General features: G+C 37.9%; 9 protein-coding genes, 3 long non-coding RNA genes and 4 pseudogenes across 21 annotated transcripts; 7 read left to right on the plus strand and 9 right to left on the minus strand.

Moving 5' to 3' along the window:
- Positions 1-2,569: 2,569 nt before the first annotated feature.
- LOC147503088 (Zn-dependent exopeptidases superfamily protein) lies at positions 2,570-16,739 on the minus strand. Its single transcript, XM_086607916.1, has 11 exons — positions 16,529-16,739; positions 16,352-16,409; positions 16,164-16,274; positions 15,903-16,040; positions 14,172-14,241; positions 14,031-14,086; positions 13,720-13,845; positions 5,108-5,247; positions 3,536-3,608; positions 3,381-3,455; positions 2,570-3,294 (listed from the first exon to the last, which is right to left on the minus strand). Exons 1-11 carry the CDS (start codon positions 16,651-16,653, stop codon positions 2,971-2,973), a joined length of 1,296 nt encoding a protein of 431 aa, XP_086464042.1. The 5' UTR covers positions 16,654-16,739; the 3' UTR covers positions 2,570-2,970.
- LOC147503089 (uncharacterized) lies at positions 9,476-13,686 on the minus strand. Its single transcript, XR_015221905.1, has 2 exons — positions 13,583-13,686; positions 9,476-13,499 (listed from the first exon to the last, which is right to left on the minus strand). It is a non-coding gene; the product is annotated as an uncharacterized LOC147503089 (long non-coding RNA).
- A 39-nt stretch (positions 16,740-16,778) lies between the features above and the next one.
- Positions 16,779-21,406, plus strand: LOC147503090 (calcium and calcium/calmodulin-dependent serine/threonine-protein kinase-like). 2 transcript variants are annotated; one of them, XM_086607913.1, is made up of 8 exons: positions 16,779-16,974; positions 17,710-18,574; positions 18,710-18,764; positions 18,965-19,075; positions 19,271-19,503; positions 20,214-20,421; positions 20,869-20,928; positions 21,054-21,406. In XM_086607913.1, exons 2-8 carry the CDS (start codon positions 17,877-17,879, stop codon positions 21,228-21,230), a joined length of 1,542 nt encoding a protein of 513 aa, XP_086464039.1. In that variant the 5' UTR covers positions 16,779-16,974; positions 17,710-17,876; the 3' UTR covers positions 21,231-21,406. The 2 variants fall into 2 exon arrangements, with proteins under 2 accessions (XP_086464039.1, XP_086464041.1); XM_086607915.1 differs by having other exon boundaries at positions 16,938-16,974; positions 17,733-18,574.
- On the minus strand, positions 21,081-78,981 carry LOC147503091 (putative flavin-containing monooxygenase 1; annotated as a pseudogene). Its single transcript, XR_015221902.1, has 6 exons — positions 78,884-78,981; positions 29,436-29,732; positions 27,955-28,182; positions 27,530-27,663; positions 26,727-27,087; positions 21,081-22,273 (listed from the first exon to the last, which is right to left on the minus strand). The product of XR_015221902.1 is annotated as a putative flavin-containing monooxygenase 1 (transcript).
- Positions 23,481-26,217, minus strand: LOC147503092 (uncharacterized; annotated as a pseudogene). The gene is made up of 2 exons (XR_015221903.1): positions 25,275-26,217; positions 23,481-24,994 (listed from the first exon to the last, which is right to left on the minus strand). The product of XR_015221903.1 is annotated as an uncharacterized LOC147503092 (transcript).
- Positions 26,291-27,339, plus strand: LOC147503093 (uncharacterized). The gene is made up of 3 exons (XR_015221904.1): positions 26,291-26,403; positions 26,782-26,900; positions 26,977-27,339. It is a non-coding gene; the product is annotated as an uncharacterized LOC147503093 (long non-coding RNA).
- LOC147503094 (RNA demethylase ALKBH9B-like) lies at positions 37,635-40,128 on the plus strand. The gene is given in 5 exon segments (XM_086603689.1): positions 37,635-37,653; positions 37,707-37,752; positions 38,630-38,889; positions 38,892-38,993; positions 39,528-40,128. Coding segments are annotated over 5 exon segments (924 nt in total). The 3' UTR covers positions 40,025-40,128.
- Positions 63,799-72,829, minus strand: LOC147503095 (uncharacterized; annotated as a pseudogene).
- On the plus strand, positions 66,321-67,360 carry LOC147503096 (uncharacterized). Its single transcript, XR_015220113.1, has 2 exons — positions 66,321-67,001; positions 67,086-67,360. It is a non-coding gene; the product is annotated as an uncharacterized LOC147503096 (long non-coding RNA).
- Positions 76,857-78,554, plus strand: LOC147503097 (chalcone synthase-like). The gene is made up of 2 exons (XM_086607917.1): positions 76,857-77,149; positions 77,323-78,554. The coding sequence occupies exons 1-2, from the start codon at positions 76,972-76,974 to the stop codon at positions 78,312-78,314; spliced, it is 1,170 nt and encodes a 389-aa protein (XP_086464043.1). The 5' UTR covers positions 76,857-76,971; the 3' UTR covers positions 78,315-78,554.
- A 507-nt stretch (positions 78,982-79,488) lies between the features above and the next one.
- LOC147503098 (putative flavin-containing monooxygenase 1) lies at positions 79,489-82,281 on the minus strand. Its single transcript, XM_086607921.1, has 5 exons — positions 81,516-82,281; positions 81,134-81,371; positions 80,740-80,915; positions 80,057-80,415; positions 79,489-79,954 (listed from the first exon to the last, which is right to left on the minus strand). Exons 1-5 carry the CDS (start codon positions 81,954-81,956, stop codon positions 79,600-79,602), a joined length of 1,569 nt encoding a protein of 522 aa, XP_086464047.1. The 5' UTR covers positions 81,957-82,281; the 3' UTR covers positions 79,489-79,599.
- Positions 82,282-82,637: 356 nt separating this feature from the next.
- Positions 82,638-95,157, minus strand: CBL10 (calcineurin B-like protein 10). Of its 5 annotated transcripts, none has more exons than XR_015221907.1 (9): positions 94,603-95,123; positions 94,437-94,519; positions 93,912-93,971; positions 92,648-92,756; positions 92,503-92,555; positions 84,721-84,801; positions 84,467-84,579; positions 83,143-83,585; positions 82,638-83,022 (listed from the first exon to the last, which is right to left on the minus strand). XR_015221907.1 is itself a non-coding variant. In XM_086607922.1 (8 exons), the coding sequence occupies exons 1-8, from the start codon at positions 94,841-94,843 to the stop codon at positions 83,531-83,533; spliced, it is 795 nt and encodes a 264-aa protein (XP_086464048.1). In that variant the 5' UTR covers positions 94,844-95,123; the 3' UTR covers positions 82,796-83,530. The 5 variants fall into 5 exon arrangements, 2 of the variants coding, with proteins under 2 accessions (XP_086464048.1, XP_086464049.1); XR_015221908.1 differs by having other exon boundaries at positions 83,138-83,585; XR_015221906.1 differs by having other exon boundaries at positions 82,796-83,431; positions 83,473-83,585; positions 94,603-95,134.
- Positions 95,158-100,468: 5,311 nt separating this feature from the next.
- Positions 100,469-109,713, minus strand: LOC147503100 (butanoate--CoA ligase AAE1-like). Of its 2 annotated transcripts, none has more exons than XM_086607918.1 (3): positions 109,269-109,704; positions 106,523-108,018; positions 100,469-100,983 (listed from the first exon to the last, which is right to left on the minus strand). In XM_086607918.1, the coding sequence occupies exons 1-2, from the start codon at positions 109,464-109,466 to the stop codon at positions 106,540-106,542; spliced, it is 1,677 nt and encodes a 558-aa protein (XP_086464044.1). In that variant the 5' UTR covers positions 109,467-109,704; the 3' UTR covers positions 100,469-100,983; positions 106,523-106,539. The 2 variants fall into 2 exon arrangements, with proteins under 2 accessions (XP_086464044.1, XP_086464046.1); XM_086607920.1 differs by lacking the exon at positions 100,469-100,983 and adding an exon at positions 105,269-105,776 and having other exon boundaries at positions 109,269-109,713.
- On the plus strand, positions 103,539-104,982 carry LOC147503101 (uncharacterized). The gene is made up of 4 exons (XM_086604711.1): positions 103,539-103,581; positions 103,670-103,814; positions 103,926-104,076; positions 104,617-104,982. The coding sequence occupies exons 1-4, from the start codon at positions 103,539-103,541 to the stop codon at positions 104,980-104,982; spliced, it is 705 nt and encodes a 234-aa protein (XP_086460837.1).
- A 1,387-nt stretch (positions 109,714-111,100) lies between the features above and the next one.
- LOC147503102 (butanoate--CoA ligase AAE1 pseudogene) lies at positions 111,101-114,546 on the minus strand (annotated as a pseudogene). The gene is made up of 2 exons (XR_015221909.1): positions 114,357-114,546; positions 111,101-113,139 (listed from the first exon to the last, which is right to left on the minus strand). The product of XR_015221909.1 is annotated as a butanoate--CoA ligase AAE1 pseudogene (transcript).
- Positions 114,547-141,427: 26,881 nt separating this feature from the next.
- On the plus strand, positions 141,428-142,398 carry LOC147503103 (putative pectinesterase/pectinesterase inhibitor 58). The gene is made up of 2 exons (XM_086604713.1): positions 141,428-141,767; positions 142,124-142,398. The coding sequence occupies exons 1-2, from the start codon at positions 141,428-141,430 to the stop codon at positions 142,396-142,398; spliced, it is 615 nt and encodes a 204-aa protein (XP_086460839.1).
- Positions 142,399-144,179: the final 1,781 nt, after the last annotated feature.

Consider the following 144,179-nt stretch of genomic DNA (forward strand, 5'->3'; position numbering starts at 1 on the left):
TTCAAATCATACTAACCTCGGCTAATCGCTCAAAATCAGATCGACAAATCTGCTACCATCATGGCATCTATCGGTGGAATAGGTATTCTCATATCTTGCCCCGAAAGTAATCATGCTCCAGGTGCCAAAGGTCATCATCATCAAATATCTCGTGGAGTTCTTTGCGGCATCTGAATATCATGAAACACCCCTGGCCGTGGATCGTGGCAACTTCACTCCTCCGGGAAATGAATGTCGGCCTCAATGCTCGAAGTAACCCTTCAAAATTGGTGCCCCGGTATATAACGCACCTAGCAAGAGACCTCGACCAACCCTCTTCCAATATAAGTCATAGTAGCCTCGCTGTAAAATGAAAGGCGATCGTCGGCCACTCATTTGGGTTTGCTCTATAGTGTGAAAGAACAAAGGGAAGAATATCGAGGGCTATCATATCTTTGAGTGGTGGGTAAGGTATAACAATCTCTCCGGATACTTGCCGCCAACATCCGTCCCCAAGGTACCATGCATTGATCGACCTATAAGTATCATTCACCGCCGAAAAGAAAACCTTTGCTCTATGACACATATATGATAGTCTACGATACTTCGGTGTTCTCTCGAACATCCGAATATCCGCATAAAGGGTCCGAAGATGAAGGACTCGCCCCGTGGTTGCCACTCAATTCGGGTAGCTCCTAAAAGCTCAATCTGTTGACGAGTGTTATGAATATTATGCGATAGGTCCCCATACCCCCTCTGCCTACGATGAAGCCCCCATGCTTGAATACGTGGAATCAGGTCATGAGTCTCATCCTCTTCCAACCTCTTCAACACAGGATGCATCACACGAAAATGTTCGTACCACCAATACTGCCATCAATAGATAAAATGCAATATCAATATATATATAAACATGTCAACATTAATAATTAGATAAATAAATGAAATGAAACAATAACTTAATAAATAAGACTTACCGGTATAATCCAAACAAAGCCGCACAAATTGCCTTTAGCGGCTTTCGCTCAACTGCGAGGTCTAGCCAACGGTAAAGGTATACCAAGATGGATTGACCCCACTCATAATCCCATATCCTCTCTACGTCTGAGACTGCGGCCATCCACTCGATACGTAAATAACTATCAGCATATCCAAATAATACCGCACCAACAAAGTAGAAGAGGAAGGCACATACATACTCGTGGATCGACTCTTCACCAATATGATAGTCTTTCGGCTTCTCCTTGAGTCTATTCAAATATCTCAAAATAAACCAACTCATATTTATAGCTCCTCCCTTAAACTGCTCAGCCGATAATCTCAAAAACCCGTCTTGTTCATCATCTTCAACCAAATCAAAACCTTCAAAGAAACTCATCGCCGTAGTAAAAAACTCTAAAGTTTCATCAAAAGGAACGACATCTTCATAACCAATTGGGATACCCGTGAGCATTGTGAAATCAAGAGGGATAATCCCAAGCTCACCCCATGGGAAATGGAATGTGTGGGTAGTTTGCCACCACCGCTCAACTATCCCAAACAACAATGCCTGATCATTTTGTCCCAAATTAGAATTCAAAAAGTTCCCAAATGGTGTGGCGGATATAATGTCGGTAACCGTGACAAAATTAGGATCCGTTTTTGATTTCATACAACGCCACCACGACACAACATTTGAAAGTGCACAACGCACTTTCCATAGGTGTACTTCCTACATTCAACCAACATGCAATACGATATAATTACAACTAATTTTTTTTTTTTTAAAACAATGCGACAAATTCAAACTAATTACACAACAACAAACTTGATATAAACTAACATAAATAATAATAATTAACAAAAAAAAATCAAAACTTACTTGAGACTCCGCCACTTTCGATTGCTACGTATCGGACCGATGTTGACGCTAATGGTGGGTGTTCCTCGATTTCATTAACACGGTGGAAAATTGAACCCAAGTTCAATTTAGGTCCTCCTCGCCCCACATTCTGCGTTCTCGACGACGATCCTTTTTTTTGCCCATTTTTTGGAAATTTTAACATTTCCAAACCATCGGGAATGCTCTTCATGTGGTGAGGTTGGTGGGGATGCATTGGGGGGTGGAGAAGTCATTATGAATGGAAGTTTGTGTCAAAATGTTGTTAATGGAGGCTAGAAAATTGCAATTTTGGCTGGAAAGGAAGTGAAAATGGAGCATGTTTGCGTCTGTTCATATTGAGTCATCAAACGGGATATTACATCCCGTCTCGTTATAAAATACCAGACGGGATGTTACATTCCGTCTCGTATCAAACACCTCCAAACGGAATCTAACATCCCGTCCGAGATATTTTTTATCACCTTTGCATTGCACAGCTTCACCTTGTTTTTCACCGGATTGGTAAAAAAAGGGTGAATAAGTGATGAGGTGGCAGTGAATAAGGAGGGAAAAACTATCACCTGCATTGCAAATGCTCTAATAAGGCCATTTTTTTACCATACCAGTTTCCAACGAAAAATCTTCGCCTGAAGGATTGCAGAACCATTACAGCATACTTTGATTAGAAACCTATAAAGGAGTAAAAAACCCTATGATCATTAAATTGAATTGGTCATAAAACACACTCGTTGATAAATTGAATGACACAAATATTCTGGTAAAAGAATTGTTATACACAGTTTGGCGTATAGTTTACATTTTCATGAATGGGAAAGAAAGGAAAATCCCAGTGTTAAGTTCTTCCACTTGCACAATCACGACCACCTCCCCCGCTTTACATAACTTTGCTCTTCCACAAAACTGCGCAGCTAGCTGCACCATAATTCAAAGTCGATACCTTTGTTCTAATTGTATCTTTGAACTTCGAGACAAAACATAAGCATCAACAACACCAATACAAGTAGAAAGGGTCTCTTCATATCTCCTCCATACCAAAGTCAAAGCCCTCCCTCTCTTTACGTATCTTTGCTCTTCACTTTTACAAGGTACACAACTAGCCACTGAAAAGTTTAGAGCGATACTGCTGATACAATTGGTCTAATTGCCGCATACTTACTCTTCGAAATTCTAGAACAGAACATAAACATCAACAGCACCGATGATAATAGAAAGAGTCTGAAGTATGTTCTTATCTCCTGCATCCCTAAGTCAAGCACCTCCATTCTCTTACCATATCTGCTGCTTCTCTCAATCAAGTACCCATCTAAATACTCATCTATAGACACCAATTTGTCCAAATCGGCAAGAGAAGAATTTGATCGAACCACATCCATCCATCGGGGGCTTGCCTTGAAAATTGAGAAGAATGCAGAGCACCAGTCATTGATAACTCTCTGAAACTCAAAAAGGAAGAGACATTATAGTGAATACAGTTATTACACATAGTTCATAAACTTGTTTCAGTTATGAATTTGCATACGTTGAAGGTGGTTAGATCAACAGGATTAAACATTCTAAAACAATCCTTCGATGATGCTGCTTTGTCTCCATAGATCTGTCAAACAAGAAGAAAGGATAAGAACCCCCTATCTGTAAATATTTTGTGAGAGCGGTCAGAGAACCTGTCTTACTGACCTCAAAGGTAAATGCCATGGGCACCTTCATGACATCGTACATGTAATCTGTTGCTGTCCCATGTGCCAGATACCTGGAATATGTAGAGTCGAACAAGAATAACGGTAAACATATTATAACAAAATGATATAACTAATCATAAACAATTGGAACTTCTTTCATTAACCTATTTATTTATTCATGGGATACGACTCCAAGTCCGAATGCCAATTATTCAAGTAAATGATATAATCAACAGCTTGGAGCTCTTGACACTATATAGTGTAAAAAGCTCGAAATTGCACACTTTCTATATTGTTTTTTCCTTTTTAAAAAAAGATTTTAAGTAGCATATTTGAGAAAAGAAATCTATAGTGATGGCCTCTGAAGGTTCTTAGAACATTATAAAAAATTCTGGTTGGACGGGAGAAAAACATGCAACATTAGAAAACTGAACTCGAATAATTGATAGGCATACTTCTTGGACTCCGACTTATATTTCTCTCATAATTTCATAAATGTTATGAAACGGTTTATCTATGTGGATGCCCCCTGAAGGTCCAAGTAGTATCAGGGTTCTACATGAGGTATTACTTATCTCTATATAAGGTATGCCTCCTCCCACTTTACAGATGATCAACTCTCTCTTTCTCTCCAATATTCTTCTACTCATTATTTACTTAATTTTTTCAGACGTTATCAGCACTTTGCTCACTCGATGAAAAACAAAGTAATGTGAAGGCAAACATCATTCTGTAAACTCCAATCTCACAAGGTCTCTCTCATATTAGTTACTTGGATTGTGAAGTAAATGTTACATAAACTAAAAGACTTTCGGGTGATCCAGTAAAGCTCCACTTAGAAGTCTTTAGTATTGTAAAGGCTAGTTTTCCATATATGTATTTCTGTATATAAAAAAGAACATGATAAGTGCTACCTAGAAAGAAAGGTCAGAATCAAGATAAACTAGCATGCAGAGACAACTTGAACAGAGAGATTGCCTGGACTTAAGTTGGAGGATAGCAAAGGAAAAGCACCTTGCTGGTGCAAAGACATCACAATTTTACAGGCGCACAAAACCGACAAAAGATATCAGGCATTACACAAAGATAACCATGTACTCCAACATGATCGCGCAAACTCCTAAAAACAGAAGGCAATTCAGGCTTTTCTTCAGGACAGCCACACCTATAGAAAGCACGGGTACCACATGAAGTTTGGTTCTTTCCCATTCATTTTTTTCCCTGTGATCAATTCTCCTTTCTCCCCTCCAAGCCCAAGCCTATAGAAAGCACAGGTACCACATGAAGTTTGGTTCTTTCCCATTCATTTTTTTCCCTGTGATCAATTCTCCTTTCTCCCCTCTAAGCCCCTTTGTCTTTTTCTATTTTCTATTTTTTCTCTGGCCTTTCAACTTATTGAAACACCTATTCCTAGATCATTCAGGTTAAAATGTGGGTCTTTCTCGATCCTCGTCATGAGAAATCAAACAGATTTACCATACAATCATGATGGTCTTTCTTTCTAGATGCAATACTTTCTAGACATCAATAAAGTTTACACAGTGATAATAAACGAAAAAGAAAAACCAACCCAACAGAGCCACCACCAGATCCAACCAAGCACCGGTCCTTGCAGTGAAGATGGTTGACATCATTGAGCATCGACTTCATTACTTGTGTCGCCAGTCCACCTGGGGTAGTGTTCTTATGGTCGTATGGCATAAACAGAGCCTGAGAATGAACAACACTTTTATAAAATTTCATACATGAAAGAGGACTTACATAAGAGAAAATGGTAATACGACAATACAAAACAAGAACTTGCAATTTCCATCTGTTTCTAACAAAACAAGAACTTTAAAGTCGCGCCTTAGACAGAAAAACACCTTGAGGCTATAGCCTCAATAGAAAATATAACCCAAGACACTTAAAACTTAGTTTTCATTATTTTTGTTTATTTAATTATTTTCACTTTTTCTCCTCACAACCACTATCATTCTTTGTTGAAAGGAAAAAACAACCTCATTCATATTAGAAATTTTTTCAATTTAAAAAATAAGTAAGTTGTTTTTGTCACTAAGGTGTGCTTTAAGTCCTCTAATAGGCCTAGCGCCTTGAGGCTCTTTGATAAGCACTCAAATATGTATATAAACTCCTTAATAAATAATGTGTTTAGGTCAATTATGTGTTTAATAATATAAAATAATAATGGTTTTTATGTTTTTGCAGGTTTCGGCACGTAAATGGTAAAAAATAAGCAAAACCTATATTTCATCATGGAAATAAAGCATGGAGATAAAGCCTGTCTATTGAAGTCCAAGAGAAGCCTTCTAGAAGCTCAAAAAGGTCTAACTCAAGCCTAGGAGATCTGGTCAAAACAAGTCAAACCCTAGTCAAATTCAGTGAAACTTGCCGTCAAACCGTCAACTGAAACTTCATACGGACATAACTTTTGTCTTGGAACTCGGATGGAGGCCTATTACATATCAAAATCACCATCTTGAGCTTTCGAATGATATAAGGCTCATTCTCATTGGAGTAGTACAAATAGGTGAAAAGGGTAGTACAATAAAAAGTGTTATAAACAGGCTTCGTAATGGGTTTACTATTGGTTTGACCATAAAGTAAAAGCCCATAAAATCAAATTCTATCCCCATTCCGACCTGAACCTCCACCTAGTCTAAAATTCACCAATATAAACAACCATAAGCCAAGAAAACAAAACCGGACTTCATTAGTTAGTTGTTAGTTTTAGAAATTAGTTGTAATCTCCAAATTTCCACCATTAATACACCCTCAAGTTTCCACCATTACTATCACACCCTTATTTTGATACTGAAATCACTTGTAGAGGTTGGTTACCTCTTTTACATCATTCAGATGCTACATATTCACCAGAGTTGGTTTTGATGTTTTACAACAATGACGGATTTTTGAAAACAAATAGTTTTTTCTTTCGTGCCAATGGGTGCAAGTGCGAATTGACTTGGGAACTCATTTCCGAGATCACCCACATTGCAAAGAAGGACAGTGAGCTAATTCTTCAACAGTCACCATACGATAACGTCAAGAAATTGATGATTGACACAGTCCTTAACGGCGAATACAACTGAAAGTCCCACTGTGTTTACCAGCGCTCCATGAGGCAAAACCAACTAGTTGTAACTCAGTGGTTGGCTCACAATGTTTTTGGTACATCAAAGACGTGCGACATTACCAAGACTCTTCTCCACCTACTCTGGGTGTTGCAGAACTGTTGAGATATATCTAAGTTTTAGTATGTGGTTTAGTCCCATATTGAATAGGTATTAGTCAAAGTGTGTGTTCTCTCCATATATAAGATATAAGGAGAGTGCATCCCTTTGTAATCTTGATCTAAGCATGATAATATTTCCACTTTATAGAATTTTACATGGTATCAGAGCTTTAGGATTTAGACCTAAGGCTTCACGTTTTTTGGTCACCGGTATTCAGCAATCGGTGACCTGCTATTGGCTGGATTCCGGCGAAGAAAAAATCTTTCAAGTTAGTTTGTTAGATTTTTTTATTCATTTTGGTGGTATTGTTTATGTAAGTTAAAGTTTTTTTTTTTTTTTTTATATTCTAATTCTCCCCCTTAATCTCATGGTGCTTGAAAAACAATATGAGATTAACACTATAATAGAATGTCACCAAACTTCAAGCTAAAAAATCTGTCCAAAAGTGTGACAAATGTTGTTTGTAGCAAAGCACCATCCATGAACGATAACACCCGATAAACAAGCTCCGGACACGTCTTGGTAGCATCAACAAAGGGCTTCTCTTTTTGAGATAGCACCAACAACGATGGACTCCTCTTCATAAGGTAATACCAACAACAGAAGGCTCCTCTTCCTGAGGTAGCATAAACAACGGAGTATATCAAATTATGGTGAGGCTTGCATAACAAAAACCAACACTAAATCCACCAAAGAGATAATGACGACAAAGAAAACTCATACAAAAACATACTTTTGGTTCAAACATGGTGATGGGGTTGAAATTGCATAGAAATCCATATTATTGCTACTAAACGATTAAGCCAAAGAAAAGTATCTTATGAAAGTGTGGAAAATAGTTCAGCGGGTAGCATTGTAGTGGCCACCCGCCAGAAAAAAGAACTTACCCTAGGATCGAACCTAAGCTCTTGATATTGTTTATGTGAGTTAAGAGATTTTTTTCGGCGAGCAAACCTAGTGGTGTTCTCGTTGATTATATTCTTTTTATGCTCTTGGCTTTACTATTCATAACACTTCATAACACTGTTCGAGATACTGTACATTAGAGTTATTCACTAGCACCGACACTATTCACCGAGTGCTATTCACGGTAGTGTTCATCCGGGTATTGTTCATCGGGTTACTATTCACTGCAATCTTGTGGTATTATCGTTTGTTCTATTTTGGTTTTGTTGATGAGCTCTCAATCTTTTGGCTGACTTGATCTGTTTTTGGTTGAAAGATATGGGTCAAAGCTTCTTCTACTCTCCACTTGTATGATTTGGTAGGACTCCTTGATGATTATAGGTTGGCTAATAAGCACTTTCGTTTGTAAGGGTTTGACTCTCTTTTATGGTTCAGCTTGTAAGGGCTTGACTCTCTTTCATGTTATGGTGCCGAGTTCTATGGTGTTTCACCGGTTTTGTTTTTAGCTCTTTTGTTGAGTAGATTCTCGTATGCTGTTGTCTTTGATGGTTCAGCTTTTCAAGGTTTGATTCCCTCTTATGACGCAGTGGTGCCGAGTACTCAGGTGTTTCATTGACCACTACCTCTTGTTGAGGTAATTCGTTGTATTTTTTTATGCTGCCATTCTTTGTTGCGACAAGATGCTTATAGGGAGTTACTTGCGTTATGTCTTTGGATTTGAGGGGGAGTATTGAAAGTATTTGCTTCTACATTATGTATTAAGTGATGTTGGAAGTTTTGGTGTAAGGTACCAATGGATGAGAGTTGTTATGTGCTGAAAAGTTTGCTTTTGGATGAAATTCTTTCTTGTTGGTTTGGTTGCATCTCCCCAAGTTGTTTATGATTTGATTGGATACATCACCCCTAATGCTATAACGCTATGATTGGTGTTTATTATTGATTTTTGGATCCAACTTAGCTTTCGTTCTTTTTGTTGGTCAAGCTCTTCCGTTGTTTGTTGTGTGCCTGAAGCCTTTGTTTTTGTTTATTGATGTTGTTTTGTTTGTTAGAGGATGATGCTTGCCCAAGCCTTTATTTTTGTATTTGGCGGGGATACTTTATGTGATATGTTGTTATTAAATCGGTGCTTGTTCGAGGAATGATGCTTGCAGCCGGAGCCAATTTCCCCATAAGGTTTATATCTTTTATGACGAATCGAATCGGGCGAAGTTACTCACCATAAATCGATATATATAAAAGAAAACCGAGATTTTTCTTTTTTTCTATTTTAGGGCTTTTCTCCGGGCCGGATACTCTTTACAAATGCAAAGCGTGATTTTTTTCCCAGATAATATAAATATGTTCGATGAACATGTGGGTATTTTGGTCACTATGAATGATTTTTGAGAACCCACTTGAATACTTTGACAACTTAATATAAAAAAATAAAATAAATGTCAGGTTTTGCATTTGTAACTATGACAAGTTAAAGAAAAGAAAAGATTGAAAAACAATGATATTGATTTGAAACTTTAGTGGTCAAATAACTATGGACAATGTCAACATTTCTATAGCATATTGATAGCAAAAATTTGTACCATGTTGTATGCCACATTGCCCGGCGTCAATGTACATGCTAATATAAACATAAAAATTAAGACATCTCGAGTAATCCCGATTAATCCCCCCGAGTAGACCTACTTTACTAAATGTAGCGACCGAAGTAGCGGTTTAAAATCGCCGAGTAATCCCGATTAATCCCCGACCGAAAGTAGACCTACTATCAGTATATTTAGTAGCGACCGATTTAAGGGGAGGGGGTTGGCATTGTAATTGCAAGCTGAAATATGCAGAGTCTGTATATTTCGTCTTGAGGGGGAGTGTTGAGATATATCTAAGTTCTAGTATGTGGTTTAGTCCCATATTGAATAGGTATTAGTCAGAATATGTGTTCTCTCTTTATATAAGATATAAGGAGAGTGAGTCCCTTTGTAATCTTAATCTAAGTATAATAATATTTCCGTTTTATAGAATTTTACAAAAACAGAAGGGATGGATTTTGTATAGTCATGCAACTCATGTTGCGTTGGGGTTTCAGACTGTGTTTCCTGGGGTGCATATATTAAAACAGCAGGCAGCATCGGCATCTACTTGACTTGCCCCGTTGGATTTTGGACACCTACTGAGGCGAGTAATGATGAACATGTACACAAGGATCCACCTCCTTCCCAAGTGGATTACTAAAACTGAGGATGCCCTGAGAAACATAGTCGATCCTATGGAGGGTATCCGTTTTCTTAACTAGGGTCTCAGAGCATTGCACGTACGCCAAGGCATCATCCACACAGTTAACAGAATTACAAGAGCGTCAGATGGTGTATGACAAGGAACAGGCAGAGTTCTTGCAGAACCACTAACAGTTCTTGGAGAACCACGCATTGTTATTGGAGAACCAAACAAAGATTTTCGAGAACTAGGGAGAACTTCAGCAATAGGTCCTCCAACATATAGATCAGCTACACACTCTTGTGACAACTTTGATTCCACGTACTCCCCGTCGCCGTCGTCAACCTGGACCATCACCATCTCATTTTGCTTTGAATTAGAGTCTCCGCCCCTCTTCCTCTCGTACAAACTGCAACTAGGAGTATTTTATGTTTCTTTTTATGTTATTAGTTATTTCTGCTTTTGTGTGTTTTTATTTCATTATTATTAATGTATGAAAAATTATTTCAGTTATTATTTGTGTTTAAATATAATTATATATCTAATATATGCACACGTAATCCCCACTCCAAACTTGTTTGGGGGTGGTATTTACCTAATGCAATTACTACATCTTGTATCTATGCATTATATTTTTAATTTTTTTCAACAAAATTTCAAAATTTCACTTATTTCAAAATTTTAAAATATCACACTGGGGCTTGGATTTTGGGTTTGGTCTTTCAAACATAAAGCCTCACATCAACTTCTAAGATAGACCAATGATTTATCACAAGTGGAGAACATAATTCCTTAATTTAGGGGGTTGAATTTTGGGTGCGTATATATTAAACCAACGTAACAACCATTTTGACTTTTAATCACAATGATTAAAGGATTTCAAGTTTGACAGTCTTAATAATTGGTATAAGTTATGCCATACAACACCTTACATTCTATGCCTTCTTCAACCATTCTTTCCTAAAGCAGAAACAAATTTCCATCCCCAGTCATAGAATATGCAACCGCATCATCATTTCAAACTAAGTTTCTATTCCACCAGTGTTCTTCAAATTCTTTGATTATCCAAAATCCTTACCGGTACATCTATGGCAAACCTACATATTATCCCGGAACAGTCACTCCAAGTTATGTTCAATTCTCCTACATACAGAATTCATTTCCGTAACTGTATCAAAGTTCATGACTGGTCTTTCCTTGTAATCCGACTGGAGGATTTGGATGCCTTCTATTCCTTTTAAGGTGGCATTCTTCACTTGGATGGCGTTTCTAAGGAAGGTTCAAATTGTAGACAAGCTAATCTCTAAAGGAATGACTATTGATAATAAATGCACTTTTTGTGGAGGGATTGGAGAGCATGTGGATCATATCTTCATCCGGTGCTCGTTTGCTATGAGGATGTGGGAGGTATTTTTTGTGTCATTCAATAAGCCTTGGACACCGCCGATTAGAATTGAGGATGCACTTGTTGGGGATATTATAAAACATGCTCTATCGCCGAAGTCGAGATGGATTGCGGAACACCTTCCTAGAGTAATTATTTGGGTTCTATGGAATGAAAGAAATCGAAAAATATTTGAGCAAAAGACCAAGAAAGCATTTAAAGTCTTGTTAGAGATCAAAGAAGTACTCTACAATTGCTCTAGAGGAGTGGCCGATTTCAAGACTTTGTGTGTGATTGGGATAACATTGTATTTTGTACTTGAAAGGTATCCTATGTTTAGGGTGTGGATAATCTTGTAACTTAGCATCTTGCTAAATGGGGATTAACCTTTTGTAACTTTGATTATGATTTGGAATGTATGAATACTTTTTACCGCTCAAAAAAAAAAAAAAAAAAAAAAAAAAAACGACCGGATCAGACTTAGTCTCCAAGTCTGGCAGCATACATACTTCTATGCACATATGGAAGATACAACTGATTTTAAAGACATTCTATCAATCAGAATAGACAATACAACTCACCATCTTCTAGAGCCAATGATTTCACTAGCATTGGGCCTTCCATACCATAAGCCTATCAACAACATGAACACGGGCAATGCTATGCTATTTGTCCTTCTTAACATTATGGGTGATTGACACTTTTCTACTACTATTGATGCCTGCAACATTTTCAATGCACTTGCCCAACAACACATATTTTAACATCACTAGCATCATACTCAATAGTTTACTCCGTAATTTAGGGATATATATTTACTTTTACCCGTAATAGAATGTGGAATTATGGACTTATTCTTCTATGATTTTTCGGCCAAATTTAATGACTGGGTAAAAGTCAATATGATATGCCCTACAAACTGCAAAGTGCTATTTGAGGGTGATGTGATAAGCATGAAGATAAAACCCGTTTATTTAAGTCCAAGAGAAGACTTCTAGAAGCTCAAAAAGGTCTTACTCAAGCCTAAGAGGTCCGGTCAAAGCAAGTCAAACTCGGTGAAACTTGTAGTCAAACTATCAACCGAACTTCAGAAGGACATAATGTTGAACTCGGAATTCGGATGGAGGCCTATTACATATGAAAATGGCCATCTGGAAGAGAGCTTTCGAATGATATAAGACTCATTCTCATTGGAGTTGTACACATATGTGAAAAGGTAGTACAGTAAAAAGCGTTGTAAACGGGCTTCGTAATAGGCTTACTATTGGTTTGACCATAAAGTAAAAGCCCATAAAACCAAATTCTATTCCCATGTCGACCTCAACCTCCACTTAGCCTAAAATTCACCTTTATAAACAACCATAAGCCAAGAAAACAAAACTGGACTTCATTAGTTATTTGTTAGTTTTAGAAATTAGTTGTAATCTCCAAATTTCCACCATTAATAAACCTTCAAGTTGTGTTCTTCATTTCTTGTCAATTTGAGTTTTGTTCTTCCTTTAATTCTTGTTTTTGTCTCTTAATTCTTCTCTTCTAATCCTTCTCTTAAATTAATTAGGCTCTTTTAATTCTTGTATTGTAATTTTAGTTCTTTGATTACTTGTTCTTTATATTTCTTGTCATTTGTTTCACGTTTTAAGTTCAAGTAGTTTAAAAACACAACTTTTAAAACCCTTTCTCTCATAAATCCAAATAATTCCCCTAAGAATTTGATCTAGTTGTTTTAATAACTCTCCACAAGTTTAGAGGTGGGAAAGACTCCTTGATCCAACTATATAACACAATCCAATCAAGAGAGAGAGTAAGGAACAGAAAATAAGTTTTATATTTGTATGATTTTCACACATAAAAATATAATTCTTATCACTCTTATGCGTTATTTTAAAACTTGGATACTTCAAATGGACCCTTCCTCTACTTAATAAATATGTATTTATAAAAGGCTGTCTACTAGGTTCTCTACGACCATTACACAATATATGCAGCCATTCTAGATGTTTCAGACGGATTCTTTGAGAAAAATGATACAATCCATGATATATCTTTAGATATAGCAATATGAACTGCTGTGAAACCATCTTGAGAACAAAGAGCTGTAAGAGCTCAAACTTGTAGAGAGAGGCACTAACTATGTATATCAACTGGATCATGGGTCACAACTGGTTGGACCAAAAGCCGATACATATCCTGATATTTTAAGATCCGAACAAAGCTAGATCATAAGAATGGTCCTACACAGACAGGGTCATAATGTAAGCATAAAACCCAGATGTATTTAACCATTCAAGGCTCTTTAGGGGACAATTAGAAATACCTAGCAAAGGAAACAAGAACAGATAACGTCCTTGCATCAAGCTCATGCATGGCTAAGCCTTGATAAGTGTCAGAACAAGAAAAAGTCCTCATAACTATTTTTATAGTGTTGCAAAAAAGATTATGTAAACAAGTTACCTCCATTCCGGAGTGCACATTGATCCACACATGTGGATCAAATGATTTGGAGAGTTTCCGCATTATTTGGGTCTCTGGCTCACTGAAAGGAGCAGTTCCTGGGTTTTCCTCGTGTGGATCATAATCCTGCAATTTGAAAATTGCGTAATTTAGAATTCGCAACTTAAATGCTACAAGTGTTGGGGATGATGAAGTCAGACGGAAGGACAGTAACATGAATGGGTTGAACAAAATGAGGTCAGGTGGAAGGAACATTTTAGTAGTGATATGTATCCTAATAATCAACGAGATTATGTCATGGAAGAACAGACCTTTTCCTTTTTGCCCCAGTCCACACTCCAATTCCGATTGAGATCAACTCCCCTTCCTGCAGAGTAACCAAATTGAAGCATTCGAAAAACCGGACAAGTCATCATAATATATATATAGGTCAATAAGGAAATTGCAGTTACCATTTCTTCTTTCACATACGTCTCCTGCTTCTACACGTTTACGACCATTCCAATTTTCTATTGGCACCACCTGACACAACAGCAGAAATATTATGACTTCAGTGAACTTACTTTCTGTTTACCTATGTTACATTGACCCATAATCATAAATACATGACGAAGTGAGTCCACTACACCAGTGGCGGAGCCAGGAAATTGAGTGAGGGTGAGCCACCCAAACAACCAAACATACAAAAAAAAAATAATAATAACTAATTTCTTTTAACTAATAATTCAAACTTAACCTAACCACAAAACAAATATATTTCGAACATCAAATATCTTATAAAACGATACAATAGGAACATTGGATCAAGAGTCTCTAAAATGCAATGTCTAGAGAAAAGGACAAGAGCCGGTAGAAAGCAATAGACAACTAGACAACGTGGAATATTGAAGTGAACGGATAAATGCCAACACTAAGGTATGCAACCCTCTACAAAAACTTGAGGCGGAGACTAGCAAACAGAGCATTGTTGCGAGAGTAAAAGATCTCAATAGGAGCATTTTCACATTTTAAAACCCACCACTGAACAAATATATAATGAAAGCACTAGTAGAACAAGATCACGCGATGCAAATTCCTTCTTGAACACTTACAGAAATAGCTACCAAACGTCCTATTAACCAAGATCACATACGGAGTTTACCAGCTTCACTAACGAGTAACGAGTTCATTTCCACAACCTTTGATCAAAAGTCATCATATCCACATAAGAACCTATTTACTGTCATTATTTTCCAACACCCTGGCATGGATTGGAACATCTTCAATCTTCATAAGGAATGCCAATATGGGATCTTGCATCTGCCATAAAAACTCATCCCTAAGTCCCTAACACAACCTCTATTGACTAAAAAAAGTAAAATCTACCATTTAATTAAACACACCTCAAGTCTCTTCAGTAATTAAAACTAGAACACATTGACTCTCCTAAAAAAAACTCCTAAATACAACCAAAAATTGACCTAATTAACTGAGAATAGACAACCCGACAAATTGCCCTTATCGTTTGCAAACCTAAGTATTTAGTGAATTCACAACAAGAAATTAAGTAAGAGTTGCCATTAAATAACATGGTCTAGAAATCCAAGAAATTAAATAATGTGAGTCTTACCTAACTCCACAAGAAGTCAAGAAAGTATAAATCTTTTAGTAGAAAAATAATGAGGAAGTTAGGGAGGAGAAGTGGAGTGAGTGAGGGGTTTCTTTTGTTTGGGTTTCTAGAGTTTTTTTTTTTTTTTTCTTTTTGTTTTTTTTTTTTTTTTTTTTTTTGGTTCGACTGATATCATATATATTTTTTTTCAGGGAAGTTGAGGGTGAGCCAGGGCGTACCCTGGGCCCCCCTAGCTCCGCCACTGCACTACACACACCTCTTCGATATCCAGATAAAATAGAATATCCAATCACCAAAAGCAGAAAGGGATGGAAGTTTCAAGAGAAAAAACTTTGGGAATAAATGATAATAAAGTTGGTCAAAGGAATAAGTCGACCTTCTTCTATGACGTATACACTCACTTGAATAACTTAAAATGGAACCATACATCATAGCGAAGATTTGTAGATTAAGCTTTAAAGTCAACTTTGTAGTAAAATAACTCCCATTCGTAGGCAAATAATAATTTTGAAATGAGCTCTTAATACGTATAGACTATAAACCAAAGATCATTCAGATTTGCGAACACTATTACCTTTAAAACAACTTTTTCAAGTGTACTATTCAAGGATGATTGATCTACATTCGGAATCAGTTTCTCTTCAGTTATAGCTAATAAGAGCTGCAACGCTAGTTCAGTGGTAATAAGCTCCCTTCCATGCTGCCCAAAACTCTGGAAGACAAGGAATCATCTGTCAAAAACACCAGCCATCACCAATCTGAGACATTCTATCTATCTATCTATCAACTTGAATAATAATGGAATACAATCTTGTGATTGAAAAAAAAAACTTACAAGCAGGATCCGAAACTTGGAACTGTCATCAATATCTTTCCTTGATTGACTATAAGTAACAACTACTATATCTGCATAGTATCCCTTGTTTTGGGCTTTCATTGTCTCTATCTGTTTAAATCAATAACCAAAAATAGTAAGCAAAACACAATGCCAGATTCCTCTCAATCAAAATATGAATCACTTACAGTTAATCTCTCCGGGTGACGACCTACCAATGCTTTAATCTCCTTAAGCAAATTCCCACTTCAACATAATAATATATATAAAATAATCAATCATATAGATCAAAAGATAATATCTTTATGCAAAAAAAAAAAAAAAAAAAAAAGAAGTTGATCTCATGACTTATTTGTAAAGTGTACCTTGAATGATATAGATCATGGCTAAAATGAGTGGTAGAAGAGTCAGAGATGTTTCTGGCGTGAATGAGCGAAAGAAGTTGCAGAAAAGCAAAGAAGGAGAAGAAGAGAGGAAAGAATGAGGCCATGCCCAGTTGGTGTAAAGAAGAAGAAGGAGAAGAAATGAGGATGGAGCTGTTTTTTAGTACTTTTCAATGGTCGTTGGTCGTTGGTCGTTGTTTTGCTGCAATGTTTGGACCAATGAGACTACGCCACGCGCATAATTAAAAACAGACCCGGTGATGAACTATTGAACTCCAACAAGTATAGATTGGAAAATGATGATTAGTTTAATATAGATTGGAAAATGATGATTGGTTTAATATAGATTAAAATGACCAAAGTCCTGGCCATCTTATTCCCTTAGTCCTGATCTTTTCTTCCACTGCCCATACGACGCTGCTCTCAAGGTACTTGCAATTAAACTATTCCTACCTCTAATTTATGTGAATGGAGTAGTTGATCATTTCAAGAAATGGGTTGTTGTTGTTGTTGTTGACTTTATTAATTGATGAAATGGTAATTGTGCCTAATTGGCTATAATTTGTTGCCGGCTTGTTATATTCTCTGTTGATGTTCACCAAATTTAGTTATTAAGTGTGGATTCATGTTACTGGAATTTTACCTAAGGTAGTTTTGTAAGGCAAAAGAAGTTCTATGCAATTGGATTGTGTATCAACTGTTAATTCTATGCCTTTAAGTCACACAAGTCCTTGGGTATCAACTGTTAATTGGATTGTTCCATTTGATTCCAATGTAGGCAATGGTGGAAAGTTATTTAATTTGATATTATGTGCAAAATGAAGATCATTTTTGTTGAACAATGATTGGAAGTAGAGCTATGTTATGGTTGGGTTATATTGTGAAATAAACCATCTATAAGATGTTGTGTGTTTGTTTTTTCCTTTTTTATAAGTGCTTATAAGAGGAACTTCAAAATGAAAAACAAACCAATTTATAAGACCACCCTCTTATAAGCCATAAAAACAAACAGCCCTTAGATTATATAAGTAGGGGAGACTCATGTAAATTTTTTATGCTTTTAGTATTGAGAAGAGAAATAAAAGATGTTTAAGACAGGTCTAGCTACAGTTACAAACAATCAAATGATATTGTGTCTGAATAAACTCTATATCTATCCACAGGTTCATTTAACAAAGAACTGCAGGTTTTCAGCTTTCAGGGGATGCACACATTTAGAGAGTTGGCATATTTTGAGTTCGGCTTACAGAGGCTTTAAAAACTAACGCAGACTGAGCACTAGTGGTGTGGGGGGGGTGATTATATTTGAATTTTGAATTGAATTGAATTGATGGGCCAAGAAACAAGAAAGTTGTGTGATGAATACTTAGTCAAAGACGTTCTGGGGAGAGGTGGATTCTCAGTTGTTAGAAAAGGCGAAAGCAAATCATCCTCCCCCTCTCCATCGTCCTCATCAAAGAAGCTGCAAGTAGCTATCAAGACTCTCAAGAGGTTTGGAGGTGGGGGAGGCCCAGCAGCAGGCACCACTTGGAAGCAGGTCTCAGTCTCTGATGCTTTGCTTACTAATGAGATTCTGGTCATGCGTAAGATTGTTGAAGATGTTTCTCCACACCCCAATGTCATTCACCTCTATGACGTTTATAATGACCCTGATGGTGTCCACCTCGTTTTAGAACTCTGTTCTGGAGGTGAGCTCTTTGACCGCATTGTCGCTCAGGAGAGGTACTTTGAGGCTGCAGCAGCTGCCGTTGTTTGCCAAATTGCCACTGGATTGGCTGCCCTCCATCGTGCTAACATTGTCCACCGTGATTTGAAGCCTGAGAATTGCCTTTTCTTGAACAATACTGAGACCTCCCCTTTGAAGATCATGGATTTTGGCCTCAGTTCCGTGGAGGAGTTCACTGACCCTGTGGTCGGCTTGTTTGGTTCCATCGATTATGTCTCACCAGAGGCTCTGTCTCAGGGCAGAATATCATCTGCAAGCGATATGTGGTCCTTGGGTGTCATCTTGTATATCCTCCTATCTGGGTAAGTACCTAGTATTTATGTTTTGTCATTTCTCGTGGGGTGGATGCAACCAGTGTATACGATATGGTTACCCCTCCAAGGCCTCCAGTTCCAGCCGAAAAGTGTCACCTTCTTCAATTCTCTCCAACCTTTCAGGTACCCACCTTTTCACGCAACCTCAAATCGACAGAAGCAACAACTGATATTGGCTGTAAGTTTATCCATCCGTTCACATAATGTGTTTAACATAAGAATAAGCATGAAAGTGAACAAATTCATGTTTCCGTTCCCCCTAGGATAAATAAATTATAAAAACAACTAATGATTTCTTTCTGCAATCTTCCTCTAGTATAACTTCCTTGTTGCATCTTTCCAATTCCAATTACTAAATACTCCATTTATGATGCACAGGGCGACTTTAGCTTTGATGAGCACACTTGGAAGAACATATCTTCTTCGGCGAAACAGTTGATTTCCAGTCTCCTCAGTGTGGATCCTCATAGGAGACCGAGCGCAGAAGAGGTAAATTCGATGTCATCCTGCTTCTTTGCTCATTTCTTTCCCTGTCAAAGAGGATGTTAAATTTCATGTATGTTAATTATATGCTTTTAATGGAGTTGGCTCACCCTCTTATATGGCTATCTGTGGCTTTTAAGATATACGGATTCAGAGAGTCAATGTAGGCATCGCTATTTGATAACTTCCATTTTCAAACAGCTTCTTTTGCATCCTTGGGTGATTGGGGATTCAGCAAAACATGATCTCATGGATGCTGAGATTGTTTCTCGTCTACATAGTTTCAATGCACGCCGCAAATTCCGTGCTGCTGCAATAGCCAGTGTATGGAGTAGCACAATTTTCTTGAGAACAAAGAAGCTCAGGATTCTGCTAGGGACCCATGACCTCACCCCTGAGGAACTTGAAAAACTGAAAATACATTTCAAGCAAATGTGAGTAAACTGACTCTTATGAATTTTGCCAACTTCGTGCAGCTTAAAACTCACAGTGATTAAATGACACTAAACATTCAAGCAATTAGCATCTTTCTGGACTTATACCAAGGAGATAGAAAAATGACCATGTCTTTTGCTTGTTTCGGTCTTGGCTTATTGCAGTAAACCTGTAACGTTGAAAAAGAAAAGATTGACAATGAAAGAAAATATATCCTCTGAGTTGTTACACATGATCGTATCTTTTCCTCGCTGTTACTGATCACACAGTTTTATTCCCTTTCCATCTTTCCATTTTCTTTCATTTGTATTTGTATTTGTATTTTTTTTGTTTTTATTTTTATTTTATTTTATAATCTCAAGAAGAGTCACTGACCTTTTTTCTTATCCAGATCCAGCATGCAAGTCCGTATTACGAGTCACGAGTTTGACCGCAAATGTTTATTGTCTCATCTTAACGTAATAGTTACTTCAGAACTAACACAAGTATTTTGCTAGGACTAACCATATCCGACTTGTCATAGTTCCATTTGTTTTCGTGGATGCTAAACCAATATTTGGGCATTGCAACTTAGCATGTGCATATGATAAAAGGATGTGAACTCTCTATACATATGTAGTTTGATGACCCCAACTGAGAGTTACACATTACATAGTGATGTATGCGCTGTCCAAATAGGTTTTAGAACTAATATTTTTCTCAAATGCAGATGTGCCAATGGTGACAACGCTACATTATCTGAATTTGAAAAGGTGTTGAAAGCAATGAACATGTGCTCTTTGCTTCCTCTTGCTCCCAGAATATTTGATCTATTTGATAACAATCGTGATGGGACTGTTGACATGCGAGAGATACTGTGTGGGTTCTCAAGCCTCAGGAATTCCCAAGGAGATGATGCTTTGAAGCTCTGTTTCCAGGTGATTTTTAAAAAAAAATCCCGCCCTTTCATTTTTTATGAACCTGGTGCTGAGATGCGTTAAAGATAATGGCTGATACCCATATAAGTTCACATTTGAAGAGTTGGCCATTGTCATTTGTGTCTCATACTGGGTTTCATTTAGGACGCAGCCCAGTATGCAAACCCTATATGTGAATTTGTTGAGAACAATATGATATAGGGTTAACTAGTATTACCCCCTAATAGATGACCCAATTAGGATTCCCCCCTCGCCCGCCCACTAGGAAATTAGGGTCTCCCCCCTAAACACACGGTCAACTTGGATTGACTGTTAACTTTCAAGTCAAGAAACTGAAAATGACACATCAGCCATTTTTGTGTTTTTTACACTTACGTGTAATGGATCGAACTATTTTTGTTGTGCCTATTTTCGCTTCATTATTAATTTATCTTCTGCGTTCATTAGATGTATGATACAGACCGGTCAGGAAGCATCACCAAGGAAGAAGTGGCATCCATGCTTCGGGTAAGTAAATAATTTAAGCCATAATAGTGGGAAAGAATAAAATATACTGGCATCTCCAAGTTTCTGTCCAAGTTTCAAGACAAGTGAACATTTTCATATCCTGTTCTTCTACATAAATTATCCAGGCCTTGCCAGAGGACTGCTTACCTGCAGATATTACAGAACCTGGGAAGCTTGATGAGATATTTGAACGGATGGATGCCAATTGTGATGGAATGGTCTCATTTGACGAGTTTAAAGCCGCCATGCAGAGAGATAGCTCCCTGCAGGACGTGGTTCTCTCATCTTTACGCCCACTCTAGTGTCTAGTGATCTGGCTTCCTACTTAATTTTGCTCAGGGCTTGTTCAGTTTACCACGCAAAGTTTGAACTGTTGAAGGACAAGTAAATTCAAACTCATTTATGTGAGAACAAAGATGGTCAACTAAACTAGAATGAGTTTGTATTGCTGTACATAAAGCTCTATTCCCATTCCAAACATCCTACCAAAACCTGATCTTATTCCCTTTGTTGACTTTATAGGAAATATTCTGCCTATAGCCCACCACTTCTTTCATAATTGCTTTTCACACTCCACACCTATAAGGATCGTCTTTTCCCGCTCAAACGGAATCAAATCATGCCTCGAGACAATAATTCAAAAGGACACGATTCATAAAACGGGTCTTCTTCATAAAACGATTCATAGAGATGGGTGGTCTACTTTTCTTCCCCTTCTTTTGTATTTACATTTTTTTTATTACTGTCCCATTAACCTGAATTTAACTACTATAACGAGGACAGAGCACAATGAAAGGGGAGCCTAGTAAAGTAGTAAGTAGTAACAATAATCCATGCACTTTAACAAGCTACTAAGGAGGTAGTGCTCCTTAGATGGCAGTAAGTATTTAACGTGATGTAGGATATCAAGTCAGCCATCGTTGCAGGAACAGTGATTAGCGATGACACATGGTATTGTTCTATGGCTTGAAGAACCGATCCTGACACAAACTTGGGCAATAACAGATGGCTGGCACCTACCATCACCATGGCCAAGCCTGAAGATATTCCACCAATATCCCACAAAGGAGTTGTATAGAGATAAAGTCAACAGATTTTACTCTCTATCATTAATTTCCTCTGTATATATATAAAGGATTTTACTCTCTATATATACAGAGTAAAATAAAGATAGAGAGTAAATTTCATTGTATATATACAGAGAAAAATAATGATAGAGAGTAAAATCTGTTGACTTTAGCTGTATTTTTAAGGGGATAGGGAGCCATTGGACTCAACCTAAACGTCTAAACTTTCTGAGTACCCAATAAGCGCTAACTGTGGACTTCGAGGATGTATACATTCTCTGCAGTCAGGAATATAATAAGACTTTAGCATAACCAATGCAAAAAGGAATTGGATGAGCGGAATGCTAGTTTTAACTACGACCTACTGTTACTTTACATGACTAAATTGCTGAATAGTTCCTGTGAGGGGTTCCTTGTATTATATAGTCAAGATTACTTACAATATGTACCGTATATATATATGCAGTTTGCATATCATTCTAAATATGGAAAATATAACCATATTCCTAAAGTACAATTATATACATAGATATGGCAATTGCTATTAAGGCCATAATATCTGTCAATCTCAATCTCAGTGACATATATGGTAATGCAAATATGGCAATTACTGAATCTCCGCAAATCTCTAGCCACAATATTTGGCAACCTCATTGACATCCTCCCTCAAATTGATGTTGGTCGATCAAAAAAGCATCAATTTGCTAACAAGAAACTAGTGTCGTTGTCGAGTCATCGCCTTGGTAAATATAGCAGCGGTCTGAAGATCCGTTGTGATATGCAGAAGTGTAATAATGCGATCATCATAAGCATCACGTATAGAAATCCACTTCTATGTGCTTAGTGCGCTCATGGAACCACGGGGGTTCGCGATAATTTGAATGGCACTAGTGTTGTCGGCATGAAGTGGAGTAGGCTCTAACCGTGGACAACCAAGCTCCGCTAGAAAGAACCCGAAGCCAAACAATTTCGAGCGGCGTAAGACATAGCACGATACTTTCGGTTCATTGGAAGATTTAGACACACGACCCACCCCTTCTTCTGCGCCCGAAAATGAGAGTCGGCCCAAGAAACATACACCAATCGATGTCGAGGCGGCGAGTATCGCACACCCGGTGAATCGGCATCACTATACCCCACCAAATCAAAGGGAGAATTGGCGGAAAAAGAGACCTCTATCAAGAGTACCCAATAAATAATGAATAATCGCGACGAACCGCGACCAAGTGTAGGTGCCGTGGAGCGTGCATAAATTGGCGACTTGTTGAGCGAAGCAAGAGATATCGAGTCGTGTAATAGTGAGATAATTCAAACTACCCACCAACCGGCGATACAAAGAAGGATCGAAAAGAAGATCACCCTCCTCTTTGCGATACTTCATATTCACCTCCAAAGGAGTATCAACCGATCTACCATCCACGAAGACCGACCCAAGAGAATCAACTCCTCCATATACTTATGCTGATGCAAGTAAGTCCCGCATGGACTTGAAAGCACCTCAAGACCTAAGAAATATTGTAAAGGACCCAAATCCTTCATATGAAAAGACTCCTTAACACGGTCTTGAAGATAAGATATCAATCCAGAGTCAGTCCCAGTAATAACAATATCATCCACATAGACTAGAAGAATCACAGTACCTGCCTTGGTTGCATAGATGAAGAGAGACGAATCATACTGACTCTGAGTAAACGAGAAACCTAGAAGAATGGAATGAAACTTGTCAAACCAGGCATGAGGAGCCTGTTTCAATCTATAAAGCAAGCGCTTTAGCTTACAGACATCAGAAGAGGGCAAAGAAAAGAGACCCACAGGGGGTGGGTGTCATATAAATCTCTTCCTTAAGACCGTCATGCAAAAAAAAGTTCTTGACATCCATCTGCCGTAAAGGCCATCCCTTAGAGGCAGCTATGGCAAGAACTGTGCGAACTGTCATTGTTTTGGCAACCGGGGCAAAGGTCTCCTCATAATTCACGCCATATTTTTGACAATTGCCAAGAGCCACCAACCGGGACTTATAGCGATCAAGTGATCCATCAGAGCGAAACTTAATGTGACACAAAACCGATGTGCAACACCATCATAGCATACAAAACCCTTGTGAGCAGTACTGTAAGCCATGAAGGCACACCAAACAAATTGAGCAGCAAACTTATGATGTTCATGAAGGGGCAAATGGACAAAGCAAATACACCCAAAAGTATGTAACATGTCATAGCCAGGATGTGTACCGTACAAGCGGAAATGAGGCGAGTCAAAATCCAAATGTTGAACAGGAAGTTGATTAATCAAGTGAATAGCTGTGGAGAGGGCTTCAACCCAAAATCTGGGCGGAACTGAAGATTCCAAGAGCAAAACTTGGACAACATCTAACAAGTGACGATTCTTTCTTTCAGCTACCTCATTCTGCTAAGGGGTATCTGGACAAGAGCGTTGAGAGAGAATACCCTTTTCTTGCAAGAAAGCCTAACAGTCATGAGGCGCCATTGTCGGACTTCAGAATCTTAATATTGGATGAGAATTGTGTCTCAATGAAAGCTACAAAAGTCTTAAGAACAGTACTGGCCTCACTCTTAGAACGAAGAAAATATATCTAGGTGTAACAACTGAAATCATCAATAAACATCACAAAATATTTATAATTAGCATGTGAGGCGACAGGTGCCTTTCCCCAAATATCATTATGAATAATCTGAAAACATTTATCAGCTCGACTCCCATGAACTGGAAATGGAAGTCTTGCTTTTCCCAAGTTTACAAGTATCACAATCAAAGGACAAACTAGAAAACTGAGACTGATCTTTATTACCCAATAAACCAATTTTCAACAAATGAGACAAAATTAGAGCATTGGGATGGCCCAATCTTTTATGCCAAATTTCATGCCTACATCCAACACTAATACAAGCCAAAGACATAGCAGTAGGAATAGTACACTGTAAAGGAAACAATCTTCCGACTTTAGGCCCCTTCGCGATCACCTTCCCCGACCCCTGATCCTGCACAAGACAACCGACACGGGAGAAAAACACATCACAGTTATTGTCAACTAATTGACCAACCGAAATTAGATTAGTTGATAAACCCGGAGAGACAAAAACAATATTAAAAGAAGACCCAGTATCACCAACTACAGTGATCGGGAGGGTACTGCCATTAGCAATTTGAATGTGTTGCGTCCTGGTATATCGCCGAATGTTGTGCAAAGAATTACAACCACATCATATGATTGGATGCTCGAAATCAACAAACCAGGGAAGAAAGCGGTGGTTCTCTTACCTTGTAATCCCAAGGCGAAAAGGCGAAAACAATCATTTGTTGAACCGGTTAAGGTAAAAAAGGTTGACTAGTGCTAGCCTCGCGAGAGTGTGGAAGGAGGGCCACGAACATTAGCTTGAAAAGCATGAGCTTTCGGTTTTGAGGTCATGTGGGACACTCCTTGATAATATGCCCCAGTTCCATACGGTAATTGCGAGGCGTTTTGAGGACAATTGTGAGCAATGTGACCATACCCTTTGCAACAAAAACACGTGTTTTTACCCTTCCCCGTCCTTAGGCAAAGATAGGCAACAGTTATCACATTAGATGAAGATATACCAGTGCCCATGACAGTTTGAGTAGCTAGCCGTTGTTCCTCACGCAAAAGTTCACCCAAGCACACATCCAGAGAAGGAACCAGATTACGATTCAACATACCTGCCCGAGCAACCTCAAATTCGGGCCGTAATTTCATAAGAAACTGGTCCCGCTTGCTAATCTCTTGAACATCTTGGACGGCTTTCAAGGCGTTTGTTGGGACCTTATCATGAATGATCCTAGAGTACTCACTCCACAAGTTTTGAAAACCATAATAGTATTGCTCAATAGTAAGAGTGCCATGATTGTAGTTAGCAATCTCTAACTCCAAATGAAACCGCCGTGCATTGTTGTCTTGATAATAGATGCGCTTTAAATACTCCCACATTTCCTTAGCAATAGTAAAAGAGCGTAAATTATTCACCATTTGGGCCTCCATGGACCCCAAAATCCAGGAAATAATTCGTGCATCCTTCATCTCCCATGCACCGAGATCAGTAACAACTACGGGAGCTTTTGAGGACCCATCAATGTGACCCCAAAGCTCCTTCCCTTTTAGAAACATCTTGAACTGGAATTCCCATGTGGGATAATTCTTTCCTGTAAACTTAACACAAAAGGCTTCAACATAATTCGTTTCCGTCATAGTTTTCACTACAAAGAAATCTTGCAGACAAAACAAATTGACGTTGCCGCAAAAAAAAAAAAAAAAAATACACCGCCTGTGTATCAAGAGGGCAAACGTTGTCAACCCACGACCAATTGCTAGAAAACCCACACCGTTGAAGGCTGAGCAAGACCAAAATCGAGGATTCAGTACAAACCCCACGAGGTAGGCTCCGATACCATGTTACTTTACAAGACTAAATTGTTGAATAATTCCTGTGAGGGATTCCTTGCATTATATAGTCAAGATTACTTACAATATGTACCGTATATGCAGCTTGCATATCATTCTAAATATGGAAAATATAACCACATTCCTAAAGTACAATTATATACATAGATATGGCAATTGCTGTCAAGGCCATAATATCTGCCAATCTCAATCTCAATGACATATATGGTAATGCAAATATGGCAATCACTGAATCTCCGCAAATCTCCAGCCACAATATTTGGCAGCCTCATTGACACCTAGAAACTTATTAATACCTATAGAGTGGAATGGTTGTTTTTGATGATCCCATTATGTATTTCTGAAGTGTAGGTGATGCGAAAATGCACTTGATCAGCTTTTCGTCTCCCTTGTAACCAGTGGCCAGGATCACAATATCCGTTTATAATGGGGCAGTTCTCCCCTCGATCATCAGTCCTTCTTCACAGAATGTAAGGGTAGCTGACTTCGTTAAAATAATGCTTCCTTTTTCCACTCTATCATAAAAGTTACCTGATGGAATTGCAGTTGTACAAGAAGAGAAGTCTTTACTAAAGCTATGCTTTGGGATCATGTTGTACTTCTTTAGAGGAACCTTCCATCTGAAATAGCTTCCACAAATTTAGATATTAACCATCTCTGGAAAAAATCCGAACATTTTAGTCATGGTCAGTAAATGTTGGAAAAAGATAAGCACTTAAAAGTACTGAGTTCCCAAACAAACAGTTTTAAGTGTTCAGCTCTAGACTCCCGCAGGCAGAAAGTCTTGCCTTGCTCCTGGGGGTAACCTAGTGCAACTATTCACAAGAGGAGCTCAGTCAGTTCACTAGCATTTTTCAAGGTTTAGTAACGGTAGTAAATTTCATATTTCTAAAAGCCGCCGAATAGCCCTTGTTGGCTGTTGCGACCGGTTAAGCTGGAAATAGAACAATTAAGCTAAAGCTTCCTGAAATGCTTTCCTCTATACCAATTTTGCGTGTATCGATGTATTCTTTCCCCCAAAAACTAATTTGTTTTGGAGTTTGTTTTGGGAGGGTAGTAAGGGCTCACGCTGTAAAGAATGAATGTATCTTGTGTTTACCAAAGGGGATAATAATGTGGCCAAGAGACTGAGCAAGAGTCCTTCACCGGGCTTGTGGATCAGCCACCATGCACGGTAATTAGGAATAGTCCAATGTGCAGCCCTATATATCATTGTACAAGGGTGCTCTACTCCTGCAATTTTTTTAAAAAATAATACCTTATACCAAGTAATCTAAATAAAGCAGGGTATAATCAAACTAAAATAGTCCTATTGGAGATCATAATCACCCTGTTTAATTATAAGTTCTTAGTTGTAATTTATCAAATGATTGTGTTGATAATTGTGCTGTTTCAGTTTAGCGTGAACTTTGTGTTTCACCATTCGCCATCGCATTTATGGTTTTTTTGTTTGGTGTTTATTTTTAAGTCACCCGACCACGACTTGATCCCATGACCAAACTAGCCAATAGTAAACCACACTACCACCAGAATTCGCAATGTCCAATGCAGATTTCAGTATTCCGACAACAGTATCTGTCTTTCCTTCGATGAGGTTGGCAGCACTAGCATCATCCATGGCAGAATAGTCCATTGAGTGTAATACCTTGCCTTCAATGACTTCTGAACCTTTGTTTGGTGGGAAATCAGGAATGTTCGGAACATCATTGAACCTTCCAGTGCAAAGGATTACAAATTCTACTTGGTAAACTTGTTTTGTGTAGTGAAAGTTTTTTTTTTTTTTTTCTAAAAGGTAATTTTGATTATAACTGGAAAAATGTACAGAGAGATGTAGAAGGAAAATAAAAGAGAGAGAGATGTAGAAGGAAAATAAAAAGGAGAAGAGTTACAGTTTGTATGGATTATCGAAAAAAAAAAAGTTACAGTTTGTATTTTAGGTCCTTAAATTTTCCAGGAGCTACTACATTAAGCCATTAAACTTGTCTGAAGTAGGTTGTCGTTGCGACTTCTGTTCGCATTAGGATTAGTGGTTTGCCATGCCACCAAGCTTTAGTCCATGTTGCCAGCATGCATCCTTGTCGAGTATTTGTCTCTGCTGAGAAATTAATCTCCTTCCAATTATGAGTGATATATGTTCAACCATTCCACTTTACTCTTTGCTTTGTGCCATACACTTTTCATTCTCCAATAGACTTCATCCAAGTGGAAAACATTAACTGCTACTTTTGATCGAGATTCAACCCATTATATTCCTCCATCCCGTACCGGTGGCTTGTGTAACTCCCTCAAGAATAGCTTGGCAGTTAACATTATGGGCTATATCTACACCCATTCCTCCAGCCCCAACACCTTAAACCCTCCCAGTATGATCTCTGTAGACAAATCCCCATCCTGCGATGCCAAGACTACCTCTTGTACTTCCAATTGCACTAACTTTTAACACTCCAATGGGTGGTAAAAGCCAATAACACTCTAGAGTCAAAGGAATAGATGGGTGCTGACTTTGAATTAGGCTATTCTTTTTCTCTTTTCTTGCAAAATTGATGCCTCTTCGAACTGCTTGACAAAGTGATGGGAAGTTAGGTTTCCCCTCTTCATAAATCATTTTGTTCCTATTTCTCCAGATAGCCACTAGACACGAGATAGCAGCTGCTCCCCAAAGAGCCTTAGCTTGCAGATCAAGGTTAGCCCCAACCTCTACAAGCTCAGTGTGACCACCTGGAATCTGTTGCATCACAAATGTGTTTGTAGCATAATTCCAACATTGTGTTTGTAGCATAATTCCAACATTGCCTAACAAAACCACACTCATCATAGAAAGTGTGTGACTGAGTATCCATGTTATCCTTACATGCTATACATCTTGAGGCCAATCTGAATTTCATGCTTTCCGCCCTATCATCCTATACATTGTGTAGTGAAAGCGCTTTCACAACTTGAGAACATTTATGTCAACTATAAGAAGCTAGTATATTTTGACACACTAAAGGTTACTTGCGTTGAATGATTGTGGGTGTCCTCCACTGTAATGTTCCATTTCCCTTAAGGACTAAAAGGTTTAGCAGTGCAGCCCCAAAGATCTCTCCTCCTCAGATACACCCTTATAATCGATATGGATGACTCTGGAATTGAATTTGATGTATGGCTGTAAGTCGGAAAAAAGAGCATAAGCCTCGATGTACTCCAAAACTTGGTTGTGATCAGGATACTCTTCTTTCACTGAACTAGGCCATGGAAAATTCGAAAATTGATAAACTTGTCTACGACTCTGAAGCTTAGTAGTTCGTATAGTCCGAGTCCATTCACACCAATGCCGGTTTTCGTTTTAAAGATAATGGGATTTAAACCTATTTCCAATGCCATATTTGCAGGCCAGAAGGTTAAGACCACTAATTCCAGCTCCTATATATGATTCCCACACACTCCATTGAAACATTAAGAGGTCACCCACCACACAAATACGTTTCAACAAACACTAACCCTCTGCTAATAATTTATCATAACATGGCATTTCCACCTAAATTGTTCAACACTTGAATGGAGAAATAATTTGGATAAGCTGACTTTAGAGCATCTTTAGGAGAGAAACCAAGAAAGCACCAAAAATCTTAATCCAACCAAACACCAAACCAAAAAATCACCAACCAACTTTAAGAGAAATATCAATATTCAACATCAAATGACGGCGGTTTTGGATAAACCGCCACCATATAGCCCACGCGGCTTTTTCAAAACCGCGTCATGGAAGCCCATCTTAAAAGCCCAAGCCCACGTCGCACATCAACTTTCTTCTTTTTTCTCTTTCCCAATCTCTCGTGCAGTTTTTGCAAAACCGTGTGATTGAAACTCACACTCTAGCCCAAGCCCATGCGGTGTTCAAAAAACTTTGGAAAAACCACGAGAGATTTTTGATACAGCCACCAAAGCTAGAACTGGTGTTTGGATTGGTGTTTTCATCAACATGTGCCTCTCCTACAGATGAAAAAACACCAAATTATTAGAAATTTGGTGTTTAATGCTAGGATAATATCTCACCTAAAGATGCTCTTAGATAACTTGGTCTGTGTTATGTGTCATATTACATATGATAGATAACATTGAAGGTTTGCCATAACTAATTGTACGCTCTTGTGGTCCATCAGCCGCTTTTAGGGAGTTAGAGACGAGCATGTAATGTTTAGTTTCGCTGACCATTTGATCAGCCCATAAACCAAAGACTAGACATCTTCCTCCTGATCGAGTTCAAATTTTCGTAATTATTTGATTCAATCTACAAACATCTCGAATTTTTTTGACGACTTGCTTTCCCGTTTTTCCCTGTTCTCCAACAAGTCTTATCACTGCATCGGGTTCCAAGTGGTTTAAAATGTCACAATCCAAACTTTTAGATCCATGGGATGCCAATGGTAGAGCAATTAGGCAATGTATTGAATCAAGATGCAATCCCACATTCCCATGTTTCTTTTAAACACAGTACAAGGATAAGATAAACAAAAACTATAACCGTTTAGTCGTCGCCATCTGTGGAATTCGAGAACGTATAAACATTCTCTGTGTTAAAATTGTAGCTAGTAATAATTTTGCACTAATCACTGTAACTTAGGGCTGAACGGCACATTTTGATGACTACGACTTGACTTCAATACCTGCAAAGCGGGATTCTTGTTTTTGATGATCCTATTGTTTGGGTGAGAACTCATGCAAACACACCAATGATCATGTTGGATAGGTTAATATGAAGTGAGAGAAACTGAACTACCAATGGCTGCCTACGTATCCAAATCCTTATCTGGAATCAAGTCTCAAAAATGCACGTAGTTCTTTGTTTGAAATGATTGTTGGGTATTTATAGGAAAATGAATATGTTAAGCTTCTTATTACTTAAAATACCCTTTCCTTATTTGATGAGATATTTCACTCTTTGTATGAAATCTTTCCAAAAGCTTCATATGGAAAAAAATCCCTTGACATATCTCCGGACCTGCTATATATAACTTGGGTGCCATATTAGTGGGCAGTGTCATTGCTCCAATAGAGGGCATGCTCGAATGTCATACTAGTAGGCAAGCGGGACTGCCACAGGAGCGGGCAAGCAAACCCGCTTCACTAGTAGGCAAGCATGCCTCATGCCACACTAGTAGGCAAGCGAGACTGTCATAGTAGTGAGCAAGCAAGCACACCTCATTAGTGGGCGGCTCTTATAGTAGTACCCAATGATGGTTGTTCGTAGGGGTACGAGTACACTGGTACATACACCGCCCCATCCATCTTCGGATGATGAAATTAGTTTCCTTCGCGCGAAGAATAAACATTATATTACTGCAAAAGAATGAAACAGTGTGATTGAAATATCTACAATGCAAGTGCATGACAAAGCTGATAGTAGCAACCACCCGTTTGACATGGCATCTGTTAATGCTAGTGTTGGTATTGATGCCAAAGGAGTTGGTTAAGGGAAATTTACCAAGGGTGTTGAGCATCAGCCACATCATGTTGCTTTAAACCATGATGCTATGATTACTGATATTCTTGTTTTCGAAAAGGACAATGAAACTATGGAGAAGCAGCCACCGTTTACGAAAATCGAACAGGTCCAAGCTGCCCCCAATCGTGCTATTGAAGATAGGACTTAAAATGGTGTTCCTGGTGTCTCCTTGTATGTCACTGCTTATTTGACGATCTTTTTTTGGGTGCATGGAGAGAAGTATTGAAAATGCAAACTCCACAACTTTTTGGTGCATGGAGAGAGGTGTTGAAAACGCAAACTCCATAACTTTTTGGTGCATGGAGAGAGGTGTTGAAAACGCCATGACTTTTTGGTGCGTGGAGAGGTGTTGAAAACGTAAACTCTACTACTTTTGGTGCATGGAAAGAGGTGTTGAAAACGCAAACCCCATGATTTTTTGGTGTGTGGAGAGAGATGTTGAAAACGCAAACTCCACTGCTTTTGGTGCATTGAGAGAGGTGTTGAAAACGCAAACTTCATGGCTTTTTGGTGCATGGAGAGAGGTGTTGAAAACGCAAACTCCACGAATTTTTAGTGCATGGAGAGAGGTGTTGCAAACGCAAACTCCATGACTTTTGAATTTGTATATGTTTTTTTATAGTTTATCTTTTCTATCAACTACTTGTCTTTAAGAATGGTAATTGAGTAATTGATATATATTATTATTGACTAACTAACTGAATAAAAATAAAGAAATGTGGAATAATGCATTTTATTGATGAGTGATAATCTAAAAAACAAAAGAAAATTACTTCAAGGACCTGTTATAAGGAACTGTCGGCCCAAACTAGTAATTGTCTGGCTTGATAAAAGCCCATCCTAATCCAGAGCCGGCTTTGTTGTGTTAGACGTCCGTATAAACTATCTATGAATCGGGTGATGGGGCCGTAAGATTTGTTGGGCCTTCCTCGCCCCCAACTGCTGGCACTTCACTAGAGATGCCCTCGTCTTGGTTGATTTCAGGGACAAAATCGTCAATTGGAAAATTTGTCATTAGGGATGCAAGGGTGTGACCCTTTTCTGAAATGGGAGGTTCAAAGACAATGTTGTAAGTGTTTAAATAGATGTCCCATTTAGCAAGTCTGCTTGATTCCTGAGCACTGTGGAAAACTTTGCGAAATGGGTTTTCAGTGTATACCTTGACCAATCTTCCTTGAAAGTATGGCTTGAGGCGTCTGGCAACATGAACCAATGCTAGAGCAATTTTTTCAACTCTCGCATATCTAGTTTCCACCCCCGTTAGGGTCTTACTAATGAAGAAGATTGGATGACCGTCTTCTCCATCGATGAACATTACTACACTGACTGCAGTGTCTGTAGTGGCCAAGTAAACTCTGACAGGTTGCCCTGTGGCTGGGCTGGCCAACATTAGTGGTGAGACTAAATATTTCTTGATGGATTGGAAGGCATTTCCACAGTCATCATTCCACCCTGTTGAGTCCTTTAAAGTCTGAAAGAAAGGACGACATATGTCCGAGTACTTAGAGATGAAACAGTTGAGAGCTGCTAAGCGTCCTGTGAGCTGTTGAATCGCCTTTTTTGTTTTTAGCGCTGGCATGGCTTGAATGGATCGGATCTGCTCTGGGTTAGCTTCGATGCCTCGACGAGTCATCAAATACCCCAGAAAATTTCCATAGATTAGCCCAAAAGCGTATTTCGAAAGATTGAGCCGCATGTTGAATTCTTCAATTCTGTCAAAAACTAATTGTAAGTCAGAGATGTGATCTCCCTTATGCTTGGATTTTACAATCATGTCATCAATGTACGCCTCCATTATCTTGCCTAACATATCTCCAAATATGGTGTTGATCATCCTCTGATAAGTGCCACCCGTGTTTTTTAAACCAAAAGACACGACCTGGTAACAAAAAATTCCCTTATCAACTATGAATGCAGTTGCTTCTTGGTATTTAATAGATAGCGGAATCTGGTGGTATCCTAAAGAAACATTCATAAATGATAATCGTAGGTAGCCAGATGTGGCATCTACCTGTTCTGATATCTGCGAAAGAGGGTAGGGATGAATCGGACAAGCTTTGTTAAGGATCGTGAAATCGATGCACACTCTCATGTTACCATCTTTCTTAGGCTTGACTGAGAGTAGACGATCGATCTCCTCTTTGACCTTGAGTTTTCTATCCTGTGTCATACGCCTAGGTTTCTGTCGCATTGGCTTGGTTGTAGGATCAATGTCAAGCGTGTGGCATGCAATATCTGGGCTAAGTCCAGGCATTTGTTCTACTGACCAAGAAAATATCGTCTTGTTTTTTTCTAAGGGGGACAATCATCTCCGCTTGTTCACTTTCTGATAGTTCCGTCGATATAAAAGTTGTTTTGCTGCTTGAATTCCCAATCTGCACTTCTAAGAGGCGGTCTATAGTTAGTGGCCTTTTATTTTGTGAAATAGCAGTACAAATATTGTGTGGTGCTGATTCTGACTTAGACACCTCCTGCGAATTGCTGAGAACTGTATTTCCTCGCATATCGGACTGACGATACTCCTCCAAGACTTTTTCATGGCAGCTATGGGAAGCCATTTGGTCGCCTCATATCTTACAAATTTTGCCGAGGGATGGGAATTTGACTGTCTGATGAAAAGTAGAGACTACTGCCCCCATACTGTGGAGCCAATCCCTTCCTAAGATTGCATTGTAAGGGGATTTGCAATTCATTAGAAGGAATTCAATGTCTGTCATCTTGTCCATGAGTGTGACTGGTAAAGAGCCCACTGGGGTTGTTGCTGTTCCATCGAAACTGACTATTGGATTATTTTCTACAACCACCACCAAATTCTCTGAAAGTTGCATGTTCTTGTAGCAACCTGCAAAAATGACACTGACAGAACTCCCCGTGTCTATCATTATGCGTTGAACTCACTCCCTGTGTCTATCATTATGCGCTGAACTCGCCATAATCCAATGAAAGCAGAGATGACGACCGCATCATAATGATGATGATGGACGCCCATTAGGTCTTTATCACTAAAACATAAGGGACCGGGTTCGGTAGTTTCTGAACGAATTCCTTCTGCAAAATCAATGTTATTTACGTTATAAAATTCACGCAAGAAACCAAACTTGGCTTGTTGCTCATACTTTTGCCTTGTTTGTGAAATGTCATTAATTTTGGCATGACCAACTAGGATGACATTGTAGTCCGTCATTGCTAAATTTTGCTTCATAGTCTTTTGAAGTAAAAACTCGTCTAACTGTCCTTTTTCAACTAACCTCTGTATCTTTCCCTTGAGGGATATGCAATCTTCAGTTTCATGGCTGAAATCATTATGGAAGTGACACCAAAGATTTTTGTCACTCCTAGACTTTGGGTTTTTAGGTAAGGGCATTAGAGGAAAAAGTAAGTTACGTCCTTTAATCTTCTCATATATTGCTGCATATTTGGCATTTAATGGAGTGAGCTTCATTTCTTCGCGAACCGTGTCTGATTTTTGTTGTTGTCCTTCCGTAATGTTTTGCTTCTATTTGGCTTTACCATCGCTTGAATCTTTACTTCGAAAATAATCTTTGTCTCTTGAGGCTTTTGCTATAACATCTTCTTCAACGTTAATAAATTGTTGTGCTCGTGTAAACAAATCGGACTTGGATTGCGGGGGGTCTCATACAAGGGAATTGTAAATTCCATTTTTATCAAAATGTATTCCTTCCTTGAATGCATGAACGATCATTACGTTAGGGACATCAGTAACCTCTGCTTGCATTTGGCGGAAACGAATTACAAACTTTGCTAGAGTTTCGTCATTTTGCTGCTTAGCATTTAGCAAGATGTTGATATCCTTAGGACGTGCCCAATTATGCTTGAACCGGTCTGTGAACTGACTTGCTAATTCTTTGAATGATGTGATAAAACGAGCTAGTAGGCCGGAGAGCCAACGGAGAGCTTCTCCTTTTAATGTTGACGGAAAAAGTTTGCATAAGAGGGGGGGTCATCTCCACGCCAGAGAATGAGTATGCTTTTAAATTCCATGATATGATCGTTCGAGTCACCTCCTGCTTCATCAAACTTAGGAAGATCTGGTTGTTTGAAATTGTCTTGATGTTTTGCATTTTGTATGATCAGAGAAAATCGCTCAACGACATCTTCGTTCACTGCAAGGTCTTTCCATCGAATTTCAGCCACACCCGCATTAATCATTATTTTCTTGATACTGTCTCTGATTTGTTGTTCCGTAAATGCTGCTCCTACGGCCTCTTGACTTTCGACTTGAGGAGTGACTTCACTATGTTGCATCTTACGGTGTGGTCGCCCCCAGTTGTTGCTTACTTCTAGATTTTGCTGGTTCCTTAGGCTGCGAGACCTATGCCGATAAAATGGGCTAGGCTGTCGAACTGGGGAGCCATTTCTTTGGTGTCACCATATTCTAGGCTGGCCGTCGCTAACCTGTCTGTATCAGTTTGCTGCATTCAAGCCATGTCTAAGGTCATGTTGCAATTTGTCTCTGAGGTCCTGATCTTAGCATCCAACATTGCGTCTTATGGTGGATGTTGTCCACCTTTCTGATGCGCTATGATCAACATTCAATGATCTTGTCATGTTATGACCACGTACTGCTAAGCATAGTGTTGTTGGTATTTCGAGATCTGGATCACCTTCTTGAATGGGATGAATGTCTGCTTAACCTTGAGTGATTTTGATGATGCTTAGGGACAAGCTCCAATGGATGGGATGTACCATAATTAAATTGTAGTCAGTTAAATACACTCTGATTTTCACCAAATCTGGGGGCTCTTGCCAGTGTGGAAGATGCAGCATCTGCGTCATCCCTTTGTACTTGCTTCCTTTTGTCCAGTTGCTTCTGCAAGTAGTTGTTATGCTCCTTCTCTCTTCTGAACCTCTGACGCAGCACTTCTAAAGGCACGTCTTCATCTCCTATCTCCATATTTTCCGGGTCTACTTTGTTTGCATTTGTAACATCTAGATCTTGAAGGTGAGTTACTGGAGCCTGAGGTGGCAGACGTCTAGATCTAGGTTGTCGTGGCACTTGGAGTTGTGAAGGCTGATCTTGCAGATCTGTTGCAGCGAGTTGATCTATCACTTCCTGATTTTCTTGTTGTTGTTGTTGTTGTTGTTGTTGTATTCTTGCGTTCTTGTTCGCCTGGGACCTTGTAGTTTTTGCCATTAATGGTGCTTGGAAGAGGGCCCGTCAATAAGGACCACGGACGGCGCCAATTATGTTTGGGTGAGAACTCACGCAAACACACCAATGATCTTGTTGGAGAGGTTGATATGAAGTGAGAAAGACTGTAATACTAATGGTTGCCTACGTATCCAAATCGTTCTCTGGAATCAAGTCTAAAAAATACACGTAGTTCTTTGTTTGAAATGATTGTTGGGTGTTTATAGAAAAATGAATATGTTAAGCTTCTTATTGCTTAAAATACCCTTTCCTTATTTGATGAGATATTTCCCTCTTTGTATGAAATCTTTCCAAAAGCTTCATATGGAAAAAATCCCTTGACATATCTCCGGCCTGCTATATATAACTTGGGTGCCATATTAGTGGGCAATGTCATTGCTCCAATAGAGGGCATGCTCGAATGCTACACTAGTAGGCAAGCGGGACTGCCACAGTAGCGGGCAAGCAAGCACACCTCACACCTCACTAGTAGGCAAGCGGGACTGTTATAGTAGTGGGCAAGCAAGCACGCCTCATTAGTGGGCCCGACTCTTATAGTAGTACCCAATGATGATCGTTCGTAGGGGTACGAGTACACTGGTACATACACCCATAGTACAAAATATCCCGATATTTGAGGATATTTATCCAGATTTCAGAGAAAGATATATAAATATCACGATATGTTCAGATATATATACGACTGCAAATATTGGCAATATTTGGGGATATTTTGCGATATTTTGCGATATTTTGTATATATAACAATTTTATTTAATATTTACCATTATATTTCAAATAAATATAAATAATGTATCATGATATATCAAGAAATATCCACAATATCTACGATATTTGTTGATATTTTGAATATATCCACGATATTTGCATATAAAACAATGTCAAATATCCCCAAAAAGAGATATATCCACGATACATATCTAGAAATTGAATATTGATAAATACCCATATCATGATATTTTGTACTATGCATACACCTATATTATGTAATTCTGTAATATGGATGCTGCGAAAAATGCCTATTAGCTTCTGGTTGAAGAGATTTGGGGATATAATTCCAGATTTTTTATTATTATTTTAAATATAAAAAGGGTGGGGTATTGCATAGCCAGATGATTCCCAAAAATTAACATTTCAATAGCGTGTGTTTTGGTATGACAATCTCCATGATAATTCCATGTCCAGTATTTAGATGTCACGCGTCACTTGGAAGCCAAGTTTTCCCACTGATAGAAAATAGAAAATAGGATCCAACTTGTTTTAGAAATCCAGCTTGTTATACCAATTCTGTCAACTTCACCACAGCACCCACAGAGGCCGGAAAATTATTCAAGAAGGAAATCTCTCTTCTGAGTAGTGAAACAAGATTGAAACCACTTGATTGGATATTAATTGGCCGTTCGATTGTTAATGAAACGAAATTAAACAGCAATATTGCGAAGTTATCTTTCAGTGGGAGCAATAGAAAGGTATCAGCAGATCGACGAGAGTTCGAGTATGAGTTTAATTGAGGAGCAGAAAAGGATGTCGCTAGTTGGTAGGAAGAAAGATTTTGAATGTGTCGAGAGAATTAAGGGGAGGCCAGTGAATGTTCTTCAAGGACTTGAGTTACATACTCGAGTTTTCAGTGACGAAGAGCAGAAGAAAATTGTTGACTATGTTTACGACCTGCAGCGAATGGGACACTCAGGAGAGCTTAGAGAACGTACATACTTAGAGCCACAGAAGTGGATGCGGGGCAAGGGGCGAGTTACGATTCAATTTGGTTGTTGTTACAATTATGGAGTGGACAAAAAAGGGAGACCCCAGGCATAATTAGAGATGAGGAAGTTGATCCAATTCCGCCTTTGTTCAAGTCAATGATCAAGAGGATGGTTAAGTGGCGTATTCTTCCTACTACCTGTGTAGAGAAAAAGGACATATTTTTTTTTTGGTGTGAAGGGCGCGACCTGCGCTCGATTTTGCCTGGCCGAGGGCGCGACCCACGCTCCACCGTATTTCAGCTTGTTCAAGACTGTTTCGGAAGTTTTTTCTGAAACAGTATAAATATAGGTTTTTTCTGTAGAAACCTAACCTAACCAAAAAGAGAGAAAGAGAGATTGTAAGAGAGAAATTCTTAGTGAATTGAGTGTTTATTCTTTGTGAGTGAATTGAGAGCTCTTGTAATCTGTTACTCTGGCCATCTAATAAAGTTTGGATCTCGTTAGTGTGGACGTAGACAAATTGCCGAACCACGATATATTCTTGTCTTGTGGTTGGTTTTCTTTTGCATTATTATCTTTATTTTATATGTTTATTAATTGTTAATGAGAAGCGTTGGGATAGTATTTGGAGGGTGTTGAAGTCTTGTCTAGAGAGAAAGATCGATCTTTGTGTAGGATTGATCTATTTGTTGTGGGTAAAGTTGTTTCCGCATTGTCCTATTCACAATAACCTGCATTCCAAATAGTTGTATCGTCAATATATACAACGAAGGAGATTGCATCCCTCCACACATTGACCACCATGATTTCGTTCGACCATTCTGCACGGTGTCATTCCTGACCGAGTGTAATATACTATTTGGTACTAATTTAAAACCTGTGGCAGAGGGAGAATTCTCTGGTGCTGCAAAAATACCTTTACCTGTTGGATCCGTGCTCATCTTGAAAGGCAATGGAGCAGATGTAGCTAAGCATTATGTTCCTGCTGTTCATAAAAAAGGGATATCCATAACTTTTAGGAAGATGGATGACAGAACGCTGCCATTCAAGTTCTCACCTGATCCAGAGTTGCAACGCATTCAGCCTCTTGGAAGTTCCCAGATGAACAAGTTACCAGCTCAACAAGTTCCAAGCCTACAAAACTCACAAACCCAGAATCGACTGTCAAATAATGCTGCACCTGATACGGCTAGGAAGACGAGCAGCAACCCTATTCAGTTTGGAAAGGGATGATTTTCCTCCACTTGGTGCGCCGAGATCTAAGAAGAATTAGTGAAAGCAACATCAAAGCTGTTGGCAGACCAACTACTATATTTCCATCTTAAATTGTTCTAGAATGAGAGTGAGAAAGTTTTGAATCTGTAATGATGTAATTTATCATTCCTTATCAATTAATATTAATTGAGAGTCAGATAAATGTTCATTTTTGTACTCTAAATTCAGATGTTTGTACCTGAGGCTCTAACTTATCAAGTAACTCTTTGCAACAAAAACAAACCAAGCCTTTCTTAACTCGGCAAAACTTATCCCAAGGCTTTATTAACTCCAGCCATCACTTCACAAAACTCTTGTTGATCTACAAAGACAGAACAAAGGGAATACAAGCTAGAGAAATTTGGACAAGTGCTTACAATGGTTCGCTTTCTCGCCCAGCAAAGGATTGTGCAAACAAATGCTTTTGGTTTTGGCTGTACAATATAATCACTTATTCAGTAGCGCATAATTTGAGCACTTGTTCAGCTGTGCATACCCTGTGACAGGTTACCTGTCCTTAAACACCTTCCCATGCCCCAACAGCCGGCCAGCATAAATAAGACCTTCCATATCAACGAACCTTAAAGCATTCCAAATCCATCCTTGGAGAACTCAAAACTACTAAGTGTCACATCCATAGGTACACTCTAATCTGGTATTCCGGTGAACATAGACATGCAGTATTCCTCAACAACCCCCAGAAAAAATTGTTCCATTAACTCCGTATTTCTTATGAGCCCAATGTTGAGTAATACTAATGTCGTTATAAGTTGTTGGAGCTACAGACTGCTGTGCCGCATTGAAGATCCTAAACCAGGCCTTTATTTACTACTATGCTAAGGTGTATTGTGGCAGACCGGAAGACTGGGAGGTTGGGACCAAGGTCTTGGGTTCGATTACCACTCTCACTGAGCAAAACAGAGTTAAAGGGATTACGGAATCACAATATTGGGAGAAAAAGAAAATAAGTTTTCACGTCTAATTTTGACTCTAGGACAGCCCAATTTTGATTCGTCGTGTTAACTATATTACTGTCAATGTTTTCACCAGAAGCGAAAGTACTATGGCCAAGAGACTGAGAACAAGTCCTTCGGTGGAGCCGGACTAATCTGGGTCTTTAGTCTTTCGGAGAACCTCTTAATTTAATGGGAACCCATATCCAAAAGCAGGAATCTAATTTCCGAAAAACTTTATAACGTAGTCTAAAACTGCTTTCTCCTTCGTGGCTTTTCCCTTGTAGCCTCACAGATTCAGACCGAAGAGCTCAAGAACCACATTCTTAGATATCGCAAATTCACAACACTACACCTATGGGGGATGTTTTCGACAGTGTCACTGCAGAACTACATCTACATCTTCCTGATTTTGGCCGGCATCAATACTCTAGCCTCAGAGGCTGCTGCATATTTTGGCGGATATCTACTATGGACAAGATTTGTTAGAATAGTTGTATGAACACAGCAACTAAAGTAGAACAGAAGGAACAGTAGCAATGAAGAAACAAGGACGGCGATGGAATCGGAATAACCAAGGCGGATTAGGGTCGTCCTTAAGGAAAGATTTCCCCTCTTCCAATGGTGCGAAAGGCAACAAGTGGCGCCTTCCTCCACAGATTCAATGATTAACAAAGAGACTGACTTTGCACTAGAAACGGACTACCCTCTAGAACGGCAATATAACTCTCTCGGCGGCCGACAGAAGAAGAGAAAAAGAAAAGGACTGGTTTGAGTTTTACGTTTCTCCTGAGTTGAAGTTCGATCAAGTCTATTTTCTCTATGGACTCACAGTCCTATTTATAGAGGTTAGGAGAAAGAGAGACCAACTCCTAATAGAACACCAAACTTGTCGCTTCAAGAAAAAGGCAAAACAAGTTTAGGCTATTAGTCAAACCACTACCCACAACAAGAAGCCCAAGCCCAGGCCCGAACCCTACCCGATGTGGTGGATAACCAATGTGGGACTATCTACTATGCACTAAAGTGGCGAGAATACCATTTGTTCATCTCCTCCACTTTGCACACACACACACTAGTATTTAGAAATACACAAGAGATTCCAACAATCCCCCACTATTTCAAAATACTAATAGTCCCCCACTATTTTGGAATAGGATATTACAAAAGAAATGGGTTAACGAAATGTCAGAGAGAATCGAAAAAACAATGCATAAGATACTGGTGCTTTACGGGCTTGAACCAATCATAGGGTAACATGTCTTATAATACGTGAAAGTGGTGGATTAAAAAATCTTTGAACCAACATTCCCTTGTAGTAAAATAGAGGACATGCACCCACATTGCTTTTCATTATATGCCTGTTTCGGTGTTTAAGCTTTTTTGGCCCTCATACGCCTGTGTTATGTGAATGCTCTAGAGTACTTGCCTCAATACTCATAAGAACCCCACCCAGTTCTACATTCACGTAGGTGGATATCCATCAAGTGTACATAGCGCTTAGAATACACTATCTCATAAAAAATAATGGACTATGGATTCCATTAAGAGTAAAATAACTTCGGCCTTTTCTCATTGCTATTCAAGTTATACAAAGTATACAATAATGCTATCTAGTCATAGGGTGGGGCGTCTCAAAGAAAGACAATAGCATACCAGAGCGGACGAGGTGACTTGTTTTTCCCTTTGAACCTAATTCATGGGATCTCCAATCACATAGGTGGGGTTGCCCGTCGCTGTCGCCCTCTATCTAAGGCAAAAGTCCCATCCCCTCGACGATAAACCACTTGCCTCCAAAGAAGTGGTGCGGTTAGACATGTGGCCAAACTAAGTCCAACCTAACATAATCTCTAGCAGCTGCTTGATTAATTTATATCTCAACTTACATGTATTCTTTTCCCATTGCACATAAGATAACATGTCTTAGCTATTGCAATGAGACAGGTTGCAAAGCATATACACATCGAGAGGTCATTTAGAGCCAATGGGAAGATTTGCCAAGAGGTTGCTAACCCACTCAGCATCATCACATGCCTTTTCTAAGGCGATTAGCTTGGATGATATCCAAAACACTCAATTTCCACCAAAGGTAAACACATAAACATTACTGGATCCAGTTTATAACATATTACCCTTCTAACAATGATGGAAATCTACTAAATATCGATCCATAATCAATGGCTCTGCTATATAGTACTTGGATAATCGACAATATACATCAAAGTTCCTTATAAGGACACAATGGGTTATCACCAAGATATGCCATTAATGTAGGCAATGTCATGTCTCACATACATTATCCATCAAGTACAATTGGCTACCAATGATATTGACATATTTAGTATGAGAAAACACAAGGAGATTATTTTTCATAAGATGGATATTTGCCACAAAATGTGTTAACACATGCTTACTATCATAATACCCATACTTTTCAATGAAAAATATTTCTACTAAGTGCTATAACAATATAATGAGACCAACATGAGTTTTAATTCCTATATTCACCAGTCATTCAATTCTGTAGTGCCCGAAATTCCCCTATACCATCCGGCCGGTCTGGTTTAAGGTACGATGTGGCCTTCAACCATATTCAAACGTCAACATCTTGACAACTGAATATAGCAGTTACAGAAATGAGTTTAACAACATAATAAACTATCATTTTCAATGACGGTTTATGACGTGTTTCAAATAGGAATTTCTCTGTCTCATACACATTCTCAATGCTAGCACTCATGATATTAAATCATCTAAACAAAGAGAGATTAACACATATGTCTTGCTTTGCTCTAAAGAAAGTACACATTTTTTTTTTATCAATAACGGTACTTTGACATCCATATGACACTAATATGTTGTTGAATTGCTCATGCCATTTATAGGCTTTGAATCAACTCATACAAAGATTTAACTAAATTGTATACCTTCACTCATCACCGGTACTACTTGGTATTGTAGTTCCGCAAGACAACTACTCAACTAGAGTCTTTAGAATTCTCGTAGAAGAAATTCTAGTTATATGAGCAAGGTTTCAAAATAGTATAAATTTTGTCTCTCGATTGAAACCCCTTGGCTATTATTATTAACATTGTATTTTGCAATACAACTATCACGCTTTTAGTTTTCTCTTGAAGATCCAATTCAACCTATAGATCCCCCAATAAATCAAGAGTCCAGTTTAGAGGGAGTTGTATCCTTCAAAAAGACACTTCTCATAGATTTACAACTTCCTTATAGGTTAATGAATCTTCCTTAAGAAACATATAAACATCATCACCGTTAATGGTGGAAATACTCATTGATAGTCTTCCAAATTTCTTGTGCAGAAATAATGGGATTATCTTATGTAGTTCATTATGAACATTCAACCACTCTATGCCAATTTCTCAGAAAGCACAACCTCAAATAAAATTAGCATATAAGACATTCAATAATAGTGTGGTATCTACAAAATTGTTATCACTCATGACAACTGAAAACAAACATCACTATTATGAGTTTCACCAATGAACATCTACTTGATAATTCTAGGTCTCAAAAAAAATATATATATTTCTTTTTAGATTCATTCACAATAACCTTGGCAAGACACCCCCCACATTTTGAAACATTTTTGGATAGGCCCAAGACCTTTCCATACTTTGTAGTTTAGTGTCTTTCCAATTATCTTGTGAGATGAACTATGGTAAAACAGTGTCATGCATATGGGTCACTACCCCCCATAGTTCAATGGTTACTCAACCTAATCAAACTTACATGCAAAACACATTATACCGCTACAAACACTAAAAAAAACAACAACAATAAAATGCACTCTTATGACAAGAATATACTTTACTCAAGTCTATGATTCTAGATCATATTAAACATAGTCATATTATGTTCATGCTATCTATATGAAAGGAAATCCACAAGTGATTCAAATGAATTTTAAAGAATAGAAGAATCAGATGAAAAAGGTTTTACCCGAGATAATATCATTATCATCCTTCTTTTCATCATTCAACATTCCAACTGTCATAGGGGAGACAATCCACGACTTGTACATCACCTTGGCTATTTATCCATAGTCATAGGAGGATAATGCCTAATAAGACAATCTACAAGCGTTACATCTCCTTGTCTAAAATAGTCACTGGAGGATATTGTCTAAGAAGACAAACCATTACCTTACATCTCCTTGACTAAATTAGGTTTAAGAGAATATTGATTGTTTCCCATATTGTTTCCTCTCGTAGACAACGATGCTCATTACTTAATAATATATGACATGGTTAAACTTCATGTCAATGTTAAATAATGCATTCATGCCAAACATGGTAAATATCATATCATAGGTTCGGAAAAGTAAACTTTAACTGTACCCCTCACAACAAAAAGTATACAATATTTAAGCAAATCTAGCCACCTGAATATGCAAAACAACCGAGGACTCCACCTCCTCTTTTTATATGAGCTCAAGTAAGATAGAATACCCTATCAACAAGACCTCAAGTACTACCACAACATCTAATGGCTCAATCCATTAATGTCTTCAACTAGAAAAATTTACCAATAAACTGTTATCAAGTTTAAAGTAAATCCACGATGATTAATATCCAAAACTAGCATGCTACACAACTTTAACATAGGCTATATTGGATATAAGCTACAAGTTACTTCATCTAACATGTATTTTCACAACAAGATAATTATAACCATCGCCTAACAACACGCTCACTCAATAAAGATAAGCAATTATGCATTGAATACATTATAATTACTATCCAAGATTTGAGTGTGGTTGATATTAACTATCTTAAGGTCTCTCTTAGACCATCTACATACATCTACATATGTACAAAGAAAATTAATATCAAACTACTTCTAGTCAAACCAATTAATTCCTCAGTGATAAACACGTATAATTTGTTGACTAGGTTATTAAAGAAGTTTAAGCTTAGGGATTTCCCTCCTAAGAAAAACTACCATGCAACTCAAGGCAAGAATATCACCATATAATCAAACCAAAAGAATTGCAAAGAGTGAAAGAATACGATACCTAACCGATTGAAAAATCGGATTACCATATTTTCCTCCTAGAAAAAATAGTTCAAAAGAACTATAATTCTGAACCAGCTCATGAAGAATTGGGTATCAAGCCTTATACCACTGGAAAGCTCTTTGAATCAGATTTTCAACCCAAAAAGCGGATTGCAAAACCGAGTTCGAGCTGAAAGTTATAGCAGTTTTCGTAACGAAAGTGACGCAAAGAGTCAAAAAGACGAACTTTGACGTTTTTCTTGATAGAAATCTCATATTTGACTCCCACAAACGTAGGAGAAAGGTCTACAACCATATAGGGTTTGATAAACCACAAAAGATCAATAAATATTGAATCTTTAATTGGTTTCCCTAACAAAAACGAAATTATTAGAAAATTTCTAAAGTCATAACACAATAACACAAAAATAATTCAAAGTAAAAGACTTATCTTTTGATTGTCAGATAAAGCACTCTCCTTTGTTCTACTACAAAAAACTTTTCTTAAGATTGTTAGAATAGTTGTATGAACACAAAGAACTAAAGTAGAAACGTATGAACAAAGTGTAATGAAGAAACAAGGACAAAGCAAAGAATCGGGAATAACCAAGGCGCGGATTAGGTCAGTCCCTTAAGGAAAGATTTCGCCCTTCCAATGGTGCGTAAAGGCAACAAATGGCGTCTTCCTCACAGGATTCAATGATTAACAGCAGCCTGACTTTGCACTAGAACGACTACCCTCTAGAACAACAATATAACTCTCTCTCACGGGCCGACGAAGAAGAAGAAGAAAAAGGACTGGTTTGAGTTTTCTCGTTTCTCGAAGTTGAAGTTTCGATCAAGTCTATTTTCTCTATGGACTCACAAATCCTATTTATAGAGGTTAGGAGAAAGAGAGACCAACTCCTAATAGAACACCAAACTTGTTGCTCAAGAAAAGGCAAAACAAGTTTAAAGGCTATCGTCAAACCACTACCCACAACAGTAAGCCCAAGCCCAGGCCCGAACCCTACCCGATGTGGTGGATAACCAATGTGGGACTATCTACTATGCACTAAAGTGGCGAGAATACCATTTGTTCATCTCCTCCACTTTGCACACACACACACTAGTATTTAGAAATACACAAGAGATTCCAACAAGATTATTATTATATTACAAGGCTCAAGAGGGAATTTTAGTTGTCAGCTTGTCAAAGAGCTGTCATTGGTTGCTTATAGTCTGGACACGCCAAGGACTCTCTCTTTGCTATTCCTATACAGAAGGTCTGGTCTGGACAACACATGCCACCAGTTTAGTACCGTACGTGCCATTCAATTCTCCAGTACCGCCTAAATGTCTAATGACACCCTTACATATACTGACATCCCTTTGCATGTATGAAAAGAAGACCCGGCTTGACGATGGAACTGTGAAGAAAAACTAAAAGATTGTTGAACACTTAGAGTTCTATTAACTTCCACTACTTTTAAATAAACAAGAAATTGGTCGGTTTTTTGTGAGCAACTCACAAGGACAAATTTTGGGGAAAAGTAACTCACGAACCCACTATTTCAAAATTAGTAACCCTCAAGGACAAAATAAGTTGGCCCCGCCTTTTTACATTTTTTTAAATGCCAGTTATACCCTTCCGTGAAAATAACTCTCAAGGACAAATGGCCCGGATTTAAAATAAATATTTTTTAATTTTACTCTTTCTGTTATTTTACTATAAACAATGAGTGTTCATACTTTCTGCTGGTGTATGAACAATGATTGTTCACATCTAAATAGGTGAATGTACCTTATACAATATATTGATGTATGAACATTGAATGTTTGACTATGAACATTGAATTATCATACCAAAAGGCCTATAAACATTCAATGTTCATACTCAATCAATGTTCATATCCAAAGACTATGAACATTGAATGTTCATACCCAAAGGACCAATGACTATGAACATCGAAAGGACTATGAACATTAAATGTTCATACCCAAAGGACTATGAACATTAAATGTTCATACCCAATCAATGTTCATACCCAAGGACTATGAACATCGAATGTCCATACCCAATCAATGTGCATACCCAAGGACTACGAACATTGAATGTTCACTATGAACATTGAATGTTCACATCCAAGGACTATGAACATCGAATGTTCATACCCAAAGGACTATGAACACTGAATGTTCATACCCAATCAATGTTCATACCCAAGGATTATGAACATTAAATGTTCATAGTCTTTGGATATGAATATTCAATGTTCATACCCAATTAATTGAATGTTCATACCCAATTAATTGAATATTCATACCCAAAGGACTATGAACATTGAACATTCATACCCAATTAATGTTCATACCCAAGGACTATGAACATTCAATGTTCATACTAAATACACCGGGTCGTTTCGTCTGGGTCGAGACGTTAGTTATTTTGCGTCAGGGGTATACTTGACATTTCATCTACCCGATCCATTTTTTATTTTGTGTCAAGAGTATACTTGACCTTTCATCTACCCAGTCCTTGTGAGTTACAAAAATAAAAAGGTGTCCTTTAGAGTTACTTTTTCGGCATTTTTGTCCTTGAGAGTCACTCCCTGTTAAATAAACTTAACTATGCCAACTATATAGGCATCTGTAGAAAACCACAACCAATATAATAGACAAAACACAAGATTTATAGTGGTTCGGTGCCAATGCGCCAGCCTACGTCTACAAGAGAAGAAAGGTGTTTATTGTTTGCTTAAATTAAGGTTGTGTTACTGGGATTTATATAGGAACAACATGAGTGCACACTCGTCTGTCTGGTTTCTAAAAGAGTGGAATCTTTCCTTTATAGAAACACACAAATCTATCGAACCTCTGTCACAAACCGACTAGGGCACGCACGCCCCTTCATCATGCACAATCTAAGGGGCGCATGCGCCTGCATATCTTTTTTTTCCCATACTCCCCCTCAAGTTGGTGCGAAGATATCCAGCAAGCCTAACTTGGAGAGTATATCATGGAACTTTGATACTGGAAGTCCCTTGGTAAAAATGTCTGCAAGCTGTTGGTCACTCCGAACAAAAGGAGGTAGCGACAATGTTAGACTGCACTTTTTCACGCACAAAATGACAGTCAACTTCAATATACTTAGTTCTCTCATGGAACACCGAATTTGCAGCAATGTGCATAGCAGCTTGATTATCACAGTAAAATGTAGTTGGCAGATGCAAACCAAAACCCAAATCCTTCAGAAGAGCGCGAAACCATATGATTTCACTGGTGGTGGAAGCCATAGCCCTGTACTCTGCTTCAGCACTAAAACAAGCCACTACATTCTGCTTTTTGCTCTTCCAAGTGACCAAATTACCTCCCACAAAGGTACAATAACCAAAAGTAGACCGTCAATCAACTGGACATCCTGCCCAATCATCATCTATATAGGCAGTAATAGATTTATACCCATTTTTCCTCATCCAAATACCTCTGCCTGGCGACCCTTTCAGATACCGCAGTATTCTAGAAACTGCATTCATATGTGGAGTCCTTTGAGCATGCATAAACCGACTAACCAAGCTTACTACATAAGAAATATCTGGTCGGGTAATAGTTAAATATATTAGTTTACCAACTAATCGCTGATACTAACCAATGTCAGAAAAGATCACCAATGTTGTCCAACTTGGCTCCACTGTCAGTTGGAGAATCAGATGGTTTTACCCCCAGCTTTCCTGCTTCACGCAAAAGATCCAACACATACTTTCTTTGATTAAGAAATATGTCTCTTTTTGAATAAGCAATTTCGATCCCAAGAAAGTACTTCATAATACCGAGATCCTTGATGGAAAATTTCTTGTGTAGTAAATCCTTGTGCTTAGAGATTTCAATATGGTCATTACCTGTGATAACTATGTCATCAACATAAATAAGAACAACAACCAAGCCTGACCTGCTAGACTTAACAAATAAGGAAGGATCAGCATCACTCCACTTAAGACCGGTCATAGCTAGAACAAAACTGAGCTTGGCATACCACGCTCGTGGAGATTGTTTAAGTTCATAGATAGCCTTTTTTAACTTGCATACTAATATAACCTTAGTCTCCTTCGGATGTCCAAGTGGGATGCTCATATACACTTTTTCTTTAAGATCGCCGTGTAAGAATGCATTTTTAACATCCATTTGAAATAATTTCCAGTCTTGATTTACAGCTAGAGATACAAGAACTCTAAACGTGTTCATCTTTGCAACTGGTGCAAAAGTCTCCTTGTAGTCCTGACCATATATTTGGGTGAATCCCCTTGTAACGAATCGAGCTTTAGGCCTCTCTAAGGAACCATCACTGTTGAACTTGTTTCTGAACACCGAACGACAATCAACTGTTTTCTTTCCGTAAGGTAGCATAACAATCTCCTAAGTTTTATTCTCGTCTAGAGCACGAAGTTCTTCTTGCATCGCCTTTCTCCATATTAAACGAGAGTTAGCTTCTCTATAGTTCTTAGGTTCTTGCACATCATCGACTGTACTCAAGAAAGCATGATGAGATGAAGTGATATTGGCATACGTTATATACTCCTGTAGAGGATATGAAACGTCATGCAATGAATAAAAATTCCTTGAGAGTTACTGGAGGTTGTCTCTCTCGTTCAGATTGTCGAGAAACTGGAGGGGCTGGAGGAGCTAGAGCGTGTGTGCCCCTTAGTTGCTCATTCTGTGAGCCGCACGCCTCTGTCTCAGAAGTTTACAGAACATCATCGTGAGTGAGGGCGCCCCTTTAGTTGCTCGCTCGTGGAGCGCCAAGACGCACCTCGGCCTTCAATGGGTTCAATAACTTATGTGACATGAACTATACCTTCACCAATAGCTGGGAGAGGAACCATACCTTCACTAACTACTGGGAGAGGTGCCAAATCTTCCATAATTGCTGGGAGAGGTGCCAAATCTGCCAAACACTCCCCCTGGGACCGATTCCCAGGCACAGCTGGATCTTGAAAGAAAGCTTCAGATTCCACAAATCGTACATCATGAGAGACAACCAGTTTTCTTGTCGCCGGATTATAACATATGTAGCCTTTCTATGTGGTAGAATAACCAACAAAAATACATCGAGTAGCCCGAGCATCGAATTTATCTCAATGAATAGCTTGTTGATGCACATAACAAACACACCCAAAAACTCGCAGATGAGAGAGATCCAGCGGCCTAGATTTGAACACTTCCAGTGGTGATTTAAAACCAAGAACCCGACTGAGAAGATGATTAATCAAATAAGCAGCAGTTAAGACGCCATGAGACCAATATTGCTTAGGAACATTCATGCCCAACATAAGAGCACGAGTGGTCTCCAAAAGATGTCTGTTTTTTCTTTCAGCCACGCCATTCTGCTGAGGTGTGCCAACAAAGTTAGTTTGATGAACTATCCCCTGGCTACGAAGGTACTCAGGTAACAAACCTTTGCAAAACTCAGTGCCATTGTCAGATCTAAACATCTTGATTTTTACAACAAACTAATTAGTAACTGATAACCCGTAAAAATAGTAGTAGAATCCTAAATATTAATGTTAATTAACAACACTAATACGTAATCCTACCGTTCTTACGTTTAAATCAATTCTTCTTACTCTCAAAACATATTCATGCAATATAATGAGTAAGGATTCGTCCACTCTTAACTCTCTAGACTTAAATCGAATTCAACTAATCAAACCCAAAATGAACAATGGTGAGAGTAATGATTTGATGTGAAATTTCTATACTACCATTCCCAACACAAGAACAATAATAACAATAAAACATAATTAAATTAAACTAAAATTAAAACTAATTTATAACTAAGATTGTGAATAACTAACTATGAATTTAAGACAACTAAATCTAAATAAGAATTTAAACAATAATCTAAATTGAAATGAAGAACTAATACTTTATTCTAAAAACTAAATATGATTCTAAACTAACTAATTGAATGAATGTAAAAAGACTAGATCTAGATCTATCTTTTTCTAACCCTAAACTCCATTAACATTAGCTTCCTAACCTAACTACCATTAACAAAGAGTCAAGCTTTTGTTTTTATACTTTCAGATCCAAAAATCGTGCATGGGCTTGGATCCATGTTTTGGGCTGGAAAATCGGGCCCAAAACCCAATTTCTTTAGTCCAAAATGGGCTCTTCAGCTGTAGTTGGCTTTGACAGATGTTTCGTCCACTTCTGCTCCTCTGATTCGGCTAAGGTTTAAACCATTGGAAAGCTCTTTTCGAGCGGTCGTTTTGACATAAGGTAGGCCCAATTCCGATGTCTAAGTCCAAAAATATGGTCTTCGGAAGTTCTGCTGACTTTGTACACTATTTCTGCTCGCGTGGACTTTGACTTTTCAGCTTTTGACCGGGCTTTACAAAGGCTTTGTCTTCTTGAAAATTGGCCTTTAATCACAGAACTCCTTAGCAACTGACCTTTGCTCCTTTATCTCGCTAAAGTGGCACATTTCTGCACATAATGGACTTTGAAGCCTGAAATACATAAAAACACGTAATCAATATTAACTCTTACTTATTATTCACATAATTGGTCTAAAAGTACGATTGTTAAGGGGTTAAAACTACAGTTTTGGGCTCTTATCAAACCACCCCAAACAGCATTTTGCTTGTCCTCAAGCAAAGATGAGAAATTAGAATAAGTGACCAAAAATGGAGTTCTATCTACTCGTTTACTGAGTGCGATTGCATTGACCATATCGCAACAAGGCCTTAAACCACTAGGAATTCCCTAGTGGGACGAGTTATAGCCTCGTGAGAGTTTTCCGATGAAGGTACTCACAAACTTCATCTATACTACAACGACTAAGAAATAAAACTATTGTTTCCTTATTTATGTCTCAATTATCTATACATCTTACTAGCAATGAATACGTAATAATCATGTCGAAAACCTAAGCTAATATATGCATAATAATCAATCATCTACTTAATAAACATATATACAATGAGTAATGCTATGAAATGCAAGAATGTGTCCGTTTATGAAACTTTGGAATAAATATCCTTAAGTAGGTTCTAACATAAAAGTCAAGACAAAAATCACTCTAATTTTTCCACTCAAGTTTTGCTACTCCAAAGGGCGGTGGGCATACTTTACCTTACAATCTCAATGACACACAAGGAAGCCGAAGTTGATCAAACACATCTGCCACTTACTATCCCACTAACCTATTCCTAATTGACCTAGAGGTCTTTATTAGGTGTCATGGGATTAGGAGATGGTTTAAGAAGGAAGGAAATGGATATTCAAAAGGACAAGTCCGAGATAATAGAGTCTTCATATTATGTAACTAGAAAAACCTTGTTATTTACTTTTGCTTCTACACTTTGTTTCCATCCTTAGCCATATTTTTTTTTTCCTTTTCTTTGGCTTTTGACTCCTTTTATTCTATTTTTTTTTTTGGAGTTTTTATTTTATTTCTATTTTTATTTTTATTTTCTTTGGATGGAAACTTCTTTTCTTTATTTTCTGAAGCAATTAACTAACTTTTGTTTACACAGGTTTTTCTCTTTTTCTTTCTTCCTTATTTTATTCTCAGACTTATCTAAATTGGGTAGGTTGAATTTTTTTATTTTGTTTTGTTTTGTAACAGGGTAAAGGATTTGTGGTTTATGAAAGGGCTAATGAAAGGCTCGATTAATTACTAGCGGAAAATATACTTAGGTCGGAATTTCTAGCTATATCGATCCAAAAAGGGCCTAAATTCTCTCTTAGGACATGGTATAGTGGTCAAGCAAGTGGACGTGTGATTTCTCTATTCGGAATATACTTCTCCCTTGTGTCATTTCTCAAATGTTTCACTCATATAGGGCCTTAGGCTATATTCTCACAGGATTTGTAGAATAAGTACTCTAGCCTAGATTTCAGAAATTTACTGCCAAATAATCATAGATACTCATGTAATATATTTATAGATAGATGCAAAGATTATTACCTACATATTAACCTAAGTTTCTAAAAACTATTCTAATGCAAAAGCTACGTGAGACTTCTAGATTATTAAGAGCATAGAGAAAGAAACAATACCAATATTCCTAAGTGTATAGCATAAACTTTTTATTTTTATTTTTATTATTTTTAAGACAAATAATACGTAATATACAACCTAATATGTGCTTAACATTTACATCGTGTTTCTATACCACCCCCAAACAATTTGGGAGAAGGGGGTTCATGAAACAATTCAATAGCACAATTAAATTATATAACTAACTAATTTTTATAATTTTTAACATTTTATAAATAAAAGTGCGTAATTTACATCCTAAAAGTGTCTAATTTTTGCAAATGTTTCTATCCCACCTCCAAACAATCGAATGCTTTGTCCTCAAAGTGTAAAGAGATAAGGAAAGAATTTACCATAGAAATGTGGCAAAAATTGGCAATACCTGTAACAGAAATATTGTAAAGATGATATGATAATATGAAGCACAATTAAACTGGTACGTACTAACTAACACAAACTCTACTGGAGTAAACATGACAGACTTAGGGTGGCAACATGATTTGAAATGAATACCAAAATACGCCACCCCCAAACAAAATTGGAAAACTCTTTTTAAGTTTGAAAATTTTGTTTGGCCTATACTCCAAAAAGTTGGTATCAGTATTTAAAACTTGGGTCTTTTAAAGTCAGATTCCCTAGACTTACTAATATATGTTTATGTTTTTATTTTATTTAGTTTTTATATGTTTGATTTTTAGAAAAACAAAACAAAATTACGATAAAGAAATAAAAATGAAACTCACTCCATAGAGAAGCACTACTCAATCCACGAGAAAAAGTGCAAGAGATAAATGCGTGAGTCACATGAAACGTAGACTAAGAATCCGACACTTACAACCACTCACTCCAAAATGAGGGTCCGGTTGCCTTAATGGTGCACTCCCATAACATAAGATTGGAATGGAGTGCACCGAAGAATAAAATGAGTCTTTTATAGTCAGATACTCGAGACTTTATCTAATATATATGTATTAAAATGCAGTTTACCATATATTAACAATCGAAAAAGTTGTGGGTCTTTCCACAAATAATTAACATGGAAAGCACCATCAAACAGAATTAAGCACCAAGATTTCCTATGACGTAGCTTAATGGAATGAGAGCAAAGCCTTATATATCTAAAACCTAATCGAGCATACAGTTTCTTCTTTGTCCTCCTACGGCGGGATGCCAAGTAAATGAACGCGGAGAAAATTGATGGTTGTGGAAGATACGTAGGATGTGGATAATTTTGAGAAGGAAAAAATGGAAAAAATGAAAAAAAGTGTCGTGGCTTGTCCTTGGGTGTTACTTCTTCACCAGTTGGTTTTAGATAGTTATGAAGCATAGGAGAAACGCCAAGGTCAAGTACAAACTCAATGGTTCTTTGAAAAGGTAGAGGGCGAGGAACATTCGTGATAGAAGGTGAATGAGTGACATGAGGATGTGAGTGGGTGAATGGTGTTCAACTAGTATTCTTAGGTCTATATCATCAGAGGCCTTGAGATATGCAAGACATTCCTCAATAGGTGGGTAAGAAGAATCACTGGGATAGAGGGTGAAAAATTCTTCTTCCGTCATGGCGTCAAGAGATGAATGGATGTCAATAGGAGAGAACTCGCGAGGCGGCAAAAAAAGGTTGCAAAAGAGTCGAAGGAAATCCTCCTTGATGTTATCTACGCCCTAGGGAGTAGAAATTGTGATCCTTGTCTTCTTCCATAAGAGGGGTATCTACTAGTGTGGGGACTAAAGTGTCACCACTAATGTAAGGTACAAAACTCTCAATGGACTTCACTTCCCTTCTACAGCAAACCTAGTTGTCCCTGATTTTGTCTAAACATGTTAACTTCTACAGAAAGATTTCCAAAAGAAAGAGTTATTGAGCCATCCCGAAAATTGATTTGGGCATTGGCGGTTGCCAAGAAAGGACGCCCTAAGATGATGGGAATGGAATCATGAGCAACTTCTGTGTCAAGAATAACAAAGTCGGCTGGATAGTAAAAATCCTGAACTTTAACGAGAATATTTTTCAACTACACCCTTGGGATACTTAATAGAACGATCGGCTAACTGCAAAGTCATTTTGGTTGGTTGAAGTTTTGTTAGACCTAGTTGTTTATATAAATAAAAAGGGAGTAAGTTAACACTCGCCCCCAGGTCTAATAAAGCAGTTGTTATGAAGGTATCACCTAAGGTGCATTGTACAGTAGGACGACCGGGGTCCTTGTACTTAAAAATTCCGTTATGTTCAGATAAAGATGGATATTGTTCAGTTAAGAATGCTTCGTGGGGTATGTTGGTTTTCCTCTTCTTGGTGCACAACTCTTTTAGAAACTTAGCGTGTCCAAGTAGACTTTTTATAGCTTCTAGAAAAGGTAGGTTTATAGTCAAATTTTTAAACACTTCCCTAATCTCATCAAAATTCTCGTCCTTTTTAAACACAACTAGTCTTTGAGGATATGGTGCTTTATCGCTATTTTTAGCAGAAAGGATAAAAGTATTATTAGTCTTTGCTTTATCTCTATCCGTTTTCCATCTAGGTATCCATATTGGAACCTCTACAGGTGTAGGGTCTTCACTTTCTATTATTGGGTCTTGTAATGTTTTCCCTTTTGGTTGTGGTTTAACTGGTACTTCTATAGTTGTAGGGTCTTCAGTTTCTATTATAGTATTTGGTATGGTATCATTTTTAGTTTGCGGGTAATCTTTAGGCATAGTCACTTGGTTATCAACTACTCGCCCTGAACAAAGGGTAGTAACTGCCTGTAGGTCCCCTTGGTTTATATTACCATTACAGTAAATACTGTTTATTTCAAAGGCGGTGTTTGTTGACTTGGGATTAGGCACTGCTTGACTTGGAAACACGCCGGTTTGGTTATTATTTTGGTTAGAAGACATGTCAATAACCTTTTGGCACAAAGACTGCATCATTTGCATCGTTTGTTTCATCATATTAGAGTTTTGATCATCTTTGATCTTTCATCAAGTTGGAGTTTTGTTGCATAATTTGATTTTGTTTCTCCAACAAGGTCACTACTACTTTGTCCGTAGATGGTTGTATTGGAATTAAAGCTTGTTGGCGTTCATGTCTTGATGTTGATAGTTCCGGGTTATGGGTACTAAACTTCTATTCCGGTCACCTAAGTTCCCTTGTCCTTGATGTTGAGTTAACTCGTTGAAGTGTGATGGTTGTGGTGGTGTTTGTGCATAGACAAGAGGACAATAGAAGTCGGAATGCTCAAGACTACAAATGCACATTACAACGAGTAGAGTTAATGTTCATGGACTGAGTAGGTTGTTGTTGAACGAGAGATGGCATCTACCTTTTTAGTGAGGGTATCGATAAGAGTTTTAAGCTTCGGGATCATGTTTAACCTCAAGAGAAGAAGGAGAGGAGCGGGAGGAATCGTTACCTCCCCAATTGTTGTTCTTCTTAGATTGATCTTCTAAGAATTTATAAGCCTCCGGCTCCTTTACTAAGAAAAAACTACCCCTACCATGATATCTAGAACCTCCTTATGATAATGTGAAAGCTCCTTGAGGAAAGCACGAACAAGCGTGTCTTTCGCAAGATTATGATGTGGGCATTCAATGAGAAGATCAGTGAAACGATTCCAGGCCTCTGAAAAGGATTCATGAGGATTCTGGCTGAAGAAATGAATCTTGTGAAGCATTTCATCTGTCTTTAGTGGTGGGTAAAATTGTTCCATGAACAATTGAACAAGTTGAGCCCATGAGTCCACAGAGTTTGGCGTTTGGGCAATTAACTAAGACGCCGCCTTGTCGGCTAGGGTGAAAGGAAACACCCTAAGTTTAACTTGATCTGGACTTACGCTAGGATGATGGAATGTAGTGAGAACTTGGTCTATCCTACGCATGTGCTGGAAAGGCTTCTCGTGGTCTAAACCATGAAAAACCGGTAACAAGTTAAATATATTAGGGGATTCAAAATCCCCCACTAGGTCCGCAAAGAACGATGCACCGACTTAGGGCAATCGTTTAGGGCTTTATAAAAATCAGAGAGAGGAGTCTCTTGTTCTTTAGCCATTGATGCAAGTGTAGTGTGTGAAATTCTAGATAGGCGTGTTGTATTTATTTCTACGAAAAACAAGCCTGATTATACTAGAATTAAAACTCCTCTGACAGAAAAGGTGAGGAGTGGAAGAAGGAGTACTTGAATGCCTCCTTGCTACGTGTTTGAATAGCGTCTTGTATACGCAATCTCAGTGTATTTAACAAGTTAGAAACACTGAATAACTTGAAGAAATAGAAATTTGAACTAACCTGTGAAAATTGGGTTGTTCACGCTGAATTTTCCTTCGAGGGCGCGGGTGCCCTCTTTTGCTTGGCGCAGTGCTTTCGGGTTTTCGAATGTCCAAGAGCCGGCCAAGCGGTCGCGCTCGGTTTGGGTGCAGGTCGCACTTCAGGGTTTTCGAGTTTTAGGCCTTTTATCGTACTCCAAAAAATTTGAAATTGTTATAGTAATTTGCTAAGACATCTATCAAGTAGCCTGTAAAATTTCAGATCAATCGGAGCTATGAAATTCCCTCTACTGCCCAGCAAAGTTTACAAAACAGTTTTCGGACACAATAAAAACAACCGAATGGTTAACCCATCAAAACAAAGCCAACAATTGCCAAATTTTTACTGGAGACTCCTGACAGATCCTACTTGTTTCTGTAAAAACTTTAGAGCAATTGGAGTCCTACAACCTTTCCTTATTGGCTGGTATTTCAGATATTAAGTGTTTCCAACACTGCAGAAACACACTGGAAACACTCTACTATTTAGGTGGTCAAAACAAATCAAAAACTCGTCAAATTTTTACTACAAACTCCTGACTTAGGATAGATACTTCTGTAAAAATTATAGAATTTTTAGAACTCCCTATGTAACCTTACTCGTCTGTTTTTCAAGAATATATGGTGTGAAAACTGAAATGCAGCACTGTAAAGATCGTATTTTTTTCACAAGGTAAACCAACTTTGAAAAATCTGAAAATATTCCACTAAATCAAAACACATTAAATATTATGTCTGAAAATTTTCAGAATTTTCGAAAATTTAGAAATACCTTCAATGCAGTGTTTTTCTCTGTGAATCCGCAGCCCCTATGCCTAAAACAATGAACAGTTCCGAAAATTCAAGAAATAAGAATGAAAAATTAAAAGGGTGGGTGGGTAGAGAATGAGGGATTGCCCCTTGGATTTAAGCAATTGAATTCTTGTCTAGAACGAGATTAAGATGGCAGCGGCGCCATTTGATAACCCGTAAAAATAGTAGTAGAATCCTAAATATTAATGTTAATTAACAATACTAATACGTAATCATACCGTTCTTACGTTTAAATCAATTCTTCTTACTCTCAAAACATATTCATGCAATATAATGAGTAAGGATTCGTCCACTCTTAACTCTCTAGACTTAAATCGAATTCAACTAATCAAACCCAAAAGGAACAATGGTGAGAGTAATGATTTGATGTGAAATTTCTATACTACCATTCCCAACACAAGAACAATAATAACAATAAGACATAATTAAATTAAACTGAAATTAAAACTAATTTAGAACTAAGATTGTGAATAACTAATTATGAATTTAAGACAATTAAATCTAAATAAGAATTTAAACAATAATCTAAATTGAAATGAAGAACTAATACTTTATTCTAAAAACTAAATATGATTCTAATCTAACTAATTGAATGAATGTAAAAAGACTAGATCTAGATCTATCTTTTTCTAACCCTAAACTCCATTAACATTAGCTTCCTAACCTAACTACCATTAACAAAGAGTCAAGCTTTTGTTTTTATACTTTCAGATCTAAAAATCGTGCATGGGCTTGGAGCCATGTTTTGGGCCGGAAAATCGGGCCCAAAACCCAATTTCTTTAGTCCAAAATGGGCTCTTCAGCTGTAGTTGGCTTCGACAGATGTTTCGTCCACTTCTGCTCCTCTGATTTGGCCAAGGCTTGGACCATTGGAAAGCTCTTTTCGAGCCGGTCGTTTTGACATAAGGTAGGCCCAATTCCGATGTCTAAGTCCAAAGATATGGTCTTCGGAAGTTTTGCTGACTTTGTGCACTGTTTATGCTCGCGTGGACTTTGACTTTTCAGCTTTTGACCGTGCTTTACAAAGGCTTTGTCTTCTTGAAAATTGGCCTTTAATCACAGAACTCCTTAGCAACCTACCTTTGCTCCTTTATCTCGCTAAAGTGGCACATTTCTGCACATAATGGACTTTGAAGCCTGAAATGCATAAAAACACGTAATCAATATTAACTCTTACTTATTATTCACATAATTGGTCTAAAAGTACGATTGTTAAGGGGTTAAAACTACAATTTTGGGCTCTTATCAGTAACCATATTATGAAAATCTTTGAAAACAGTCACAACTTCAGTCTTCGATTTCAACAAATATAACCATGTAGCACGAGATTTATCATCAATAAACAACACAAAATACTTATAGCCATCATAAGAATTAACGGGAGCAGGTCCCCATAAATCAGAGTGGATTAACTCAAAAAAATTATTAGACATAGTATGCGAGTTTGGAAATGGTAAACGAGTTTGTTTAGAAAATTGACAAACATGCATCACAAACATCATCAGAGTTTATAAAAACATGCGGAAACAAATTTAACATGACATGACTAGATGGATGCCCAAGTCTTTTATGTAAAATGTGACTCTCAAGTAAACCACTAGCTTGACACGCCTTCTTATTCGACATCAACAAATAGAGCCCATTGGAATAAATTCCTTCACCAATCGTCCTCTTCGACTTTCAATCCTGAAAGACGACAGAGTTAGGGGAAAAAATGACATCACAATTTAAAGAATTTGTAAGTTTTCCAACATATAGAAGTTGGACAGGGAAGGAAGGAACAACTAGAGAGTCACTCTTGAGACTTTGATTAAAAAAATACACTTGACCACTACCTAGAATGGGGACGGTGGATCCATTGGCTATGGAAATATTATGTTTTTCGGTGTTGGACACAAAATTATGGACAGAGGCAGGGAAATTAGCCATATGATCAGTAGCCCCCGAATCAATTATCCATGAGTTACTATTTTCTGGCGTAGTGAAATAGGCATGTAAATTACCTGACACATGAGTTGAGACATATTAACCTTTACTAGATGGCATGGACTTAGTGAGTTGTTGGGGAATTTGACTTAACTGATGACTAATATCTAAGTTGGAAATTGATGTCTCGGCTACTGCGGCATGATCTGAGTTCCTTTTTAAGATGCGGATGTAATTCCCAACAACGGTCCTTGGTGTGCCAGTTTTTTCCACAATGATCACAATGAAACGGTTCCCTTTTTTCCTTACTTTTTTCGAATCCTTGGGACTTCTTTCAAAAATCGTTTTCTGCAAGTAATACAGTAGATTCAAATATTGAAGACTTCACCTTGGAGTTCATGGTTTTCTTCCTAGTTTCCTCTCTTTGAATAGTTGCACAAACAACAGCAAGTGAAGGAAGAGTGTTTTCCATTAGAATATTGCTTTCCAGATTTTCATATTCTGGTTTAAGACTATGAAATACTGTGAAGATTTTATCCTCTTCAGCCCGTTTCAAAAGAGTCTTAGCATTTGTAGTGTGTGGACGATATATGTTTAACTCATCCCACAATTTCTTCAGATTCCCAAGGTGTTATGTAAAAGTCTTCTCACTTTGTTGCAAAGCACCGATTGCAAGTTGAAGTTCAAAAACATGGGCAGAATTATTCTGGTTTCTGTATAAATCTTCAATTGAATCCCACATCTCCTTTGCAGAATCAGAGAAAGTAAAAATTCCAGCAATAGTTGACTCCATCGAATTGAGTAAATAAGATCAAACAAGCTGATCATTGGAAACCAAATTCTCATATTCGGTATCATCAATGGCAGGACACACCTTTGCACCATTAATGAACCCTAATTTTCTCTTGCCACCCAGAGATAGCGAAAAAGCCCTAGACTAAGGTATATAGTTTGTTTCATTCAAAAGAATTGATGACAACTTCCAACCAGGATTAGAATCAGTCTCTGTTGTTACAACAGACTTTGGGTTTAGTTTTGGATCTGTCATAGTGTTTTGTGTTTATTTAGGTTGATTTAGAGAAGTGATTAAGCGCTCCGTTCTGATACCATGTAGAAAACCACAACCAATCTAATAGAGAAAACACAAGATTTATAGTGGTTCAGTGCCAATGCGACAGCCTACGTCCACGGGAGAAGAAAGGTGTTTATTTCTTGCGTAAATTAGGGTTGTGTTACAGGGATTTATATAGGCACAACATGAGTGCACACTCGTCTGTCTGATTTCTAAAAGAGTGGAGTCTTTCCTTTATAGAAACACACAAATCTATCGAACTTCTGTCACAAACCGACTAGGGCGCGCACGCCCCTTCATCATGCACAATCTAAGGGGCGCACGCGCCTTCATATCTTTCTTCTCCCATAGCATCAGATACTAACGACTTCACTACAAACTAAGGCAACTAACCCATTTTATTGACCACTAACCTAGGCAACTAAGCCAACTAACTTAGACTTATTCTTCTGAAGACATGTTCAACATTGTGTAGCAAACTTTAACACTCTCCCTTAAACTGAAAGTTGCTAACTTCAGTTTATGAAGTCCCTGCATTGTTGTTGGAGCACGCAGCTCTTTCCCTCAAACGAACAAACACCGAGTAGTGCACGAAGTTTCTCAAATGCTTCAAACTTGAGAGGTTTCATAAAGATGTCAACCACTTGATCTTCGCTTTTGCAGTATAGAAGATCAATTATACCATCCTTGACAAGGTCTCTTAAGAAATGATATCGCACATCAATGTGTTTGCTTCACCCATGATAAACTGGATTTTTGGATAACTTGATTGTTGAACTGTTGTCACAAAATATACGAGTGCTTATTCCTTGATAAAAAACCACTTCACCAAGTAAATTTCGTAACCAAATTGCTTGACAGGCACAAGCCGCTACAACAATATATTCTGGCTCCGTGGTTGACAGGGTGACAATCGGTTGCTTTTTTGATGACCAAAAGATGGCAGCCGATCCAAACATAAATGCATAACTCAAAGTACTCTTCCTATCATCTGAGTCTCCTGCATAATCGCTGTCCGTGAAACCAACTAAATCTGAATGCTCCCCTTTCCTGTATAAAATTCCAAGCTCAAGTGTACCTTTTAAGTATCGCAGTATCCTTTTTGTAGCATTAAGATGTACCGCCTTCAGGTGCTCCAGGTAACGACTAATGAGACTAACACCATGCACAATATCTGGCCTTGTAGCAGTCAAGTACATGAGACTTCCGACAATTTGCTTGTATATCAAACCATCAACTTTTTCCCCTTTAGGTTCTATGGTGAACTTTAACCCGACTTCAATTGGCGTCTGTACTGAATTACAGTCCTTCATCTTGAATCGTTCCAAGATTTCTTTGACATATTTCTTTTGGGATATGAAGATACCCGCTTCGGATTGTACCACTTCAATGCCAAGGAAGTAGTGCATTTTTCCTAGATCGGACATCTCAAATTCTGCCATCATTGACTGCTTGAAATCATTGATCATCATCTTGTCATTTCCTTTGTCGTCAAGCTTTTTCCTTCTTTCATCAAGAATGTGAGCATATGCGATGCATCCATAAATTCTCAAGTGCTCGACATTGGAAATAACCTGCTAAGAATTATCTTGTGTTCCGAGCTTGATATCACCCTTCCTCATTACAGAAATTTTAGAATCATCTCCGAATTTAACTGATTTTCAGAAAGAATCATCTAACTGCGAAAAAACAGACTTGTCTCCACACATATGATTACTGGCACCCGTGTCCAAGTACCACATATTTTGTTGTGTTTTTTTGTCGGTATTACAAACCAAAAGAAGAGATATTTCTTCTTCATTCTCCGCAAAATTCAATTCTTCATTTACTTCTGGATAAGGATTTGTTCGGCAGTCCGAATGGTAATGCCCAAACTTGTGACATCCAAAGCATTGGATGTTGGATTTATCCCATGGCCTTGGATCTTGATTACCTCTTTGGTTGTTAACACGTCCTCTACCTCTTCCCCGAAAGTTACCTCGTCCCCGTCCTCGACCGGCTTCTCTTGGTTGATCGTTGGTTGAGACTTGCAATGCTTGATCCATTGCAACATGTTGTTGGATTCTTTGTTCGTGAACCAACAACGAACTCATCAATTCGTCGATTGAGTGTGCATCAAGGTCTTTCGATTCTTCAATTGAACAAACCACATAATCGAACTTCGATATCATTGATCGAAGAACCTTCTCAATAATGGTAATATCATTCATTTTCTCACCGTAGATTCGCATCTTGTTTGCAATCGTCATAGTTCTCAAAAAATAATCAGAGATAGACTCGCTTTCCGGCAGTAAACTGCTTCAACACAACGAGAGCAATGGTAAAAAATGCACTAAGAAACAGAGGAATTTGATGTTGGGGGAGATGAAACTGAACCAAATAATGGCTGCCTACGTACCCAAGATCTATTCTCTAGGGATCAAGTTTCAACGTAGTTCCTTATGAAAAATAATGTGGTATTTATATAGGTAGAGTAGAGAGTCCTTGTAGCTCAAGTAATCTTGTTGCTTGAGTAATTGTGATAGAATATAACTCTCAACTGATAATTATCTCTTTGATAAGAAATGAATCTGGACATAAATCAATGTATATTAGTGGCAAGCCATGTGGCTAAGGTTCAGTCTTAGACATATGAGTTAATGGGCCTGTACATTGATCCATGATATTACGAATTGGGCTTTAGCCCTGTTGATTAAATGAATAAAATAGAGACCCCTACTAATGGACGTTTGCCACGTAGGTGGGGGTCGAAACACCGCCCCCTCTTTGTCATGCGAACAAAGTTCACATGGCAAAGAAGAGAAGAAAAATTCAAGGAAAACGTGGAAGAAGAAAAAAGTAAGCGGAATGATAACAATGTTTCGTGTGAACGTAAACGATAGGAAAATAGACACTCGGAAAAAAATTCGTGAATTATCGGAAACGAAATAATGTCAAATTAATGTAGACGAGACGCAATGACGCAGTTAAATAAAAGATGATCTTCATTCAAGAAAGAGGTAGCAGAGAATAATCAGGGATTGGTGCAACGCTGCCCAGTTTGTCCTCCAATTTTTTTACCACACCAGTCTGCCGGCTCTCTCGGGAAGACATGTCATACACTGAGATCCCAAGAGGAAATTGTACTCAAACTCAAGCTCTGGATAGAGACAAAACTTTGAACATCTCAGTTGCACATCAACCACAAACAAAGAAATCTTTATCATCGAAATGGAAATCTTATCCTTCTTAGTGATTACGCATTATGATGACCCGGAAAATTGTGTATGAATGGAACCAATCGGAGATTCAAATCGCGAGCACTCGAAGTTTCGGTAGGGTCGACAAATTGCGATGTGAAGGCGAGTCCATGTAATCATCAGAATAATCAAATCTTGGATATACTTGAGACTAAAGCATCAATTTTGGGTGAAGGGGATATTGGAATGTTACCTCATGTTGAAAAGGAGAGTCATCACATGCATGCAGGGTCTGTAAAGATAAAAAATAATGAGATGGGTGATAAATGTGTAGAGCACAACTTCATGGATCCAAGAGATTCACTTATGGTGGGACCTTCCCCACAAAACCGTTCTTGCAATGTGGAGTCCCTATTTGCAAAAACTTCCAAGGATCTCTTTTCAATTGGAGAATGCAGTGATTGGAATGTTGCAAATGCTGGTAGTCACTCTCAGTGATTGGAATGTTGCAAATGCTGGTAGTCACTCTCAGTATTCACAACTGCATGGTAACGCAGAGAAGGACAATGAGGGGGAAAATGAGAATAAAGGATTGGCAATTAAGTCTACCGGAATTTCTCTTTACTACGATAATTGGATAGGCAACTAAAGATTGATCGGCATAATCTAGCTCAGGATATTAAGCTCAAATTGTTGCGTTTTGATCAAAACTAAAATTGGTCTGCCGAAGAAGACGAAGAAAACGGAGACAACTGGAAAGAATATGACAGAGCGGTGCCAGAAACAGATATGTTAGTATTTTTTTTATAAGTTGTCGTAAAATTTTGGTTAAGTCTGAAAGACTGACGAAAAATTTATTCTTGTCGTCGCTGGTAGAAACAGTGGTACGACGGGAGAAAGAATATTTCCGAAAATACCGCTGAAGGAAAGTTTAAATTCCATGATCTCAATGCCTTGTAAAAATAAATAAGGTGAAGATAATTTTCAATCCGCTCAGAAAGTTCGGCTTAATGCCTTAAAAAAATAATGAAGCTGTCAAAAAATTTCACTTGGTAAATTTCTCGTAGAAAGATTGGCAGAATGCCTTCGAAAAAATAATGATGCTGACGGAAATTTTCACTCAGAAAATTTTTCGGAGAAAGATCGGCACAATGCCATAGAAAAAATAATGACGCTGATGAAAATTTTCGCTCGGAAAATTTTCCGTAGAAAGATCGGCACAATGCCTTAGAAAAAATAATGAAGCTGGAGAAAGTTTTCGCAAAAAAATGTGACGTAATGCGAATTCTCGCCGCACGGAGAAACGGCGGTATTATGAGCAAATTATATTCATAAAGAGTCGATGGAGAAAAGTTTAGCACAGAAAGACGTCAATTAATGTCGTAGAAGAATTAAAGAAGCTGACAGAAGTTTCGTTGAGAAAGAGCGGCACAATGCCTTAGAAAAAGAATGACTGCGGAAAATAGTTAACCGAAAGCGCTAAGCGAAGCGAATGCATATTTCGATAGCGGAAAATAGTTAACCGAAAGCGGAAAATAAAATAACTGGATTGTAAAGGAAAGAATGATAGAGAATGTCGGGGTGACTATTCGAAAACCAATGGCTAAAGAAAAAGTGTCGTTCACCGTGGATGAACTCGAAAAATACTTTAAGCGGTGCCAATGATTATTGACAGCATGAAACAGGTATGTTAGTATTTTTTTATAAGTTGTCGTAAAATTTTGGTTAAGTCTGAAAGACTGACGAAAAAATTTGTATTTTTGTCGCAGGTTGAAATGGCGGAATTACGAGCAAAATATAGTTACAAAGAGTCGACGGAGAAAAGTTTCGCGCAGAAAGATGTCAAGTAATGTCGTAGAAGAAATTAAATAATGAAGCTGTCGGAAAGTTTAACTTGGAAAGTTGTACTCAGAAAGATCGGCACAAGGCCTTAGAAAAAATAAGGAAGATGAAGAAAGGTTTTGCTTAGGGTGATCGTGCCGCAATGTCATAGAAGAAATAAAGAAGTCGGAGAAAATTTTCGCTCAGAAAAATTGATGAAAAATGTCTCTCAGAAATATCAGCCCAATGCTTTAGAAGCCGACGGAAAGTTTCGTTGAGAAAGAGCGGCGCAATGCCTTAGAAAAAATAATGAATGCGGAAGATAATTAACCGAAAGTGCTAAAAGCGAAGCGCAGATTCGAAGAAGAAAAAATGAAGATTTAATTGAGCGAATCGTGTAAGATAATTGATAGAGACAATTGATTAGGTAATTGTGTGAATGTAATACCATAGAGCTAAAACTTCTTTTGATGAAAAATAAATAAAAATAAAGTATGCGTTTGCTATTGAATGTTGTTGTTGTGATAGATAACATACCTGTGGAAAACTGACAATGTTGTTGATTTATATAGTTGAAATGAAATAGAACGAGATGCCCCCACGTAGAGAAAAACGCCCCCAATGCATACTTAACTTTGCAAAATTAGGCTAAGCGAGCATAAAAGCGTTCAAACTTAGGCTGACAAAGCTAAACGTGGTAACCTCGTCAGATTTTGTCGGAACAATATTAATGAACTAAGCGAGCGTAAAAGCGTTCAAACTTAGACTGGCGAAGGTAAAAGTAGTAGCTTCGTCAGATTTTGTCGTAGCGATAGTAATGATTAAAAGCGTTCAAACTTAGACTGGTGAAGTTAAAAGTAGTAACTTCGTCAGATTTTGTCGTAGCGATAGTAATGATTAAGCGAGCGTAAAAAACGTTCAAACGTAAACTGACGAAGCTAAATGTGGTAACTTCATCAGATTTTTTCGTAATGATAGTAATGAACTAAGCGAGCGTAAAAAACGTTCAAACGTAAACTGACGAAGCTAAATGTGGTAACTTCGTCAGATTTTTTCGTAATGATAGTAATGAACTAAGTGAGCGTAAAACGTTTAAACTTAAACTGACGAAAAGATGACTGCAAAAGTGATGTGTCTTGACCCTTCGCTTCTAACGGCGGCGGAGAGATAAGCCAATGAATCTGCATGACGCATGTCATTTCGGGGTCTTTGAGTGATAGAGATGCTATCAAATTGTCGAGCAAGACTATGTATCAAACTAAGATAAGCCGCCATACGCCATCTCTTTGCTTCAAAAGACCCACCAAACTGATTGGCAACAAGGCGAGAATCCGTGTATAACTGGAGCTTTCGCGCCCCCAGTGTCAAAGCTGTTCTCAAGGCACAAATGGCAGCCTCATACTCGGCTTCGTTATTTGAAGCGGCGAAACTAAGTCGCACAGATTTCCCAATCTTTTCTCCGCCGGGTTTAACAAAAAAATGCATCCAATTCCAAACCCGTTACTATATGGAGCCATCTCAATAAACAATCCATAAGTCAATGGGATTAGGAATTGCGTTTTCATGTTGGTCTTCGTCGCCCCCAGTTATTGGCCGCAGAATGTCTTCCATAGATTCTTCTTGGCGCAAGAAATCATCAATAGGAGAATCATTAATCGGAAAATCAACTATCAAAGAAGCCAGAGCATGTCCTTTTTCAGTAGTATGATTGTCAAAGACAATGCTATATGCACTAAGATAATTTTCCCATTCGGCTAATCAACTTGATTCCTGTGCATCACGAAAGATCTTGCGTAAGGGATTTTCAGTATAATTATGACCAACCTCCCCTGAAAGTATGGTTTCAATCGGCGAGCGACACGAACAAATGCAAGTGCAATTTATTCCATCTTTGAATAACGAGACTCAGCTCCGGTTAAAGTCTTACTGATAAAAAAGACGGGTCTACCATCATCAATGAAAAGAACAGCACTAATAGCTTGAGTTGTAGCTGCCAGGTATATGCCACTAGGTTGACCCGTTGAAGGACTTGTCAATATAGGAGGACTGACCAAGTATTTCTCGATCTAGTTGTTGCAATGCCATCTCACAATCAACGTTCCAAGTTGTCGCCCCGTTTAAAGTCTGGAAGAAGGGATGACAACGATCGGAATATTTAGAAATAAATCTATGAAGAGCAACAAGCCGACCAGTAAGTCGTTAAATTTCCTTCTTCTTCTTTTTTTTTGTGATGGCATATCAATAACGGTGCGTATCTGATCAGGATTAGCCTCAATACCTCTACGAGTCATGAGGAATCCCATAAATTTTCCAGAAGAGAGGCCAAAAGAATATTTGGCCGGATTGAGTTTCATGTTATACTTATTAAGCCTATCAAAAACAAGTTGAAGAACAGAAAGATGATCACCAGTATGTTTCGATTTAACGACTATATCATCAATATAAGCCTTCATTATTTTTTTTCCCAAACGATCGGAAAAATTGTATTGACAAGCTTTTGGTAGGTTGCACCGACATTTTTCGCACCAAAAAGGCATAATAGTGTAGCAAAAATGCCTTGATCGGTGATGAAGGCGGTGAACTCTTGGTCATCCACATTCAAAGATATCCGTAGTACCCTCAAGAAGCATCCATGAAAGATAGGCGTTGGAAGCCCGGTGGCGCTTCACCGGTTCGGAAATTCGTGGGTAACGGTACGGATGAATCGGACAAGCTCCGTTAAGGTTCAGATGACCTTTATGATGAGTGGGAAGTTACATCAAAGGGACTTCGTGCTAAGTGGGGTGAAATCCATTTTATCCAGAAGATTTAAACAGACAGACGCCCCCGATCGAGCTTATGTGGAAAATGACACATGCCATTACCTCTTACAAGAGTTAGAGATTTTAAGCGGTACACACGTTCGGGTCCGACTGGAGATTGTCTTTTTCTTTGCGTGTAACCAACCTATCTAGGTCGGTAGTTTCTCTGGGATTGTGGTCTTCCCTCTAGTTGCTTTTGTAACACCTTCCTTCCCTGTCTGGTCGGACCTATCTAGGATGGCGATTTTCCTCAAATTTGCGAGGTCGGCTTTCCCTGTCAGGTCGGTCCAGTCTGGGATGAAGGTTTTCTTTATACTTTCTTCCGCGACGCCTTCTTTCCCTGCCTGGTCGGACCTATCTAGGATGGCTATTTTCCTCAAATTTGCGAGGTCGGCCTTCCCTGTTAGGTCGGTCCAGTCTGGGATGAAGGTTTTCCTTATACTTTCTTCCGTGACGCCTTCTTTCGGAGGCATTTGTACCACCGTTTGCGGTAGCGGCGGCGGCGGTCTTCGCCTTCCCTAACATAGTAAAATGTATATAACTTTTGTCACGTTGTTGCTTGATGTTCAAAAGTGAGTCGACATCCTTTGGCGTCTTGCAATTGTGGCGAAAACGATTAACAAACTGATTTTCTAGTTCATTGAATTGGTGAATTAATCTTGAAGGCAACTCACTAAACCAGCGTAATCTTTCTCCCTTTAGAGTTGATGGAAAGAGCTTACATATGAGCGGATCATCTCCACCCCATAACACCAACTTATTTTTGAACGATAGAACATGCAAGCCAGGATCTCCTTCCGACTCATCATAAAGTTCAAAATCAGGTTGTTTGAAGTCGGGATGGTGGTAAGCTTCTTGAATGTCGAGCGAAAACTTATCAAGTATGCCATCATTGACTGTCAAGTTTTTCATTCTTACATCCCTTGACTCTCTATCGTTAAGTTCTTTTGCAATCAACTCTTTCAACCGTTGTTCTTACATTAGAGTTAAAGTATTGGCTCGAATAACCGACGCCCCGGTCGTGCACATATGGGAGAAGGATACCTTCCATTATCTCTTATTGGAGTTAGAGATCTTTGGCGGTACGCGACGATCAGTCCACCGGTGATTGTCTTTGTCTATCCTCAGTAACCGGCTGTCTAGGCGGTAGTCACCCTTGGCCGGGTAGTTGGTATAATTATACCGCTTCCCATGTTTGGTTGCTTTTGTCCGGGATGCCCGCCTTCCCAGTCATGTCGAACATATCTCGGACGGCAGTCTTCCCTGGAATTGCTTCTCAGAGGTAAATCTTCCCTTTGAGATCGGACATGTCTAGGGTAGTAGTTATCCCTGCCAATCCGATTCTCCCCATAAGTACGGGTAATAGGGTCATTACTTTTAGAGCACGCACTGGTTGATTGTGCTTGAGAAATAACACATTGTTAAGGACGATGAAGTGGATCATCAAGACGGTCCCATACACTGGAATGGCCTGCGTCCCTTCGTGGTCGCCTTGATGTTGTTGAATTTGCAGCATCGTCCACCGGCCTTTGCCTCTTTGCCAACTTCCTTCTCAAGTTCCTATTTAAATTTTTGACTCGTCGTAACTCACGCTAAACCGTATTAGGGGTGAATTGGCTGTTACTATCACCTTTTCCGTTAGTTGGTGTGAGAGTAGTGTCCACGTCCATATCTATGTCAACTGAAGGATCGACATAGACGGTGGCGGACCGCAGGAGGATTACCGATGACTTGTCGATTTTCTTGTTGCAAAAGGTTGTTAGGGTTTGTGCCGGGCGGTTTGTATGGCCTTTTGCAATGGCGAGGCGGTGGCGGTTCTTGTTCTGATCGGATGTTGAGAATTGATCCTACCACTAGGATCAACTTGATTGTTCAATGGTTCTTGCATTGGCGATTTGAATTCGAGGGTTGCAGTATTATTAGCGGGAGGAATATGTCGACTATTTGGTCCGCTTCTTGTGCTTACCATCTTGATTGTTTCACGCGGATAATGAATTCTAAATTCCCCACAGACGGCGCCAATTATGTTTCGGCAAAAACTGCTTCAACACAACGAGCAATGGTAAAAATGCACTAAGAAACAGAGGAATTTGATGTTGGGGAGATGAAACCGAACCAAATAATGGCTGCCTACGCACCCCAAGATCTATTCTCTAGGGATCAAGTTTCAACGTAGTTTCTTATGAAAAATAATGTGGTATTTATATAGGTAGAGTAGAGAGTCCTTGTAGCTCAAGTAATCTTGTTGCTTGAGTAATTGTGATAGAATATAACTCTCAACTGATAATTATCTCTTTGATAAGAAATGAATCTGGACATAAATCAATATACATTAGTGGCAAGCCATGTGGCTAAGGTTCAGTCTTAGACATATGAGTTAATGGGTCTGTACATTGATCCATGATATTACGAATTGGGCTTTAGCCCTGTTGATTAAATGAATAAAATAGAGACCCCTACTAATGGACGTTTGCCACGTAGGTGGGGGTCGAAACAGACTCTACTTCTTGCATTCTTAGAGTTTCGAATTCTCCGCGAAGTGCTTGAAGTTGTGCACGCTTCACCTTTGTGGTTCCATGGTACTTTCTTTTCATTGCTTCCCAAATGTCTTTGGATGTATCCTTGCATAGGATTGTCTCCAAAATTGCTCGATCAATCGCCTGGAAAAAAATAGTTCTTTGTCTTCAAATCCTTCAACCTCCTTTCCTCTAGCTTAGTTTTTTGAGTGTTCGTTAGTGTTGTTTTAGTTGCTGGTTCTCCAATCCCTGTTTCAATAAGACTCCAAATTAAAACTCCTTGGATCTTAGGAAATTTTCCATGAGCATACTCCAATGGTCGTAGTGACCATCGAAACGAGGAATTAATGGTTGCATAAATTTTGACTCTACCATTGAAAGGAATAACCTCACTCCGATACCAAATGTGAAGAAAAGCTAAAAGATTGTTGAACACTTAGAGTCTTATTAACTTCCACTACCTTTAAATAAACTTAACTATGCCAACTATATAGGCATCAGATACTAATGACTTCACTACAAACTAGGGCAACTAACCCATTTTATTGACCACTAACCTAGGCAACTAAGCCAACTAACTTAGACTTATTCTTCTGAAGACACGTTCAACATTGTGCAGCAAACTTTAATAGGAACACATAGCAATTAAGCACTTTCCAGGCCAATTTTAAATACAAGCATGGCCATGTGCAAGGTATTCTTTCTAATATGGTTTGGCCCGCATGCATACAGGTGAAGGAGACTCATGTTAACTTCCTTACGAACCCTAGAGAAGGTAGATCGACACTTCGACCAACAAATATCTTGATCGATAATTGGTCTGAAGGTTATAAGCATGCAACTGGAGTTTCTTTGATGGTTGGGTTTGGTAACGGTACATTGCCTTTGAGGTAGGACAGGCACTATCCAGTCATTAATGCAATAGTGGCAGCAAAGGTGTATGTAGCAACATGAGAGTACATGTGAGGCTACCCAGCACAACTTTACACAATTTTCTTTTGATACTTTTGCGATTTTAACACCAGAAGCAGGTTGAGCTCCTCGCGAGGTTGTAAAAAGTAATAGACAACAGACAACAATGTGACAGCACTTTGGTCTACAATGTATGTTTTCACAATCACTATGGAGGGAAATTGACAATTTTCACCGTTTTTTGGGAAAAACCCTTTGCCCAATGCAAGGGTGACAAAGTCGGTCAGTTGTAACTAGTGACGAGAGTAGCAGTTGCTACCGAGAAAGTAGTTAAGTTGTGAACTTCGGACGGAATGTTTTATTTCGTCTCATAAGTTTTTTTTTTTTTTTTTTTTTTTTTTTTTTTTTTTCGGTTTTTTTTCCAGAATATTCCGTCTCGCTTGTTTTTTTTTTTTAATTTTTTTAGTATTTTTTTTTAACTTCAAACAAGATGTTTCATTTCGTCCGGCACATTTTTTTTTTATTTTTACATTCAAACGGAATCAAATATTTCGTCTGAGATTCAAACTCACCTTTGCATTTGACAGCCTCACCTTGCTTTTCACCAAAACAGTAGGAAACAAGAGAAATTGAGCCTACGTGGAGGTGAAAAACTCTCGCTTGTATTGGGAATGCTCTTAGGAGGCCAATTTGCTTTTTAGAAAGGGGATGACTATGACACATTGCCCAATAAAGCAAAAAGTTACGAAGTCAATTTTGATTGGTTGGATTGAATGACGTGACGATAACCAAAACCCATTATCATATAAAATGTAGGGAATAAAACAAAAAGAAAAATAAGAAAAGAGAAAACGGAGACTAGATAGAAACAGGAAACTAAACAGAACAACTTTTTTTTATTTTATTTTTTCTCTATGGGCGGTGATCGACGATATCAATAATTTCTGACCAATTCCCTCTCTTCCATTCTCTCTATTCAAAATCTCTCTTTAACATACCTTCTTTGATTTAATTGGGTGTTTTTCTGTAAAAATTGGAATTTTGTTTCTCAAATAGATTTTTTAGAATATGATATTCATCAATTCCAACTAATCAAATTCAAAGAACTTGAAGTAGTTAACGTTGGTTGGTAAAGTTTCAAGAAGAATGAGTGGAAGAATAACAAGGAATTCCCTACTGATTATGCATCAAATTTTGAATAGTTTAATTTAAATAGTGAGATTCTAGACAGATTTGAGACAGATTTGATGATGAACTTGGGTGCTCGTCTGTGGAAATGTTATATAATGCTTGAAATCAGATTATTTGAATTTAAATCTTGTTTGACATTATTTAATAGAAAGTCGCACAATAAATGAGATATAGTTGAAGGATTGTGGATGATGAGAGGTTACCTCACAAAGTTGACAATGGAGAAACCGTATATAACAGATTGATAGTGACATTTTTTATTCTATTTTCTTTTGATAATTGATTCGTAGTGACATGAGACAAGAGATTTTATTTGTGGAAGCTTCCCAAAGGAAAATCTCATTTTTTGGATTAAACTCAATTACACCTGTAATTGGGCGGGAATCATTTCTTTTAACAGATAATTATTTATTTTACATTGAGTAACTCTCAAAGTCTCAACGACAAAAAGAAGAAAATATCACTCTCAAGCATTTTTTTTATAATCACTCGCACTGGGTAGATTTTAGGACAAGTATACTCCTGACCCGAAATTAAAAATGACGGGGGTGATAAAAAGTCAAATTTATTCTTGAAGCGAAATAAAAAAACAACCCGATCCAACCAAAACGACCCCGCGTATGTAGTATGACCAATCATTGTTTATATCTCAATATGAGCTATATGATTAATGAAAACACTTATTGGAATATGAATAGTGATCGTTCAAACCTAAAAGTCAAATTTATTCATGAAGCGAAATAAAAAAACAACCCGACACAACCAAAACGACCCGGCGGTGTATGTAGTATGACCAATCATTGTTTATACCTCAATATGAGCTATATGATTAATGAAAACACTTATTGGAGTATGAATAATCATTGTTCATACCTATTTGAGGTATGAACTATCACTATTCATACCTCGACATAATGTATGATCAATAAGAACATTTATTGGAATATGAACAATCATTGTTCTTACCTATTTGATATATGAATAATCATTGTTCATATCTCAACCTAATATATAATCAGTAAGAACACCTATTGGAATATATTTAAACATATTTGGAGTAGGAACAACTACTGTTCAAACCTCAACATAATGTTCACTTATTTGGGGTATGAATAGACATTCTGTTCATACATGAGGAGGTATGAACTAACATTGATCGCCACCTCAACATAATGTATGATCAATATGAAAACACCTATTAGAATATAAACAATCACCTATTTAGGATATAAACAATCACTGTTCATACCTCAACATAATGTATAATCAATGAGAACACCTATTAGAGTATGAACAATCATTGTTCTTACCTATTTGGGGTATGAACAATCACTATTCATACCTCAACATAATGTATGGTCAATAAGAATACCTATTGGAATATGTTCAAACATATTTGGGGTATGAACAACTATTGTTCATACTTCAACATAATGTATAAGGTATATTAACTTATTTGGGGTATGAACAAACACTGTTCATACATAACGAGGTATGCCAAAACGACAGGAAAGGGTCAAATCAGAAGATATTAATTCAAATCCGGACTATTTGTTCTTTAAGTTTATTTTCACCAGAAAATTGAGTTTGTGGGTAAATTAAAAAAAAAAAGTCATGAGAATGATTTTGGCCTTCTTATTTTTATTTTTAGTATAAGATTTTGGGTCAGATTACTGCCCATCGAGTGGTAAACCTACTTCCTACTAAATCCACTAAATAATTAGATAAATGTAGGAATAAATCTCACACATAAAAAACATATACACTAAAAAAGCTAGAAATAATTCTTCCAAATATGGGTAGAGCCGGATCGAGTGGTAAACCTAAAAAACTAAATCCACAAATATACACACAAAAAAACATATACACTAAAAAAGCTAGAAATAATTCTTCCAAATATGGGTAGGTAGAGCCGGGTGATGATACCAGAGGTACCGCCAGCATCAAAGAGTTACTGGTCTCATTTAAAACCGGCTTTGCCAATAAAAAAAAAATTGTTAGCGAGTCACAGACGGACAAGAATTATATTCGATCATTATTGACACTTAACAGGGTTGTTGACACTCAACATTATTCTCATTGCTACCAATTCAACTCTGCGATCAGTTGTTTAGACGTGTGAGTGTGAAGGATTGTAGACGGTTATTTACACAAATTTAATATGTGTTCTCTTAGCGAAAGTATAATGCATACTAATTTTTATATTCTTGTACCAAACTTGTTGATTAAGTAACATCACCGGCATGGGAAATTAATGGAGTGAGACTGCTCAATTGTTCCCCCGTTGAATCCCGCATTCTCTTTATATAGCAATAGTAGAATGTAGAATAACTGTCACCCATTCATCTGTACTTCAGCTCATCTATCCTAATTGCTTCTTGTTATTAGCACTCTAATTTAGACAGAAAAAATAAATGGTGAGCATTGATGAAATCCGTAGGTCGCAAAGAGCTGATGGTACAGCAACTGTGATGGCTATTGGAACAGCTAACCCACCAAATTGTTTTGATCAAAGCACTTACCCTGATTACTACTTTAGGGTGACTAAGAGTGAACAGAACACTCGACTGAAAGATAAATTCAAGCGCTTATGTAAGACCCGTTCCCCATTTATTTTCATCTTTGTTGAGCTAATGTTACTTGTGAACAAAGTAACTACATTCCAACAAATTTGTACTGTTGTTACTATACATTTAAGTATCTGAGTTAACGAAAGTAACTAATAGATCGCGTACTGATCATTCTTGTTATTGTGTGAAATGCAGGTGAAAAAACAACTATCAAAAAGCGTTATATGCACGTCACTGAAGATATTCTCAAAGAGAACCCGAGTATGTGTACATATAACGCGCCCTCATTGAATGCTAGGCAAGATATATTTATCTCAGAGATACCAAAACTAGGTAAAGAAGCTGCAACAAAGGCGATCAAGGAATGGGGACAGCCAAAGTCCAAGATCACACACCTAATCTTTTGTACAACTGTCGGGGCTGACATGCCTGGGGCTGACTACCAGCTCACAGAACTACTTGGCCTCTCATCATCCATCAAACGAATAATGATGTACCAACAAGGCTGTTTTGCGGGAGGCACAGCGCTACGAGTTGCAAAAGACCTCGCAGAGAACAATAAAGGTGCACGTGTGTTAGTTGTTTGCTGCGAGATGCAATCCTTTACCTTTTCCACTCCAAGTGATACAGATTTTGAAGCTCTTATACGATCAGCAATCTTTGGTGATGGTGCGGCCGCAGTTATAATTGGAGCGGACCCTGTTATTGGAGCTGAAAATCCCCTGTTTGAGGTGGTGTCAGCTTCCCAAACCATTGTCCCAGGTAGCAATGGAGCTGTTGCTGGACACTTGAGAGAGGAGGGTCTAACTGTTCATCTTAGACGGGATCTGCCAATGCTCGTCTCAAATAATATTGAAAAGAGCCTTGAAGAAGCATTTCATCCTCTAGGCATTTCCGACTGGAACTCATTGTTCTGGATTGCCCACCCTGGTGGACCAGCAATACTAGATCAGGTAGAGGAAAAATTAAACCTCGAACCTGAAAAATTAGGTGTGACCCGGCAAGTATTGAGCGAGTATGGGAACATGTCGAGTGCGTCTGTACTATTCATACTAGACCAAATGAGGAAGAAATCAGTTCAAGAGGAACTCAAGACTACAGGTGGGGGGCTAGAGTGGGGTGTGCTCTTTGGTTTTGGTGCAGGCCTCACAGTTGAGACTGTGGTGCTTCATAGCGTTCTTATATGAGATATATTTGCTGATTGCTTCAAATGTATCATATAGGAAGCACGGTTTCGAAACATTTGGGGAGGTCAGCATCACAGCATGGTTATCTCACTAATAAGAAGCTTGTTCGGACTTCAGACCTCCAAGTTTGCGGGTGTAAAATCGTGAGTATTTTCCATGTAATAAATGATATCGACCGCAAAAATGGGTTCCTAAATCTAATCTCAAATTGAGTAGTAAGATACTCCAACTTAAATTTATTTATTTTTATAGAAACCTATATAGGGAAACAAACAATCGTAGAACAAGATTAGTTTGTGGGTTGTAGACAATGAGATTTTGAAAAGGTTTTGAACAAACAAACCTTGGACTAGCGCCTAGAGAGTTTGCTTGAGATAATCATAATTCAGTAGTTTGTTTTAACTGGACAGGTGGGTTGTGTAAACGTGAACCTGGGTGCATTTAGCTTAATTACTATCAAACCTTTATAAAGAAACTAATGCAATTAATTCTATATTGCAGTATTTAATTTTTCTTTTAGATTTAGAAAAGTTGTGCCCATTAATAGATCCGCGCCCAAGTCACCCCATACACCACCAATGCCGGTTCTTGCTTCGACGACGGTGGGATTTAGACCTATGTCCAACACATTTTTGCAGGCTCCTGTGATCCCCACACGCTTCTCCATTAAAACATTAAGAGATCACTGATCACACACAACACAAACACACTTCAACAAATACTAAAGCCTCCGCTAAGGCTTGTGCCCTTTCGACCTAAATTATTCAGCACTTAAAATGGAGAATTAAATTCGGAAAAGGTAAGTTGAAATGTGCTTTGTGTCATACAACAGTAGTTATTGACGGATTTCCATATATAAGTTGTCCATAACTCCATAAGTGATCCCTTTTAAGGACTTAATACTGAGAGACATCTTTAATCCCGTCAACCTTGGATCAACCCATTAATTAAAGACTAAATATGCCTCCTGTTTTCCAATTTTAGTTGTTATATAAGTTGTCCATAAGTGGTCCCTTAATTATTTGATCTTACAATTCCTTTTCCTTTACTTATTTCTTCAATCTTTCCTCCAACACGTTTTGTTGCGATTTACTTCAGGATCCAAGTGGTTTCCAAAATGTCACACGGAATAATATTTTTAAGATCCAAGTGATGGTAGACCAAATCAGACAAATCTATGAAACCAATATGCGATTCAATTCCATGTTTCTTTTATTACAGCACAAGGGGGGAAACAAACGAAATTAAGAGGATCAACTGAAAACAATAACATCATCTATATGGCTCACTGAGGATTGAGATTTACGTAATCCATTGGTCCATATGGCTCAAAAAGGTCTGCGAAAAATCCCTTCTTACGTCTCGGGTTGCATTTCATGTCCTTGCACAACATATCATTGTACCATATGTGTGATATGCTTATGCTAGACCTCTGATAGCACTCCTCGCCCTGGTACTGCTTCATGAATTTTTCCCACCTCAGCACATCCTTTTCCATTTCTGTTATTCTAGGCAATTTAAAAGTACCCTTGAGAAGATGTGCCAGCCATCTACACCTCATCTCAGATGTAAATAGATTTGCTATACTCTCCGAGTATCCAATAATCGCTAATTGTGGAATTCGAGGATGTATGCATTCTCTGCATTAATTAAGATGTATAGTTAGTAATTATTTTGCACTAATCTATGTTACCTAGGGCTGAATGCTACATTTTGATGACTTCAACTTAGAGACATAATACCTGTAGAGTGGGATTCTTGTCCTTGATGATCCTATTATGTATTTCTGAAATGTCGATGATGCAAAAATGTTGTGCAGCTTCTGGTCACCCCTGTACCCAGTGGCGAGGATCACTATATCTGTTTCTAAGGGAGCGGTCTTGCCGGCAATCATCAACCCATCTTTGGAGAAGCATAATGTAGTCGACTTGTTCAAAACAATGCTTCCTTCTTCAACTCTATCAAAGAATTTATCGGGTGTAATTGCAAGTGTACAACAAGCAAAATCTTTGTTGAAACTATGTTCAGGAGTCATGCTGTACTTCTTCAGACGAAGCTTTGATTTGAGATAACTTTCAACAAATTTTGATCTCAGCCATCTCTGTACGTAAATAATCCCACCATTTAATCATGGTTAGTCCACGTCATAAATTTATAAGAGTAGTAGCATTCACATATCTAAAGTTAAAACTCTAGATACCATTAACAAAAGGCGATAGAAGTGTTAATAAAATATATGAACAACGAAGAACAATTAGATGTTTCCTCTTCGTGATAATTACATGACTACATTACCGTTGATATAATTACTTTATGGATGGTGGTTTTCAAATGGAAAGGATGTATTCATGACGAGTAACACATTTTCATTTGTTTTGGGGTCAACATATCCTATTAACTATCCATCACCGTCATATATTGTTACCAGAGGTGAGAGTACTGTAGCCAAGAGGCTGAGCACAAGTCCTTCACCAGGTTTGTGGATCATGAACTCCGCAAAACGATTGAAATATAGCGAAGCGAGAGGCACCCCCCATGGTAAGTAATCCGGAAAACTCCAGTGTGCTTTCTTGTATATCACTGTACAAGGATGCTCTACCCCTGCAAACATGAGAATGTAAACAATTTATCATAAATGATCAGTCACAACACAAGTAGAGTCTACAATTCATCAGAACGTAAACAATTCATCACAATATCATGTTAATAAACTTCTTCTAGACAAGTGCGTCTGTACATGTATACTTCTAACTGATCATGGATCAAATGATAATTATGTGAAGGGTGAGATCAGATTTGATTTTGGCATCTGGTCTCACCATTGGCCATAGCACACTCGGTTGCAATGTCCAATCCTGATTTCTGTAATCCGACGACTGTAACCCTCTTTCCTTTAATGAATTCAGCAGCACTAGCATCATCCATGGCGGAGTAATCCATAGCATGTATCACCTTACCACCAAAGACTTCAGGGCCTTTGTTTGGTGGGAATTCAGGAATATTTGGAACATCACTGAACTTTCCAATGCAAAGGATCACAAATTCAATTTGATAATCCTGTTTAAATGAAAGCATATATAATATCAGAATCTATGCAAAGCACAGCAGGATTTCTCAGTTGCAAAATGCAAGTCAATTTTACAACAGTTGGCAATTCAAATACTAATTGCTATACATGTAAACAGAGTTCAGCATGGTTACCTTAGTCGATTGCAAGTCGAGGTCCTCCACCGTAACATTCCATTTCCCTTTAGGACTAAAGGGCTCACCAGTGCCACTCCAAAGATCCCATGAAACCATCTCTTCATCAAATACGCCCTCATAGTCGATACTGATGACTTTGGAATTGAATTTGATGTATTTCCGTAAGTCAAAATGACTAGCGTACGATTCAATATACTCCTTGACTTGCTTATGATCTGGTAAATCTTCTAATACTGAACTAGGCCATGGAAAGTCTGAAAACTGGTAAAAAAGTTTATGAGTCTGAAGCCTAGTGGTCTTTACAGTCTGATGATCCCATACCCCACCAATCCCGTTTGTCGCTTCGAATACAATTGGATTAAAACCCATCTCCAATACATATTTACAGGCAAGAAGGCCACTGATTCCAGCTCCGATGATCCCAACACTCTTCTCCATTGAACAATAAGAGATCAGACCGCCAAATACTAGTAAAATCCAACAAACTTAGACGTCTTGCTAAGACTTATTATAAAGTAGATAGTCAATAAATTCAAATACTGATATCATCAAATATGGACTTTAGATTATGGTACAGAGGACATCAAAGAGATCCGGGCGTGAAGACCTTGAGTGTCTTTTCTTTTTATAAACTGTTCATTTATTATTAGTAGCTGTTATGGACGAAGCGACGGATTCCCCTAACTTTTAGACATCGGCATGTGGCTTTCTCAGTATGGTCAAGTTTGAAAATTGATAAAGATATATAACTTTGAATGAATCGTCGATATCTTTGATGAGGTACAAAATCTTCCTTAATTAATTTCAATTTTCTAACAAATCGCAGTTCACAACTATTCGCTTAACCAAAAAAGAGTATTATTCGCTGGCCGCACGTTTAGTTTCGTGTATGCATGTGGGTTCAGTTTTGTCAATGAAAAGACTTGGAGCTTAGTTTACTTTTCAACTGGGAGTCCAAACTAGATGATGTTTTTTTTCTTTTGGTGGTTGAAACCGCCAAACTTTGTCTGTAATCTACTTTGGTATCATCTTGCTGCTTCTTGTACAGAAACTCTAATTCCGCAATAATAATGGGCAGTTACCAAAAAAAAACTTGGAGTCTTGAACAACACAACAACCTTGATATGTCCAACGTATTTATTGACCTTTTTGCGCGCTTATTGGTGGTGCAACTGTGCAAGTGTGCAACGTGGACATTTCATATGCAAATGGTATCTGCTCTGCAACACGGGTATGGCGCGATGCCAAAAAAACAGAGGGAAAATGACCAGCTGAAAAGTAATCTTAAAAGGTTGCTTCATTGCTTCATACTTTCATCAACTAATTTGGTTGCATTCATCAAACTATTAGCCAAGGGGACCACTATTTCATCAAGAAATTGACCCAAAACCGCTAGGAACCACTTGAAAATAAATAAGTTCCTGGCTCCTAGAACTGACCACCGCCTACACCAGGGAGGAGGGCTTGAATCTTCATCGTCAGAGAAACTACTAGCTCCAGGGATCTTGAAAAAAAAAAAACACCCTGTATATATTGTCAAATGCTTTATGTAACGTTTATTTTTTTTTGCTGGAAACTAAGTTTTATGTAACGTTAAATCACTGAAGAGGGTTGCTTACTGTACCAAAGTAATTAGCAAATCATGTCCGCTTACTGTACAATGTACACTGCAAATGATGTAGGATGAGACACCTGCTATAGATGCAAAGGCCTATGAAATATATGAAATAAATTTGGTAATAATTGTTGATGATACCCTGCTAATATTAAGCCACGCTGTGCTGCTCTTCTGCAGTTGAGTTTTTCAACATTGGTGCAAGTTGTTGATGATACCCTGCTAATATTAAGCCACGCTGTGCTGCTCTTCTGCAGTTGACTTTTTCAACATTGGTGCAAGTTGTAGGGGTCCCACCGCAGCACTGTCATTGCTTGAGAACTCATGGCACTTCCACATGCACCACAATCTTTCCAACACCTCCAAACATGTGCCTTGTGCATGCAGCTTCAGATCCTTAGTCCTCTGCTTGAGTGTTGAAAATAAAACTTGGAAATACTGTTGTGATGTCCCTGTAGACAGTAAATCATTTTAACTTCTGGCACAAACCAATGAACTATCCAGAAGACAATCTTGGCATGTAAACTATTGTAAATGTGCTCTGAATTTCAATAGAGATATATAGAATACTATCAGAAGTATCTAGTACATGAAGACAAGCAGTTAATTAAAATAATGTCACATTTTCATTTGAGAATTGTACTTTTAAAGCATTAAAAATAAACTACAGGAGTGGCGTGCAATTTTAACAGGTCTTTTCTATCGACGGCACTTGTGGTAATCATTTCTCATATAAATTGTTATTGGATGCCTAATGTGAATATTCTTCTGTCAATGTGTTCCAATTTCTACAAAATGTGGATTTTAAGTAAAAATACAAACACATGCTATCAGAAGTAAATCACAAAACAGGGAATGAATTTCTTAGAACTGAAAGATTCATATCAGAAGAACCAACAGAAAAGATGGAAAAAGGAATGATGTTTTCATACTATTAATAATAGAAATCCAATAGTAAAGCAATTGAAAACCACTTGGAACATCACTACAAGAAACAGAACATACTCCAATTTAAAAAGAAAAAGATTGATGCAGCTAAAATATATATAGTAGCAGCAACAAGGATAACCTTTTCATTTAGTCAAGCAGAAAAGAAAAGGATCCTTTTCTCAAAATTAATACGCACAACCTTTTGTTTTGAGATTCAAATCCAATGGTTCAGTTGTTAGTGAAGGAAATTTCATTGGAGTATAGAGACAAAATGGTTAACTTCCAATACAGGACGGATAATAAACGATTCACAGGAAGCGGAACCAGAAAAAATAAAATAAATTAAATAATAATGTGCTCCATTTGCAGAAAGGCATATATATTAAAAATAATAGTACCATACTTCAAATAAGGAAGAGTCATGTTCTTTAGAAGGGTAGGATTCCGGAGCACAAAAGCCTGCCATTCTTCTTTGTTTATTTTACCATCCTTATCTGCATCAGCATCTGCAAATGTCTGCCCGAAGTGCGAAAATGTCATATTACGCAAAAATAATAACTTCTGTAATAGGCTGCAACAAAAGAAATTTTCTTTCATCTTTTTTGTCTTTGAATTTTCGTTTTTGATAAGTTAAAATTATAAAGTTGAAGTCCTTGCCTTGTCAATGATGGCCTCTAGAAGTTCATCAGACAGTTTCATATCCGACTCCATTAGAATAGCAACTACCATTTGCTTAACCTGGGAGCAACAATAATTTACGGAAAATGATAATAATAAGGAAAAAAATGGAATAAGAATGAAAAGAAGACAGTACAATAATGATATTAAGAAATAAACAGAAGTATCATATACTAACAATATAAGGGTGAAAGACTAGAACAAAACTAACATAAACTAATGCTTATCAATTTATACTCACAGCTAAAGACCTCCATTGTAATGGTTTTTCCAGTCAATACATTTTTTCTCTTGATTCTCAAAATTACAACTGCCTTTTGTTAACACAGATTTTTTTAACAAAGTGACGTGTCCTTACTCTGCTGATAAAAACAGCTCGAAACAACTGATTTACCTTTTAATATGCAAAGACACTTAACCAAGCCTAGGCAAAGGTTATGGAGTATCCTATTTGAAGAAAGAGATGTTTTTGTTATGAAATGGCATAGTTGAAGGTGTCGGGGCAAAAACTGTAAGCTACAGATCTACCAAGACACTCTTGAGAAACTGACCTTCCAAATATCGCAACCAACAGAATGACGCACAGAATATTCAAAGTGATGGTGAATTGGTTTGTTTTGATGTTGAGACTAAACCACTTTTTAGTTTGGTGGCTGCCTACATACCCTAGAGAGATCAAATCTCTGAAAGTCTACCGCGTATAGAGTTTCCAATGTAGTTCTGCTAAGGAAAACTCTTTAATACGTAACCACCCGAAACCCTAGAGAATCTCTGGTTCTGAATTCTTATCCTTAGTTTTCAATTACATTGAATAGAGTCATAACCTCCGGATTCTGTGGGATCCGACTGGGCCTTGTTTTCAGCTGATTACGGGCTTACAGTGAGGCTTGGCCCACATGCCATGCTGTGACCTGGCTACGAACCCGGGCTAAGCCTGCAGATATGAAGGATCCAGTCTAGGTGCCATGCCACGAGAACATGCCCAGCTGGTCCATAGAGACGATGGACTGCTGAGCATTCTGTGCCCTGGCTACGAACCAAAGCTAAGCCTGCAGATATAAAGGATCCAGTCCGTGTGCCATGTCTAGAGAACATGCCCAGCTGGTCCATAGAGATCTTTGTCTTCTTTGAAGCGTCCCGCGCCACCGGCTATGAACCCGGCTAAGCTTCTGATATAAAGTGGTCCGTCCGAAAGTTATATATCCAAAGAACATGCCCACCGGTTGGGGACGTATGTCTTTGCGCGCACATGCCCAATTGTCTACGAGGGACGCCGCGGTTGCAGCATTCCATCAAGTTGGATGTCTCACTGCACACAATCGATCCAACGAGGCCACAAAATAGGAGGATCAGATAATGTCATGTGGACCATTTATGAGGGTCCACACATCGCTCCCACTCTGTCACGTGAAGCAGCCACGTGGCAGAGAAGAGAAAAAGAATCTGAAAACGTTGCTTTCGAACAAGCATGCCAGCACTGATATACCCGAGAGTGTTGTTATACATGAGCACGATGACTTGGCAATCCTGGTGGCTGGAAATGAAATAGTTGTTTCCTATGCTCAACTTAAGTACGGTTTGAGACTTCCTTTGGGGAAGGTGATGTCCAGATTACTGAATTGGTGGGGGCTTACCCCTGGGCAGATGATGATTTTGTTCTATTTAGTTATGAGCCGAGTTCGCTATATCTGTCAGTCTTATGGCATCAGACTTAGAACAACAAAGATTTACCTTATGCTCAGGCCTAAGAAAAGGATTTTGAAAGACATTCAATTCTTCACTATTGACTTTGTTTCTTCGGATAGGAAGTTCATTCATCCCCCTGCTCATTACTTAACATGGCATACACCAGCCTACAGAGTTTGACGCTGGGCAGGCCGCGGAACGGATGTTCCAAATAATTTCTCAGGTGAGCTACCTTAAGAAATTTGTATTTTCTTCTACCACAGTTTTCTTTGTTATGCAGCTCAATTTAGTTCTTTCTTTAACAGATATTTGGATTTCTGATGCTGTGGTGAGTGAAGTCGATGAGGATGCGGTTCAACATAATCTTCAAACTTTGTTTGCTCTCCTAGAGATTATTAGGGACTTGAGTTACCCTGATACTATCGTTGCATGGGGTGCCGCATACCTTGTTCATCCTCTTCAATCTATGATGCCCGTTATTACTGGGCAAGCTAGAGCTTCAGAAAAGGAAAATGAAGTACGTGTTGAACCTATGACATCGAGGAGGCTTCCTCGTATTGCTCCTTCAGACATCATCCTCCCTGGTTCATTGGATGATGGTGCTCAGAATTCTGACATAGGTGATAGGGTAGAGAATCTTGCACAGCGTCAGGCGTATATCTATTATTCTTCTGATGAAGACGATGTTACACCGATTACCGCGAGGAATTCTGATCCTAGCTTAAGATCCTGCAGCTCAGTTTTGCATTCTCTACAAATTGCCATCTCCAAGTCTATTTCTATCCCGCTTTCTCCAGTTGTTATGCGAGGTTCTAGAGAAAATCCACATGTTGAGGGTGTTGTTGAGGTCACTGCTTCCAGTGTAGTGGCTGAGCAGAACCATGTTAGTGCCGATGTGAATGGAGGGGGTACTCCTTATGCTATTCCTGATGTTGTGGATGATGTATAGTCAGCTCGCTCTGTCCATGTCTCTGGTCACTCTGGGAACCACAGAATGAGAGACAATTATGTAGATAATTGCTCTGCTAAAAGAGTTAGAAATGACCCTTGTTCCGGTTCAGTACCATTTTCACTATCTTTTCAACATGCTGAGGAGGTCTTGATTAAATCCTCCACCCTTTTTCGTGAGACTTGTGCCGAGGCTAAGCTAGAGCTTCAACACTCACGGGACCATATTACCACTTTGTTGGAAGAATGTCATCGACTTAGAGAAACACTAACTGCTCGTGATGAGATGATTACATCTAAAGACTTAGAGCTGATTACTTTAGCTAATAAGCTCAAAGAGTCCCAAAATGTTGTACAAGCTATGGAGAGTGACCGTCGTCTAAGTGAGGAGAATACAAGTCGTGTGGTGCAGGAAAACTGGCATCTAGTTGAGGGGCTCAAGAATCGTGTTACAAACTAGCTAGCTTGACATCTTGCTTTTCTTATTACGTATTTTCCGTTTATAGTCCAGATATTTCAAAGGCTCCTGCACTTTAGTTATCTTAAACTACTATGATGTTGCCTGTAAGGTGAAGCCATGGACTTTTATGAAATGAAAAATCTTCAACTGCGGCTTGACAATAAAATAGAACTTAAAAAGTATTGGCATGAATATTAGCAAAGCTATATACTACCGCCCCCCAACACTGCATGTGGATACGATTAACATGTAGTGTTGAATAAGAAAGTTTAATTTGTGTATACTGGTAAAGTTGAGTATTTTCACCAGCGTAATGTAAATAGCAATAGAATCGATAAGGAATCTACGTTTGGCGATTCACCAATATTCCGTTTGTAAAATAACTCAGTTGAATAGATGCAACCGGGCTGAGCATGTTGCTATGCTCAGATTATATATACCAAATGACAGTGAATTGTAGCTAAAGAATAACCCGATAATCGGACTGAGCAGTTTTGTAGTAATGCTCAGATAAAATAAGTCTATATAGTTTAACCCTTGTAGGTGTTATTATAGACATTTTTGGAAAAGATTATCCCAGTTAGCCTGAAGCATAACTGGGCTGAGTTTTTTTGCTGTGAAGCTCAGATATGACGTTAACGCACATAGTCTGATTCTATGCATATTGTCATTGGTTTAGAGGGTCAATGCCATACAACTGTACCAAACGATGTTCTCTATCCAAACTTGGGGGCGCCTCCAAGGGATAGATTGCATCAAGCACTTCGGTTTTTAAAGTCCTAAAAGTTCGGAGTTACCCAGTTCACAAATAGGACCAAGCCAGAAGGTCGACGCCATTTACTCGGACCAACGCACAGTGCGCTTCTGTATGTTGGCTTTTTGAACTTCGAGGATTTGTGTTTCACGCCGAAGCCAAGCAAGAGGGTCAAAGCCATATACCTGGACCCGATACTTTAGTCGTACGAGACATTTTTCAAGCCTGACGCACTCGCAACACTTGCCTCATCACCGGTCCCAATCGATGCCAAAGGTTTTCACAAACAAGAGGATCGCTAAAGTCTGTACCAGGCCAGAGGGTCAACGCCATTCACCTGGATTATAGAATTTGAGCTGGAAGAACACCAAACTCAACCAAGCACACTGAGCGCTTGAACTTGGATTTTAACAAGAAATGTGAGGCTCCTTACTTGACCAGGCGTGCTAAACATTGGAACCTGGATTTTTACAGGGGAAGTTTGATTACCACATTAAACCTAACCAAGCATGCTGAGGGGCAAAACTTAGATTTCAGAATAAATGGAAGGGGATTAGCCACCAGCCCCATTTTAACTAGGTGCGCTAAACGCTTGAACCTGAATTGTATAGTAGCAAGTAGGAGGTAGTTCACCAATTCTAACTTGACCAGGCGTACTGAGCACTTGAACTTGGGTTTAGAGTTGAAGATTGAGCACATAAGAATGATTTTCTGAGTTCAGTCTAGCTTTGTTTTACAAACTTTGGTGCAGAAGTGAAAACCTTGTGGAACTTCAAAAGCTCATAAATACTTCAAATATTAATTCGGCTATGGCAAAGAATTTATAATAACATGCCTAGAATTTCCTGGATTAATTGATGCAAGTGTTGAGGCTTTGACGCCCCCAGCATTGTTTTTGATTTACTGAAATGGTATATACAAAATATTCTGGTTCTGATATCCCTGCATGCCCCAAAATAAATTGTACTGAGGTTGATCTCATTATCGTGGGCCTTAAACTAGCTTCTCCACTTGCTTTATTTGTTGCAATTGATGCACTGTAGTCGCCCCCAATAACGCTAAAGTGCCCCTTCTGTATGGGAAATTCGGAAGCATGTTGATATGAGAACTTGAGATTGGCTAGATATAGTTGGAGATGCAGTCCACTAGAACAAAGTAAATTGTGTAATGTAGACTGATTTTGATGGATCATTTCTTTATTGAATCACAATTGAAATCAATGACAGAAGTAGCTTATTGGCTATAGGATGTGAACCATGTTGTGATGATCACAACATCTTGGTGTAGACAACATAATGTTTTATACCGAGCATGCTGAGTTTGATTATCATACTTCAACCCTCAGAAACTGAGCATACTGAGGCGAACGCTCTTGTTTGAACCTCCAAAGATAATTCAATGTTGCCAGATGATTCTGAAGAACAAGGTAAAGTAATTGTTTTGTTCCGGCTAGAATAACGCCTTTGACATAGACAATTAATTCGGCCTAGAGTTTTGCTGAAGTCGCCCCCCGTGATGTTAAAGTTTCTGAAATTTCAAATCTTCCTCAATAGTAGCATACCTATCTGCCCGCACCAGATACTCTGTGGGTACAATTTCTCCTTTCAGGGCTCCAGCCTCGATCAACAGTCATGCCTATATCGCCTGAAATTTGTCTCAGCCCTGCGGGGGTTTCGCTCTCTGGCTCCAGTGTAACCACCCACAGAATTATGGCAGGCTTCGGTTTTGTGGCTTCCAGTGTAACCACCCACAGAATTATGACATATAGTTATGTGGTTTTGGGTGCGGCTGGAGGCGTGGCTCCTTGGATGATGCCTCCTCTTTGGAGACCTGCTCTCCCTTGGTATGGAAGATTCCTGCTAAGAGTTTTCTTCCCTAGGCCTTTTGTTGTCATTTCTCCTAAGCTTATCGTTTTCTCTGGACAGCCTGAGCAACATAAACATTAGAGTTTCTTCATCGGATGGGTGAGCATCGTGGCTTAGATTCTGAGGGCCCAATTCAGGCCCAAGGCGTTCTTGCAAACGCCTAGGTAAAATGGATGGTCCAGATTTGGTGGAAATAGCACCCGGCCTAGGCCCAAGGCGTTGCTGCAAACGCTGAGGCAGCATCGAAGGTCTTGCCCTAGTAGATGCAAATCCGTCTCTATGTGTGACGACTCGAGTATCCCTAGTTGCATCTTGTTCCCCTGCTGGAACAGTAATTAGCAGGTTCTCCACCAAATCTTCTTCTTCATGTTGAGCGTCCAGATTCTGTGGGGGAATCTGACGCGCATGCTGATGATGAGCATGACCTCGTCAGCAACAGTGTGCTGTGCTATTTCAACATTAGGAGGAAAGTTTTGTGCAATTTATGGAGCCTGACTGGTGTCAGCCAACTTTTGATTTCTTTTGGATCTACCAGCAGCCATTGATCGTGATATTCAATAAAAGAGAAAAACATGGTTGTGGGGTTCGCACCCCACAGACAACGCCAAACGATGTCAGGGCAAAAACTGTAAACTACAGATCTACCAAGACACTCTTGAGAAACTAACCTTCCAAATATCGCAACCCACAGAATGACGCACATAATATTCAAAGTGATGGTGAATTGGTTTGTTTTGATGTTGAGACTGAACCACTTTTTAATTTGGTGGCTGCCTACATACCCCAGAGGGATCAAGTCTCTGAAAGTCTACCGCGTATAGAGCTTCCAATGTAGTTCTGCTGAGGAAAACTCTTTAATACGTAACCACCCGAAACCCTAGAGAATCTCTGGTTCTGAATCCTTATCCCTAGTTTTTAGTTACATTGAATAGAGTCATAACCTCCGGATTCTGTGGGATCCGACTGGGCCTTGTTTTCAGTTGATTACGGGCTTACAGTGAGACTTGGCCCACATGTCATGCTGTGCCTTGGCTACGAACCCGGGCTAAGCCTGCAGATATGAAGGGTCTAGTTTGGGTGTCATGCCACGAGAACATGCCTAGCTGATCCATAGAGACGATGGGCTGTTGAGCATTCTGTGCCCTGGCTACGAACCCAAGCTAAGCCTGCAGATATAAAGGATCCAGTCCGGGTGCCATGTCTAGAGAACATGCCCAGCTGGTCCATAGATACACTATGTTGCTGAGCATTCTGTAACCTGGCTATGAACCCGGGCTAAGCCTACAGATAAAAAGGGTCTGGTCCAGGAGCTATATCCAAAGAACATGCCCAATTGGTCTACAGGGACACTGTGCTGCTGAGCATTCCATCGAGTTGGATGTCTCATTGCACAAAATCGATCCAACGAGGCCACAAAATAGGAGGATCAGATAATGTCATGTGGACCATTTATGAGGGTCCACACAGAAGGTAAGTGAAAGAGTTTCACTAGGGGACTATCTTAGCAGTTTTACAGAGGGGAAATGCTAAGTTCAGAAAGGCACTTAGCCATTGACAAGAGAAATGTAGGTTACAAGGTTGCGTCAGTTTTAGATATACACTTGGATAAGAAAAGGAGTCTTGAACTATGAACCAGGACTGCACTAAGGCACAAAGAAGAGAAACCAATGATCAAGGAATGGCATTACTACTCTAATAGCCCTTTTGAATAGGAAGGCTAAGGTTTTACAGGAAAGTGTTTTTGTCCTGTAAATGCAGCAATATTAAATAAATATTTACATAGTGGATGGGTTTTCAAGTTCATAGGAACACTGAGAACTCTGTATTCTTTTGGACACTGAAAAATATACAACTTGCTGATCTACTTAATCCATCTACCACGCTACAACATGCTATAGCCTATAAGCATACATGATACACTGATACCTAATAAAAGAATCAAATATTTACCACCCGAGTGTATAATCAATATACTTTGAATTTGTGGATAAACAGTTAGTGTTATAAAAACAAAATTTGAAGTCGAACACACATGGAAAGAAACTCACTTCATCCCGTTCAATATACCCAGTTTGTCTCAGATCATAAAGCCTAAATGCAACTGCAATAAATACAATGAAAAATCAAGTCCATGTACTCGGTAGGTATTGTTTGATAATACAATAATAAAAAATGGGTTTGTTCAAATCTTACAGTCAATCTTTTCCTCAATGGGTGCATAAGGATGGAAAACACTAAGTGAATGGACAAACTCCTCAAATTCAATAACACCATTTCTCTTTTCATCAAAAAGATCAAAAACCTACACAAGAAATGACAATAATACAGAAAATGCACAACTGCTAAAAAAACATAATAGGGAAAGATAAAAAAAGATTCCATAATAGGTAAGTATATCCTACTTCATTCACTAAACGGAGGGAAACAACGACATGCACTTCTTGTGTATGGAAAATTCTTTCTCTAAACCTGTATAAACCTCAAACTGCTTATAAAAGTACAGTAAAGTACCTTTTAAACATTTGCAGTAGTCAAATGAGAGTTTGTTTGAGACAAACTCCAAGACTTCTAACTTTCTACGGAGTCCCCTATCCATTTCTAATATCCAGGCCTATCTATTTTTTTGGAGTCCTACTGCATCTCAACTTCATGTTTATACTTTTCCTTTGGTTCATAAATTTCCTTGATTTATCCCGATAAGCTGAAATGATCAGTAGAGAACGAAATAGCCTAACAAATATTTCACACTCCATGGAGTTTGTCTTAGTCACAGTCCGAGTAATTTATATAAATAACTGAGACATTATTAAATGCATATCTTGCTACGGTCTTACTAGAAAGGTAAAATATGAAGTAACTTTCCAGTGATTTATGAGAAGCCCTAAAAGCATATTCCAATTTCTAGTAACAGAGTTCTTGGCTCAAAGGCATAGGTTGCGATAATCCTTGTAAACCATCAAATATGTAGTCCTAAAGCACCCAAAAGTACATTCCAGAAGAGAACTTGCAAGACTTAAAGACACGTCTCAAGACTTCCAAGCATATACATTTTCGAAAAGTGAAGGATGGGATTACATGTTATTCCCATCTAAAAACATAATCAACTTTTAATGTAGTGCCTTTGGTTTCACAACTGCAAAGCAAAGGGCGGAAAAAATGTTAATATTAGAGCAAAAAGAGTATTTTTAAACTATGTCAAACCTCAAGAAATATAAGTTTCTTATAACTTTTTCGTGGAGATTCTCTAAAAGAAAACTTGAAATAAGAGAAAGAGTAACAACTACCAAAAATGGGTATATTCTCAAAACAAGACCTTCTCATTTAATGGGGATTACATATTCTAAATGCTAGCCTGAGTATTTACAGTACAAAGAAACATGTCCAAGTCATACAATATGCATGACCTAAATATTCAAGAGTGACAAAAGAAGGTAATTTTTAGTTTAAACGAGCTTACTCTGTCAAGGAAAAGATTTTCGCCGTAAGGAGTCTTGAATAGTGCCAGTTGAAGCTCTTCCTAGGAAATAGATAAACAAAGAAACCCCATATAATCATTATGATATGCACAGCCCGATTGAGAAACACGCAGACAGCCACAGAAAAGGTAATTTAATTACTATAATGACCAATAAGCAATGGATCATAATGAGCAGCAAGCAAGCAATGAATGAATTCCAAATTTCCTACATTACATGCGAAAATCAACTCCTTGCTATGGTCATGCACCTCAGAATTGGAATTGGTTCACTAAGTATGATACACACTTGTCATTAGAAGCTGTTTGGAGCTTGGAGAATGGTCGCGTATGTAAACTAATAAACAGGTCAGTCTTATTACTAGTTATTATTGCCCAAAGGCCAGGGACTGTAGTATAACATAAGGGTTTTTTCAAATGTTTGGTGGGTGTGCCCCCCCTTGCCGATCAGCTATCCCTAAAGGTAATCGAACATGCAGCCATTACAAAAAATAAATAGAGAATTACCTTATGAATTAAACCATCGTCAATAATTGAGCTACTCAACTCCTTAAACAACTCATATAACGCCTCTATTTCATTAACCGAAACTGCAACAACAACACACAAAACACAATTCTAATTATCAAATTAATAGTAAAAATAAATAAATAACAAGAATAACGAAGCTTACAACGTGATTCGTTAGCAAGACGAGAGATGTCATTGTAATGACATGCAGTTGGGTGGTGGTAATAATGATTGAAACAACCAGCAAACACACATATACAAGCTTCAACCAATGCAAATAAAGGTAAGCAAGCAGCACATAGTTTTTCACTTATGTTTAAATAACTCGATGCTTCTCTCTCTCCATTCGAACTCAATAAACTCGAACTAATAAACCTGTTTTTATTATTATTCATCGATCTCATTTTTATTCTTAAATCTTGAAACTTCCCTCTTTCAAATATTTGGTTTTATATTACTTGGAAGGTGGACATTGGGTGTGGATCCCGTGCGTTCGGAAGTTGCTTAGTAGATTCCACCTTATGTCTTCTTGTTACTTCCTATTTTCAGATGGAATGTCTTATCTGTCTCTCAAAGTGTGGGCCCACATAGACAATCAAAAAAGTGATCAGAAAAGGTTAAGGATGCTGATTAGGCATAATGACTCGAGAGTCAAGACTGAATATTTTACTTACTTATTACGTATTACAATAGCAGCAATAATTGAGACAAGTGGATCGAGAATTCGAGATCATCATTGATTATTGAACGACGATGGAATGCGTTCCAAGTTTCCAACTATACTCTATACTTTACAGAATGTGTATGTATTTCGTTTTTTATTTGAATTATACTAATTATTAAGTATTATTAAATAGATAAGAACAGTGGCTATCTTATCTCATTATTAATTAAATTCTTATTATTCCTAAGAGGCTAAGACAAGATACATCAAAAGTTTTACTAGAATGGTAAAATGATCATGGACTAATTTTTTTCATATCCTCAGACACAAAATATACTTGAAGAAGATGTGAGTGGTAAAAATGTACATGAGATTGTAGCTAGGGTACGATTTTAGCAGAAAAATCATTGTTATTTTTAGAGAGTACTAAATTTACTTATTTACTGTGCTTGGAGTATTCCTTTCCTTATAATCAGCACCGAAAAAACAGTGATTTGAAAAACAAACTCAGTTTCACCCCTCCATAACTTCCCTCACTTATAGATAAGATAATTTTCATTTTCAGCAAAAAATTTAATGGCGTATATTGTGTTTGAGGGAGAATTTGGTAGTAAATTAAAATGAACCCAAATGTTTCTCTAATCTAATCTAATTCCATTTCTTTAATTCAAATTCCCTAAACTCAATCAAACCTTACACTGAAATCGAAAAAACCATTAGGCATGGTTTAGAAATATTTTTTTCAATCAATTTCTCTCTTTTTTATGGAGTGACAGCTGAAATGAATAGAAGAAAGAGAAAGATTGGACTGTGGAATATTAATGAGAGGGGGAGAATCAACAACAAAGTGGTGGGTTATATAATTATTTTCGTTTTATTTTGGTGGAACTCTTTTTAACATGGGAGAAGAATGAGAAGACGCGGGTCGCGTCTTGGGCAATGCCAAATCGAGCACGGGTCGCGCTGAAGGTATTGGAGGTCGACCAAAGGCAAGAGCGCGGGTCGTGCCTTGAGCAAGACTAATTAGAGCGCGGGTCGCACCTTGGGCAAGGCCAAATCGAGCTTGGGTCGCGCTGAAGGTACTGGAGGTCGACCAAAGGCAAGAGTGCAGGTCGCGCCTTGAGCAAGACTAATTAGAGCGCGGGGGGCGCCCTAGTTGGTTTTGGCAAAAATTTGTTAGATTCGTATGTTTTCTATAAAGGAAAATCTCCAATTTTTGTGGAAACTATAGACACGAATATGCACTCATGTTGTGCTATATAAACACCTCTGTAACACAAAAACCAAATCAATCAAGCAACATAAAACCTTTCTTCTCCTGTGGACGTAGGTCACTGCATTAGCACCGAACAATTATAAATCATTGTGTTTTGTCTCTTTAATTAGGTGTTTAATTCTACATTGTATCAGAGTGGAACGCTTAATCTCTCTCTAAATCAATTTAGATAAACACAATACACTATGTCAGATCCAAAACCAAATCCAAAGTCTGTTGTTACAACAGAGACTGATTCTAATCCTGGTTGAAAGCTGTCATCAGTTCTCTTGAATGGAACGAACTATATACCTTGGTCTAGGGGCGGTTTAAGCTTATCGCCAGTGGAAAGAGGAAATTAGGGTTCATTAATTGTGCAAAGGTGTGTCCCCGCCATTGATGATGCGAATATGAGAATTGGGTTTCTAATGATCGCCTTTGTTCGATCTTGGTTACTCAATTCTATGGAGTCTACTATTCTTTGGGATTTTTACTTTCTTTGATTACTTGAAGGAGATGTGGGATTCAATTGAAGATTTATACGAAACTAGAACAATTCTGCCCGTGTGTTTGAACTTCAACTCGCAATCGGTGCTTTGCAACAAGGTGAGAAAACTTTTACAGAACACCTTGGGAATTTGAAGAAATTATGGGATGAGTTAAACATATATCGTCCATACACCACTGATGCGAAGACTCTGTTGAAACGGGCTGAAGAGGATAAAATCTTCACAGTATTTCGTAGTCTTAAACCAGAATATGAAAATCTAGAAAGCAACATTCTAATGGAAAGTGCTCTTCCATCACTTGCTGCTGTTTGTGCAACTATTTAGAGGGAGGAAACAAAGAAGAAAACCATGAACTCCGAGGTAAAGTCCTCAATCTATGAATCTACTGTATTACTTGCAGAAAAAGATTTTAGAAAGAAGTCACAAAGATTTGAAAAGGGTAAGGGAAAAAAGGGAACCGTCTCACTGTGATCATTGTGGAAAAAACTGGCACACCAAGGATCGTTGTTGGGAATTATATCCACATCTTAAGAAAGAAAAGGAATTGTCCAAGAAAGAGTATGCTGCTGTTGCCGAGACATTAATGTCCAACTCAGATATTAGTCATCAGTTGAGTCAAATTCTCCAACAACTCACTAAGTCCATGTCTTCTAGCAAAGGTCAGTTTGCCTCAACTCATGTGTCAGGTAATTTACATGCCTATTCTACTATGCCAGAAAATAGTAACTCATGGATAATTGATTCAGGGGCTACTGATCATATGGCTAATTGCCCTGCCTCTGTCCATAATTTTGTGTCCAAAACTGAAAATCATAATATTTCCATAGCAAATGGTTCCACTGTTCCCATTCTAAGTAGTGGTCAAGTGAATTTTTTTTTATCAAAAACTCAAGAGTGATGCTCTAGCTAGTTGTTCCTAGCTTCATTCCCTGTTCAACTTCTATCTGGTGGTGGTCCTCCTGATTTTGATGAAAATGATGGGGTTCAGTCACAACAACGTAGAGTTTCCATTGGTGGTGGTGTTGGGTCACAACGGGTGACAACACCAAAGTCACAGCAGTCAAAGGGTGGGTCCTCAATGCAGTAGTCAAGGGGTGGGTCTTCAATGCAGCAATCCTCAAGCTAAATATGTACAAAGAAAATATTAAAAGTATGACCACATTCAAAGAAAATATAGATGATTTGTGGATATTTTTTGCGATATTTGTTGATATATCATGATATATCGCGATATATTCATGATATTTGCAGTTAACAATATACACACACAGTCAAGCAATATTTTGCAATATTTGTCGATATTTGTCGATATATCTCGATATATCCACACAGAAAGGGATATATCCACGATACATATCCATAAATCAGGAATTGATATTTTGCCATATCCTGATATTTTATACTATGGTCATATACACACTTTTCAGGGTTAATTGAGTTTATCACAAGAAGAGATCCAAATGCAAATTAGAAAGAACTTTCAAACAAAATAATTTTTTTGAAAAACCAAAAACAAAGATACGATGGAGAGACAGCAGAACGACGAGCTCTCTAATTTTTTTGGCCTTTTTTCATATTATTTTTGTATTCTTGTTCGTCTAATAGATGTGGTCTCTACGTAGATCCAACTGGCTAATCGTGATGCACACCTAGTAGCTGTGTGTCTATGAATTGTGTTCCTACTTTCCTACAAGCTATCTGTCTATGAAGTTGTAGCGCGCATTCATTTAGCTGTGTCTATGAATTGTGTTCCTACTTTCCTACAAGCTATCTGTCTACAAAGTTGTAGCATTCATTGGCTCGCCCTGGAACAAAATCCTGACTCCGCCACTGGGTAGGGGACCTCTACAACAACCTCCTTTACCTATAAAAAAAAATAATCATGGACTAATATATTTTAGGATAACCCAACAAGGAACTAACATTATTTGCCAACCATTATTTGGTTATGAAGATTTTCAAGAGTTTAATTATGAATAATTTAGACAAATTTAATTCAATAGTTGATTTTTGGGCTTTTTTTCATATTATTTTTGTATTCTTGTTCGTCTAATAGATGTGGTCTCTATATAGATCCAACTAGCTAATCGTGATGCACACCCCAGTGAATGTGTCTATGAATTGTGTTCCTACTTTCCTACAAGCTATCTATCTACGAAGTTGTAGCATTCATTGGCTCACCTGGCTCCCCCCTAGGTAGGGGACCTCTATAACAACCTCCCTTACCTATAAAAAATATGATCATGGACTAGTAGTAGGATAACCGAACAAGGAACTAACATTATTTGCCAACCATTATTTGATTGTTTTGGTTATGAAGATTTTCAAAAGTCTAATTATGAATAATTTAGACAAATTTACTTCAATAGTTGAGTAGAGTAATTCAACATCAGGATTATGAAATAGAGGAACGTGTTTTGCAGCAACACCTTACAGAATGTTTCTGCTTTGTTTGTTTTATTTGTTCATTTTGTTGGCTTTAATTTTGGAACACGGGAACTTTTCCAGTCACCTCATCATTCACTCTTGTTAGTTTATTCTATATCAGTATAATTACTTCCAATATGCGTCATTGATCGTCGAATATTTAAGTTACGTACTCACATACAAAAGGTTAGCATCCATCTAATTTTCATTTTCATTTGATTTGAACCTCATTGACACTCATGCTCGGACGTGTAATCTCAATATATATCACATACAAAGTGTGCCACAAGTTCTTCAAGTTGGATAACTTATTTGAGTAACTCTCTTATCATTCTTCTTTTTTCTTGTTAGCGTATTCAGTATTAATGCTGACTCTGACTAGTCTTTCCTATGATCATTTTCAATGGACCTGGGATAGATTTACAAGACCGGCGAAGGCACAGAGTCATGGGAAGGCTTGTCAGACCATTTTGGTTTTTTTTGTCACCACGACTTGATCCCATGACCAACTTGTTAATAGTCAAGCACTCTACCAACAGATAAATGGGGTACCAAAGATATAGTACAAAATATCAGGATATGGATATTTATCGATATTCAATTTCTAGATATGTATCGTGGATATATCCTACTTTTTGGGGATATTTGATATTGTTTCACATGCAAATATCGTAGATATATCCAAAATATCGATAAATATTGTAGATATTTATTGATATATCATGATATATTATTTATATTTATTTAAAATATAATGGAAAATATTAAATAAAATTATTATATATACAAAATATCGCAAAATATCACAAATATTGTAAATATTATCAAAATATAATTGATATTTGCAGTCGTATATATCTCTAAACATATCGTGATATTTAAATATCTTTTTCTAAAATATGGATAGATATCTCCAAATATCGCGATATATCGGAATATTTTATACTATGATCAAAGGCATGCCAACCTGATATTCAACCTGGTTTGGTATTGTTTTAGTTTATCAGACCATGTTATTTTTGTGGCAGTGCCTTAATGCATTTCTTCCTACAGCAAGCTTTAATCAAAAAATCAAAATCAAGTTTCACATTATTGAAACTCATTGCGCATTATGTCATGGAGGAATGGAAGCATCCATCCATTTGTTCCAACAATATTACTTCACGGGGGAGTGTTGTTCACAACTGACTTACATTCTATTACTGTGAATGTCAGCTCAAATTCCTTTGAAACATGGATGTATGAATGGTGTGTGCAGAATGCTGAAAATAGTGTTGCTCTTTGGTACAATATTATGATACACATACAACTAGGTTGCAAGAAACAGTATAAGATTCCAAGCCTTTAAAAATTAAAACTAATCCTATTCAGGCAGTACTCCAAACTCAGCACTTGGTCAATGACATGATCCAGAGCAAGAATGGTGCACAGGTGAGGAAACCTGCAGGTTAAGGTATTTCCAGGCCCAATGTGATGGATTTTTCCACCAAATGCCCAAATGGCTATAATCAGAGTTGACAGAGTCGGCTCGACTGTAGAAAAATCTGGATCAGCAGGTGGGGGAGCTCTTCTCTGAGGATGCGATTTTAGTAGGTCCATGTATACCGCTTCCACATGCTACATCAATGTTGGCAAACCTCACTGCAGCTTGGACAGCTCACCAGGCCAAATGGGGTCTGCATCTCCAGCCTGAATCCAAAATCCCGACATTTTAGCTGGTAAAGTACTAAACTCTGAGATAAGTTACCAAAAATCTGAATCATAGTCCAGCACTTGTGCAGTTAACTAAACATATATTTAATGCATGTAAAACCAAAATCATCTGTAGTACGTATTGTTGGAATATTTGTTACTATATTTAGTATTAGGAAGTATCTTTTGTATTTAGTCAGAGTATTATCTTCTCCTAGATATGTGGATCTAGGAGATCTTCTGTATTTTTGTATATATACCTAATGTAAAGATCAATAAAGTTATCAGAAATATTTAGTAAAACATCTTTGACATGGTATAAAGAGCCAACTCCAATTACTTTTCTATTACCCCATTACTATAGGAATCGGAGCTTTTTTTGGTATTTTGTTTTTCTTCTTTTTTGGTCATTGTTTGTCTATTGATCTACCAATAATTACAGACTTACCTACCAATAATGATTCCGTTGTTGTGCATTCCAATAACGATTCCGCTGTCATGTCTTCTAACTCGAAGAATCACTTAGTCACTGCTGCTGGATTTGTTGCCCAGTCAGGTATATCTAACTCTGCTCTTATTGCTTTTACTGGAAATAGTGATTGGATAATTGACACGGGTGCTACTGATCATATGACTTGCGATCACTATAAATTTAACCATTTCTCCTCTAGTTGTTCCAAATCAGTCATTACTAATGCTAATGGTGTGTCATCTCCAGTTGTTGGTGTTGGCACTGTACCTCTGTCCCCGTCTTTATCTATCCATAATGTTTTATTTGTTCCATCAATAAACTGTAACCTTCTTTCTGTTAGCCAATTAACCAAATCTCATAATTGTGTTGCTTTGTTCTTTCCTACTAACTGTATTTTTCAGAACACCCTTACCAAAGAGAGGATTGGCAGTGGTAAACAAAGTGGAGGATTGTACTATCTGGAGGATGGTTTTCAACGATCCAATCAAGGAGTCCAAACTCATGTTATGAGTGATGCTAAGGTTAATAAAAATAAATGCGAGATTTGGCTTTGGCATAGATGACTAGGACATCCCTCATTTGGTTATCTTAGGAAATTATTTCCATATTTATTTTATGGTTGTAGTCTTTCTGATTTTGCTTGTGAAACCTGTGTAATGACGAAAAGCCATCGTATTGTTTTCTCTTCGAGTGATAATAGAGCTGATGCTCCCTTTTCTTTAGTTCATTCAGATGTTTGGGGTCCTGCCCCACGTCCTACACATAACGGGATGAAATGGTTTATTACTTTTGTCGATGACTGCACTCAAATGACCTGGGTATATTTTTTGAAACATTGTCTGCACAGTTTTTCCCCTTTTCCATCAGATGATGCTCACACAGTTTGGAATATCTATAAAAGTTGTTCGCTCTGATAATGGGGGTGAGTATTTTAAAAAGGAATTAACTGGATTTATGCATTCGGCTGGTATTCTACATCAAACCTCTTGCTCTTAGTCCCCTCAGCAAAATGGGATTGCAGAACGAAAAAACTGACATCTTTTAGAGGTCATTCGGTCTTTATTAATTGGTGGTCATGTCCCATCTCACTTATGGGGCGAAGCTCTGAGCTCTGCGGTTTACTTGATGAATCATACACCTTCTAGTGTTGTCCAATTTCGGAGACCCTTAGATGTGCTTTCTGATCACTGTACGCTTCCGCCCATTGTTCATTTAGCACCCTATATCTTCGGGTGTGTGGTGTATGTTCACTTACATATACAACAACGCACCAAACTTGATCCACATGCGTTGAAGTGTGTCTTTGTTGGGTATGACTCAACTCAGAAGGGTTATAAGTGTTATCATCCTTATTCTAAATTTTTTTTTTGTCTCAATGGATGTCATTTTCCATGAACACAACTTTTTTTATACAGAGATCACTGATTCTTCACTTCAGGAGGAGAATAGAAATGAAATACAGAATCATGATAATATAATGGTCTTTGATTTATCGAGACCACAATCACCTAGTGATAAAAACTCAATAGGAGAAGTAGATGGAACCTCCACTGAGTGCTCAAGTGAAGGATGTGAAGATCAAGTCCATAATAGTACATTATCTCCTACAACGGATCCACTAATCCAATCTTCTCCAAAAGACCCATTAGAGGTATCGCCTGACTCTATTATTGTTGATTCTAATACTCATAATGTTGGTGATTCTAATATTCATGGTGCTAATCTACCTAGTCTTAATTCTGAACCAGTTCAATATAATCTTCCACCTCGATCTAACTGTGGCCAACCACCAATTCAATATGAACTTGATCCTAAAGCTAAAGTAAAATATCCCATAAGCAACCATGTGTCATCTCACAAGTTATCTAAGTCATATGCATCTTATGTATTCCAGTTATCATCTGTCTCTATTCCTAGTAAAATGCAGGAAGCTTTAGCAGATTCAATTCTAGATGGACCAAAGCTATGACAGAAGAAATGGCAGCATTGAAAAAGAATGCCACTTGGGAACTTGTAATCTTACCAAAGGGAAAGAAGACAGTGGGGTGCAGATGAGTATTTACAGTTAAGCTCAAAGCAGATGGAGCTATTGAGAGATACAAAGCTCGGCTGGTTGCGAAAGGGTATATACAATCTTATGGTGTTGATTATCAATAAACTTTTACCCGGTTGCTAAACTCAATAATGTGAGAGTGCTTTTGTCATTAACAGCTAACAAAGATTGGCCTCTTCTTCAGTTTGATGTAAAAAATGCTTTTTTGTATGGAGATCTTACTGAAGAAGTATATATGGATCCTCCCCCAGGTATACCAGAATACTCAGATACGACAATGGCCTGTAAACTAAAGAAGACATTGTATGGGTTAAAACAGTCTCCAAGAGCTTAGTTCAGTAGGTTCACCAAGTCTATGAAGAAGTTCGGCTACAAACAAAGCAACTTGGATCACACTTTGTTTTTAAAACACAGAAGAGGTAAAATTACTGCTTTGATTATCTATGTTGATGATATGGTGGTGACTGGTGATGGTCATGAGGAGATTTCTAGTTTACAACAGTATCTGGCTTCTGAGTTTGAAATGAAACAGCTCGGAGACCTTAAATATTTCCTTGGGATTAAGGTAGCTTGATAAAAAAAATGGTATTTTTTTATCCCAGCGGAAATATATTCTTGATTTATTATCTGAGACTGGAATGCTCGGATGTAAGCAAGTTGATACTCCCATTGAGAAGAACCACAAGTTGTTTCTGTGTTTGAATGCAACTCCTACCGATAAGGGGAGATATTAGAAGCTTGTAGGGAAACTGATCTATTTATCGCATACTAGGCCTGATATTGCGTATGCCGTTAGTGTTGTGAGTCAATTCATGCATGACCCACGTAAACCTCATATGGATGCTGTAGAGCGCATATTGAGATATTTGAAATATGCTCCGGGTAAAGGCTTATTGTTCTCGAAACATGACCATCTAAAAGTAGAAGGCTACACTGATGCAGATTGGGCAGGTTCAGCCTACAACAGAAGGTCTACCTCAGGATACTTTACTTTTGTAGGTGGAAACCTTGTGACTTAGAGGAGTAAAAACAGCCAGTAGTATCAAGATCAAGTGTTGAAACTGAATATAGAGGTATAGTATATGGGGTATGTGAGTTGCAATAGTTGAGATACTTGTTGACGGACTTGGGTGTTAAACCAAAAGTGGAAATGAATCTGTATTGTGATAATACGTCAGCGATAGAGATAGCTCATAATTCTGTTCAACATGATCGGACGAAGCATGTGGAGATTGATAGACATTTTATCAAAGAGAAACTTGAAGCTGGAATTATTACTTTTCCATTTGTAAAGTCTAAAGACCAACTAGCAGATGTCTTTACTAAAACAGTGGCTAGCAAGGCGTTTATTGACTCTCTTGTCAAGTTGGGCATGTGCGATATCCATGCGCCAACTCGAGGGGGTGCTGAGATACTATTGAGCACGCCACATGCCTTATCCAGGCATACAGAGAGTGCGGGTCGTGCCTAACGATCTGGAAGTCGCTAAAGACATGAGCGCGCCACACGCCTTGTCCAGGCATACAGAGAGCGCGGGCCGTGCCTAACATTAAAGAGAGAAAAACGTTTTGTTCTCTTTATTTGACTCTCTTGTCAAGTTGGACATGTGCAATATATACGCACCAACTTGAGGGAAGGTTGGAATATTTGTTACTATATTTAGTATTATGAAGTATCTTGTGTATTTAGTAAGAGTATTATCTTCTCCTAGATATGTGGATCTAGGAGATCTTCTGTATTCTTGTATATATATCTAATGTAAAGATCAATAAAGTTATCAGAAATATTCAGTAAAACATCTTTGACACGTATATCAGTCAGATCAATGCTGCCTTCTTTTGTAATGTGATTTTATAATCCACGTTGGCATTGAAATCTCGCTAATGCTATCCGATAATTTCAATTAAGGCAGGTGCCAACTAGCAAAGTTGGTAAAACTTTTGGGTGATGATACCAGAGGTCTGGGGGTCGAACCACGCCAGCTTCAAAGAGTTACTGATCTCATTTAAAATAGGCTTGCCAATCAAAAAAAAAAAAAAAAAAATCAATTGTGTGTCCCTTCAATAGATGCTCCCTGGTAATCTATCCTTGTCTTGATGTGATGACCAAATAATAGAAGGTGTACAATGACATGATGGTGGTCAGGGAACCCTCATTTACACAAGGAAGTCAAGGGAAAACCAAGCACTGGCAAGCTCCTTTCAGGGAATGGAGTCTAGGTTTTCTAAAGTTTCAAGTCCAAATTGTTCTAGGCCCGCATTTCCCCTGAAATAAGATTGGTTGCAACCTGATGATAATATATACTTACAAGCTAGTATGTCAATGAAAATTAAGGCTTCAAAGACAGCAACTCTCAAGTATCAGTTGGAAAGGAGGTGCCATAGTTCAACAACTATAAAGACTCTAATATATATTTTGTTATATTTGTAACTTTTGTTTTTTTGATTATCAGGCTTTACATGTTCAATTCAATACATAATCATTCATATTGGAACTATTAAAACACATCAGTGTCAGCAAAGTGAAACAATAGACTAGTGGATATCATGTTAGCTTCACTCGTACCATTGTACAATTCATTTCACTTGGCAAAAAACATAACAAAAATAGATAAATCTAACCAATACAGTTATACTCCCTGAATATCATCCCTGTAGTTAGTACTGTAGATGCTAAAATAAGGTGCCTAGCTTTTTCCCTAAGGTAGTTATTTGACCTATTAAACTAACGCAGCTGGCATGCCTTTTGTTAATAATAAGAACGATTGATCATTAATCCATATGATTACTCTGACAGCCATCAGTTACAATAAACCGAAAAAACTATCAGAAAGATTTAGCCCCAGACACATCCAATACAAAACAATCCTGACAAACTCAGATCATGACTCAAGAGATACACATAAATGTGAAGACTATAGATACCTTACTTCAAAAACGAAAAAAATAAAAAAAAATTATAATCACATGAAAGTGAACATTTTTTAGCTATATATTGGAGAAGACAGATACCTGACCCAAGAATTGTCTTAAAGCTTGCTGTTGTTCTTTTTAATGAGGCTACCCATAGCTTTTGCCTTTGCTCTGAGAACAAACTTTTGTGTTTTTCCCGTTGAAGTCTTTGGCAGATCCTCAAAAACAATTGTTCGAGGACACATGTAATGTGGTAAGTGATCCCGACAAAATTTGATAATATCTTCTGCATTGGCATTGCATCCCTCCTTCAGCTTTACAGAAGCACAAGGTGTCTCTCCCCAGTGATCATCTGGCCTACCAACAACAGCAGCTTCGAGAACTGCTGGGTGACTAAACAGAACAGATTCCACTTCAATTGTACTTATATTCTCGCCCCCAGAGATAATAATATCTTTTGATCGGTCTTTTAGCTCAATGTAACCATCAGGATGCATCACACCAAGATCCCCACTTCGGAACCATCCACCTTTGAAGGCCTCCTCTGTTGCTTCTAAATTTTTAAGGTACCCATTCATCACAGTGTTTCCTCTAAACATCACTTCACCAATGGTCTTTGAATCAGATGGCACGCTCTTCATGGTAACTGGATCTTTTATGTCCATCTCGTCCAATCCTAGATGGTACACTCCTTGACGAGACTTAATCCTCGCCTTTTCAGTAGGGGGCAAGGAATCCCACTCTGGTTTCCATGCGCAGACAGTTCCTGGACCATATGTTTCCGTCAGACCGTAGGAGTGAGTTACATTGAAACCCAGTTCCTCCATCCTAAACAAGATCTGGGCAGGTGGTGGTGCAGCACCAGTCATAACTTCTACCTTGAACGGAAGTGGCTTGCGTTCGCTGGGGAGCGCATTAACAATCATGTTCAGTACAGTGGGTGCACCACCCAGGTGGGTCACCTTATGAAGAGAAATGGCATCAAATATGCCCTTCGCAGATACATTTCTGAGACAAACATTTGTGCCACCTTGAGCAGCCACACTCCACGTTAGGCACCACCCGTTGCAATGGAACATGGGTACAGTCCACAAATACACAGGCATTGAACTCATACCATTGAGAAGAATGGCTGCTAATGAATTGAGATAGGCACCTCTGTGGCTGTATATCACCCCTTTAGGACTAGATGTTGTTCCCGAAGTATAATTTAGTGAGATAGGATCTAATTCATCCTTTGGCCTTTTGATCTCATACTCAGGCTTTCCCAGTAATAGCAGACCCTCGTAGTCTAATGTGTTAGAATTGAAGTTGGTGTTGCTAATGCTAGCAATATGAGATTGTTTATGGGATTCAGGTACTATGACCAAACGAGGCAGCTTGCTTTTCGTCAAGGAGAGAAGCTCAAGTGCTCCACGGGCAACTTCAACAAACTGGTGATCGACAAAAAGTACCTTGGCCTCGGAATGTCTTAAAAGGACAGACACCATGGCGGAGTCATGTCTTACATTAAATGTGCATAGAATTGCTCCAGCCATTGGGACACCAAAATGTAGCTCATAAATTGCTGAGGTATTTGGAGCCAGTACAGCAACCTATACAACAATCACAGATCAGTCAAATGAGATCTTAATTCAATGGAGAACAACCCCAACTTCACAATATAAATGCAAATTCAAACAACGGTTCCAGTGAGCACCATATCAGAGGTAGAAATCTATCACTGGAAAGTTAAAATATGGATTCACCGCAAAGATATCTAGTAAAAGTACAGGAAGATGCCTACTGGCACTATATTGGTGGTTCTAGATATATATATCTCATCCACAATGGAAGTAAAACTTTTTTTCTGCTTCAGAAATTAAAAATATATATATTTGGAGAAAGATTTATATTTGTTCTGCAGATTATAAGTAACACACCTCACAGAATCAGAATATCTATCTCAACTTAGAGCGGAATTCAATTGATGGGAATATGCAGTCAGTAAATGTTCACCAGCATATCTGTTTCCTTAATATATTCTTCCAGCAAAACATAGGAACTTACAGATGGTTACATAGTTTCAAAGTGCAATATTCCCAAATGTTAGATTTGGCATATATGCAATCCTGTATTAGTTATCTAAAATTATAAAATCAAGAATATCTAGTTCTTTTAATTTTTATTCACATTATATACCTATTACTACCATTTTTCCCTGCACCACAGTTTTTGTCATGCAACAAACTTCTATAATTCTATATCCACAGAAAATCGTTCTTAAAAATGATTTTGACCTAAATTATTGTTTTGTTATCATTACTACTCATTATGTCTTACTTTTACCAAGGACCTTGTAAAAACAATTAACTGCAATTCCTAAAATCTCAAAAATGCGAGAAAGAAAGGGAGAGCTCAGACTTAGAATTTTCGAACTTCCAAGTTCCAACTAAAATTCGACAAAAATGAATATCAACTAATGAACTACTGAAATTTATATTTCTTCACTGATCGGATTTATGCGTTCAATTCTTACAAAAGCATGAATGAATTGGCATTTGTTGCCCAATTCCAAAACTACTTTTAATATCTCAACATTAACCACCAACCCTCATTGTTCTCAAAATAAAAAGACAAAATCGTACCTAGAAATTAAATGTAAACAAATATAAACAGAACAAAACAACAATGTCACATTAATGGAACAGTTGATTGCTACAGAATAAGACATTGCAAAATCATACAGCAACTAAATATATAACACTATAACACCCAGGGAAAAAAAATACATTAAGTAAAAAATACATCAACAGTTAAATATTGCAAAATCAGAAACCAACAATGAAAATTTAATCCAACTTACCACATCTCCATAAGAAATCCCAAGTTGGGTAAGAGCAGAAGCAAGCTTTAAGCATCTTTCAAGCGCTTGTTTCCAAGTATACTTAACAGAACCATCAATAACAGAGACTCTATCACCATAAACAATTGCTGATCGTTCTAAAAAGCTAATTGGTGATAAAGGAACATAGTTTGCTGAACATTTAACAGTACCCTCCATTTAGTTTTCTTGATTTATAAGCTGGGTATGCTTCAAAAATCAAATGGTTTGCATAAAAATGAATCTGAAAAAACAAGATGTTTGCAGAGTTTTGCAGAAGTTTCAAGTGTGGAGACCAAGCTTTTATATCCAATCATTAATATTAGAAAAAAGGTCACTTTCTGAAATCTGACGTGGAGTCTGACGAAAGCAATTTTGTTAGTACTTTATTCTCCTAGGAATCTAGCATAGACTAAATACTGCATTGCATGGTTTAATGATTTTGATTTCCTTTTTTCTTTTTTCGGTAACTACACATGTTGATTTCTGTTTATCTTAAAAAGAGAAGATTTTGATTTGTTGGAATTTAGCCAAAAGAGGACATGAAAATTTGACATAAAAACGGACTCCAATACAAGGAGAACCCTGCACACACTCAGTAGATTTGGATGATTTTTGACATGTACAAGTGTACAACGGCTCCATTTGGCATAGAGTGTTGTTTTTTCTTTGATTTCATAGCATTAATGCAGTTGTTCAACCTCCATAATTTACATCAAACATGTGAATTGTAGTCCAAAATAAGAAACTTAAAAGCACTTCGATAGATTTTTGCCAAATAAAAAACTTGGCACTGGACATATTTGATTTTCATCTTTGAGGGCATCTAGTGTGCGCAGGCTAAGAGGGCATAGATCCAGTATCTTGCCATGCAATACACCTTCAACTTGTGTGTATGAGTGGCTCAGATTCACTAGTTTTTTCTCTCTCCTAACGCACAGTAGCTTTTCTCTTCATCTTTGGAAACCCGCTGCAAAGTTTAGCAACAATTTCCAGCATTTTGTGCTAGTGAAATTAATGCCCCATTTCCTCCGTATTATATACATCCTAAGTTATCACTCATCATTCTCAATTGATATAATCGAATCTCAGAGTTGGTGTAACGCATTCACCGCTCACAAGGCCAGTCAATATAAGCTAATTAAGTAAGCAGAATTTTGATCAAGGTCTAGCTGGAATGGCACTTAAGTGGGCAAGTCAGTCACCAAATCTGATTTAAAGACTGAATTTCTTTTGATCACTGCTCCAGTGCACTCGAATAAAAGATTCTGTCATTTCCAACTACATACAACATTCTTTGGCAGGAATTTTTGGGGTGGACACCTATCAAGTCCTTGAATTGCCGTTTCCTAGTTCATACTTCATAGTGTAAGTTTTTAGGGATGCCAACTACAATTTGAAATAGAAATTTTGATACCAAGCGATGGAGAGACTCTATTAATTTCTCAATGAGGTCTACCCGCTTCAAAGCAAGTTGACAAAGTGCAAGAGTGACAATGTATGGTATGGATGGCCTCGTCTTAGGCTGGGGCGCTCTGCCCAAATGGATATTATCCCGGTCATTTTCAGTGCAAAAGTTCTACTATCTTCAACAGAGGACTTAATGACTTGTGGTCCTTTAGATAACATGTCACATTGCCCACATCCCTCCATCAAGAGTTCACAGCCCACAGTTTGCAACCATCAATAACTTTGCCTCAGTTTGAGACCCTACAAACTGCGAGTTCGTCATCCTTCTTGGGATGACCATATACACACCCCTTCCATTGTAATACTCGGCTCCTCTGAAAAGTTCACTCTCTAGATTCTGTGAGTTCAAATAAAAAAATATACTACTTCCCAACACATATACAAGAGATGAGCACAAGATTTAGCTAAAGACATGATCTTACAACATTTGGTACAAGCGCGCCTGAAACAAGGACAGAATTTGGGTGCTCATACTCCAATTCTCCAATATATGGCACTGGCAGCAATCCACGTTACAAAATCTATGGCACTCCAGGAGACTTCAATTCATAGGAAATTAGTTGTCTTTCTTTGCATCCTATATCTCCTTAAGAAAACATTTCCTACAATAAAACATCCATCAATCCTCTCAAAATAAACCAATGCAAAATCTGGCAATGACACAGAAACAATAGAATTCCACAGTTCTAGTTGATTTCAGTGCTGATTTTAGAGGTTTTACAAAGTCCAACATGATGCACATTGCGAACCCGTCATTACTGTTTATAACTTGGAACATGACCCAAACGGCATCTTTTGAACTAATGCCGCATTATAACTTTGTGTAGCTAAATATCTGACAATCGCCACACCGGCCTGTCCCAAGCATTGTCTTAAAGCTTGCTGTCGTTCATTTTAGTAAGGCTACCCATAGCTTTTGCCTTTTCTTTGAGAACAAACTTTTGCGTCTTCCCCGTTGAAGTCTTTGGCAGATCCTCAAAAATAACTGTTCGAGGAGACATGTAATGTGGTAAGTGATCCCGACAAAATTTGATAATATCTTCTGCATTGGCATTATTGCATTCCTCCTTCAGCTTTACAAAGGCACAAGGTGTCTCTCCCCAGTGATCATCTGGCCTACCTACAACAGCAACTTCGAGAACTGCTGGGTGGCTAAACAGAACAGATTCCACTTCAATTGTACTTATATATATTTTTTTGGTAGGTTTGTACTTATATTCTCGCCTCCAGAGATGATAATATCCTTTGATCGGTCTTTTAGCTCGATGTAACCATCAGGATGCTTCACACCAAGATCCCCACTTCGGAACCATCTGCCTTTGAAAGCCTCCTCTGTTGCTTTTATATTCTTAAGGTACCCTTTCATCACAGTGTTTCCTCTGAACATCACTTCTCCAATGGTGTTTACATCAGATGGCACACTCTTCATGGTAACTGGATCTTTTATGTCCATCTCGTCCAATCCAAGATGGTACACTCCTTGACGAGACTTAATCCTCGCCTTTTCAGTGGGGGGCAAGGAATCCCACTCGGGTTTCCATGTGCAGACAGTTCCTGGACCATTTGTTTCAGTCAGACCGTAAGAGTGAGTCACATTAAAACCCAGTTCATCCATTTTAAACAAGATTTGGGAAGGTGGTGGCGCAGCCGCAGTCATAACTTCTACCTTGAACGGAAGTGGCTTGCGTTCGCTGGGGAGCGCATTAACAATCATGTTCAGTACAGTGGGTGCACCACCCAGGTGGGTCACCTTATGAATAGAAATTGCATCAAATATACCCTTCGCAGATACATTTCTCATGCAAACATTTGTGCCACCTTGAGCAGCCACACTCCATGTTAGGCACCACCCATTGCAATGGAACATGGGAACAGTCCATAAGTACACAGGCATTGGACCCATACCATTAAGAAGAATGGCTGCTAACGAATTAAGATAGGCACCTCTGTGGCTGTATACCACCCCTTTAGGACTAGATGTGGTTCCTGAAGTATAATTTAGTGAGATTGGATCCGATTCATCCTTTGGCCTTCTGATCTCAAATTCAGGCTTTCCCAGTGCTCGCAGACTCTCGTAGTCTAATGTGCTAGAATTGAAGTTGGTGCTGCTAATGCTAACAGTATGAGATGGGATTTGCGATGTAGGTACTAGGACCAAACGAGGCAGCTTGGTTTTTGTAAGGTAGAGAAGGTCAAGTGCTCCACGGGGAACTTCAACAAATTTGTAGTCCACAAAAAAGACCTTCGCCTCGGAATATCTTAAAAGGACAGACACCATGGCTGAGTCATGTCTTATGTTCGATGTGCATAGAATTGCTCCAGCCATTGGGACAGCAAAATGCAGCTCATACATTGCTGGAGTATTTGGAGCCAGCACAGCTACCTATACAATAATTACAGGTCAATCGAATGAGACCTTCATTACTGATTCACGCGAGAACCATTTCACAATATGAATGCAAATTCAAACAATGCTTCTAGTGACACTATATCAGAGGAAAATTCTATCACTGGAAACGTAGAACATAGAATCACACAAAGATATCTTGTAAAATACAAGAAGATGCCTACTGGCACTTTGTTGATGGTTCTAGATATATGTCTGATCCGCAGAGGAAGTAAAAGTTTTATTCTGCCTGAGGAAAGTTAGATGAACACAAAGATTCCCATTTGTTCTGCAGATTGTAAGGAACTTGCCTCACATAATCTGAACATCTATCTCCACTTAGGGTGGGTTTATTTGATGCGAGTTGAACAATGTTTTCTAGTAAAAGTCGATTTATACTACTACTAGAGTTATAAAAAATAAAGTCATAAAAAGATACCAAAAAAAAGACAAACAGTCAAAAACGAATACTGAATGATAATAGAAATCAACAAGGAGCTCTTTAGCCTCTAAGCCTCTTCTATTAAGAGATTTGTTTTTTCCGAGAATGATGTATAAGAGATACTGTTGACTTTCAATTGATCAATGATATATAAAATACTAGAGAATATGCAGTAAGCAAATATTCACCAGAAAAATCTGTTTCCTTAGATTTTAAAATATTCTTCCAGAAAATATGTTTCTTGATGTACTTTATATTCTTCTCAGATTCATTGGCTTGTAATTGGCAACACCAAAGTGGCAATATAGGAGAGACATACTTGGTCTCGTTAACAAGAGAAGGCGAGAAGCCATGCTTTAGCAATACTTGGATAGTTACAACACCAGTGCAATTGCTCAGATGTTAAATTTGGCATATCTGTTGCTTCTGCTTTAGTTAGCTACTTCTACAGGTATAAAATCAGGACTAATAACATTTCTATTCATTTCATCAACATTAGAGTCCAATGTAATATTTGAACTTTTACCACCAGTTAACCGCAACATTCCCCTGTACCAATGGCTTTTGGCATGCAACAAATTTCTGTGTCAAGAAGAAATTGATCTTGAACTGATCGGATTTAGAATTCGCGACCTTTGAATTAAGAATGAACATTAACTTAACTGAATTTTATTTCTTTTTACTGAATTAAATAAACTTAAAAAACATCAATGGAACAGTTGCTATTGCAAAATGAAACACCACCCTCATGAACCAGAAGAAGCAAACTTACCACATCTCCATATGAAATCCCAAGTTGGGTAAGAGCAGAAGCGAGCTTTAAACATCTTTCAAGTGTTTGCTTCCAAGTATACTTAGAGCATTTGCAATGCAGGTGACTATTTCCCCCCCATTATCACCGCCACCTCAGCACTTATTCACCCCATTTTCACAAAATCGGTGAAAACCAAAGTGAAGCTGTGAAATGCAAATGCAGAGGTGAATAAAATATCTCGGACGGGATGTTAGATTCCGTCTAGAGGTTTTTGATTGAGACGGAGTGTAACATCCCGTCTAGTTACTCAATATGAATAGACGCGAACAGGCTCCATTTTCACTTTCTTTCTAGCCTCCATTGTGATTTTCTAGCCTCCATTAACAACCTTTTATCACAAACTTCCATTCCTAATGACTTCTCCACCCCCCAATGCATCCCCACCAACCTCACCACACGAAGAGCGTAGTAGAGAGTTTGGAAGTTTTAAAATTTCCAAAAAAAAGGGGCAAAAAGGTTTGTCGTCGCGAACGCAAAATGTGGGTGAGGAGGACGAAATTGAATTTGGGTTCAATTTTCCACCGCGTTGTGAAATCGAGGAACACCCACCATTAGCGTCAACATCGGTCCGACACGTAGCCAATCGAGTGGCGGAGTCTCAAGTAAGGTTTAGATTTTTTTTATGTTAATTATTATTATTTATGTTAGTTTATATCAAGTTTGTTGTTGTGTAATTAGTTTGAATTTGTCGCATTGTTTAAAAAAAAAATTAGTTGTAATTATATCGTATTGCGTGTTGGTTGAATGTAGGAAGTACACCTATGGAAAGTGCGTTGTGCACTTTCAAATGTTGTGTCGTGGTGGCGTTGTATGAAGTCAAAAACGGATTCTAATTTTGTCACGGTTACCAATATTATAGCCGCCACACCATTTGGGAATTTTTTGAATTCTAATTTGGGACAAAATGATCAAGCGTTGTTGTTTGGGATAGTTGAGCGGTGGTGACAAACTACCCACACATTCCATTTCCCATGGGGTGAGTTTGGGATTACCCCTCTTGATTTCACAATGCTCACGGGTATCCCAATTAGTTATGGAGATGCCGTTCCTTTTGATGAAAATTTAGAGGTTTTTACTACGGCGATGAGTTTCTTTGAAGATTTTGATTTGGTTGAAGATGATGAGGAAGACAGGTTTTTGAGATTATCGGCTGAGCAGTTTAAGGGAGGAGCTATAAATATGAGTTGGTTTACTTCAAGATATTTGAATAGACTCAAGGAGAAGCCGAAAGACTATCATATTGGTGAGGAGTCGATCCACGAATATGTACGTGCCTTCCTCTTCTACTTTGTTGGTGCGGTATTATTTGAATATGCTGATAGTTATTTACGTATTGGGTGGATGGCCCCGCCTCCGGGCGTAGAGAGGATGTGGGATTATGGTAGGGTCAATCCATCTTGGCATACCTTTACCGGCTAGACCTCTCGGTTGAGGCGAAAGCCGCTAAAGGCAATTTGTGCGGCTTTGTTTGGATTATACCGGTAAGTCTTATTTATTAAGTTATTGTTTCATTTTATTTATTTATCTAATTGTTAATGTTGACATGTATATATATATATATATATATATATATATATATATATATATATATATATATATATATATATATATATATATATATATAAACATGTCAACATTAACAATTAGATTGATTTAGTATTGGTGGTACGAACATTTTCGTGTGATGCATCCTGTGTTGAAGAGGTTGGAAGAGGATGAGACTCATGACCTGATTCCACGTATTCAAACATGAGGGCTTCATCATAGGCAGAGGGGGTATGGGGATCTATCGCATAATATTCACAACACTCGTCATCAGATTAAGCTTTTAGGAGCTATCCACATTGAGTGGCAACCCTGGGCCGAGTCCTTCATATTTCAGACCCCTTATGCGGATATTCCAGATGTTCCCAAGAACACTGAGTACCGTAGACTATCCTATATGTGTCATAGAGCAATGTTTCTTTCTCAGCGGCAAATGATACTTATAGGGTCGTAACTGCATGGTACCTTGGGGACAGATGTTGGCGGCAAGTATCTGGAGAGATTGTTATACCTTACCCACCACTCATAGATATGACAACCTCTGATATTCTTCCTACTACTCTTTCGCACTATAGAGCAAACCCAAATGATTGGCCAGACGCATCAGCTTTCATTTTTACGAGAGACTATGACTTGTATTGGAAGAGGGTTGGTCGAGGTCTTTTGCTAGGTGCGTTATACTGGGGCACCAATTTTGAAGGGGTTACTTCTGAAGCATTGAGGCTCGACATTCATTTCCCAGAAGGAGTGGAGTTGCCACAGTTACAACCCAGGGTGTTTCATGATATTCACATGCATAAAGAACTCCACGATATATTTGATGAGGATGACCTTTGGCACTTTGGCATGATTACTTCGGGGGCAAGACATGAACATACCTATTCCACCATAGATGCCGCAAAGAGTAGCAGATTTGTCGTCTGATTTGAGCGGTTAGCCGAGGTTAGTATGATTTGAATTTATTCATGATTTATTATTATTATTATTCACTATAACCCCTAACATGCATTTGTTTTGTTAAACAGGATGAAGTAAGGTCGGAGCTCCTTAACTACAGCTCTCTCAATTATGCCATACGTGCGTTCTTCATGGAGTCCTCTCATTGCAGTTTTGAGTGCTTACAAGAAGAGAGGAATCGAACTTTGCAGTTTCAGAGACGTGTGCAAGAGTTGGAGAATGCTGCAAGTGCCACACCTCAAGCTCAACCTCAACCAGAGAGGCGACAACGACGTAGGGGTGAGAGCTCTTCGACCGAGCCTTCTCGTAGGGGGAGGAGGTCTCAGCAGATATTTTTTTGTAGTTTGTAATAACTGTGCGCCATTACTTGTCTTATGGCGTTTGGGATTGTTGTTTGTATCGACTATTGATTTAGCAGGTTGTTTTTTTGATGAGTTTTGGATATGAATATGTTATTAAACAAAGGAGGTTATGTCCAAAATTTTTCAGAAATTATAAGTTAGTTTTTTTACCGAGTTTTTGTGTTAGACTTGGGTGTTGTTTATGATTGTTGTTTGTCTTATTTATTATTTCCAAAGTATATTAGCAGGTTTTGGATATGAATATGTCAATAAAACAAATGAGGTTATGACAAAAAAATTTCAGAAAATTATAAGTTCGTATGTTTCCAAAAATTTCACATTCGTTTAACTCATTTCACTCGTTCCAAAAGTTCATAGGTTAGGCTAGACCTCGCATTTAACTCATTTCCTATGTCTTAGTTGAAACATAAAATTTTGATGGAATATCACTCATTTTTGCAGGTGGTTTGGTCCTAACAGGAATAATGTATAGTGTAGACCAAGACAGAATGTAACATCCCGTCTAGTAGTTTTACACCGAGACAGGATGTAACATCCCGTCTGGTTCATGGTTCCTTCCCATTGCGCTTTTACTATTCCATACATTGGATTTGTGAATGGTAGGCCATAAATTGGAATGATTGAGAATACATTTGGATAGACATTTGGATACAATGTGTTGTCACTTGGAGAGTGAAAAAAAATCTGATAAAATGTGTTGTCAATTGGAGAGTGGACCAAAATCGAACTATCACATGTGACCTTACCTTTCATATTTCGTTTTACTCGTCTTTCTTTTAGATCAAACAAACAAACAGCCATCTTCTTCCCCACAACCAAGCTAAAAATGGAAAAAATGTCTAGAGAAGAAAGAATTGCATTTAACCAAAGGTTATGAGGAGGATCTAGTAGTAATAGTTCGTATTTTGGTTTTACTGGGTCGTCTTCTAGTACTTTCGCTGAAGATGACTACATGGAAAAAGTAAGAAATGAGCATAATGATATGATGAGGCGAAGGAGGAGGAGGAGGTTGTAGTTATTATCCACTGCTGGGGCATTAATGACTCAAGCAGCCATTGAACTTGAAGATGTGGATACAGACAAACGCGGTGGATCTATGAAGGGCAGAGGGTACACGTTTAGAGATGGTGGTGATTTCAGTAAACAAAAAATAATGAGGGATTACTTCACAACACCGTGTAGGTGGCCTCCTCATAAGTTTAGACAAAGGTACATGATGACAAGAGAGCTTTTTATGTATATGTTGAAAACTGTTGCATCATTCGACGATTACTTTAAAGACAAGGTGGATGGATTGGGTTAGACAAGCAATTTAAGGTTCTGAAGGGACTAGCTGCAGTTGCACAATTAGCAACTGGTTGTTCTTCTGATTCAACGGATGAGTATTTACAAATTGGAGATTCCACAACAAATGTATCTATGAAGCGTTGGTGCAAGGCAATAATCACGGCGTTTGAGGAAGAGTACTTGAGATGACCAACTGAGGCAGACACTGCTAGGATATTAGTTGAAAATGCGGCGAGGAGTTTTCCAGGAATGCTTGGATCAATCGACTGTATGCACTGGGTGTGGAGGAATTGTCCAAGTGGATGGGCTGGAACACATGTAGGGTACAAGAAGGAACCAACTTTGGTACTTGAAGCCGTTGTAGACAAACACTGTTGGATCTGGCATTGCTTCTTCGGCTTACCAGGTTTGCATAATGACATTAATGTGCTTCATCGTTCTCATGTTTTTGAATCATTAGAGCAAGGTGAGGCTCTTGCTGTTGCATTTAATGTGAATGGTAATGACTACAATATGGGATATTATCTTGCCGATGGAATTTACCCAAAATGGGGCACATTTGTTCAAGCCATTCGTTATCCAAGAAATAAGCATGAAAAGATCTTTACTTAATGTCAAGAAGTTGCAAGAAAGGATGTTGAAAGGACGTTTGGAGTTTTGCAGGCACGATGACATATTGTTAAGGCTTCTGCGCGTTGTCATAGTGTTGTTGTTCTTGGAGACATAATGAAGGCATGCATTATAATGCATAATATGATTGTTGAGAATGAACGTGAAAGTGGAGTTTGGAATTGGAAAGGTCAGAGGAAAGAAACAGTACCTGATCTCTTTCAGGAAGAGGATGGTTTTCATTTTGTCTATTAGATGATTAAAGCAAGAAATAAGATCAGAAATGAAGTTACACATACTAATCTTCAAAAGGACTTAGTTGAGCATGTTTTTAATTGGACTGGCATTGAAGAAACAGCAGATCCGGTACTAATTTATGATCCAAATTGGTCGGATCCAGAGGAGGGAGAAGGAGGCGAAAATTAAAATGGAAATGAAAGTGTATTTCCTATGTATTTCCTAACGTGAACTATGAAGTTTCAAAGTATTTCCTATGTATTTCCTAACGCGAACATTTTTGTGTTTCATTTGCATCCTGTGAAAATGTATCCTCTAAACGTGTAAAGTAACCCTCCAACACACCAACTGATTTTTCTTGGTTCCTCTTGAACTTAGCTTTCTTTGATCCAAGAGGACGCTCCATTTCTTGAGAACCCTCCAATTCAACTCCACCAACACTTGGTGAATTAGAAGTTGAATCTTCACCATCATTTTTGCGACCTTTTCCCTTTGTGGGGCAGCTTGACCTTGCCTCAAAAACGTTACTCCACTTTGGATTATCCTTGAGTATAACGTAACAATGATCAAGTGAAAAAGTCGTTTTTTCTTGTAGTTGGTACGTCATTCTTGCCTTGGACAACTAAAAAATAAAATAGAAATAATTAGACTAAAATAATCACTAAAATAAGAATAAGATAATTAAACTAAAATAATAATTAGACTAAGATAATAATTAGACTAAAACTAAAATGGAAATAATAAATACACTAAGAAAATTAGACTAAGACGGAAATAATTAGACTAAGACTAAGATAATCAATAAATTCCAAATTGACAACGTTGTAATTACCCTGCTTTGCATTGTTGTACCACTTGCATGTCGAGCCTCCACCGCATTCACAATTGCCACGAACTTGTTCATCATTTTTGAAATATATTTCCATCTATCACTAATTGAATCGGAAGACCTATCCGAACCACGTGCTTGATTGAACTCGTTTGTTACACGATTCCAAAATTCTTTTGCATTTTGGAAAGTACTAACAATGGAGTATTCACTAATTTTTATCCAAGCAAGACATAGAGTTTGATCATGTGAGATGCTTGAGTTGATGCCATTTGATATTTTGTTTTTCTGAAGAACTGATTTGAAGGAAGAAGAAATATGATATATGATTGTTGAAAGTGTGAGTTGAAATGAAACAAATGTTGTATATATACCAAAGTTTTTTATTTTGACCGTTTTTGACCGTTCTGACTTTTTGACCATTGGTGAACTAGCTGTTAGGGCTCCGGACAGGATGTTTGATTTTGTTTGGAAAAAAAAGAAATATAGCGAGACGGGATGTTGGATTCCGTCTGGTGAGTTTTGTAATCCAGACGGAATCCAACATCCCATCCGAAGTTAACAAGTTAGCCACTATCTCGGTGATGAGTTTGACCTTGAAATCAATTGGGCAAAATATTCACCAGATAATCACCTCTGCATTGCAGAGCAGTTTTTGGCCAAGGCTGGTGACTATAGTCACAAACCCCTTGAAACCCCCTGCATTTCAAATGCTATTAACAGAACCATCAATAACAGAGATTCTATCACCATAAACAATTGCTGATCGTTCTAAAAAGCTGATTGGTGATAAAGGAACATAGTTTGCTGAACATTTAACAACACCTTCTATTAAATTTCTGGGTTTGGTTCAAATGTTGAAATGATTGTTTTCTTTCAAATGAAACAAAAGTTTAGAAGTGTGTGTGGACCGTGGAGTCAATATTATACTCAATCATTACTCACTTTCTAAACTCTTACGTGGAGCCTGACGAGACGAGAGCAATTCTGTCAGTACCTTACCTGCATTCTCATAGGAAAAACACTAAATGCGTGGTTCAAAATCCTTGATCCTAACAAATATGGAAAATATGAAAAAAAAGAAAAAAGAAAAAGAAAGGAAAAAAACAAGACACATGCACTTAACTGACGTACTCTAATTGGTTAATAGAATTGTTAAATCGAAATTAGTACAATGAGATGTATACGAAAATGGAAGCAACTTCGAATCAATAACACCAATGAATAAAAATTGATCAACAACCAAAAACTAGGGTTTTAAAGAAAAACGAGATTTTTTTCTTTAATTGAATCTCTCAATTAAACAATCAATCAATAAACCAAAACAACCAAATAACAATGAGGCTTCCAAGCCTTTTTATAATGTAACCATACTTCTAATCTATATCTATATCAATATCAATATCAGTATCAATCAATCAATATATTAATATTAAAACTCCATAATGGGTATTTTTCTAGCTCTCGTAAAATTCTACGTCATCAATTCCTATTAAAAAGGGAATTCCTCTCTTATTGAAAAAAGAAATTCTAACACTTCTAATTAAAATGGGACCATTCTCCTATTATAATGTGAATTCTTCCCTGTTGAAAAAGAAAAAGCTAACACTTCTATTAAAATGGGTTAGCGCAAAAACAGGAATCACGATTTGTTAGAAAATTTCTATATGTATAGTTATGATTGTTGAACAAGTTTTTAAAAGAGTCAGTGTGTAACAACCCTATTATATATAATTGTTCGGTTCAAAAAGTTAATTAGTTGTATTTATTTTGTCTTGTTTTATGTTTGTCTAAGTATATAATTTTTTTTATACCTTTTTATTTAAGTGAAAATGATAATTTAATTGTATTGGTTGGATTTATGGCCATAGAACAAATATTTTGTGTATTTTACTTTTAAAACATGTTCATATATGTACGTACATATGACCCTAAAAGTTTTGAACCATCTAGAAATGATTTGGGTGGTCTCTAGACCATTATTTTTGGGGGTGTAAATAACAAAAACGTGGGTACAACTTATAATCTCTAATTCTAGGTAAACCCTAGCATTTTAAGAGAAACTAGGGCAAAAAAAAAAAATTGTCTTACACACACTTTGAAGATCAAAAAGAGTTTTGGGGAGAGAAAGAGGAGGAGATCATCTTCTTCATTGATTTTCATGCTTTAAGGCAAGTTCACTTTGGGGAGAGAAAAAGATTACCCTCGCGCTTAAGTGCTTAGTACTTAGATCTTTCTTTGCACAAACAATTTACGAATTATCTTAATCTAAATGTTTTTATTTTATTTCACTTTGAGTATATTAAAATCACGTTAGGGTTTAATGGGTTGTGACACAATAAACATGTCAGATTTTTACTCTCTGCTTGTACAGACTTTTGGAAATTTCAGAGAAAGAATCTTCCATTTTACCCCGGGAAGAAATCTAGATCTACGTGTCTAGATTTATTAGAATTTGGATTCGAATGATTTGGAGTTATGTTTACTTTTATATGAATTGTTTCTCATGACTGCACAGACCAGAAACTATTTTTCTGGCGTTTCCAAAATTTGAGGTTTAGTCAGGTATTACGATGACTTAGGTACTTACTTAGATAAAAGTTTCTTGAGACTAAATCTAGATCTAGATTTCTTAAGATTTGGATTCGACTGATTTGGAGTTATATTCAATTTTACATAAACTGTTTCCCAAGACTACGCAAACCAGAAACTGTTTTTCTAACGTTACTGAAATTTGATTTTTTTTTGTTTGGTATGTAGAAATATATTAAAAACATAGGACAATTACAAAATTGTGTAGTCTGGACTAACGTCCAACCATGATCAAGCTTGGTACACTAGAGAGCGTTTACATGCTTTCGTAATATAGCTCCTAGCTAATACCTAAAGAAAACTTGGAAAGGGAGTTCCCAATGTAGTAACAAAGGAGGTTTGCCTTCATAAATTTGGGCTTCATTCATCTGGAGGGCTACTCCAGCTTTGGCAATGACGTCAGTAGAGAAATTGCCCTCTCTGAAAATCGAAGTGAAAGAAATGGAAAGTAGTTTGGTGCGGCTATTTCTCAATCTCGGTTGAAAATCCCATGGTAAGTTCCCACTACAGTAAGCTTTGACAGCAAGTTCAGAATCTGCTTCAATCCATAACCGTAACCACCCCCTACTGATAGCAAGCTCAATACCCTCAATGATGGCTAGACATTCAGCTCTAAAGTTCGATCCATTCCTGATATTTTTGCATAAGGATAGTTTAAAAATACCGTCGGAATCTCTAAAGGTAACACCAATGCCCGAAGGGCCTGGATTACCAAAAGCAGCGCCATCGGTATTGAGCTTCATAAAGTTTATTTATGGTCATTTTATCATGTCATTTTATTTTGTTTTTTTTGCACGTTATGACACTCGATTGTGATTGCAGCTAGTGGACTTTCAGTATCTACATGTGATGTTTATTTTATATATGTTCATGTTTATTTGCACGTTTAACTTTGTTGAAGTTACTGAGTGTACTATATGCATGTGGTTGATTTCGGCAAAAGGATCTCGCCGTAGTCGATGTCAATAAGTATTACGGGACGTGAGCTTGTCATAGTTTCTAAGATATTTGTTTCTTAGTTTCTTATGTTTGGATTTGTTACCCATGGTTAATGATAACCATTTTTCTTTGATATTAAGTATTACAAGTCGTACTCTTATCATGTGTAGTGATAAGATCCCAAAACTGTAGTTTAAACCCTTTAATAGTATTTCTATTTAGCCAATTATGTTATTAATAATATAGATTTATCACTAATTACGTGTTTTTAAGTATTTCAGGCTTCGGAGTTGAATAAATGTCAATTCGTTACTAATTATCAAATGGCGCCGCTGCCATCTTAAACTTGTTCAAGACAAGAATTCAATTGCTTGAATCCAAGGGGCAATCCCCCATTCTCTACCCACCCACCCTTTTAATTTTTCATTCTTGTTTCTCATATTTTCGTTACTGTTCAAGCTTGAAATTCACTGTTTTAAACTAAGAGTGCGCCTGCCCTTGGTTTTGTCTTGCACAAAGCGCGCCCGCGCTCCCTTAAGACTGCGGACTCACAGTGATGAATACTGCTGTAAAGGTATTTTTGGGCATAATCTTTAGAGGACGTCTAGAGTGCGTCGGGTGCACCCAAATTTTGCATGCGCAGGATTTTCAGCCACATATTTTGAAGGGTAAAACCGGAATAATCGGGTGAAGAAGTTTCAATTGGGTCACTAAGCTACCTATTAAACCACTAGTTGTAGCATACTTTAGTTAATCTACTACATATAGCATATACGTTAGTATCAAACAATAAATGACATACTGAATCTAGTGAATGAGATTAGGCACAGCTGGAAGAGGAGATAGAGTTGATGAAAAATTCGGTGGGACAATTGGAGCTTCAGGAAGCACTTGTGACCTATTAGCTCGAGACATAGTTGCATGTGGCCTTTTGAAGGGTGCGGTGAAGCACTGTGTTGACTATTGTAGAGAGTCCATGTTCGTTATCCTTCTATAGCTCGTTGTCCTTCCTCTATAGAAGCAAAACTTTGGTGCAAAGTATTAAGAAATCCCGTTACTTGCTTGTTGCACTCAAACCATGTCCTATACAACCCGGGATTAGCTACTTTAGTAATATGGTACTCTTACTCACATAGTCAATAATATGGTACTCAAAGTTACATATACTTCAATAGTATGATACTATAAATCACATATTCTATAATATGATACTATTCATTACATATATTGCAGGAATATGATACTATAAAGACCATAATATTTTAATAATATGATACACTTAGTCACAAATTCAATAATATGATACTCTAAGTTACATAGACTTCAATAGTATGATACTATTAATCCCATATTCAATAATATGATACTAGTAGTTTCATATATTTTAGGAATATGATACTATCAATCGCATAATACTTCAATAATATGCTACACTTAGTCACATATTCCATAATATGTTACTCGAAGTTACATATAATTCAATAGTATGATACTCTGAGTTTCATATACATTTAAGTGCTACAAAACTGGTGTTAAGATTAATAAGCAATCACTTAATAGAAGTTTAATCATATGATAAAAGTTAGTGTTTAATCATATGATAAAACCATTGTATCTCAAGCTATTTTTCCTAAAAAGTCGGCATACTACCTGAGATTGCGTCTAGTTAGTGCAACTTTGTTTTGTATGTCACTACATTATGGATTCCATATAGTAAAGAAGATTTATGTTAAAAAGAGAGTTATGTGTTCACAGTGCAAACGTGTTACATCAGATTGTATCCTAACTGCTAGCATGGCTGAACAGACATAACAAAATAGGCTATTACCGAAAAAGTTACAGCAAAATGAGCAAAAAGACATAGATAAGTGCTTCAGTTTAAAAAAAGTTGTCAAGCGCTTCAGATACATACATCGTGAGCATTATAGAGTTGCAATCATAAAAATGTCAGGTTACATCTTACCACGCTAAAACTTGCAATCAGAAATAGAGAGAAAAATGTTAGAATACATCTTACAAAGCTATAACTGTGCAAAAGTTCAAAGTTGAACTTTACATTACACATTACACATTACATTTTTCAATTTATTTTTAGGTTTGAGAATTTAGACAGAGTCATTTTCAGTGTAACAATGGGTTCCGTAGTCAAAGTGGTTGTTTTCTTTCTTGATGCCATCTTCACTGCATCACGAAGCCATTGAAATCCCTGGCAGCTCTTGCATTTCAAATACTTTTCTTTAACATTTAATCCATACTTGGTAGTTTTAACAGTCCTCCTCCCCTTATAGTCTTTTGTATTGCATTCATAGTTTACCCAAGGGCACTTGTTCATCCAATAGCCTGGCTGAACACACTTAAAGCATTCGTTTGTTGATGAGCTTGATCCAGAAAGTTGATCAGAAATAGCTTCATCCAACCATTGCAAATAACTTTGACATGAATCATGCTGGCACTTCAAGTACTTCCTTCCTGGATTGCTTGTTGTTTGCGATTTGCCCAATAATCGGATCCCATCACATGTAGCTTCTTTACAGCAAGAGTACATAAATTGGCACTCAATAGCTGAGTGTCTAAGTTCATCACATACCTGACATTCAACCTGTGGTGAACGAAACATGTACTTCTCAATTTGAAACTCATGAAGATAGCGACAATGAACAAATGTCTCAATCAGCAACTAATGAAGAAATTAAACTTCTTAATAGTCTACTTCAGACCAATAGCTCAACCAAGTTCAATTATTCAAGAATTACTAATCCATGAAGGAAGAAAAACCTTCACACAACCAACAATTTTTTTCATGCTCTTTATACTTGATAAATTAAAATTTATCTCTGTTAACATTTTAAAGATCAAATTCTTCGTGCTCTTTATACTTGATAAAATTCTAAGTGAAGAATGACACTCAATAATTCAAAATTTTCTCTTATTTACCCCTAAAACTTAAACTTAATCAAACTCATGAATTTAAAGGGAAATTACCTTCATTTTTGCAAAATTAACGTGCTCTTATGCTTGCTTCGTGTTTCTTATGCTTGATTGGATCTTATGTAGTAGCAATAACTGGGATTTTTTTTTTTAAAAAAAAAGGTAAAAACCCTAAACCCTAACCCTAGATGTTGATGCTGTTTATAAAAGAAACGTAAAAGGAGGGACGGGTTATACTGTTGGAGCATACGGAGGGAACAAATGCATTGACCAACTTATATTAAAACAATAGATCTACTCCAATTAAGCCACTAGATGTAGCATACTACTATTAAACTACTATCTATAGCATACTCCTATTAAACTACTATCTGTAGCATACTCCCATTAAATCACTATATTGGATTTAATAAGTATTAATATTGCGAGCGATGGCAAAGTGGTAGAGCTATATTGGAATAAAAGTCTTTTCCAATGCGTACATCATAATGAAATATGTCGATGATAATTTGAACGCGAAAATGTAGATGTAATTTGAATGTGAACACTCAAGACACATACCTGTAATTTGAATGTGAATACTTAAGTACCAAATATAGTCGTAATTTCATTTAAAAACATAGCCGTGATTCAAAAACCAAACCACAATGTTTAGGCATTGAAACACAAACTTAAACATTTAAGTGCAACCCAAGAGTGAAACACCAAACTACGTTACAACCAGCTAACCACAATTCTCATATGTTATTTATTGTATCATAGACACATGCTATAATGATTGAAAGAAGATGAGGGCTTCTTACATTGTGTTTTTCTGCATTTTGATTTACATTTCTTTTTATACTTACTTGTCCTACTTTCTACTATATGAGGCCCTAGTATATATGCTATTATTTGATACTAGGACTACCAAATGGCATTGCATGTAGTAGCCTAATTACAATTTAGTAGAAAGTCCATTCTCTTTTCTCTTATTTTATGGCTGTCTCAATCAAATGAAGTCCAAATGTATGTTAATTATCAATAAGAAAAGAAAACAATACAAGTTTACAATTTGTTATTATGAAGGTCAGCTATACAATACCTAATATTTATGTTCTACCTAATCTAACATGAGCAGAATACTTATGCTGTCATTTTCTTTTCATGTGCAGAGTACTTATGTTGTACCTAATCTAACTTGAGCAACCATCTAACTTCTTTAAAAAAAATAAAGTAAATCAAAATAAAAAACAAAGGCTCCATCAATAAACACGCCCCAAATTTGAAACAATTATATACCTAAGATACGTGACTTTTTAAGGAAAATTTCGGTAGAGTCTTCTCTGTATTTTCAACATTTCATAAATATAAAAAACCTGTCATAACCTGAAAATTAAAACAGTGTACTTCTCAGTCATTAACCCAGCTACTTAACCGTCTCGACGAATGCCAAAGTAGTTAAATAACCGGTTGACAAAAATGAGATCACTGCAATAGAAAGACTTAGTACGCCAAAGAACTTAAATGTCTCGACTAATTACAGATCATCCAAGCACCTCGTACAAAGCCATTACCGAAAACACAAATTAAATATATACTTCTGTGTCCGATAGCTATCAAAAAGTTTACATCATTAACAAATGGTACTTACTATACAACTTTCTAAAAGAGAAACAAAAGAGGTCCAAAGATAATACCTAGGGACCTTCTGAGTTCTGATGGTACTTACATCAGAACCCTCTAATTAGTTTGTATAACACACACATTCTAGATACTAAAAAGCATACTCCATCTAAGAACTGATACACGGTATCCAACCTGGACATTACAATTGATATGTTGAAAGTAACCTCTAACAAAAATAAAAAGTTTCCTTTTTTTACCTAGAACTTTACCCCACATTACCTACAACGGTACCACATCAACTATCCAACATAGTACCTCCATCACACAACTTACACAGATATGGACATAAGTTATAAAGTTGAATCATCCAAAAACAAGTTTTATTCCCAAGCTTAGCAACTTAGCCCTCATTCCTATAACAATTGCCTCTTTGACCTAGTTACTCTGACAGGTGCTTGTTCTTTTACATCCTGCTTTGACTGATGCTCGCTTCCTTTTTCTGACTTCTTACCGGTTCACGGGATCCCAACACTCTCTTCGTGGTCGAGACTAATGGAAGCATAGCACCTAAGGGAGCAAGACATGGAGGCATAGTCAGAGACCTGATGGGAACTAGTATAATGTGCTATACAGCTGAAGCTAGGTCGTACAAGAACAATCTTACATAAGGAATTACAAGCTATTCTTAATGGCTTGAAATTGTGTATACTACCAGGTAGGTTATAAGAAGATAGAGATTGCAACTGACTCGAGATTCTTAACAAGAAAGAAACCATGCCATGGTCTGTTGAAAATGAGGTGATAGAGATTTGGGAGTTAATGCAACAGCTTAGCCAAGTGAAGGTTGTTAATTTTTTTTAAAAAAAGTCTAATAGAGCAGCTAACTTTTTAGCCTCCCTAAGGGGTCCAGAAGGGAAAGATAGATCTTACATGTAGTAATACTATTTATGTAGGAAATAGAAATAGGTTGTTATTAGCATGAAAACATAAAATATTCATTAAGTGTTAGTAGAGTTTCACCAAGTTGTGTCGGCAATGCATTTGTCTCCTTCAAAGTTTTCTTTTTATGCGGGCATTTTCTCTGATACTTTCGGTATTCCACGGTGACATTGTAATCAGGTTGGAGGAGCTCTGAAAATATTTTGAATTCATGTCATTACCACTTGCAATAATAAGATGCTTCAGAGTAGTGTGGCTTATAAAAGCCCCACGCCGTGACGATAACAATCTCATTAGGAAATTTAAAATTAATATTGGTTAGACAAACTACCTGGAGTGACATCAAGTGAAGAATGTTCGGGTCGTCGGCGCAGGCAAGTTTTATTTGGGAGGCCAGCTTTAATTGCTTGGATTTCTCTCTGTTTGTCCATACCTGACTTCTTTTTCATTGGACCATCTAGATAGGGAAATAATAAACATTTTAGATGATAAGTCCTGAAGTCCTTATATCTTATAAAAATTTCGGGAAAAATTTAACTTTCATGATACACAAATAGATAAGGATGATAAGACAGTATCGACTTACCATCCATTCCACAATCCCCGGTGCTTACCACAGTAGTCACAACAGGAGGTGGACTTTGTGGATGACAACCTGTTGAACCTGCTGCCTCATCGACGGAGATTGGAGCTGCTCGCTCAATCGTCTCGGACCTATTTTTCACCAGAACATCTATATACGCCACAAAATGATATATATTAAAAAAGTAGATGAAATGGGCGTATATAAAACATCTTCTATTTAAAGAAATTCACACTCTATAAAGAAACAACCTCTATTTTAACATTCTCAACACAATCTTAGACCATCACTTAATTAACTCCCCATAATTGGTCTATGTAATGACAAGAGCAGGAGTACTTATATTTTTTTATTTACCAAGGCAAATTCAAACTTTGAAGATGGTAATAAAAACACATTAAAGTTGCTATGACGAACAGACTTCCTTCTCCTCTCTCCAGTGCGCCTTCCGTGTCCACAGAAGTAGGGAGTGCCTAGTGCTGCAAAAGGCAAACACGGCTAGGGCCCAGGAATCAAGAGTGACGACACCTTACTTCATTGGAAAATCCTATTTGTCACACCCTCCCATGATTTTGAACACATAACCCCTGAACTCCTCGCCAAGAGCATCTCCATTAACCTCTAGTGAAATTGTCTTTTCATAATTATAATTGTAATTGTTTATTGATTTTAATTATTATACACATACATTACTTTATAATATAATAAAATGCGGGAAACATGTTGCTCAATACTTGTTCTCGGTCACTTTTAGTGGATTCTTAGCTTCGGCATAGCACCAACCTTGGATAACATGTAAAAGCCTCAAAGGTGTTCCTATGTCACGAGAAACCGCATCCAACATGCCCTGTGTTATTTTTCCAAACTCATTTTCAATGGAGTTATTATGCACACAACCAAGTTTCAAATTTTTAATAGAGCCCAGATTAGCTGATCAGAAGACTGTAGAAACTACATAATCCTCTTCAAAACATGCACATCACATGAAATGAAAATGAAAATAAAGAAGACCTGTTTGGTGAAGAAACTACGTATACATTCCAGTCCAAACATTCCCAAAATTTTACCACTATAACCCAAGTGCATGAGCATGGATCACAATCTAAAGCATGGTTTAATCCTAGGTACAAAAGTAGTTTCCAACTTGCCACCACAGATTGAGTATGGTTTAATCCTAGGAATATAAAAACGTAGGGCATACAAATTGTTTTGTGCTATAAGATATGGGACCCTATCAGGATCACTGGCCACAAATCCACCCCTACAGATCTCTGGCTATAATATTAAGGCTACTCTGCTGTCCCTTGTAAGACCAACCACATTCTTCTATATATCCGAGTGCTAGACAAGTCTTCAACCTTTTTATTTTCTTATGGCTATTAGCTCCATTTTCAACTGTTAGGACCATGATCGAGCTGTCAAGCAACACCCTGCCTGTCCATCATGATCCCTGAGTAATCAACTTAGGCCCTGACACTCGTCCTCGTAAGACTGCCCATGAGTTTTGAGTTTTATAGTTGACCTCTCTGGAGGTGTCAACAAGAGACGCATTGGCATCCAAAGAAGCAAGGGTGAGCTAAAACCCTGCATTCCATAATGGCATAAAAATAAGACTCTAAGGGCTTTTGGCCTTAGCATCTGAACAAAGACACGACCCGTATTCTTTTCTGTTTCCGGTTAGTATTTTATTTTTTCGGAATCAGAGGAGCAGCCAAAGGGGCACCTATTTGCATCTAAAAAGCGGTAGAGTCCTCCCCTTGCTTTTCGGGTTAGGAAAAGACTCTAACCTCACCATCTAAAAATTCAAGAAAAGTATACCATATCGAGCGAAGACCGATAGATTCGGATCTGAGGATTGAGCATTGCTTTTCGGCGACTCTGGGGAAAACTAGAGTCATGGACATCGAGACACTTTCCTAATTACCCTTTTCCACCGATTGATACAGGACCTTTGGCTTAACACCAGAAATGCTTTACCAAAGGGAAGTAGGTTCGAAAAAGCTTGTCCCGTCTGGCCCAAATCAGCTTCATCACTAGTTGCAATAATGAATGCTAATGGCCTACAATAAAGCATTTTATCATGATAAAATGGTTTTTCCTATTTAGTGAGCATTTACCTGTAAAAACTTAATTCCTAGCAATGCAATAATGGATAGTTGCAACTCCGTAAAATTGAATGTAGTAAATATTTTCTTACATAAAGAAATATATGTCTAGATGTGGATGACATATAGATATTCTATGGGTATATTTTCTTCTTTCTTTCTTATTCAATTGATAGTTTGTGATCGAGGGCAGTACACTGAACACCAAGATGAGATAAGTTACATCTATAGTCAGAACTCCAACTAGGCCAATATATAATAAAACATGACCATATCTCTTTTTCTTTTTATATCGTTCTATTATATATAAATAAAATATAGGGTAGGCTTTTCAAAACGCCTCTACTAATCATAGAACAAACAATTTGGGGAGGTTTCTTTTCTTCCTCTCTTATTAGTATTAATGCCTTTGCCCGGAGGCCTTCTTGCACCAACTCTTATAGATAAAAGGCTGTCTTAGTGTATGTCCCACGACAAAAGGGACCGACAGTAGTTAGAATCATCAACTTTATCGATCGCAGCGATCGCGGCCCTTTATGGGCACCACTCTATATCCAATGTTTACGAATCTAATAACCAATCTTGAGGGAAACCCTGAGTGGGCTCATTGCAGATGAAGAAGGAGCCTTCATAAAAGGTAGGATGATTTATTACAATTCACCGTTTGGAGTCTTTTCACTATGTGGGGAGAACCAGCCATGTTAATCAAACGTCGACATGGCCGCGGCATACGAGTCGACCTTTTCAAAAATGAAGCGAGAAAAGAAATAGCCTTTGTTGAACCTCTGAGAAAATGGATCAGAGCATGCATAGCTAATCAATCTATTGAACCCTTTTTTTCAGGGAGCAGAATTCATCCATGCGACCAAGAGCTTGGGGCAGGGATGCCCGTTATCCCGGTAAGGAGTTAGTGGCCGAAATGTTGAACAGAGCCCTCAAGAAAGAACAACGATAGGGGAAACTTATGGGACTAAAAAGACTGGGGATTCCGGCTCCCCTGATTTACCAATTTGCTGATGACACTGTCATCATAATAGGTATAAATCGAGCCACAATTACCTTTTTCCCTTTGTTTTCTTCTGGGGGAATTTATTATTACCGATTATTATTATTATAGTAAATAAGATTCTATTTTTGAATGTTCCGGTACTGGATAGGGCATTTGATTAAGGATACTAAACCCTTGAGAGTCGGGATAAAAAGCTCGTTCATAAGACTGCAATGTCGATAAAAGCAGTGTAGAGCATAGTTACGTCCGGGTAGAGCGTAAGGTGCATCGAAAGTCTTTGCTTCAGTCTAAAGAGAAAGAGCTAATCCAAGTTTGTAAGGAGGTTGTAATTTCCTTCTGGCTTCTACCTTGGGATGAAAGAAGTGCACGGGTAGAGCAAGAACTATGAGCAGGTAGACTGGGCATGGGAGTTGGCTATGAGCTAGACTAGAGGGAAAGCTACGAATCTAAGAGTAATGTGCTAATCAACCTAGTAGGATCGGGTAGGTAAATTAATTAATAAGGGGGTCTCAGGGTCTGGTGATGAAAGCTTTTCAAATAAACCTAATAGTGTTAAGAGGGGGGTTTCTCGATTCCTTATGTGATGCCTTTATTTGATCCCGTCCCGAAGTTCCTTTGGCATGATTGTTTCGAAGTTCTTTCTTCCATAAGATAGTATTTTGATTTTCAGAAATTAGAATAGCTATTGAGCGGAAGGGTTTTGTATTACTTGGTTGGGATAAGGGTGCAGCAGCAGTGGTAAGAGCAGTAGAACTGATCACAATGGAAACAACTTGAGCAAATCCCTTTCTCATTATGAACCTACTTTCTTCTGTCATGGTAAGAAGCCCAAGCAAATGAACTACATCGAAATACAAAGCATTTCCCTTCCTCACTACCATCTCGAGAGCATCACAAAGACATTTAAAGACAGACAAAAAAAGAAAAGCAGCTTAGCTTTCTTTGGTTTCGCTTCCAACTAAGGCTAAGGGACTTGGATAGTAAACCTAATAAAAAAAAAGCCACCCTAGTGAGGTGCAATGCTGAAACTTTTACCAGTAAACCCTACAGAAGTCGAAATGGGATGGGTTAGAGAACTAGTCCCTTGCCCGGCCAGGATTGGAGGGAGTCTATTAGCACAGGGACATACTTGTTAGAAGAATCCCTACGACATCCTTAAGAGGCTCAAAGATCTTGAAAAAAGAACGAGTGAGGACGTGTACAATCTCTCTTGCGAGGAACCAAGCAAAAAAATAATAAGGCAGCACACTCTTTGTCGAACGGCTTAACCGGGCTTTGATGACAAGATGCTTCGAATAGTCCTACAAGGTGATGAGACAAACAAGACTAAAGAAAAGAGGGGATATGTAAGAACATATTAGTATGGATCCTAGGGAATCACGAACGAAGGGAGGAATCTCACAAGCCAATTGTCTTGAACATTGTCTTTGAGGAAACTATCGCCCTAACTAGAGGGGGAATATTGAACACAAACATGTGTATGCCTTCCAAAAGCCCTTCCCATAGCAAGTAGATTCTTTACTTCTCAATACTCAAGACTGTGCCTTGGAAATCTAACCCATATAAGAGCATGACTTTGAAATTGTTTATCACTAGAAAACTTAGGTGACCACTGATTTAATCTCAAAGATTGAAGTGCCTTGTTCCCAAACCCTATGGTAGTCACTTTCATCAGAAAATGTTACCATGATATAGCCTCTATCGAGAGGGGTTACCAAACATTATTTTTTGGGTGCTCATAAAACCTTAGTGATGAACCCTTTAAATTTTGATCTTTTGGAAGTCTAGTCTACCTACTAATGCAAACTTGCAAAAGTCAGGGCCTTTATCCACTTCTTTAATTAAGTTAAGTTAATACAAGTTGGGGTGTACTAAACCCTATAATTTTTTTAAAAAAAAACTGCACCATTAATAAATTTGAAAACATGTTTACCTTTATGCATGTCTTGCATATCACATTCTGCATGCACTGAGGTCAAAATGTTGTCAACCGGACTCGAAAAATTACCTGCATAACCAATTGTCAGAAATTCCAGCCCATAAGCATCAATGATAATAATTACTTTGGGAATTCAATTATTTGATGCATATATGTATTTAAACAATTCCAGGTTACCATTATGTATTTCAAGCTCGACTTGGGGACTACCACTAGCAATGCCTCCTTCAACATTCTCTACACATCAATTCAAATATGTGTTTATTCATTTATACTAAAGAGTACATCATTAATTCGATAAAACTGTACATCACAACCTAAACTTACCACCACGGGAAGCAGGCATTGTTGTAGTCAGCGGCATATTTTCATCTAACAACCGCACATTGACTAGAGATGGGACATTGACTGGAGATGGGACATTGACTGGTTCGATTACTACATTGATCCGCTCACCTTATTCATTGACTTCTATGTCATCAGTGCTGTCTTCACTTTTATAAGTTGGTGCCAAAAAAGGATCAGACTCACTACTCATGTCATTAGAGCCTTCCTGAACACCACTCGCACTCTCATCACAATGTATATCTTCACTTACATCAGCATCAGTCCTGGCTTCACTAGCTCTTACTATTTCTAAATGCACGGTGATCAAATCTTCTGGGATTACTTGCTCAGTGATACTCTCGAAGAAAGGCACAAGCAATTGAGCAAGGTGGAAAGAGCGCTTCCTCTGCACCAAAACACAAAAACAAATACAGTTTTAGGTTCACAAGATATACATGGATAACTATCCACATAACAAAGGTTGAAGTTACTAGCAAGAAGAAGTTTTAAGGGAAATCTCATCATATCATAATCAAGCTACTTTCTAAAAGCATGCATTCTAAACAAATGTCGTTAAGAACATACATTCTAAGCAAACGTCATTCTAAACAAAAACATAGTAAACACACGGAATGAATTCATAACATATTAATCTCTTCAGTCAACTTATCCCTCAGCAATGCCTTGTGAGGGTGCAAGGGTCGAATCTGCGTGACACTATGGCTCCTATACCACTCCAAGTAAGTTGCATGACTTGCCTTGGTGAACTCTACTTGTTCCTCCCCAGTACAGTTAGACGTACACCAGATTTCCCAGTCTGTGCATATTTCTTTGGACGGCTTTTGAGATTTAGGATCATCTCTCCACCTAAGAGGTGGATCCGATATGTGTTGCTTCCGCCCAAACTGCCTCATGCATCTTTTTGGCATATACCTCTCTACAATGTCGAAGTGCATAAGCCATGTCGATATGGGCTTTGTATATGAAGCGTTCAAAGCAAACTGGGGAGCATTCACCCAGGTGTCCCATGGCTGCCATATTATCTAAAATAGCAAACATCATACCAAGATTAGCATATACACTTCTTTGGCATTCACATTCACACATAAATAAGTAGTGATCATCTCCAAACAACCTAATTGCACTGGTTTTTTACGACGTGGCTAATTTGTTTATGCATGACAAATATCAAGTATAAATGCATATCACTAATACCTAAATATCTAGTTATGACAACCATTTCACGACTAACCTTATCCGCACGTAGTGTGTCCATCTTTGCACTTAGATGCTCATACGTGAGCTTTGAAGGTCTATATTTGACGTGTTTCCACCGGCAAGCAGCTGGGAATTTAACAAAAGCAGGACACCTTGGCTGACATATACGCATCCTTTCGTAAAACCATGCCTAGAAGCAAACATCCACAATTACAATCCAATACATAGTTAATTAATAAAGAACAGTCCATAAAAGAATTTGAAGCTATAGTGTTACAACACTTACCAACAGTAGAGTTGAAGAGCCACACACGTTCAAAACAAAATTACAGTCACTTTTGCGGCCTTTGTTATTTTCTTTATGACGAAGTGATGCCCGCATGAGTGACCTGAATAGGAACGTAAGCACAGCAGTACCCCAAGCATACGAGGCACAATTCTCCGTATCGGCCAGGAATGGTAGATACTTTGTATGCACATGATAACCTCCTGGCTCTGAAAAAACTGTGCTTCCAATGAGGAATAACACAAATGCAATCACGCGTTGGCTCACACCTAGTCGTCGGCGTACGAAGGTAGTTTGCAGCCAGCACAATTTCACTGATTTCCCTCTTACCTCTGACTCTGGAGGACTTAGGCCCAAATATTACCCTTCTTACATGCTTCATGAGCATCCAATTTTGAGTTGCCCACAATTGGTTTCCCAATTACTTTTAAGCCTAGAATATAGGCAACATCCTCTAGTGTAATTGTTGCTTCAAAAGTTGGAAAGTGGAATGAATTAGTCTCTGGTCACCAACGGTCAACCAAAGCAGATATCAAGTCCCAGTCCCCATGGAACTGGTCTATTTTTCTCAGGTGCTTGAAGCCCAAACCCGCGACCATTTCTTTTGGGCATTAGATAATATCCAGTCATTTACCTTTTGATTGTGCTCATGTGTACGGACCATTGGTCGAACCTTTTACTCATTTAGACAAGTTATTGAATGTTAATTAATAGAAGCAAACTGAAAAGTTATAATTAATAAATAGTTGAAGATAGCCAGTTGATGAGCAAAGATGATATATGCTCATCTTGTAAGTATAAATGCTGCATAATTTGTAGTTTGTTGTCCATGTTGCGGGGTGTAGTAGGAAGTAGATTAGCAGAAAAAAGTTAGAGCCAAAATAATTAAACTAGAACAATTCATACAAGAGATAAGAGATTAAACAAATTGCACGTTACATGGATTGAATATCTTATGATAAGGTAGTTAAAATTAATGAAGGGAAAGTAATGGCGGGACTCCTGATTTCGTTATTTTTAGTACCAAAAGGTGGTGATCTTAACTCCATTTCAGTACAACCAAGGCAAAACAGCAAGCAGACACTTAACCATCAACAAGGAACCATGCAATTGCTAAGAAATAAGTAAATATTTATTTACTAGGCAATCCACATACTAACTTATATAATTGCGCGCATGAGTAAAAAGCTTATATATAGCTTGATACTGACAATATCAAGGATACCATAAGAATGACCTTATACGGATCATTGGTTTCTCTAATCCCCGGGTTAGCTTGCTCTAATCCATGCATAGGTTGTCCCGTAGTTTCTTGAGGTGGGATCGCTGGTATCTGGAATTTGGTAGTCTCTTTAGTCATAGGATTTTCTTGTTCAATTTTCTCTAATTCTTGCTTAGGTTTCCCAGTTGTATCTTTAGTCATAGGATTCGTTTCTTGAGGCACAGGTTTCTCTAATCCCGGGTTAGCTTGCACTAATCCTAGCTTAGGCTTCCCAGTAGTTTCTTTCGGATTCGTATTCTCTAATCCCGTAGTGTCTTCAGTAAGAGGCTTATTATTCTCTAATCCCGACTTATTATTCAGTAATGTTGTATTCACTTCTGGTAGCATCACTGGTATCTGTAATTTGTTAATCTCTTTAGTCATAGGATTAGTTTCTTGACTTAACTTCCCTGTACAATATTTATGAATATTTGTTGTTCATGTAGTTATAATTTGTTAATCACTTCCACTTATAGGTGCTACAAACTAATTTTCGATCTATCTGAAACACCATGATCAACTGCCTAAGGCTGCATACGCTTACCAACCGGCGTCAGTGCCTGTAACAGCATAGGTAATTTTTTTTTACGGACAACACCTAACTAAAATCTATTATCTCTTTAAATTCTAATTCCTCCCCAAAACCCATCAGCTTCAACCAAAATCTCTACATATTAAGTATTGAATTCTCTGATCCCACCATTGTTTCATTCTATCCTCACCTTACCGTCGTTAACTAAGTCATTCTCTACCTAGATCCTCATATTTCCCACAAAGCAGTAATCTAATTACTGTGACAAACCACTATTTGAAGCCATTAAATAAGTAAAACTTAGAAAAGGGATGCATTCCAGAATGGGGAATAGCTGCTTCTAATATGATTTTGAATGGTTTCGACTCGGCCTTCATTTGGTGATTCTAACAAAGTTGCTTAAAAACTAAACCATTTACTCAGTGATATGCAAACTTCACTAGAAAACCAATTATTACTTGTTTCCTCCAAGCCAAAAGCAGATACCCTTGCATGTGAATGGTATGGAAGTCCCCCTCCCTCTAAACACCTAAATTAACACATTTTGATGGCTAATAAGATTGCCTAAGGGTGTATCATCACCTAACCTAGGGAAGATTCACGGAAGAAGAAAGGAGTTCCAAACATGAGGCTAAAAAATTGACAAATTACAAGATGGTCATACACATCCTAGACTGAGAGTCAAACGATAAGGATGCAAATGAGGCATGCTACACAGAAAACTAACTACTTAGAGATGCAACTTGTAGGTAAGAGAGAAAGCAGAAGAATAAAATAGAGAAATTAAATAAAGATCACTTGACCTAGTGGAGAGGCCAACTTTTCCTTACCCACAATCGAGATTCTTGCACTGGTGCAAGAGAGGTAAAGGTGAAGGATTGTCATGCTGTCACCATGATCACAAAAGAAGAAGTAGTATAAATGGAGTATCCATTATTACCTAAAGCAGAGCTAAGGGTTTCACTTCCCAATCATTAAACCTCCATCCCACCCCCACAAGCCAATGTGGGCACCCTGTAGAAGCGTAAGTCTGACGTTGGTTACAAACTGTTCATAAATATGAATTTGGCTGTGTTTCATTCATGGACAACATGCAAGGATGCCAAGAAGCACCAAGTATTATCACCAGACCACTCATAACTATCTACTCAAACTTTAGCACTTCAAATGCAAAATCCTTACTAAATCTTCCAAAAACTCCCCAAAACAAACATAACTATAAAGATCACTAAGTTTCTTTTCAAAAAGCACGCATAGGCTCTAGACTCACCTCTAGGTACCTCGAGGCTAACTACCTAAGGCATCCAGCCCTAAACTACCTAGGTACTAATCATCCAAACAAACATTTCCATAACCTCAATTTTTTGTTGGGTCAGCATTTGAGGTCATAGAAAATTTAATAATAAACTAATTCTACCCCATTTCCAATAACCCAAAAAATCCAACACACCCAAATAAACCCTCATTCTAATCTAAATAACAAACAATTGTACACAACTACTAAAAAAAAAAAATGCTAACTTTGAATCTAATATAATTACCATAACCACTAGAAGAATTGAGTTTAGCTTGAACAATCATATTTGGGTACTAATCATCCAAACAAACATTAAATAGATTGCCAAGGACCAAGCCAACTATTAAATATATTGCCCCGACTAAATCATCAACTAATTGGCTGAGTCAAAATCGACTTGACGAGTAAGGAAAATAATTAGTTTTAGTAATTGAAATAATGAGACAAAACAAGCTTATAATGAGCATATATATTTTTTATAACAAGCTTATTTGCGATACGTACAATTTAATAATATCTTTCACTCCTCCACACTTCTTTGTACATTGAGGACACTATAAATTACCCACACGAGTTAGTAGTACAAGTACAAAATAAGATTTAGAATTCACATACCGCTTCTACACAAGAAACAACAGTACAAACCCGTCGACCTCAAAGCTTTGATGCATTTTTCAAAAGATTGTTAACCAAGACAATACGAGTTTCTCAAAACATATAACATATATATATATATATATATATATATATATATATATATATATATATAACCCCGCTCTCAAATGGACGTCCGTTTACGGACTTTACTTAAAAAACAAAATTTCAAAATACGAAATAGACTCTCACGAAGGGTTTTCTCATGATTCGCTCATTCTCTCTCCGAAGTCCAAACTTACCGTGACTATTTTCCTCCCTCCTAGTACTCTCTTTCTCTCTCTCATGGGGAATATAATTATAGATATGTCAAGACTCAAAAGTACAGACTCTCTTTCATTCCCTCTAATGACATACCAACTCACGTTTGAGCAACAAAACTATAGACAAAGGCGCAAACATATATCAACAATCTAAATTTAAACAAGGATCTATTGCACCTAAAAATGGTGTGCTTTCGCACTTATAAACAACACCAGTACATTCTCTTTTCCAAAGAGAAGTCATAACCACAATCCCTCTCCTCTCGGTTTCTTGCTTCCACCTCAAAATAGAAAAGTTAGAGGAGGATCTGCAGTATAAGAAGGAGAAATCGTGGGTAGGGTGCTTGCTGCTGGTATCTCAATCATCTTTGTTGTTGGTGTTATTGTAGGCATTGTTGTCACTGTAAATCGTGGCATTGGCAACACCTCTCATCAAAGCAATGGTGGTTTATCAACTGGAATGAAAGCTGTTGAAACTCTTCACATATCCAACGGATTACAAAGAAACTTGCTTGAATACACTTAGTCCAATTGCCAAGAGAAATAGCAGCGTCACCCTAAATTAAAGGACCTCGTGAAAGCTACCTTTCAAGCTGCTCAAGAAGAGGTAACCAAGGCTTGGGGGAAGTCTGGTTACTTGATGGTTGCAGTGAATTGTTACTATACGCCACCCACAGATTTCAAGCAGAAACATCTGCAGTTGAACATAATAATTTTGACACGATGAGCGACCGTGTCGATGATCTTAAGACTTGGTCGAGTGCTGTTATTGCACTCAAAACAACGTACTTGGATGACCTGCTAGAAAAACCAGGGCTGCAGAAAACTATGCAAGACGAGCTCATGAATGCTACTCAAATAACATTTAATGCACTCGCCATCATCGATGAGATTTCTCAAATCTTTAGCAAAGTCAATAGTACTGAGTTTCGAGTTAAGATAAACAAGAATTCTAGGCGACTTCTTAATGCTGAGGTCAACAAGGATGGGTACCCTGCTTGGTTCTCAGTAGCAGACCGCAGGCTTTTGACATTAAAAAAACACACTTGCATTGACACCGAATGTAGTTGTAGCCAAGGATGGAAGTGGGCAATTCGAGACTATTACTGAGGCTATCTCCACTTACCCAAAGAACAATGAAGGAAGATTCATAATCTATGTTAAGGCCGGGCAGTATCATGAGAAAGTAACAATTCTTGAAACAACAATTAATATCTTCATTTATGGAGATGCATGGTCCTAGTGAAATAGTTGTGATAGCGAGTGACAACAAAAAAATCAACAACACCTAACACAACCCGGACTGCCACTTTCTGTGAGTTGAACTGATATACAATTCTGAATGGGTATCCCTTGAGTAAGGTTTTTCCATCCTTTTTTCTTTTCAGTACTAAATGCTCTAATCACATTTTGTTGTAGCGGTTGTCGGAGACGGTTTCATAGCGAGTTCAATGGGTTTCGAAAATGTTGCTGGTCCTGAAGGTGAACAAGCTGTTGCTTTCCACTCCAAATCAGATTTTTCCGCTTTGTACAACTACAGAATGCAAGGGTATCAAGACACTCTGTACTATCATACTTGCCGTCAGTTCTACAAAAATTGTGAAATCTCTGGCACAGTTGATTTCATATTTGGTGAGGGACGCACACTGATCCAAGATAGTCATATCATTTTGAGGGAGCCTAATCCCAATTAGAAAAACACTATCACTGCTGATGGGAGATCAAATGACAACATGCATACAGGTTTAGTGATCTAGCACTGTAACATTTCTGCTGAAACTGAGTTCTTCCCTAATGGATTGAAGATCCCCATGGGAGCGAGAAAGAGAGTACCAGGAGGGAGGGAAATAGTCACGGTAAGTTTGGACTTCGGAGAGAGAAGGAGCGAGTCATGAGAAATCCCTTCGTGAGAGTATATTTTGTATTTTGAAATTTCGGCTTTTAAGTAAAGTCCGTAAACGGACGTTCATCTAAGAGCGGGGCTATATATATATATATATATTTGGAGTACAATCTCTAATTGTTTCCACAGCTAATTCAAAACTAAAAACACAAAAATCAAAACAAACTAAACTTAAACCAATAAAACTCAAAACTCTGACCTGAAAACTGGAATGTTCAGTGGAACTCCCCATACCAAACTCATCCAAATTAGTCTTCCTAAAAACAATCCCACTACATTCCCTCACTTTCTTAACTGTCGTGGCATCAAAAGTCGGTCTATACCCAGCCAAATCTTCAAACCACCCGTATATCTTATCGCGTTTGGACACATGTGGAAAGACTTATGATCTCCAGAAGATAACACGTTAGAATTCTAGTTTGCTCAAAATTAAGTTTTTTACCAAGTTTGAGCTATTTTGACTCCTAGATAGACCGTTCGATTCCAGGTGGAATCCCTGAAATAGACCTGATCCGAGAGTTAAGCTCTATTGAAAATGTACACTGTCTTTTGATGCTTCAAGCTATATTGAATCAAAGTGTTATAATAGTTTTTCACACGTTCCTGACTTACTTTACTCAAATAACTACTGGCTCCTCATTCCCTCAAAAGCAGAGGGAGTGGCGTTGGTTTTTCCCCCCTATCTCAATATAACTCTCCATATATAGAGAGTGTTATTGAGGAATAGATAGTGCATTCCATGCCACATGAAATGGCGTGGTTTGTAAAAACCCAAACGGTGCCACTTGAAGTGGCGTAGAATGGTCCGAACCATTGGACACCAAAATTGACTCCCCATCCTCAAAACACTGTTTTTTGGTGGAATGGAGATAGAGGGTGGATGCACCATTGGACTCAGCCTAAGAGATTTTTTTTTTATAATACACATATTTTAAAATATTCCTAATGATTAGCCTTATCCAAATCCTTTATGGTTTGGAATCAAGCCTTACGTAGCTCTTAATTCATTTCTCGAATTATTCTTCTTTCTAGGTTTTCTAGGCAACTTGTCAAAGCAATAACTTTCCCTTCATTCATCCAAATGGTACACTAATTGTTAGCATGCCAATTTTAACAGGTATTGGAAATTTAGAATAAATTATTAGAAGATACCAGTAATTACAGGTAACTTCTTAAGAATATAGTCATCCTGAGTAATATATCCTTTACTAGAAATACCTGTAACTAGTATATATCTTCTTATAATTTAACAATAAGTTAGCCGTTCTTAGAAGATACCTATAACAGGTATTTCTGGTAAAGTATATTTGACTCAGGCTGGCTATATTATCCAAAAGTTACCTGTAACAGGTAATTGCTGGAAAATATAGTCATCTTGATTATAATATTATTTACCATAAATACCTGTTACTGGTATCTTCTTAAGAATATAGCCATCCTAAGTTTTCTATTATCCTTTACCAGAAATACCTGTAACATGCATATCACACTGCGAGAGGAATAGCTTGAACCCATACTTGATAAAAAACATCATCATCTTCTCAAACCAAGCTGTTGTAACGTAATCACCAA

The sequence above is a fragment of the Coptis chinensis genome, chromosome 4 (assembly GCF_015680905.1).
Source record: "Coptis chinensis isolate HL-2020 chromosome 4, ASM1568090v1, whole genome shotgun sequence".
NCBI lineage: Eukaryota > Viridiplantae > Streptophyta > Magnoliopsida > Ranunculales > Ranunculaceae > Coptis > Coptis chinensis.

Excerpts from the sequence above, each read along its gene's own strand:
- LOC147503088 (XM_086607916.1), bottom strand. The coding sequence starts at position 16,653 with ATGGCCTCATTCTTTCCTCTCTTCTTCTCCTTCTTTGCTTTTCTGCAA. Across the intron at positions 14,087-14,171 it reads CGTATGTGAAAGAAGAAATG|GAAGGGGAGTTGATCTCAAT; the intron begins GTAACTGCAATT and ends GTTACTCTGCAG. Across the intron at positions 5,248-13,719 it reads ATGTGCACTCCGGAATGGAG|GCTCTGTTTATGCCATACGA; the intron begins GTAACTTGTTTA and ends GTTCATTCTCAG.
- LOC147503097 (XM_086607917.1), top strand. The coding sequence starts at position 76,972 with ATGGTGAGCATTGATGAAATCCGTAGGTCGCAAAGAGCTGATGGTACA. Across the intron at positions 77,150-77,322 it reads AGATAAATTCAAGCGCTTAT|GTGAAAAAACAACTATCAAA; the intron begins GTAAGACCCGTT and ends TGTGAAATGCAG.
- LOC147503100 (XM_086607918.1), bottom strand. The coding sequence starts at position 109,466 with ATGGAGGGTACTGTTAAATGTTCAGCAAACTATGTTCCTTTATCACCA. Across the intron at positions 108,019-109,268 it reads GGATTTCTTATGGAGATGTG|GTTGCTGTACTGGCTCCAAA; the intron begins GTAAGTTGGATT and ends ATTGTTGTATAG.
- LOC147503090 (XM_086607913.1), top strand. The coding sequence starts at position 17,877 with ATGGGCCAAGAAACAAGAAAGTTGTGTGATGAATACTTAGTCAAAGAC. Across the intron at positions 18,765-18,964 it reads AGCAACAACTGATATTGGCT|GGCGACTTTAGCTTTGATGA; the intron begins GTAAGTTTATCC and ends TATGATGCACAG. Across the intron at positions 19,076-19,270 it reads GGAGACCGAGCGCAGAAGAG|CTTCTTTTGCATCCTTGGGT; the intron begins GTAAATTCGATG and ends ATTTTCAAACAG.
- LOC147503103 (XM_086604713.1), top strand. The coding sequence starts at position 141,428 with ATGAGCGACCGTGTCGATGATCTTAAGACTTGGTCGAGTGCTGTTATT. Across the intron at positions 141,768-142,123 it reads CACTTGCATTGACACCGAAT|CGGTTGTCGGAGACGGTTTC; the intron begins GTAGTTGTAGCC and ends ATTTTGTTGTAG.
- CBL10 (XM_086607922.1), bottom strand. The coding sequence starts at position 94,843 with ATGAGATCGATGAATAATAATAAAAACAGGTTTATTAGTTCGAGTTTA. Across the intron at positions 93,972-94,436 it reads ACGATGGTTTAATTCATAAG|GAAGAGCTTCAACTGGCACT; the intron begins GTAATTCTCTAT and ends TCTATTTCCTAG. Across the intron at positions 92,757-93,911 it reads AAAATCTTTTCCTTGACAGA|GTTTTTGATCTTTTTGATGA; the intron begins GTAAGCTCGTTT and ends TTTCTTGTGTAG.
- LOC147503101 (XM_086604711.1), top strand. The coding sequence starts at position 103,539 with ATGGAGCTATTGAGAGATACAAAGCTCGGCTGGTTGCGAAAGG. Across the intron at positions 103,582-103,669 it reads GCTCGGCTGGTTGCGAAAGG|CTAACAAAGATTGGCCTCTT; the intron begins GTATATACAATC and ends TGTCATTAACAG. Across the intron at positions 103,815-103,925 it reads TGTAAACTAAAGAAGACATT|AAGAGGTAAAATTACTGCTT; the intron begins GTATGGGTTAAA and ends TTTAAAACACAG.
- LOC147503098 (XM_086607921.1), bottom strand. The coding sequence starts at position 81,956 with ATGGAGAAGAGTGTTGGGATCATCGGAGCTGGAATCAGTGGCCTTCTT. Across the intron at positions 80,916-81,133 it reads CGAGTGTGCTATGGCCAATG|GGGTAGAGCATCCTTGTACA; the intron begins GTGAGACCAGAT and ends TCATGTTTGCAG. Across the intron at positions 80,416-80,739 it reads CTACAGTACTCTCACCTCTG|AGATGGCTGAGATCAAAATT; the intron begins GTAACAATATAT and ends ATTTACGTACAG.